This window comes from Ammospiza nelsoni, chromosome W (genome assembly GCF_027579445.1).
Source record: "Ammospiza nelsoni isolate bAmmNel1 chromosome W, bAmmNel1.pri, whole genome shotgun sequence".
Taxonomy (NCBI): domain Eukaryota; kingdom Metazoa; phylum Chordata; class Aves; order Passeriformes; family Passerellidae; genus Ammospiza; species Ammospiza nelsoni.
The window spans coordinates 10,172,889-10,317,067 of record NC_080668.1 but is presented as its reverse complement, the minus strand read 5'-3'; the positions used below and the strand labels follow the sequence as shown (position 1 = coordinate 10,317,067).

General features: G+C 42.3%; 1 protein-coding gene across 4 annotated transcripts; it reads left to right on the top strand.

Annotated features, from left to right (window-relative positions):
• The first annotated feature begins 52,236 nt into the window (after positions 1-52,236).
• On the top strand, positions 52,237-127,867 carry LOC132086205 (protein ARK2N-like). Of its 4 annotated transcripts, XM_059491685.1 has the most exons (5): positions 52,237-53,249; positions 77,455-77,571; positions 79,553-79,735; positions 122,131-122,257; positions 126,879-127,867. In XM_059491685.1, the coding sequence occupies exons 1-5, from the start codon at positions 52,532-52,534 to the stop codon at positions 126,916-126,918; spliced, it is 1,185 nt and encodes a 394-aa protein (XP_059347668.1). In that variant the 5' UTR covers positions 52,237-52,531; the 3' UTR covers positions 126,919-127,867. The 4 variants fall into 4 exon arrangements, with proteins under 4 accessions (XP_059347668.1, XP_059347667.1, XP_059347669.1 ...); XM_059491684.1 differs by lacking the exon at positions 77,455-77,571 and having other exon boundaries at positions 125,553-127,867; XM_059491686.1 differs by lacking the exons at positions 122,131-122,257; positions 126,879-127,867 and adding an exon at positions 125,553-125,648.
• The last annotated feature ends 16,312 nt before the right edge of the window (positions 127,868-144,179 follow it).

The window sequence follows — 144,179 nt, the reverse complement described above, 5'->3', positions numbered from 1 at the left end:
GAGACTCGCCTTGAAACACCTAGGGACCGAGCTGACAAGCATCCACCTTCCGTTTCGCAAGCAGCCGACCACGGAGTCAGCCACAATATCGGAGTACCTGGCCCTTGCTCTCTCCAGTTTCGGAGGAGAAATCTCCTACTCCTCCAGACCACCCTGGACTCAGCTGCTGACCGTAGTCGACATGGACAGGCCACCGAAGGTCAAGGACAGACTGCAGCCGGGACCAACGGTCTTCACAGACGCTTCCTCCACGACTTCAACCGCAAAAGCAGTGTGGCAGGCAGGAGAGCAATGGCACTGCGTCAAAGCGTGTGACCCCACACTGTCGGTGCAACAACTGGAGGCAGCAGCAGTAGTTTTGGCGTGCGGACTCTTCCAAGACGAACACCTCAACATCGTAACGGACTCTATATTCGTGGCAAGGCTCTGCCTAGCCATGGCAGGACCAGGTGTGTCAACATCAGCAGCAGCCCTAATGCTGGAAGAAGCACTCTCCTCGTGACAGGGCACTGTGTCAGTCATTCACATCAACAGCCATGACCCAGTCAAAGGTTACTTCCAGATCGGCAACGACAAAGCGGACGCCGCAGCAAAAGGCGTTCGGACCTTGCAAAGAGCTCGTCAACTGCATGAGTCGCTCCACATCGGAGTCAAAGCACTGGCGAAGAGATGTGAAATCTCGACGGCGGACGCAAAACATGTGGTAGCCACCTGCCCTCATTGCCAGAAGTCACCCCTTTGGACCTACGGGGTCAACCCGAGAGGTCTCAAGCCCTCAGAAATCTGGCAGTCGGACTTCACCTGGTGCGAACTGCTGAAGCCCCGAGCATGGCTTGCAGTGAGAGTGGACACTTATAGCAGAACAATCATAGCCACACAGCACCCCAAAACTAACTCCAAAGCCACAATTCAGCACTGGCTGACAGCCATGGCTTGGCTTGGTATCCCCAAACAGATCAAAACGGACAATGGCTCCAATTTCACCTCCAAACAAGTACAGGAATTCGCCTCGAAATGGGGCATCACGTTAGTGCAAGGCATCCCGTATAACAGTACCGGGCAGGCCATAGTTGAGAGAGCAAACCAGACCCTGAAAACCAAGCTAGAAGTGTTGGCAAAAGCAGAGGGCTTTGCCAATGCCATTCCCCCAGGAGATCAGGCACGTATGCTGGCAACCGCTTTGCTGGCACTGAATCAATTCCCTAGGGGAGATGAAACAAACAGTCCCGTCCAAAAACACTGGGCCACTCGAACGCTAGAAGAGGGCCCACAGGTAGTAATTAGAAACGAGCTAGGCGAGTGGGAACGGGATTGGAGGCTGATGCTCACGGGGCGAGGGTACGCAGCTGTCAAAAAGGACGGCAAAATCAGGTGGTGTCCACTTAAGTCGATTAAACCGGACCTTCATAGCGAGCAGAATGAGACTGACGAGAATTGCGAGTTTTAGTTTACTGGACATGCTCATGGGACGGCCTCGTGACGCGTACATCCCGGTTCCAGACGAAAGTGACAGACCAAGCCGCCAGGCAGCGCCCAAGAGACCCGCACGGGTGAGACCCAAGCACCAAGGGTGTCTCTGTGTGATTTTGCTGTTGGGGCTTGTCGCCAGAGGGCAAGCCAGCCCAGACCACTACCCCCATCGGCCCTTCAGGTGGGTCATGCGACACCTTAGTAGTGGCAAAGTACTCAGAGAAATCACCACACCAAACACCCCATCCTTCGTGCTCCGCATCACCAACCTGTTTCCAGGACAGCCAAGGGTAAACCCTTATTCCCCACACGTCACACACTCGTACCTATCCTACTGGTGCCCAGCTTCAAACCCTGGGAAAAGCTACTGCAATCACTCAGGGTGGGGATATTGTGGGCACTGGGGCTGCGAAACCATAGTTACAGATGCCAGACCGTCGGGGCCTGGGTGGGATCCACAAGAGCCAGACAAATTCTTACAGTTCACCTGGGCACCCAGCGGCTGCAAAACACCCGTCTTCCTTCACAGAAGCTTTTATCGAAATAGCCATAAAATCCCTAGATTTCGGGCATGCAGTGATTACAACATGACGGTCTTGCAGCCAGATCACCCTAGCTGGGCCACAGGCAAAACGTGAACAGTGGTCCTTCAAGGGTCAAAAGAGAGGGTGAACATGCAAATTATCAGGCTCCAACCGTTGGCACCCCGAGCGGTCGGACCCAACAAAGCGATTAAAAGCGTGCCGAAAGGAAGAAATATAACCTACCCCAAAACCTTACCCACAGGGGTCAGCAATGTCCCGACCGGTCAAGCGGAAACCTTTCAGGTGAGCCGCTTAACCGAGTCAGACTCAGACCCAATCCTTTGTATGTTAGAAGCTACCTTTGTATCCCTGAACGAATCCAACCCTAACCTAACCGAATCCTGCTGGCTTTGTTACGATGTCAAACCCCCCTTTTACGAAGGAGTCGCTCTAAACACTCCCTTCAGTTACTCCACAGCCGACGCCCCTCACCAGTGCAGATGGGATACCCCTTGCAAAGGAATCACCCTGAGTCAAGTCACAGGCCAAGGCAGATGCTTTGGCAATGCAACCCTAGCTAGGCGGAAAGGCAACGTCTGCGCCAAAATTGTCAAGCCTAACGGGAAAAACAATAAGTGGGCAGTCCCATCCGCATCTGGGATGTGGGTTTGCCAGCGATCCGGAGTGAGTCCTTGTGTGTTCCTTCCCAGATTCAATGACTCTAACGACTTCTATGTCCAAGTTCTGATTGTTCCTAGAGTCCTGTACCACTCAGACAAAGAAATGTACCATCTTCTTGAGGGACCCAGCCAGATCCACAAAAGAGAAATAATAACAGGTATAACTATCGCAATGCTGCTCGGCCTGGGAGCAGCCGGAATGGCCACGGGTGTCTCAGCCCTAGCGACCCAGCACCAAGGACTGTCCCAGCTGCAACAGACCATTGATGGGTACCTGCAAAGGATTGAGAAATCTATCTCCTTTCTAGAGAAGTCGGTCTCCTCACTCTCAGAAGTGGTCCTGCAGAACAGGCGAGACCTGGACCTCCTGTTCATGCAGCAAGGGGGCCTGTGTGCCGCCTTGAAAGGGTTTCTATGCAGACTACACGGGAGTAGTGAGAGACTCCATGGCAGAACTCCGGAACCGACTGGCTCAGAGACAGAAAGACAGGGAAGCCCAACAGGGCTGGTACGAGTCCTGGTTCAATCAATCACCTTGGCTAACCACCCTGATTTCTGCCCTGATAGGTCCATTGGCGATGCTGTTTCTAACAGTTACCTTCGGACCATGCCTGCTGAACAAGCTGGTCTCGTTCGTTCAGAGCCGCCTGGAACAGACCAACATCCAGTTCTTAGGCCGACGACAATTGCTGTGAATTCAACCAGGGAACACTGCCAGTCACAAGATTTTCCGAACTTGTCTGGCAAAAGCTTACTCAGGTTTTCCAAAAACCCCTTTCCCTTGTCAAGTTACAACCTTAGACCTCATTTTAGTACCTATGTATATGACTACCTCATTCATTTGTGAAAAAGGGGGGGGAGATGTGGTAGATAGGGAAAGGCTCTGCGGAAGATCACGTGATGTCACGGAAAGGCAGGACCCTTTGTTCCTCTAAGATAAGAGATTACCCTAGGAATGTGGCCACACTAACAGTAGGAATGTGGCCCCACTAACAGTAGTGCCAGTAACTTTCCATTCCTTACCCAGTACTTTTCCATTCCTTACTAACCATAAATAAGGAGGACAAGCCCCCTTTTGATGTAGAGAACCCCTAAGACTATAAGACCCCACGAGAAGAAGTAATAAACGCCTTTTGACCGTCCATCATATTGATGTCTGCGTGTGTCATTGGCCCGAGCGGCCCTGGAGAGTGGGCCGCCGTGCTGATCCTCAGAACCAGGTCGCCTTGCCTTGCTCCAGAAGGCAACACAAGTCTGGCATTAGGTTTCAACTGTGTTCTTACTGGTTCTGCTGCTTTTAATTTCCCCATAATTCCGCCATCTCACACCAATGGAGTGATGGTGTTTTCCAGCTTCTTTGGGATTCCCTCTGTTGCATTTGGTTGCTGCAACAACATAAAAACCTGCGTCTCCAGAGCTTTACTTTCAGAAATACATACTTGTATTTGTCCATTTTCAAATATTGTTTTTGCATTTAATCTACTTAAAATATCTCCCCCTAAGAAAAGCATTAGGCATTCAGACATATATAGAAATTGATGTGTTAACCACTGCTTACCTATCTTGAATTTTAAAGATTGGAAAAATGGCAGATTTTCACTCTCCCCAATGGTACCAACAACATTTACAGTATCTTGGCTAAAAGCTCCTTTACATATATTTAGAACAGAATGAGTTGTCCCTGCATCCACCAGAAAATCCACCTGTTCGTTCTCCAGCATCAGGGTAACCAGGGGTTCAGCTAGGGATGATTCCCCCCAGTCTCTTCAAGCTTTATCTAATATTAAAAACCTTGCAACCTGATCAGGGGTGTGCCTATTTCTTCATGGGTAGTCACACTTCAAATCACAGAATTTCTAGGTTGGAAGAGACCTTTAAGATCATCGAGTCCAACCCATGTTCTAACACCTCAACTAGATCATGGCACCAAGTGCCACATCCAGTCTTGTTTTAAACACATCGAGGGATGGTGACTCTACCACCTCCCTGGGTAGATGATTCCAGTATTTGAACACTCTTTCTGTGAAAAACTTCCTCCTTAATTCTAGCCTGTATCTCCCTTGGCACAACTTGAGACTGTGTCCTCTTGTTCTATCTGTTGTTGCCCGGAGAAAGAGACCGACCCCCAGCTCACTACAGCCACCCTTCAGGAAGTTGAAGAGAGTGATGAGGTCACCCCTGAGTCTCCTTTTCTCCAGGCTGAACAACCCCAGCTCCCTCAGTCGTTCTTCATATGGCTTGTGTTCCAAGCCCCTCACCAGCCTCGTTGCTCTCCTTTGGACACTCTCAAGCATCTCAATGTCCCTCCTAAAGTGAGGGGCCCAGAACTGGACGCAATACTCAAGGTGTGGCCTCACCAGTGCCGAGTATAGGGGAAGAATGACCTCCCAGTTCCTGCTGGCCACACCATTCCTGATACTGGCCAGGATGCCATTGGCCTTCTTGGCCACCTGGGCACACTGCTGGTTCATGTTCAGCCGACTGTCAACCAGCACCCCCAGGTCCCTTTCCACCTGAACACTGTCCAGCCACACCGTCCCCAGCCTATAACGTTGCAGGGGGTTATTGTGGCCAAAGTGCAGGACTCAGCACTTGGACTTACTGAACTTCATCCCATTAGATTCTGCCCATCCATCCAACCGTTCCAAGTCCCTCTGCAAAGCCCTCCGTCCCTCTAACAGATCAACACACGTTCCCAGCTTAGTGTCATCTGCAAATTTGCTAATGAAAGACTCTAAACCCTCATTCATGTCATCAATAAAAATATTAAACAGAACTGACCCCGGCACAGACCCCTGAGGGACACCACTGGTGACTGGCTGTCAGCTGGATGCAGCACCATTCACCATCACTCTCTGGGCCTGGCCATGCAGCCAGTTCCTAACCCAGCAAAGAGTGTTCCTGTCCAAGCCACGGCCTGCCAGCTTGCCTAGGAGTATGCTGTGGGAGACAGTGTCAAAGGCCTTGCTGAAATCCAAATAAACAACATCTACAGCCTTCCCTGCATCCACTAGGCGGGTCACCTGGTCATAAAAGGTGACCAGGTTGGTTAAACATGACCTACCCCTCCTAAACCCATGCTGACTGGGTCTGATACCCTGGCCATCCTGTAAATTCTGTGTGATGGCACTTAATATAAACTGTTCCATTATTTTGCCAGGTACTGAGGTCAGGCTGACTGGTCTATAATTACCAGGATCCTCCTTTGCACCCTTTTTATGAATGGAACTTCTTTTTTACATCTTGCACACCGATTTCTATCTAGAGGCCAACTATGAGAGCCACTCCTCTCTGGCTTCCTTTGATCCCTTATTCTGTATCCTCCCCCCCCCCCAGCCTTCATGCTCATCAAAGCTGCTATGAATTTCCTATCCTTGCTTTCTTTGACATTCTCTCAGTTGTTATATACTTTCCAGGCAGTTTCCAAATCTGTGTATGTTCCTAGAATCATCCCACTCCAGTCTCTGAAGTTTCTTTCTAATATCTGGAGATGATGTCCCACGAATAATGCTGCTAACTGTAATGCATTTCCCTCCCTTTCTGGGTCCAAGTTAGTGTACTTTCTGGCCACATACATGAGTTACTGGTGAAAATCAGAAGTGAATTCATCTTTTCCTTAGACCACTTGATATGACTGACATATTTATAGCTTATGGAATAGCATGTTTCATCCCAAATATAACTAATCTTTGATATTGAATCAATAATTCTCTTTGACCCAGGTTTTTAGAATCCCACCAGGGATCTGCAAGAGGGAAATGCCGATCCACCATTCCCTGCTGAACATTCTGAGCATGCGCTCTCTCAGCCTCTTCCCTCACTTTTTCTATTACCATAATTCTTTCACACTGAGTTAGCAGTGTACCTAAAACTACCGGTATATCATTCCTGTCCAGATCCTGAGTCCCGATGATGGTTTCAAAGATTTTAGCCACCTTCTCAGGATCTTCCCTATATGTTCCTGCCAATTCTTTCCAAGATCTAGAAACTGTCACTGAGAAAGGTACTGTAACTATAATCGGTCCTTCTGTCTCTGCTGTCTGCTGGAGAGGGGCTTGGATCACCCCTTTTTCCTCATTCCTTCTCTCTCTTCCTTTACATGTTCTCCCTGCCATCGGACTAAACCCTTCATCGGTTTCCAAACCTGAAATCCTTTCTTCCACTCTTTTGTCAGCTAGACCACTTAAGCCTCCTTCACCTGGAGCTGGAGGAAACTCCTCAGCTGCAGAGCTGCAGCCTCAACTCCTGTCTCCCTCTTTCCAGGGGCTACCAACAGTTCAATTTCTTCCTCTGCACAACCATGCTTAATGCATCACTTCCCAGTATTACATGACAAACAACCATGTCCAGGAGATGTCCGCCTATTGTCCTTCTCCAAAACTAACACCATAGAATCCTTTGGTTCCCTCGCTGTCAAATCACACCTCTTTCTCAAATCCTGATTGTTTCTCAATTCAAAGAACAGATCTACATAAGTGTCATGTGACATGTGAAAAGGGGGGGGGGGGGGGAGATTTCCTTGACCCTCAATGTTTGATTTGTCTGTCAGTGCCCTAGGAAAGCCAAGACCCTTGTGCCTGACCAGTCTGTCAGTATCCTATTGTGGGGATCCTTCACTGAGCAGTCCTGCTGTATTAGAGGGTGCTTTGACAGACTTATTCAGGGAGAAACACCAACAGCGTAAGGGAGACCTCTAAGCAGGTCTTCCCACTTAATGACCCCTCAGTGGGTCTTCCTCTTTATTTGACTATTTGACTATGTTACCCACTGCCAGTGACTACAAGTGCCCATGAAGGACTCATACTAGCAGTTCATGGAATAACACTTTTTATTAACATTAAATTGTGACAGTTTAAGGTTTGAGGATTGCCAGTGATAGTATCTGACTGAAAAAATGTATTCAAAGACAAGCTCTAATCCCCAGTAAAAGTATTCACCACACACAGAGTATGGTTCTTACCCAGCAAGCATCCCTATGGAGGAGAAGACAGGTTCAGCCTGTAATGGGCAGGTAACTTTAGGATGGAGGTGTGTGTTAATATTACAATTAGGCTATAATGAACCAAGTTCATCCAAGGAGAGTGATTTGGCCACAGTTCCTGGCTCAGCAACAAAACATTTTATCCAGTGTCTCTTGGTTGACAGGTACTATGTGGTTTCTCAGCTGCAAAGTACCATCAAGTTCCCCTCCCTGCAAGGATTTCTACAAAGATTGGCCAGGGTGTCTTCACTCAGCTCCACCCTCTGTTCTATCCTCCTAAGTAGGTGCTATGGTTGCAAATTGTATGTGTAGGAAATCACTATGGAATAGGTTTCAAGCATGCCAACCACATTCCATCCAGGGAGAAACAAATGGATTTTACTGTATAATTTCCGTACTTGTAAAACTTCTGTTAGGATGTGAATATAACTTCTCAGTTTCCTCTAATTCTACCCCCAGCCATCTTTTCACAGTAAGACATTTCATTCCACCTCTCTTTTTTCCCATCAAAATAGCATTACCACAAAACTGTAGTATAATCCACACTACCATTAACAGGCCACTTCTCTTGATCATCTAATGGATATTCTGGCCACCAATGATTATAGTATTCTATTAACTATTTTTGAGTTAAAAGGTAGCCTTTAAACTTCTTCCAGTGCTGTAAAATAGAACCTAAAGATTAACATCTTGGTATTCCCCCTTCCTGGGTTTGTGAAGACAAGCTGAATCCCATTATGATACTGAATCTCTAATTTGCTGACAACCACTTTAGTGTCAGATGCACAATTAATGCAAATCCAGACTTTGCAATTGCTAGAAGATAACAGAAGATTTAACACACTCAGTAATTAATGCTATAACAGTAACTCATTGTGCCAACACTGGAGAGCACTCTAAGCACACAATCCCACCATAGGAGAGGCTTTGGCAATTTATGTTCTAACATTTACAATAAACAAACATTTAATACACACCAAATACTTTAAAATTCACACAATAAACAGTTTCATTTAGCACTCTTATACAGCAAGTGAATGTTATTGTTTGATGTTACAGGCAGCCTCAAGTGTATATCAAATAGGCAGCCTCAATAATACTAAAAAAACACAAACCACTTTATATTTCAGGTGCTAACACTTATCACATATAGGGCTTAATAATCGCAGGAAAAAACTGGCAAACCCCTCTAAAAGGTGTCTCGTGAGCAAAACACTATGTCCAACTACTAAATGGGCTAGTGAAACTTGAATCCACAGTGTGCACTTCTGTTAATTACTTATATAGTTTTCTGACTAGGCAGTGGGATTTCCTCCCACACCCTTTGATACTCACTTATATGGTTTTACAATTATATTTAATACTTTAAAATAGAAACCAGCCAATTATATCATCACTAGTGATTCCTTTTCATAACCCAAATATCACACTCCTTTTTTATAGTTATATCACCACTTTTATAAACCAATGTCTTAGGTTGGAAATAGGGGTGTGTATTCTATTCCTATCTGTTAGGGGTGGGGCAGTTATCTTCTGTTAATTGGGCAGTTTTCTTTATCGCTTCCACAACCAATCCTTCCTCCAGGGAGATATCTTCTATTAATGGACCATTGAGTCTCACTGCATGACGGATAAAAATTACATCATCCCATTGCGAGAAGCTCCACCAAGAGGGAGGAGCCAAGCATTCCTACCTGGATATAATCAGAGAATCTGGAACACCAGAAGCAGCCTTTTCCCACTGGATTCCCAGAGGAGCAGCTTTCTTCTCTACTGGATTCCCAGAGGAAGACCAGGTCCATCTAAACCACCACTAGACCTTCAGAGGAAATCAACACCCCTCTAACAGGTTCACTGCTTCAAAAGAACCACATCTGTCACTTCAGAAGGACTGCAGCCACCATATAATAGGGCTGCTACTACCACCCTGACCCACAAGGTGTCAGATCATATTCTGACTCTGCCAGTGGTTTGGCTTTTTTTTGTTTGTACTATTGCATTTGTTTGTTTAGGTTTTTTTGTTTTGTTTTCTTGGTAAAGAACTGTTATTCCTATTCCCATATCTTTGCTTGAGAGCCTTTTAATTTCAAAATTATATTAATTCAGAGGGAAGGGGTTTGTATTTTCCATTTCAAGGAAGGCTCCTGCCTTCCTGAAGCAGACACCTGTCTTTTCAAACCAAGACAGATTTTGGCACCCAATGTGAAGCTCGAGGGCATAGAGAGAAAAAGGGTGAAAATGGGAATAACAGTTCTTAAGTAATCTAATTTTTGTGTGCTCATATAGAAACCTTTTTAAGTTTCACCATGTGGTCTAGCTTACCCTGGTTTGGGTGGCATGTGGTCATGGCTATATTTCTCCCATTTGCAGGCCCTTATCTAAATGTGGGTCCTATAACTAAGGCTACTGTGGCTGTTATCCAGTTTGTTTTATGGGTGAATAAGGTGAGGAATTCATGGATATTTAACTTCCTCTGGAAGGCAGGCACATGGATTCAGAGCTATCACACACTAACTGTATGTTTTTGGGGTTACTTTAATAATGGTACCTACTGTAAGGAAATGAGACCAGGGGAAATTTTCTCCCAACCTTTTAACCATCTCTTTGGGTCTGCCCCATCAGTTTTCGAAGGGTTCAGATCCACTCTAAATGCTAATGCTATCATACAATGGTTGGTGTTGCTGATAAGCTTGTTCTATTTAGCATTCAGAGATAAGGGAATATTAAACTGGATAACCACCCTGACACCTACCCCAGAGACTAGGGTTGCTACCACAGAACCTGACACGGCACCAGAGACTAGGGATGCTGCTGCCCTAGAGCCTGACCCTGCCCCACAGCCCACCTCAGCAATGAACCACCCAGATTGGGTGGGGGTTCTGGTGAATGAAATAGGCCAGATGCTGAAGGAGTACATTTCCCCAGTTGGTGAGAAGCCCTCCCCCTGTCTTGAAGAGGAAGAGTCAAATAGTGCAGCAGGGGAACCCACAGATGTTAAAACCATCCAGGTTCCAGCTGAACCGTAAGGGCAGTCACAGCCAGCAGCAGTTGCCCCTGTGGAAACAAGGAGATCTGAGATGAAAGCAGAGCACCCAGACAAGGATAATAATGGAGGGCCCTCACAACCCACAGGGGAGCTAGAGGTTGCAATTATCACTGAATCCCTGATGTACACAATTCTCCGTAATCTGCACAAAGGCATTGTACGCTGGGGACGTGAGGCTTATACAACCTGTTTACTTCGGGTCTGGGACCTTATGGGTACAGGAGTCCATCTGGATGGTGGTGAGGCAAGGAATTTGGGACCCTTGGCCCAGGACTCAGGGATGAATCAGATCTTTGTAAGGGAGCCAGGGTCCCTTTCTATTGCAAGGCACCCCCGACAAAGGCAGGAATGATGCATCTGACTCCATGTTCTCGGAAGGCTAATTTATTACATTATTATACTATATTATATTAAAGAATACTATACTATACTAAAAAATACAGAAAAGATAATACCAAAAACTCATGACTCTTTCCAGAGTCCTGACACAGCTTGGCAGTAATTGGCCAATGATTCAAAACAACTCACACTGGAGTCCAATCACGTAATCACCTTTGGGTAAACAATCTCCAAACACATTCCACATGAGCAAAACACAGGAGAAGCAAATGAGATAAGAATTGTTTTGCTTTTCTCTGAGGCCTCTCAGATTCCCAGAAGAAAAATCCTGGGAGAAGGAATTTTTTTCAGAGAATGTGAATGCCACACCTTTCCCTCTGGAAGCGGCTTTTAATGAGTGTCAGAGAGAGGTTTGTCCACAGGGAGAGAATGCAGGAGCACCACCAGAGAATGCACTGGAAGACCCCTGAGGAAGGGATCCAACAGCTGAGAGAAGTGGCAGTATTGGAGGTACTCTTTGGGAGGGATGGACAGCATGATAATGACCCCGACAAGGTCAGGTGCACAGGGCAAATGTTGTGGAGTCTGGCAAATCTAGGGCCATCTCAATACACCACCTTCATTACAAAGATTGATGCTGATAGCAACCGAGAGACAGTGGGTTCTGTCGTCAACAAGCTTAGAAATGATGAGAGTATGATCAATGGCCTGATACAGGCTCATGTCTCTGCTGTGATTAAGGAGTTCAAAGAGGAGATAAGGGAGATGAGGGAGCAGGTGAGGAAGATCAATGCAGCACCTGTACACATCACAGCCCCCAAAGTCAGAGCCCAACATGCCCCAGCTAGAGAGAGGGTACACCCCAAGGGCTGACCTATGGTTCTTTCTCCATGACCATGGGGAAGACATGGGAAGGTGGGATGGGAAACCCACTTCTGTCCTGGCAGCATGGGTGCATCAACTCAAGGAGGGAAACACAAAGTGAGGAAGTTCAACTAAAGTGAAGGTAGCCTCAACCTCCCATGACTGAGCTGCTGAGTATGATCTGTCAGATCCTGTTGAAGGAATCTCTATTATCAATGCCCAGGAAAGAAATAATAACCACAGTTAGACAGGCCCTACCTCTATCCAGGAAGAGGCACAGGAAAACCGGATCTTCTGGACTGTGTGGATCCGATGGCCTGGCATATCAGAGCCACAAAAATATGATGCCTTTGTAGATACTAGTGCACACTGGACCTTAATACCATCAGGACATGTGGGGGTGGAGCCTGTTTCCATTGCTGGGGTGACGGGGGGTCACAGCATTGGACCCTGTTGGAAGCCAAGGTGAGCCTGACTGGGAAAGAGTGGAAGAAACATCCTATTGTGACCGGCCCAGAGGCCCTGTGTATTCTAGGCATAGACTTCCTCCAGAATGGCTATTACAAAGACTCAAAGGGACTCAGGTGGGATTTAGGAATAACTGCTGTAAAGGCCAAGAACATTAGGCAGTTGAACACCTTGCCTGGACTATCAGAAAACCCATCTGCAGTAGGACTCCTGGAGGTGGAAGAGCAAGGAGTGCCAATTGCCACCTCAGCAGTGCACCGTCGGCAGTATAGAATAAATCGATATGCCATGATCCCCATCCACAGAATGATCCGTGAGCTGGAGAGTCAACGGGGGGTCAGCAAAACTCACTCACCCTTCAACAGTCCCATCTGGCCTGTGCACAAGTCTGACAAAGAATGGAGATTGACTGTGGATTATCGTGTATTGCAGTGACATTATTACTATACTAAAAAGAATAGAGAGAGAAAAGTTGCAGAAGCTGCTAAGCTAAGAATAGAATAGCAATCTAAAAACAAGAGAGCTCTCTGTGAATCTGTTCCAGAGCTTGGTCCTGTGATTGGCCCTTAATTGTAAACATGGAACATGAGCCAATCACAGGACACCTATTGCATTCCACATCAGCAGATAATTATTGTTTACATTTTTCTTCTGGGGCCTCAGCTTCCCAGAAAGGACAAATCCTAAAAGAAAGGATTTTTATGAAAAGATGTCTGTGACAATCGTGGTTTGAATGAAGTGACTCCACCACTGAGCGCTGCTGTGCCGGACATGCTGAAGCTCCAGTACAAGCTGGAGTCCAAGGCAGCAAAGTGGTATACCACTGTTGACATTGCTAACGTGTTTTTCTCCATTCCTCTGGTAACAGAATGCAGGCCTCAGTTTGCCTTCACCTGGAGGGGCGTGCAGTACACTGATAAGCGACTGCCCCAGGGGTAGAACACAGCCCCACCATCTGCCATGGACTGATCCAGGCTGCACTGAAAAAGGGTGAACCTCCAGAATACCTGCAGTACATCAGTGACATAATTGTGTGAGGGAGCATGGCGATGGAAGTATGTGAGAAAGGAGAGAGGACCATCCAGATTCTGCTAGAAGCTGGCTTTGCCATCAAGAAGGGCAAAGGCAAGGGACCTGCCTGAGAGATCCAGTTCCTGGGAGTAAAGTGGTAAGACGGACGGCATCAGATTCCCACTGAGGTCATCAACAAGATCACCACGATGTCTCCACCAACCAACAAGAATGAAACACAAGATTTCCTAGGCACCATAGGTTTTTGGAGAATGCACATTCCTGACTACAGCCGGATCGTGATCCCTCTTTACCTGGTCACCTGCAAAAAAAATTATTTCCACTGGAGTCCTGAACAGCAGCATACCTTTGCCCAGATCAAGCAGGAAATCGCTCATGCAGTAGCCCTTGGCCTGGTCAGATGGGACCAGAGGTGAATAATGTGCTCTACTCTGCAGCCGGGAACAATGGCTTGTCCTGTAGTCTTTGGCAGAAGGTGCCTGGGGAGACTCGAGGCCGATCACTAGTATTTTGGAGGTGAAGCTACAGAGGGTCCGAAGCCAACTACACTCCCACAGAGAAAGAAATCTTGGACACCTATGAAGGAATTCAAGCTGCCTCGGAGGTGATTGGCACGGAAGCACAACTCCTCCTGGCACCCGGACTACCGGTGCTGGGGTGGATGTTTAAAGGAAAGGTCCCCACCACCCACCACCCCACTGACGCTACATGGAGCAAGTGGATTGCTCTTATCACACAGTGCACCTGTATTGGAAACCTGAATTGGCCGGAGATTTTGGAGATAATTACCAACTGGCTGGAAGGTGAAAACTTTGGTCTCACTGATGAAGAGGAACAAGAGCAAGTGACACATGCTGAAGAAGCTCCACCATACAACCAACTACCAGTAGAGGAAACACGTTACACTCTTTTCACTGATGGTTCCTGTCGCATTGTAGGGATAAATCGGAAGTAGAAAGCAGCCGTATGGAGCCCCACATAACAGGTTGCACAAGCTACCAAAGGAGAAGGTGGATCAAGTCAACTTGCTGAACTCAAGGCTGTTCAGCTGGCCCTGGACATTGCTGAAAGAGAGAAGTGTCCAAAGCTCTACCTTTATACTGATTCTTGGATGGTAGCCAATGATCTGTGGGGCTGACTGGAAAGGTGGAAAAAGGCCAGCTGGCAGCGTAGAGGAAAGCCAACCTGGGCTGCTGATGAATGGAAAGACATTGCCACTCTGGTGGAGAAGCTACCTGTGAATATCCGCCATGTAGATGCCCATGTCCCCAAGAGTAGAGCTAATGAGGAATACCGAAACAATGAGCAGGTAGATCAGGCAGCAAAAATAGAGGTGTTGAAGATAGACTTAGATTGGCAACATGAGGGGGAGTTGTTCCTAGCTCAATGGGCTCATGATGCTTTAGGTCATCAGGGCAGAGATGCCACTTACAAGTGTTCATGAGACCGAGGGGTGGATCTAACCATGGACAATATTTCGCACGTTATCCATGACTGTGAGACGTGTGCTGCCATCAAGCAGGCCAAGCGAGTGAAGCCCCTATGGTATGGTGAGTGGTGGTCCAAGTACAAGTATGGGGAGGCCTGGCAGATTGACTACATCACACTGCCCAAGACACGCCAAGGCAAGCGCTATGTGCTCACAATGGTAGAAACCACCACTGGATGGTTGGAGACTTACCCTCTGTCTCATGCCACTGCCCGGAACACCATCTTGGGCCTGGAAAAGCAAGTCCTTTGGAGACATGGTACCCCTGAGAGAACTGAGTCAGACCCATTTCAAGAATGGCCTCATCAACACCTGGGCCAGGGAACATGGTATTGAATAGATATATCATATCCCCTGTCATGCACCAGCTGCTGGGAAAGTTGAATGGTGCAACAGACTACTTAAGACTACCCTGAAGGCACTTGATGAGGGAACTTTTAAAAATTGGGAAATGAACTTAGCAAAAGCCACCTGGATGGTCAACACCCAAGGGTCCATCAATCGAGCTCGTCCTGCCTAGTCTGAACCCTTGCACACAGTTGGATGGAGATAAAGTCCCTGTGGTACATATGAAAGGTATTTTAGGAAAGACTGTTTGGATTAATCCCACCTCAAACAAAGACAAACCCATCCGTGGGATTGTTTTTTGCTCAAGGACCTGGTTACACTTGGTGGGTAATGGAGAAAGATGGAGAAAGCCGTTGTGTACTGTCACCATCATATTTTCTGAAAAATCCTCTTTGCCCAGGATTTCTCTCCTGGGAAGCTGAGAAGCCTCAGAGAAAAAGGAAAACAATATTATCTCATTTGCTTCTCCTGTGTTTTGCTGCTTTAGAATGTAGTTGGAGATTGTTTATCCAACTTGCGAATTGTTTTTACTTAATGACCTATCACGGTCAGGCTGTGTCGGCATTCTGGAAGGAGTCACGAGTTTTCATTAGTATCTTGTTAAGCCTTCTGTAAGTATCCTTTCTCTATTATTTAGTATAGTTTAGTATAGCATAATATAATATAATATAATATAATATAATATAATATAATATAATATAATAATAAATTAGCCTTCCAAGAACATGGAGTCAGATTGATCATTTCCTTCCAACGACGGGGACCCCAGAAAATACCACAGTGTACTACAGGGAAGCCTAGTCTTAAGTTAGAACTGTGTGTAAGGTTTCATTGTGATGCAGATGGAAATAGAATAAGGGGTGGATAATGTCTTGGATTGTCAAGCAAATTGTATTCTTTTTATCATCTGTATGGCAGTTGTCTTCTGTTAAGTGGGCAGTTTTCCTTATCTCTTCCACAACCAATCCTCCCTCTGGGGAGACATCTGCTGATAATATGCTATTGAATGTCACTGCATGACTGATAAGAACTATAGCATCCCATTGTGAGATGCTCTGCCCAGAGGGACGAGTCAAGCATTCCTACCCAGATATAATTTGAGTTTCTGGAACACCAGGACGTCTTCTCCACTGGATTTCCCAGAGGAACAGCTGCCTCTTCCACTGGATCTTCAGAGGAAGACTACACCCTTTCTACAGGATCCCTGCTCCAACAGAACCACACCTGACACTCCAGGACGTCTGCAGCCACAATCCCAATTGGACTGCTACCAACACCCTGACCAACAGGGTGTCAGGTTGTATTCTGACTCTGTCAGTGTTGGTTTGGTTTACTGCATTGTTTAAATTATTTTTTAATTTTCTTCCCTAATAAAGAACTGTTATTCGTGCTCCCATATTTTTTGCCTGAGGGCCCTAAATTTAAAATTTATAGCAATTCGGAGGGAGGGGGATTTACATTTTTCCATTTCAGGGGAGGCTTCTGCCTTCCTTGGCAAACACCTGTCTTTCGAAACCGAGACAATCTTAAAGCAGAATGGGAAGAAGAATCAGAAGTTGTCTATCTAAAGTGCTTGTTTTCAAAAGAATTCAAACAAACAAAGAGATTTATGGTTTGGTTGATTGCTTTTATTGTATCTGCTATTGCTATTTAATTTTGTCTACTATTGCTATTGCTGCCTTTACAGAATCAGTAAAAACAGCTCATGTAGTTAGTTCTTTAAGGAGTAATTTCACAGAGGGACTACAAATGCAAACAGTAATTGATCAACAAATATTGGCACGCTTAGATTCCATTGAGGCTGCTCTGCTATGGGTAGGAGAAAAACAAGATGTCCTAAATACTTGCTTGTGTCTTCATTGTGATTGGCAGCATACTGATGCTAGTGTGTGTTACCCCTGTAGAGTGGAACAGTTCTGAAACTTCCTGGGATAAGGTGAGGCCTCATCTAAACGGGAAATTCTCTATAAATATGGATAAAAGCATTAATGCATTAAGAGATAACATTAGGTAACAAGCTCAAAAGCTTGAAACCATGTTTGCACAGTTTCTAAGATACACTTGCTAACAGCTTTGCCTGGCCTAACCTGAAATCTTGGTTTAAGAGTCTGAATTAATGCATATGGCTGTTTGGCGCTTTGGGGACAGGTCTCTTTCCTTTTTTTATTGCAGGATTTCTTTTACTCTGGAGACTGTATTCAATCAGCAAAAAGCCAGAAGCAGATTCAATGGATGCCTTTGTGATCAGTTCCTCCTTAAACAAATGGATTGCAGAAAAAGAAAAGAAACTCCACAACTTTGTGAAAGTTGTAAAGCCAGTATGTTTATTAGAGTGCTGGAGGCATGTGAGGATCACTCCCCTTAAAAAGACGTGTGTCTCTGGGAACTCCAGTTCCTTTTTTATCTCCCTTACTAATCCATTTGCATGGAATTTGACAATAGGTTCATACATACTCATTTTACTGATTTTGCCTTACACTTGCAGCTAGTTTTTTATCAGAAAGTACAGAAAGAACTCCTGGGTCACTCTGCCCCGTTGTTATTATATTCTTAAAGAGTCCATACCTTCTCGCTGGTTCTCTGCCACATAGCTCTTCTCTGTTCTCTGTAGTGCAGTTCCTCATGGTTTCACAGAGGCTCCTCCTGAGCTCTCAGCCCACCCCTTTTATCCCAGCTATCTTTACGAGCCACAGCTGCTGCCCAACTAAGGACTTCGCAGCTGTGACTTATTTGGAATAGCTAGGACCCATTTATCCAATACATAGGACTCTCACTACATTTCCCCCTTTTTCTATTAGTAACAGATATTCAAATACAATATAGATATTCACTAGGAATCCTACTATACTGCCCTGCCTCCCGCAGTCTCTTCGTCTGTTTGTCCTTCGGCTGAAGCAGTTTCTTCGAGTATAGGTTTTTGCGAGAACAGGCAGTCTGACCAAACAGCTATGTTTGCAAGCTACCGACTTCAAAGTTCAAGGGGCCCTCCCTTTATCTCCAATTCAAAGATGTACATTTTACCTAAATTGAAATGGATTTTAACTCTGGGTAATTTCCACTCTGTCTCACAAAGAAAGGGGAGATGTAGAAGTAGCAGCCTGCTAGGGCCATCCTGACCTGGATTAACAGCTCTTCTCCCATGGGAAAGCACATACCAAAGGATCAAGTCCAGCCATAAATACCTATGCTTTGACATTCAACCCAGAAAACTGGGCTTTGAATTTGTGTGGGATGAATGATAAAAGCTAGAAACATTGGCTCTGCTCTTCTTGGTTTTGTGTGGTTGTTTTCTCTCTCCTACTTCCTGGCTGTGTAGTTGATCCTAAAACTTGTACAAAGAAGAAACATAAAAATCATGTGTGTTTATCAAAGATAATCCTGCTAGATGACAAAGTGGTGGTCTGTTATCCTCAATCGCTACACTTCACCATCCTCATGACCCTCCTTTGGACCTTTTCTAATAGCCTAATGCCTTTTTTATATTGTGGTGCTGAAAACTGCCCCCAGCACTCAATGTAAGGCTGCCCCAGTGCAGAGCAGAACAGGACAATCAGATTTGACTGGCTGGCAAAAATTAGTTAGTGCACCAGCACTGAGTCTTCCTGCCTTAGATAAACCCTTCTATCTGTTTGTAGATGTAGAAAGAGGGGTAGCTCATGGAGTACTTGCCCAGGACTGGGGAGGATCCAGGAAACCGGTGGGCTATTTATCAAAACTACTACACCCTGTCAGGCGAGGATGGCCGACTTGCATTCAGGCGGTGGCAGTGACTGCCGTACTCGTAGAGGAAAGCAAAAAATTAACCTTTGGGGGAAAACTGAAAGTATACGCCCTGCACTCAGTTAGAAGTATCCTAAGCCAAAAGGCTGAGAAATAGCTCACTGATTCCCGAATGCTAAAGTATGAATCCATCTTAATAAATAGTGATTTAGCATTAATCGTGAGTAACCAACTCAACCCTGCCCAGTTTTTATATGGAGAACCAGGTGAGGAATTGATACATAATTGTCTAGGAGTTATAAACTATCAAACTAGAGTAAGAGAAGACCTAACGGATCAATCACTCCAAGGAGGGAAACGATTGTACATTGATGGATCTTCACAGGTAATAAAGGGGCACAGGGTATTGAGGTACACTATAGTGGATGAAAGGTTAGTAGCCATAGAAAAGGAAAAGTTACCTTCCAACTGGTCAGCCCAAGCATGTGAGTTGTATGCCCTAAAACGAGCTCTGGAAATATTATCACAGATAAGGGGAACAATATATACAGACTCAAAATATGCTTTTGGCGTAGTGCATACCTTTGCAAAAATTTGGGAAGAGAGGAGGCTATTAAATTCAAAGGGAAAGGGACTGATTCACGAAAAACTTGTTTTAGAAGTGTTAGAAACCTTACAATTACTAGAAGAAGTAGCAGTGGTATATGTTAAAGGCCATCAAAATGACTATGTCTAAGCTTAATTAATTACAGAAATAAAAACTATATTCTTATAACAAAGTTATTTTAACATCACACATATTAAATCCATTTTTACATTTGTGAAAGCCAATATTATAATATGTATCTATAACAAAACCTTTGTAAATTTTTGGAAGTGAGCAGCATTTCTCACAGCAAACAATTTAACAATTAGCTCTAAACAATTTAACAATTAGCTCTAGCTTAAGCTTCTAATAATCATTAACCTATCATCTGCCTAAATTACATCCTGATCAATATGAATTGCTTCTAACCCTCAGCTGAAAACTCTTTAAAATCATGATTCCATAGGCGAGATATATCAGAAACTTCGCAGCTGTAGCTGGAACCACGGAGTGTCCCAGAAGGTAGGGGGTGCGGGGCTACAGTGTAGCAAAATCCTGGAGCAGTGGCAAAGAAACAGCGGGGGCTGGGCAGTGACAACCCAGCTCCCGAACACAGATGGGAGAAGCTCCCTTGAAGGGGAAAAGGGCTTGGGGTCCTGGGATTTCCCCTGAGGCACCTGAACAGATGGTGAAAGTCCTTTTTTTAGTGAGGTGGAGTGTTAGGTCCCAGTTCAGTGGCTGCTCTTATGAGCAAAGGCTCACCCATGACAGAAGAAGCAGGATAGGGATGAGCTCCAGCAGTGCCAGAGAATTTTCCCCCAGGAAGCAGCAACCTGACTGTCCTCTGAAGCAGAGAGACCAAGAGAGCTAGGAGCTGCGCCCAGCCCCCTTTTCCCCAGCCCAATTCTTGTGGTAACTGTGCCCTTCCAGGAGAAACCCCCCGCTAAGAGAGTAGCCAGCTGCACCCTTCCCGTGGCAACTTCTTTTGTCTCTCCTAAGTACCAGTATAGTACATATGGTATATATGGTTTCTGTTATAGATACATATTATAATATTGGCTTTTTGCAAATGTTAAAATGGATTTATGTGTGATGTTAAAGTAACTTTGTTATAAAGATATAGTTTTTATTTCTGCTGTTAATTAACCTTAGACATAGTAGTGAAATAGCTATGCTTGTGTTAAAATGCCTGGTTGGATGGGATAACATCCAATGAACATAGGATGAGGACACCTGCTACAGATATGCCAATTATCAGCATTCACTGTCTGAAGAAAGCATGGACCAAGGCCCAAACTGGAAGTGATAAGGAGAAGGAGCCTAAACCACAGCCAAGAAACACGCATGCTCTAAAAAGGCAGACCCGAGGAGGGGCCATGTCAAATGGTTCCTGGAAAATGTGAACTAGTTTATGGATATGCATAAGGGTCTAGGAATATGCAATGGGCTGATATAAGGGAAAAAGTATTTAAGGGGTATCCCTGATGGTAACAGTGTGGTTTTGGCTGAGTGCCAAGATGCACCTAGCCTTAATAACCTTTGCTCTATGGTCCTTGTCTCCTATTGTCCTTTAATAAACTGTTTAAATTTTCACAGGAGCGTGAATGTGTTTTTCACAGTTTCTTAGTGTATGTGTGTTTTTATTTTGCATGTTATTGTTTGATTTGTGTTTTGGTAATCCTTCTGGGTTTTTTTTCTCCCCCTGTTTTAGAGGGACACAGACCTGCCTTTGTTATTCAATTGAGCCAGGTGTCGGTTTATCTGTTGTTGCTTAGCTACTTTCCTGCCAAGTTTCAAACCCCTTCCTCCCACATCCAGTTGTTAACCCCTGCTGTCCAAAGCAGTTTTCCTCCCTTGTATTCCCTGCCTTGTGTCTCACTTACAGTTCTCTTGATTAGTTGAACATTGTATCCTCCCTTGAGACCTGCCCCCCTTAATAAATTGTTGTTTGCTCCCAGTTCTATCACCTGGGACCTCGGGACTCAGGGAATTTACCATTAAATAAAGTAACCCAGTGCCACCCAGGCCCGTGCTGTGCCTTTTTGTTCCGCGTTGCACCTCCACTGGTAGCTGGGATTCTGCGGAGCCCCGAAAGAGGGGGACTGTCGCCCCCCCCACTGTCACCATCTAGCTGGGACTTGCGACAGTTGGCACCCAACGTGGGGCTCTACTTGTGACTCTAAGAGGAGCTGCTGTGAGGAAATTTTAAAGCTCCTGGACTCTCTCCCACCCTTCCCGGTTTTCGGATGCTTACCCAGAGGCAGAGAGAGAAAGCTTGCCAGAAGGCCTTGAGCAGACAGCAGCGGGGAGCTGTGTGGCAGCTGCAGGCAAGGCAAGGTGCCTGCACTGGGATGGGCACACCAGGGACCCACAGTGGCCACGCCCAGGGCTTCGGGGACAAGTCCTGAATCACTGGGAACACCCAAGTCCCTGGCACTGGTGAGCCGAGAAAGAAAAAGTCCCCAGCCTACTAACAACCATCAGATTTATTCGGCGAATCTTGGTAAAGAGAGGGACAGGCGTGGGCAGATTTCCGATCAGTTGGAAGACCAGACACCGGAACTTGGAGGGTAAGCGAGTCAGAGCGGGGTTTTCTTTTTTTCTTTGTTTTTTTTTTTTTTTTTTTCCCCAGCGGGTGGGATCTGTCCCTGAGGGCTGTCGGCCAATCCCACAGGGACTTCCACATCTGGTTCATTCCCCTCCCTCACTTATCAGAGAGGCGTTCCATCTGCTTTCTGGTTTTTCCTCCCCCAATTCAGGGCTCTCCCCCAGGGACCTGGGGCATCCCTTGAGAGGGAGAGAGCAGAGAACACCAAGGTGGGGCAAAAAAAATTTTTCATCAAGCAGCAGCACATCTAAATTCCTGTACCCTCTGTCCCTTAGACTTCCCGAAGCCCTTCCCTGTCCTCACCTGGAGCTAGTGTTGGCCGAGCTGCTCCAAGTGCCCGGCCAGACACTGTTCAGACCTCACTAGGGAACTGCAATATACCGAGCCCCCCCCCCCCCTTTTTTTTTTTGTCCAATATGGCGATGGCCACGCTGCTTGGACCATGCTTTCCCTCACAGCCCTTCTTTTCCAGTCCCAATCTTGCCCCCAGTCCACCTCTTCTGCAAGGGCCACCCCCCCTCCCCCCCCACAGTATGGGTTGTAGGCCAGTCCCCTTTGCAGGGGAGGAGTGGGACAGAAGAAATCCTAATCCTTCTTCCAGTCCCTCCTCTGGGGAGAGGGTGTCCAGTGGGACTGCCCCTCCTCCTGGAGGGGCTCTCTCTCCCTTGGGGGAGGGGGGCAGGAAACCCAGATCCAGAAACTGCAATCTTGCCCCCCTCCCCCGAGATGGCAGCGCCCGGATCCACCTCCCTATCTACTCCCTTTGTTACCTGAGCAGCCATCAAATTTGTTGTCACATTTCCTGTGAATTACACCAAATTCAAATTCGATTGGCATTTAATTTTTATAAAGATTTTCCTTGAAAGATTAGACTCTTTTAAACCCCTGAAAAAGCCCTTTTAAATTATAGATTTGCAAGCTTTGATTAAAATAAAAGAGAGACAGTCTAAACAAAATAATGTTTATAATATTTTGTGTGATTTTTTTACATGTTTTTAATAATTTAGGTGTTTTAAACTTTTAATTGTAAAGGTGACTGCTCAGATTCCCTGTCCACCTCCCTACTCATTCCATACCCAGTTTCCCTTTTAATGTTTATATTATTATGAATTGGCAAAGACATTAATATTGATTTGGTTTATATTTATACAACTTTGAGGAGTTCAAAAATTAGGTTATAGAATTACCTTTTTTACCCTGAGCATTGCCTTTCTTGCAAAGGGCCCTGCAGAAAGGCCATTCTCACGGTTGTGAAAATAAAAGGTGAACTTAAAAATCAAGTGTTACAATTTTAAATTGAATATAAATTTTTTAAGAGCTAATCCCTTCAGTAAAAATTTCTTAACTTGAAGAGCTGTCTTCAATTTCATTTTAAGTTACAATAAGCTTTTTTAAGATTTTTGGAACAACATGTTTTTATAAAAATAAAATTGTTAATTTGATTAAATTTATAAAAGTTTAATTATTGAACATGTTTTAAATTTTGAAAAAATATATATTCCCTTAATTCCAAAATTAAAACGTTAGATGCTTTGTTGAATTTGATTTAGTTATTAATTAAGCAGTTTTTTTATCCCAAATGTATGTTCTTATATTGTTTTAAAATAATTGCCTGTCATATTTGGAGTAATTTTGAAATTAACCCAGTTGTTAAGTTATATATTATAGAAAGAAGATTGTAATCTCGCCGAAGTTTACTATGCTATACTCAATTGCGACCATTCGCTGAACTGAACTCTTTGAAGAAAAAAACCTTCAAACTCGATTTTCTCCCATGGATGAAGAAGATAACTGAAGTTTTTTAAGTGCAAATGAAGATAATTGTCCAGAAAATCAGCCAAGAAAGATCAGCCAAATTAATGTGCTGAACACCTCACTGTTTTACGTTGTATTAACAAAATAATTTGTAATTGTATTAACAAAAAGAAAAGTTAAGTTGTTAAAAAAATAGTAACCATGAGCCAGTTTATTTTTAGTCAATTTAATACTACATTTTTTAGTTTTAAATGATAAATTGAAGTAAAAATTAAAAGAAAATTAGGAACTGTTTAGCATGAAATGAATTTATTTTTTTTTATACATTTAACTCCTGGATACTATGAAAGATTAAGTCATTTTAAGTTTATTGCTTTTAGACTTTTTAGAGCAAATTTTTTTAAGCTAACTGTAAGAATAATTGAGTCCCCAAAGCAGATTCAAGTTTCAGAAAAATTTCAATTAATTTTCTTTTGTAATCAGTTACCTAGAAATTCTACTTTGTTTTGTAAAAGGTTAATTGAATAATTAATCCAGCAGTTATCAAAATTGGACACATTTAAATAATTTGTTTGTTTTTCAATAGTTGTAAAATTTTTTACTTGTTTGTATCCTATGCTGTGAAGTATTTACCTTTTGCAAGTCCATTTTAACTTTGACACTTTTTCACTTGCTTTTGTAAAAAAAAAACAAACTGGCAGATGTTGCAGTGTGTTTTTATTACAGCGTCCTGTGTGGGCGCTGCTGGTGAGAGAGAGACGGTGAATCTTGTATCTTGATCAGAAGGCTTATTTATTAATATATGATATAATACATTATGACTATACTAAATAGAATATAGAGAGAGGTTTGCAGAGCTGCTAGCTAAGCTGAGATAGAAAAGAACCCACAACAAAGTTGTGGCCAAGGACTCAGTCCCCTGGCTTGAACTGGTGATTGGCTCTTAATTATAAACATAGAAAATGAGCCAATCAAGGTGTTCCTGTTGCATTCCCCAGCAGCTGATAATAATTGTTTACCTTCTCTTCGGGGGCCTCTGGCCTCCTGAAGACGCAGAAATCTGAAAGAAAGGATTTCTGTGAAGAAATGTCTGCGACATCTCACCTTTCTAAATTGTATAAAAATAAAAGAAAAATGCTGATGTGGAATGAACAGGAAATTCCTTCACCTATAAAATATAGAATACTAACAATTCACTAAAACAATCCTACAATATAAGAAAATTGCAAGAAACAATGCAAAGAGAATTCAAGTCCATGCAGCTGAGTTTCAGGAACAGTCCATCAGCTGAAGTTGTTTCTTTTGGACATCTGAGAGTCCTTAGAGTCCTTTTTGTCCTGAAACAGCATAACACAATTTTAAACAATTTGAACAATTTTTAGAATGTCCTTTTCTGGCCCTTCAGTGCTTCAGCGCTTCAGAGCTGCTGCCCAGTATTTTCAATCTTTTTTATTTAATTTTTTTTTTTTTTTTTTTTTTTTTTTTTTTTTGTGATCGAAAAGCAAAAGAGCAGCAGCCGGGCAGAGCAGTGCCAGAGAAGGAAAGGCCCTGGGGGCCCTGGCCCATACTGGACCAGGAACCCCAAAACTGGCTCACACAGGGGGACCCGGACCAGTAGGACAAACCAGAACTCCCAGAAACACAAGGAGGCCAAGTGATGGCCCTGGCCCAGGAACCTCCTGAGCCCAGCATCCCAGGCCAAACCCATAAGGAAGGCTCTGCATATCCACAGGCCTGAACCCTGCTGCCAGCACAATGGCAGCACGGGTAGTGAGACGCTTCCTTTCCCCTAAACCACTGAGGCATGCCAGCAGCAGGGAAATAGAAGCCTTCCCCAGCAATCCCATCTGGGGTCTGGGAATGTTTGTTTCCCACAGCATCACGGCACCACCCCCACTGGGCTGGGGACCAAAGGCAAAACTTTCGGGAGCCCCCTCCCCCTCGCCGCTAGGGCACAAGAGGGGCGGCAGAGATGGCAGCCTCCATGGGACAGCAACCGAAAAACCACCCCCAAAACCGCCAAGAATGCTGATCTTAAAAACAGGCAGCTGGACTGCCACAACAGTGAGCTGGCGGGCAGCCCCCGCTCCACGGAAGGAGAGACCCCCCGCCGGAGCGACTGCTGGGACGTCCGGTGGAAGCATCGGGGAGGGAGCCGGAACCGGGGGGGGAACCGCGCTGAGCGTGGGATCTGCCGCGGGCTGCTCCGAGGGTCCCGCAGGTTCAACGGCGTTTTCAGCCCCATCCTGAACAGGAACTGTCTCGGCTGGAGGAGGCGGGGACATGCGGGAACACGCTGTTGCTGCGTCCCTTGGCTCTGAAAGCGGCGGCGGGCACGGCACGGGCACCAGCGGAGCTGGGAGAAGCGGCGGAGCGTCGCTGTTGCTTAGCAACAGGTCAATCGCCGAAGGTGCTGTCTCTTCGGCCTTCTCCGACACAGGCTCTGGCGGGGGCGGGGTCTCCTGGAGTGACAGCTCTAGCAGGGACGTGGAGGAAACCTCAGAGACCGGTGCCGCCCCCATATCTGAAGGAGGCGGAGTCTGAGAGGCCGGCGCTGGCTTGAGCGGCCGCTCCCATCCCCCCGGAGAGAGAGAAGGGGGGGAAGGAGAACACTCCATCTGAGCATGCTCCGGAGAAAGAGTAAAAAAAACTTCTTTGCGCCGCGAAGTTTCGCCCCCCCCCGCCGTGAAGCAGGGGGGGCTGGGAAGAAAAATGTCCTCCCCCACCGCGTCTTCTGCCAAAGGTGGTGGATACGGAGCTTGGCCATAACAATTAGAAATCCATTGAAAGGTAGCTGCTCTGCGTTTCAGGACAGGGAAAAGCTTTATAAATGCTGGGTAGATAGAAGGCAGGACACGTCCCTCAATGTAGACGCACTGGATAATGGAGTCCATGCACTCCCAGACAAAAGCATCCAAAGCATACAGAATATCAGCAAAGAACCCAAAAAGCTTTGCCCATCTAAAGAACCCATAGATATCTGTTTCTGATAAAAAGCAACCATCTTCTCTGCACCAATATTTCCAGAGGGCAATAAGCTTTTCCACCGAAGGGGAGAATTGAATCTCTTCTGGCAAGGCATGTGTTTGCCAAACGAACAGCCACAAGCTACGAAGGGCTGGTTCATCAGGGATAGAAAAGTGAACAGTACCTTTTGAAAGAGTCCAGCTTGCTCTGGCCAGCTCCACAGGTCTGCTGCTCTTTTCCATCATCTTTCCTGATGGTTTTCCAGAAGAAAGTTCTCTTTGTGGTCAGCCTTGGCTGTGAACTCTGTCCAAATCAGGATCTTCGGTTCTTCAGCTCCTGGCTTGAATCCACTTTCTGAGGTCACTTCAAAGCAACCATCAAATGCCACACATACAGGATTTTTACCCAGTGCAGCAATTTTGCTCCTCTGGTCTTATCAGATTAATTTCTGCTCTTACACGAGGGGTCACCAGATATTACTGCGTCCTGTGTGGGTCGCAGCTGGTGAGAGAGAGACGGTGAATCTTGTATCTTGATCAGAAGGCTTATTTATTAATATATGATATAATACATTATGACTATACTAAATAGAATATAGAGAGAGGTTTGCAGAGCTGCTAGCTAAGCTAAGCTGAGATAGAAAAGAACCCACAACAAAGTTGTGGCCAAGGACTCAGTCCCCTGGCTTGAACTGGTGATTGGCTCTTAATTATAAACATAGAAAATGAGCCAATCAAGGTGTTCCTGTTGCATTCCCCAGCAGCTGATAATAATTGTTTACCTTCTCTTCGGAGGCCTCTGGCCTCCCGAAGACGCAGAAATCTGAAAGAAAGGATTTCTGTGAAGAAATGTCTGCGACATGTTTTTATTTTGCAGGTTATTGTTTGATTTGTGTTTTCGTAGTCCTTTTGGGTTTTTTTCTCCCCCTGTTTTAGAGGGACACAGACCTGCCTTTGTTATTCAATTGAGCAAGGTGTCGGTTTATCTGTTGTTATTTAGCTACTTTCCTGCCAAGTTTCAAACCCCTTCCTCTGTCGCCCCCCCCCACTGTCACCATCTAGCTGGGACGTGCAACATCTTAGCAACAAATGGGACAAAATTGCATGAGAGAAATAAACAAAGGGAAAAATCCTAAACTGCAACACAATGATAGCCAGCCATAGATTTATAGGGGCCCCTCTGGAGCAGCAGAGGAGAGCTACAGGTCTGTATCATTGATTAGAAAGGGGGGAAATGGTGCCTTAAATTTTAGCTTTCATATGTTTCAGATTCTGTTCTCCCCAGTCGTGTAGTTCTGAGCTTCATATTAAGTGTTGGTAAGCTCTCTTCATAGACTAGGTAGACAAAACAATTCCTTTTCTAGCTTGGGGCCAAGGACAACCATTACAAGTTTCAGGCCTAAGAGCATAAACAACGGTGGACTGAAGAGAGAAAACAAGAAGGATGGGACTTCATAATCTGAAGCTGTAACTGGACAATTAACTCCAATATGCTAATGGACCAAAAATTATAAAAGTGTGAGACCTCATGACCGGTCATCCACTTTGTGACCATTTTGGGTTCATCTTGGGTGTAGCCCTGTCCAGGGTCTTGTACTGCCCAAGGTGTATTCATTAGGGTCTTTTAATAAATACCAACTTTATTCTTTAACTCAGTCTAGCCTCTGTTCTAGGTCAGCCTTCTCAAGGCATCAGTTCAAGAAAAAGCAGGAGAATCAGGAGAGGAGAGGTCATTTTTTAATGCCTCCAGCCTGCTAATTCTTTCAGTTGTTCTTTGCAAAAAATGTGATAAATGGAAAGGAGCTCAAATATGAGATGAATGCTCTCACCCTGATCTGTGTCACTGCTTTTCTGTATGCCATCTAAAACTGCATTGCCTGTTCCTGACCGCTATGTCCTAACATCTGTGCAACAGCATGCCCTCCTCCAGGTGTCTTTCAGGAGTTTTGCCTCCAAAGCAAATCCTCCCATGTAAATGCAGATTCTGGATATTTTTCCCCCAAAAATAGCCAGCCGGGTTGTGGAGGTTGATGTAATTTGTTGGCAGTGCATAACTAAACCTACCTAAGAAATCAGAGCAGCAGGCTTACAGCCCCCAGGAGCCTCGTGCAGGGCAGGTTTTATCGTTTCTTAAGTGGAAATTTCATTAGCACCCTGAGTGTTCCTACTTATGCTCATACTGCCAATATTGCTTGCACCACTGATGCTGATGCTCTTGCAAAGGAAGTTTTCACATGTTTGGTGAGAAGTATCTTACAAAGTAGTTTTAAAAAAGAATAATTAATTCCTGACTATGTAGCTCTACTTTGACCTAATCTGTCTCTTATTTCTCCTAATATGATAAATTCTTTTGAGGTAGTATGTGATGTCTGTGTTTTCTAAGTCAATGTATATGATTTGGATGGTGATGCAGGTAGATGCATTCACATGTTTCTATACTACCAACCCTATGACTGATTCTGCGCCAGAAGCAGTGGCTGTGGAGGATCAGGATCCTCTAAGCGTACCTCTGTTGTATGATGCATGTTTAACACTTGAATTTCCCAGGCATTTGTAGGTCCAGATCAGGAATTAAGAACTATACTGAACTGATTGCTGCCACATGTTTTCAAATTGCAGAGCACTACCTGCAATGTATTGTGCAGTTGTGCAGCATATATACCCCAGGGATGCAAAACTAAATACCCTGATTAAGAAACATCAGAAGGATGTTTAATGTATGCATTACAATGTCGCCCTAATGGCACATCATCTTCCCCTGCCCAGTCCCCGGGTCTCTGATCTCAGGGAGTGCAGAGGCAGGATCACCAGGATGTTATAAAAAACAAATATGGTTATTGGCTTTCGCATTTATGTATTAGCTTTTGCAAGTTATTATTGATCACAAAGCTTTTGATATAGTACAATTTGTAATTCCTTTTAACTGCTTTTTGGTATAGTATAATCTGACAGCTTATGTATGCACGGTATAGCTTATATTAGTGTAAGAAACATATCTTAGGCCTTAGCATAATATTAAAATAGACACTATGTAATGTTAAAACGATTTTATTCATGTAACTAATTCAGAGAATGGTGTAAAATAATTATGTGGTTTCTCACATTTGTGGACTATCTTATCATTCAGATAAGACAGTAGTGACAAAAACCAGAACACCGAGGGAAGAATTTATTAACTCTTATCAGGGAGTGCAATAACAACAGGATAGAACTACGAGAAGAAATAAAATATATTGATTTAATCGACAAGATGTCATGAAGACAAGTCAAGGATTAAAACCAAGTAAAAGAATTCCGAGAACATCTAAACTCAAAGGAATGTTTGAATATGCATAAACTCTCATGAATATGCATGTGACTCACGTAACCATATACAAGAACATTGTTTTAAGAGTATTGCCAACATCACAGAGCTGGATATTAAACTGTTTTATCCTTTATTAACCTTTTATTTTAAAAAATTAAATAGTGATCTCTGTTTCTCACAAGGATCAGTGTCGTAGGAAGATGGAGCGTTGGACAAGGGACCGGGGAGAGCGTTTGCGGTGCCGGGATCCTGACGCCTTCACCTGCGTCTCTCCCGAGCTCAACCCTCTTCGTCGCCCGGCCCCTGCGCCAGGGAAAGACGTTTCTTTCTTCTTGTTTCCTTCAGCTTCCTCCTCAGCTCTTTTCTTTTGGTGAGTCGGTCCGACTACTGTGCTTGCTTTACACACTCTACTTCGCCACTGGCCAACCACCACCCTCCGCTCCCCTTAGGGCGTGAGGGCAGGGGAAGGAGGGGACAGGGCTTCGGCCGCTCTGCGCCGTGGAGTGGTGCTGGCGGGCTCGGCGGCCGCTCTGCGCGGTGCTCAGTTGTTCCGGCGGTGGCGGATAAAGGAAGTGACGCCACATGCAGAGTCCTGCGGCCTCCGGTGACATTCTGGCGCTGGGGACGCGGAGTGGCGTCCGCGCGGCTAAGACCCAGCTCCTTCCGGCCACCCATGCCCCAGCTGTTACCCCCCTGGTGGAGGCTAGGACGGGCCTTGCGGTGTCCAGGTGAGTGAGGCCGGCGCGGCCAGGGCTCACCCACTGCCCGCTTCTGTAGGGCCGGGCCACCGTGCCTCAGCCGCGGGGGCGCCGGAGCCGTTGCCGTTAGCCCGGCTGCGCGTGGGCGAGAGACAGCGAGGCGCCGTGGGAGAGGCGGATACTGGCCTCGCACTCCCCCAACCTTCCCCCGGGACTGGCGGAGGCGGGAGGGCACACTCCAGGGCCCGGTCCCATCAGGGTCGGGAAGGCCCGCGCCGGCCGAGGGCTTTTCAGGGAAACATGGGAGTCTCTTGGGAGCTTTCAGTACTGACCGTTTCGGTAATAGTGATCTCCATCACGGCCCGGCCCGGTACTGGGACCGCGGGATCCAGCCTAGCCGTCTCTTTTCAGCTCTAACCTTGCCTGGAGTCAGCGGATGAAAGCCTCACCACATCTCCTGGAAGCAATTTTGGCCACTTAGTCTTTCCTGGGACATCTGTAAAGTGCTGTGAGATCGTGTTAGCTCTTTCGAAAAAACCCTTTGAAAAACAAGGGGTGTAAACTGCTTCAGTTTTATGCTTCTTTAGTTTTTTGCTTCTTTGTTCACCTTGTGGGAAGCTATATTTTATGTGGAAAAAAGTTCCAAATTGTTCATTGCTAATCTAGCCGGAGTTCTCCTTGAGCTCCTAATATCTAGATTGCTGTTGTGGCTTTGAGCAACACAGTCATCCGTAAAGAATGTAAAATTTAACTGCTACCTATTTCTTTTTAGAAGGAAAAAGGTAGTCTGAGGAGACTTGGAATAATTTAACTATTACCCCAATTCCAATACTGAAACTTTATTTGCCTTTATTTTTAATTGTATTTTTGTATTAGTTTGTTAATAGCAGAATAAGGCAACTTATTTTAAAGTTTGTAGGTACTTTTGTGAAACCATAACTGTAAGAACTTAGTTAAACAAGGTCTTGGTTGTAACTAGTTACACACTTTAAACCAGCACAAAGTACCTAATTGTTTCAAAGGCTGGAAAAAAATCTTGTGTATAGAGATTCTATGGCATAAGTCAGTCCTGTTTGGTATTGTGGTTTGATTTTTTTTCACTGTCAGGTAATTCTAGCTTTTAAAAACAAATGAGTAGTAAATATTTGGACCTTTGAGCATCTCTTTAAAAATGTAAAATTTTTCTTAATTCCCATTCCCAAGATTTTTTTTCATTTTAAGTCTCCTCTGGTACTTTTCAAGACCATAAGACCAAATAATAGTTTCACTTATAGGCAAGGGCTAGCCTATTTTCAGTTTTCAAGCTAAAGTTTTAAGTCCAAACAGTAATAGCTCTCCCCTTAGAACAGCAAACAAACATTAAATTTAAAAGATTTCTCTTAAAGTATCCTATGTTGCTTAAGTCTATTAAAAATGTGATGTTTGACCTTGAGATGGAAACTGAGTATGGTACTCTTTTGGGGTCTTCATCTTGTGTTTCTCCTGCTTTAGTTAGCACCTGTAATGGCCATTTCTATGATATAAGAGCTGAAAGTCGGGCAGTCACAACAGCACAGCTTTTCCGCTACTCTGGAAGAGGGTAACATCGCTTTTGCAGAGCAAATAGGTTTGTAACAAGCTCTAAGGAGTCATTAAGTTACTTGTTATGTGTTTTCTAAGCCCAAATAACTTTCCTCCCCATCCTTCATGTATGATACCAAAACAGTGAGATGAAATGTGGAGAACTCAGCTGTCTGACAGCAATCATTTTTAAGCATAATTTTCTGAATATTTCTTACCTTTACTGATCTAGCATAGTTTGATGCTGGCAAAAGAAGCTCTAAAGGGGGTGATTATGTGGCTGCTAAAGGCTTATAAAATAGTGCCTTTTGTGGTTCATATATACCAGTAATGCTGGTATTCTGTGTAGGGACTTAGGAGGAGGGACTGTGGGGGTAATGGAAGATAGTACGTGAGTTTGGGCAGCTGGTATTTATGCCCAAGTATGAGGATAACACTTCTGACTCATTTTTAAGCGCTTTATTTTTTAATTATAATGTGTTGACTATTTCTGTTTGCTCTTTAGCCTAATTGCTGGTTGACATGAAGAGGTGCAATGAGATTCCTGAGAAACAGGGAAGAGGAAAGTGACCATAGTCTTACGCATGATGTGTATTGCAGTACAGCCTGGGCATTTATGCTTTCACTCAATAAGTGCATGCAGTCTGCCTGCCTGGTAGAAATTAAAGTGCACAAACAACCTGGGAAATGAGTGGATACATTAAACTGGGTATTGTGAAAGGAGGGGAAAAGGTAAGGAACCTGATGCCAACCACAAGGCAGTTGAGAAAGGTTGATAGAGTGATCACGACACAGAAACTAAACCCTGCTCTAACTGATAAAAGAGAAATAGGAAGGATGTTTGTGTACATTTCACAAATGAGCAGATCACACTGGCAGCTGACAGTGTGGAGGAGGTAGGGATTAATCAGGTAAAATAAGATTGAATTACCAAGAGTAAATATGGAGAATCATGAGAGGCTTTGGACACTAAATGTTAGGGAGATAAGTGGATACAACTTGATCTTGTTATAACGAGACCAAGTTATATACTGAGAATTCTGAGAATTTGGATGCTTTTGTGTATGGATTCACTGTGATCTGAAAGATTCATGCAACACGTGCCCTTGAAGTCTTCACAACCATGTCCTTGTGATAACAGCAGGAAGTCAATTGAAGCTCTATTTTGCAGGGTAACATGTCTGATACTGTCAACGTCTGTTAGTAGCTCACTTAGTACCTGAGACATGGCATTGGTTTGCCTACTCAGCCAACATCCTAGATTGCCTAACATTTTCAAAGCTTTTGCTGCAGCAACTCCAGGTGCCAATAGTGAGGCTGCTATTCTTTTTCCTTTACTCCAAAAATTAATTTAGTCTTTGAAATCTAGTTCAAATTGCTGGATAAATCTTTTACGCCTAATTTTTTGATCACGAATTAAAGCAATCTCAGGTGCTAGCACAGTAAACCTCCTCAAGCTACATGGTCTATCTGTCTTGGTTTGAAAAGGCAGGTATCGGCTAAGGAAGGCGGGAGCCTTCCTTGAAATGGAAAATGTAAACCCCCTCCCTCCAAATTATTATAATTTTGAAATTAAGGGGCTCTCAGGCAAAGATATGGGAGCAGGAATAACAGTTTTTTTACTGGGAAAATTAAAAATACACCTGCAATAGTACAAACAAAAAAGAAAAACCACTGACAGAATCAGAATATGACCTGACACCCTGTGGGTCAGGGTGTTGGTAGCAGTCCAATTGAATGGTGGCTACAGTCCTCCGGGAGTGACAGGTATAGTTCTGTTGAAGCAGTGATCCTGTGGAAGGGTGTAGTTTTCCTCTGAAGGTCCAGTGGTGGTGTAGATGGGCCTGGCCTTCCTCTGGGAATCCAGTGGAGAAGACAGCTGCTCCTCTGGGAATCCAGTGGGAAAAAACTACTCTGGTGTTCTAAATCTCGGATTATATCTAGGTGGGAATGTTTGGCTCCTCCCCCTGAGCAGAGCATTTCACAATGGGATGATGTAATTTTATCAGTCATACTGTGAGACTCAATGTCCCATTAACAGAAGATATTTCCCAGAGGGAGGATTGGTTGTGGAAGAGATAAAGAAAACTGCCCAATTAACAGAAGATAACTGCACCACCTCTAACAGATGGGAAATAGAATGCACACCTCCAGCTAAATCTTTCAACCTAAGACACCTCCTCTGATGCAAGATGGAATGGCAGACCATGCTTTGTTTCCACAAATGAGAAACATCCCAAATCATAACTGTAACTGGGAATCACTGGACCAGGAAAAGATGGGTGAGGTGTAGTTACACCACATCCTTTCACTTTTATAGACTGGGTTATGTGGGGAAACATCCCACCATGTATTTGATTGCTTTCTTATAGCCTGGACATCAGTGATATTTCATATTAATTTGGGAGTCTTTTTAATATAATGAAATCTAACACAAAAATCCATTTTTACAGACCTCAGAATTTCCAGTCTTGGGATTCTAGTGGTGCATTGTTGAAAGCGAGGGGAGACGACCCATCTTTGTTGATCAGCATCGACTCCGAATTTATTGATCCAAAGGCATGTTTTTATAACCGTGTTAATTAAGATCATACATATTGCAAAACTCGAGCTCACAATAGGCTACCGAGCAAACATTAACCCCTCCCTTTGTTTTCAATACCTGTGGTTTGTTTATTGAAACCAAGATTTGTGATCTCACCGTGATATGAAAAGTTCTCAAAACCTTCATATCTGTTCCCAGAGCAGCCAAGGACAGAATGTTTACCTGTTATGAGAAGACTGTCTGAGAATCCTGCTGTTTATAAAAAATGTGCCTGAGAACCTAATTATTTACAGAAAAAGACTTGGGAACTGCTGCTTTATGGCTGCTTTTTACTTTTCCATCAGCTGTATATTTTCATGGCCTCTTTCTTTAAGCCATGTCTGAGCAAAATTCTCCAACATATTCCCGCTTTTTTTTTCTTTGGTATGCCAGGTTTTTCTATCATTCTACTGACCATATCTTGAATACAACCAAAAATACAAAGCAAAATAAGCAAAAGCATTTAAACTTAAAGCACTTATAATATTGAAACTTAATAGAACTTAACATCACTTAAAATATTTAACTTAGCAGACTTATTTTCAAATCAACAGAACTTAACTTAGCAGAACTTAACTGTCTTTAAATTCTACACAGCTTAAACCCAATATAATTCAAACTCAACAGAATCTAACTTAAACTTAATAACACTTAATACATAATTTAACTTAAACTACTTAATAACAAATAAAACTTACTATAAAAATAAAATATAACATTTACTATAACTTACTTACAGGCCTGATTCTAAAATACTAAGCTAAAACAACTTTTTTTCACGTGTTTGTTATAGCATTTCTATACCAAAAAGCACACTCCCAACATCTCACTCATACAATCAGTCCAACACATCTTACCATTTTTAAATTTTTAAAAATACAATTTTAGAGTCTGATGTTCCACCGACTGAGCCATCTGGGCTTCTGATGTTAAAGTTTATGTTAATACAGGTGATTTCAAGACAGCTCAACGGATGCTAAGCCAATTTGGCCGAAATTTGACTCCCGCATTCACTACGCTGATTTGTCTTTCACAGTCTCTGCTAGGAAGACAAAAAGTCTTTTTAACTTAGGTGAGAAACGCTGGCGCAATGGTCCTTGGTGTCGTTTGTTTATTATCACTGTTAGGTCTAAAGCCGAAGCTTTTGCCGGCTGCGGGGCGCGTGTGTTGGAGCGGGCGAACCGCCCCCCCCCCGCGCTGGGCTCTTTGTTTCGCAAGACTTGCCAGCGGGCTGCCACGGAGGCGTGGCTCGGCTCCCGCGGCGGCTCGGCTCCCGCGGCGCGTGGCTCCGCTCTCCCCGCCGCTGCCTCCGCTACCGCCGCTACAGCGCAGCATTTCAGGCGGCCGCTTGCCGCGGCTGCTCCCCATGGCGGAGCGCCCATGCCGAGTTCGGAGTAGCACGGCGCCGCAGGCGCCACGAGCCGCGGCTGCTGCTTTGCATTCAGAGAGATGCTGAAACAGTGTATTGTATATCACCCGCCATGGCTTGCTCGGTTTCTTGGCAGTTTTATCACTCTCCAAAGTAGCCTCCCATAATAAATCACCGAATTCACGCCATTCCGCTAACTCGTAAACCATATGGGGGTTAAGGAAAACCCCTTTACCATAGCCGTCAGTCCAAAGTCCTGTGAAATCCTTTTGCAAATTCATCCCCTTAACCTGCCGTTTTTATAAATATGCTGCTTGCCTTTTCATACCTAATTTGTCAGCGCTGAATGCAGCCTCTTCAAGGTCCGTGCAGCACGTTATCGGTTGGGCTCGCCTTTACGATCACCCAAGGCACGACGCGACTCAGCTTCTTTTTTATCCCTTTTATCGCGTTTCTGCCATCCTGCTGCTTAGGACCTGACCTGTTTTCTTCGCTCCTTCGTGGTGCATTGCCGTATCACGATCGGGTGTCACCATTATGTTGAAAGCGAAGGGAGGCGACCCATCTTTGTTGATCAGCATCAACTCCGAATTTATTGATCCAAAGGCACGTTTTTATAACCGTGTTAATTAAGATCATACATATTGCAAAACTCGAGCTCACAATAGGCTACCGAGCAAACATTAACCCCTCCCTTTGTTTTCAATACCTGTGGTTTGTTTATTGAAACCAAGATTTGTGATCTCACCGTGATATGAAAAGTTCTCAAAACCTTCATATCTGTTCCCAGAGCAGCCAAGGACAGAATGTTTACCTGTTATGAGAAGACTGTCTGAGAATCCTGCTGTTTATAAAAAATGTGCCTGAGAACCTAATTATTTACAGAAAAAGACTTGGGAACTGCTGCTTTATGGCTGCTTTTTACTTTTCCATCAGCTGTATATTTTCATGGCCTCTTTCTTTAAGCCATGTCTGAGCAAAATTCTCCAACAGTGCATGTGGTAATTTCCAGACCCAGTAATCCCTGTTATCAATGGGATTGTGAATCCATTCATTGTGGGGACACAACACACGGATGGCATACTTGGTTAGTGGCCACACATCCATTGGTAACCCAACTAAACAGGTGGAAAAGGGGTTGTCACAGGTGGCTACTGACAGACACAGGGTTTCCTGCTTGGTGTTGTTAGCTAATGTAACCCAGACATTTTTCTTTGACTGCGGAAATTTCCAGATCTTAGCAAGGAATATGGCATCGATCAGAATGGGAATAGCATGCAGGAGTCCTTTAGGAGTCATGTCTGGTGGAACAACCTGTGGATTAAACTTAAAAATTAATAATGCTTAAGGAGTTAAGAAACCAGTGGTATTATCAGCAATGGGTAGGAGGTGAGGGATGGTTATTTGCAAGCCTCAAGGTGTCTTTCCTGTAGGTTCTTCCTAGGGTTCTGATGGTTTTTCTCCTCGAGCCAGGTCTTATGAACTTTCAGAGGACCTATCACACCCGAGATAGCCCAGCTACCTCAAATGGCATAAAATTAGCAGGATGACTTCTGAGGTAGTGTTGGAAACAGAAAAGGTTTTAATAAAAGGCAAAATAACAACGCTCTTGCAGAGAAAACCCGAGCCAGGGTCAAGAGGTTCTTGCTTCTGCTAAAACACCCCACAAAAGCAATTATTTCCTTTTTTCTCTTCTTTTTCTAGTGAATTACTTAGGCGGGACCTTTTTGGCTTCTGTCCAATTGGGTAGCCTTAGGTTTGAGGTGAAGTCTCAAAGGTCCTATGAGGTGTCTTTTTACCAAATTGAGGAGAGAAACTTCTGGGCTTTTTTCCTTTTTAAGGAGACAAAGGATAATTTGGTCACTCTGTCAACAGGGGCACATTCCTATAGGGTTCCTCCTGCTGAGCTTCTTGATGATTTTGTAGAGGCTGCAGATATAGCTTAATGTTCTTTGCTGGAACCCACCAAGGTCCTTTACCTGTAGAAAAACACAAGTATATCCTTTCCTCCAAGTAATTAGAGGAAAGGGTCCTATAATTTGGCCTGTTTCAAGATCTTTGATTAACACTGGGGGGGGGGGGGTCTCTCTTTTAATTGTGCCTGCATTGTATTAGAAAAGTGCCTGATAATTGGGAGATTTGATTCCATAAAGGAATTATTAAAAAATTAGATACAAATGTGGCCTTAGCAAGTCTTTCTACTGTGGATAATGTCTCTATTCCTCCTTTTTGTTGTTCTAGCAGGTGTTTAAGAGACCCACGTGTTCTTTCAATAACTGATTGGCCTTTGAGAGAGTGTGGAGTGTCTGTGATATGTTTGATTCCCCACAGATTAAGAAATGGCTGTGTTTTCTGGGAGACATAGGCAGGCCCATTATCTGTTTTTATTTCTTGTGGGATGCCTAGAGTTGAAACTGCTTGTAGGAAATGTTTAATAACATCTTTTGCCGTTTCACCTATGTGAGCAGAGGCAGAGATTGCTCCTGAGAAAGTGTCTATTGAAACATTTATTATATTTAAAGCAACCAAAAGATGAATAATGGGTAACATCGCTTTGTCAAATTTGTAAACTGTGAAGCCCTCTAGGATTTACTCCTGCCTCCACAGACAGCAGAGAATATTTTTAGCAGTCAGGGCATGTAGTGACAATGGCTCTAGCTTGGTCTCTGGTGTTAGTGCAAGTGCATTTTGGTGGAAGAATGCATGGTTGAGCCATGCCTGCTCGAAGATGTTTGGAAGTGTGGTTTGTATGGTCATCGCAAGGATATCAACTTGTCTATTGCCTTCTGCTAGGAATCCTGGCAAAGAAGTGTGAGAATGTATGTGCATGACAAAATAGGGATGCTGTCTCTGGGAAAGAGTAAAAATTATAGTTTTGAACAAAGAGTATAACTGATCATTAGAAACTGTTTTTAGGAATGAATTTTCAGCTCTCTCAACTGTTACGTTGGTGTTCCTATGTCTGAGACATAAGACAGACCACATGTGTTTCCTCAGAAAAAACAGCCTGGTTTATTGTCCGGAGCTTTCTTTTATAGCCCATTCAAAACTCCCAGGTTGAAACAGGTCATTGGTCTATCTGTGTGCCCCCAGACTCTGAACCAATAAAATGCCTGCACCCTAGGAGAGCTCCCATTTGATATGAGCTTCTGTCAGTCAGCCCAGAGGCTGGTTCATGGAGCTGAGCTGGACTGCTCATTTATAACTTGATTAATGCTAACTACAGATCAGTTTTCAATGCAACACTCAACGATACCTACAACGTAAGCAGAATCAGTTACCAAATTAAAAGGGCGTATAAACTTAGAAAAAGCTCTAACAACTGCAGCTAATTCAACTATTAGGGGTGAACCTTCTACTGTTTCAATGTCGGATTCCCAATCGTGTAACAGGGTTTTGCCAGGTTATAACCAATTTATGGGACCATCCTGATCCATCGATGAAGATGGTTAGGGCATTAAGGGGTACATCACTTTTTAAAGGTTTAGGAATTAAGCTAAGAGAGGAATGTAACAGCCTATGTTTAGGGTGATGAATTGAAATTTGCCCAGTAAAATTTTCATGTGTAATTTGCAAGCATTGTGATTGTTGTAATAGCCGATCTAAATATACAATAGTTGTAGGCAAGAATATAGTAGAGAAATCTTTCCAAGCAAGAGAAAATAAATGTGACCTGGCTCTTATAACAAGCTGAGCCATCATCTCTGGCTTTGTTGTTATGGTTTTGCCAGGCTGGTGGGGTAAGAAAACCCATTCTAAAATTAACAAAGGATCAGATGCCTCAGGGTCCCATTGAAAAATTAAAACATAGGGTTAGGGTCCTTTTTCCAAAACAGCTAGCAGGAATGGTAAGTTTAGATTTATTCTGTGTGCCTGACGAGTTTGAATGGCATAGGATACCTTATCTAAGGCATCCCTTGCCTTGTCAATTAGTTGCCTAGGTGAATTTAACTCAGAATCCCCCCTTAACAAAACAAACAATGGAACAATATCTTTGTTAGTAATTCCAAGCAGAGACCTAACACAATTAATAGTTCATAACAGTTTTCGTAAATCGTATAGTGTTTCTGGTGTCTCATTTAGTTGCAATGGCTGGTGCTGTACAGTTTGAGAGAGAATTTTAAGTCCCAAATATTTCCAAAGTGATGTAATATTTTTTCTTCTGTGATGGTAAGTCCTGCTTGTTGGATGGGTGTGACAGTGGCTTTTAAAGTTGTATCTAAAGATGAATCATTTTCAGCTGCAATAAGTATATAATTCATATAATGGTAAATAATCGCTTGTGGATGATCTCGGAGAACTGGAGCCAAAACTTTAACCACCAACCATTGGCATATGGTCAGGGAATTTTTCAGGCCTTGGGGTAGTACCATCCAGTGGTACCTCTGGAGAGGTGCCTGACTGTTAAGGCTTGGTATTTTAAAAGCAAATCAAGGGGGCGTCATCAGGACGAAGGGGAATGTCAAAGAAACAGTCTTTTAAATCTATAACAGTCAATTTCCATTCCTTAGGAATCATGGCAGGGGATGCTAAACCAGGTTGTAGTGTGCCCATGTCTTCAGTGACCTCATTGATTTTATGTAGGTCTTGTAGAAGTCACCATTTATCACTGTTTTGTTTTTGATTGAGAAAGATGGGTGTATTCCATGGGCTTGTGGCCAGTATAATGTGACCCTTTTGGAGTTGTTCTTGTATTAAAGACTTAAGAGTGACGAGTTTTGCTTCAGGGAGGGGCCACTGATTAATTCACACAGGTTTATCAGTTTTCCAGATTAATTTAATGACTTCACACTGCTCAGTGGCTCCAATTAAAAATTTGTCTCTAGGCGCATTCCCCACTGGGACAAAATGTGTCTTCCCCACAAAACTATGGGGGCTTTTACCATGAAGGGTCTGGTGGTAGTGATATGGCCTTCAGGTCCCTCGAACCTAATCTGCATACTTCTCAGGCTGTCACTGGTACCTCCAATCCCTTAAAGTGTTCCTGAAGCAGGTGTAAGAGCCCAGTTGGGAGGCCACTTGGGCTGTGAGATGACTGTCACATCTGCACCTGTGTCAATGAGTCCTGAGAGAATAATCTTTTTGGTGTTAAGTTCTAGAGTGCAGATTAGTTGAGGTCGATTGCGGCTTATTGTCCTAGTCCACATTACTAAGGATTCTGATGTGTTGTTAGAGTCCTGTTTGGGGAGCAAAATTGCTTGAACAATTACCAGTCCCTGGGGCATAAAGCGAGGTGGGTCAGGGCACATAGCTAACACAGTGATTTCTTGTTGGAATGTCACTGATAACATAGAGGGCAACACAAAAAATCCCTCAGTCCTTGATCTACACATCCCCAAAATTAACAATTCACAGGGCCAATCTTCGGGCCCAAGTTGACCTGTTCATATGGTGTGTGTAAAATAATCAGTCAGTGTTAATTGGTTGGCACTTTCCAGCTCCAACCTGGAACCTGGGGGCAAGGCTGCTCGTAGCCCTGGGAGGAGGTGTTGAAGCTCTGAGCTACCTGGTTTCCAGTGGTCATGGGCAGAAATGGCTGAGGCATTTGTGTCATGGCGCAGGGCCGTTCTGCATTCTGCTGGAAGTTTCCCTAGGCCAGCTTGCCATAACCCCTCTGTTTTGGGCGACATTGGTTAGTCTGAGAGTAAGTCCTTTTGCATTTGGAACAGGCAGGAGCCTTGGTCCTTGCTCCTTGTTGGGGACAGTCGCTTTTGAAATGTCTGTGTTTGCCACATTCAAAACATGGGCCAGGACCTTGTTGTTGTAGTCCTTGGGGGACAGTTTGTGTGGCAGAGCTAGGACCTTACTGTTGTTGAGGTCCTTGAGGAATAATCTGCATTGCTGCCAGAGCCTCTGCTATGCTTTGCCCTACTGCCTGAGCCTTTAGGATATCCAAGTGTTCTGGTGTTCCAAGGTGATAACAGGCCTCAGTCATTTGCATTAAAGTTGGCTCAGGCTCAAGGGGAAGGGCACATCATACTTTCTTGCACTCGGGATTTGCATTTGACATGCCTAATTTTTTCACTAATTTGTCTTTAGCTTTCTCTTCTCTGATTTGTTTTTCAATGGATGGCTTAAGGTGGTCAATGAATTTCATGTATGATTCACCAGGCCCTTGCTTTGTATCTACAAAATCATGTGTAGGTGTGTTACCATCTGGCACTTGCATGAGTGCTTTCTTTGCTGAGTTTTTAATATCATCAAGCACTGGCCTTGGGAGGTTTGTGGCTTGCTCACTGGGCTGGGAGTATGCCCCTTCTCCAGTTGAATGTTCTAGTGTTAGCATTGCCCGTGTTTGGTCCTTTGCACAGTCAAGCAAAAATTGTTATAACAGTCTTTCACCCCCCTTCCCACAGAGTGAATTCAGTTGAGGATAGCAGCACAGTCATCATATGTTTTAAGTCATGGGGAGTTAATACGTGTGCAGTAAAAGTAGCCCATATTAGATTGTTAAAAAAAGGAGAATCCCTTCCATGGTCTTTGGCAGCTTTGCACAGTTCTTTTATTTCCCCATAGGCTAGAGGTTCTCATTTAGGCCTAGTTCTCCCCCTTCTCTACTGCACTGGAAAAGCAGTGATTTTTGAAACCATTTCCCAATTCCTATCCTTTACCACATTTGTTTGTATCCTTTCCCGTGGATCAATGGAATCACTGGATCCAGGAGAGGTTAGGTCTTCTTCCGAGGAGGAGGGGAAGGATGCAAGCACAGTGTTTTTATTGCTGGATGGGTAAAGGCAGAGCTTGTTCTCCAGCACAGTCACCGACGTGGGTGCCACCATGTTGGAGAGCAGCACTTCTGGGACCATGGTGGGCGTGGTTCTGGTTTTCCCAGGAGGGGTGTGGCCCAAGGCATGCTGGGAGTTGTAGTCTGAAGTGGGAGCGGTGGGACCCAGAGCGACAGGGGTGGAGCTGAGGGAGGAACCTTGAGGCAACATGGCGACTCGGGTGGCATAGACGTCAGAAGGGTGTTTAGCAGGTAATACAACAGGATATTTGGATGAATAGGAGGGAGGTTGGGATGGTGAAGGAACAGGAAAGGTGGGGGAGGAGGATCCAAGACAGCGTGGCCACTGTTGTCTTGGACTCCAAGTGGAGGAATTGGAGGTGGACATGGGGTGGTGAAGTAACGGGGCGGACTGATGTTTCCTTTGAGCACGCTGGCAATGTCGGCCCCATGTCCCAATCTGGAGTAGAGAGAAGGGCAAGAAAGGGAGGGGTATGAAGGGGCAGGAGTTACAATTTGTATGGGCTCCTGTGTCTGGGATGGGCTCCGCCCTCGTATCGTATCCTCCCCCAGGGTTAGAAGGGTTAAAAGCAGTCTCGGTTTGGGAAGAAATCGTGTGTGGTGGGACAGCCCTGGACCTCTCGGGAGTGGTGGTGGCTCTGTGGGGAGAGTCCAAACTAGATTCATGCTGCGATGGTAAAGTGGGGGCGGGGCTGAGCGATGGGAGTCGCTCCTCTTCAGCTTTTAGTGTTTTGGAAATCAGGCAACAGACGCGCTGTGAAGGGGTCCCCCCTAGTAGCTAGGTCATAAAGCGTGACCCCTACCAAGTCCCAAAAGCCCACGGAAAAAATTTTACAGTTTGTGCTGTTTTCCGAAGCACCGTGTGGGGCCAAGCTGGCAGCAGGTGTGGCTGTCCTGTAGGCTGCGGCTGCTGGGCTGGCAGCAGGTGAGGCTGTCCCATGGGCCATGGATGCCAAGGCAGAAGTGGCGGTGCTGGCAAGCAGGGCTGGGGTGGAGCAGAGCCCGGTGAGCAGACGAGCATGGGGGGTGGCGGCAGCGACAGCACCTGGCACAGCACTGCTGGCTACAGTTGCTGAGAAGTTGCAAAATACCCACTTTAGATTTCTTTAACTCATGCTTTTCAACCTTTCTTCTGTGGACTGCTAACAAAAGTTCAAAATGTCCATATACGTCCCTTTCTAATCTTGACAGTCTTATTCCGATCCTGTAGAGTAATTGGGATTAAATGGGGTATGCCCACCTGGTTGGGGTAGGTGCAACAAGAATAAGTGTCCCTTTTCTCCACTTACCTGCTTTTTGGGCAGGCATCCGAAGGAACCGAGCCAACTCTGAGGGTAGCTCATAACCACGTCAGGCCTGATGATTTAATCCACGGAAGGGAAAAAAGTCCTACCGGTTGGCCGAGACCCAGACAAACTGAACTGAGAAGGTCTCTCAATATGAGGTCCCTGTTCTTGCATGCCAACTATTGCAGTCTTCGCTCGCTGCGACCCCTAGTCCGGCTTGGCTGGGGGAAACATGGCAAAATAAAGGAATGGGTGCGATGGACTTGCCTGAAAATAAAGACTTTATTAGCGAAATAACAAATGTAGAAACCGCATGATTAAGGGTCAAGATCCAAAGATGGGAAGGGTGTGGTGAAGGCAACAAGGTATAGGGGTAATCTGAGAGCAGGGGTGCAATCATGAACGTGAACTTGGAACATGACCTTATTTGTTACAGGTTCCGAACCAACTGAGAACAAGAACCAGAAACCTGACCAAGTATAGAATAGTTCCATTAACATTGATTCCCATGACCACACTCTTCTCACCATGACCTGACTAGATGTCCCTTTTTCAGTATCCTGTTTCCCATGGTCTTCGGTTGATGCCTCCTGTATATGCTACTGAGACTAAACTACTATTTATCCCAGCCAGCTCTGTTTCCATATACTTCTTGCTTACTGAGTCCTGAGACTACTGTCACAAGTGTTTTCTTCTTTAGGAGCACTTTGGACATGTAAAGATTGTGGTATTGATTGTTAGCAATCTGGCGGGTGCTGAAATCAATTGGTACCTCTTAATACTGGTCAGAAAAGATCAAGGTTTGGTGGCAAGAGCAGCCCAACAGCAGTTGGTATCTTACTGTCAAATTTTCATAATTTGAATGCAACATGACTTTACCTTTAGTGTATTGATACCATTTATTTTTCAGTAGTATGCCTACTGCAAATCCATGTTGCAATATTTAGATTTTATTCTATGAGCTTAATAATTAAATAAATAAATAATATTAGTGGCTTGTGGATGAGAAAATTACTTGAGGTGAGGGATTGGTTGGCTTACAGCTTCTTTCCAGCCTTTCTGTAGAGTTTGGGCATGTCTCCTGTTCTCTCAGTTGGCCAGACCATATGTCCTGATTTCAGCAGTGATAAAGTTAATTTCTTCTCAGTAGCTGTTATAGTGTCGTGTTTTGGATTCAGTATGAGAATAATGTTGATAACACAGTGATGTTTTGGTTGTTAGTGAGTGTCACAGCTATAGCTGGTCTGTAACCTGAACAGATGAAATAGGCCATAACAAACCCCAACTCCCAGCTTAGTTTGTTAGAGAATAGAAGTAAACAGGTCCCCAGGTAAGACAATGATAGGTTGGATTCGAACTCAAACAGAGGACCCCAGCCAATTCCATTCAATCCTGAATGCAGAAATCTAATTGGCCAGTGAGCTGGGCAATGTTAAGACCTCGACCAATCAGGTGTTTAGGAATGGGAATTTTGAACCCTCTCTCTAAAAGTTGGCTGTTGTCGCATGATCTCGGCATGTTCAGTTGTGTGCCTGTCTCCAAAATTGCAACAAATGTAACAGCTGAGTAGTGCTTACCCAGGTCAAGGACTTTTCAGTGTCTCATGCTCTGCCAGTGAGGAGGTGCACAAAAAGCTGGGAGCCTAGCTGGGACAGGTGACCCAAACTGGCCAAAGAGATTCTGCACCATAGAATGTCATGTCCAGTATATAAACCGAGGCAGTTACCTGGAAGGGAGGCTAATCACAGCTTGAGGATGGGGTTTGGCATCAGTCAGTGGGTGGTAACTGTATTGTGCATTGTGACAGTGGTCACAAGGGTTGCAGGATGAAGAGAGAGGCGAGAATGTTGACCTCATGTTCAGAAGGCTTGATTTATTATTTTATGATATATATATTACATTATAACTATACTAAAAAGAATAGAAAGAAAAGTTCTCAGAAGGCTAGCTAAGCTAAGAATAGAAAAGAATGAATAACAAAGATCTGTGTCCTGGCAGAAAGCGAGAGCAGCTCTGCCGTGAGTGGTCAGTAAATCCAAACATCCACAGGAGACCAATCACGTATCCACCTGTTGCATTCCACAGCAGCAGATAACCATTGTTTACATTTTGTTGCTGAGGCCACAGCTTCTCAGAAGGGAGAAAAATCCTAACGAAAGGATTTTAATGAAAAGATGTCTGTGACAGTGCATCACTTGTTTTTCATGGGTTTTCTCTTTTTTATTTACTATTATTATTCTTATATTTAACTTTGTTTCAATTATTAAACTTTTCTTATCTCAACCCACAAGTTTTACTTTGGATTCTCCTCCCTGTTCTCCTGGAGTGGTAGGGGTGGTGGGCAAGTGGCTGCGTGGTGCTTAGTTGCCAGCTGGACTTAAACTGTTGCCTTTTTCCCAACTTGGAAATGAAACTCAAGATAATTTTAGTAAGGAGGTAATATTAAAGTGGATATTTATTTGAAGGCATTCAGGAGCAGTTATGGAAAGATGTCCACAAAAGCCCACCCTCTCCAGGGATGAGTACATATTTATAGGCTTTAGGAAATTAGCATAATTGATAAAAGGCACCAATTAGGAGGACAAGTGGTGATGCAATTCCCCCCCCCCCCCCCCCCAGGTCAAGCCTTCCCTTCTGTGGAGCCCCCCCTTTGGCAGTAGCTGTAATTTGTCCATTAAAATGTATCTCAAAAAGTTGTTCTCAACCTTGGTAGCCAGGGAGAACTAAGATAGCATTGGGGCCTTGTACCCCACAGGGCTTGGAGCTCTGGAATTTGTTTTGTGTTTCTGCCTAGGGAAAGGCCATGGAAAAATACTGGGAAAACTCATCACTAATACAATAGACTAAAGAGCTACAAAAATATGTGCGAAAAATACAGAGAGCATTTAAAAGAAAAAAGATGAAAACCAAAACGGCATCAAAACCTCTCACCATAAAATGAGCGAGTTACTGCTCCATGCCAGGAAAATACTGGCTGAAAGTAAAGACATTAATTGGAATTGAATGAAAGTATTTAAGCTTTAAATTATCTGAGAGTTTGCTTTGTTTATTTCCTGTGCTTATATGCGTAAAAAGGTCTGTCCTGGGTTGTAAGATACATGTGTGTTCTATTTCCCGTCTGTTAGAGGTGAGGCAGTTATATTCTGTTAATTGGGCAGCTTTCTTTATTTCTTCCACAACCAATCCTTTCTCTGGGGAGATATCTTCTGTTACTGGCCCATTGAGTCTCACTGCATGACTGATAAAATTAATTCATCCCATTGTGAGAAGCTCTGTCCAGGGGGAGGAGCCAAGCATTCCGACCTGGATAGAATCTGAGATTTAGAACACCAGAAGCAGCCTTTTCCCACTGGATTCCAAGAGGAGCAGCTGTCTTCTCCACTGGATTCCCAGAGGAAGGCCAGGCCCATCTATACCACCACTGGACCTTCAGACAAAGACTACATCCTTCTACAGGATCACTGCTTCAACAGAACTATACCTGTCACTCCTGGAGGACTGCAGCCACCATTTAATTGGACTGCTACCAATACCCTGACCCACAGGGTGTCAGGTCGTATTCTGACTCTGTCAGTGTGGTTTTTTTTTTTTTTTTGTTTGTTTGTTTGTACTATTGCAGTTGTATTTTTAATTTTCCTAGTAAAAACCTGTTATTCCTACTCCCATATCTTTGCCTGAGAGACTCTTAATTTCAAAATTATAATAATTCAGAGGGAGGGGGGTTTGCATTTTCCATTTCAAGGAAGGCTTCTGCCTTCCTTAGCGGACACTTTTCTTTTCAAACCAAGACAAGGTCTGATCATGAAAAGTTTACAAACTGTAGTGGCTTAATATCTTATAACTCATCTTCACCAAATGGCTGTCATAAGTCCATACCACTTCTAGTTCAGTGCCTTCAGCTCTTAGATAACTGTAAGAGATGGAGAGATGCTGGTGAGTTGCTGTGTGAGCTACAGAAGTGCCCATAAGACAGCCAGGGTGGTTGTAGTGTCAGTTAAGTAGGCAGCACTGTTTCTGAAAAGGAACATTGCAGAGAACCTGAGAAAACAGCTCTCTTATCTGCTGAGAGTCAGATGTCAAGGGTTGTGCAATTTTGGAGCACTGTTTTGCAAGATCAGGTGAATCTCCAATGCTCTCCCTTGCTCCAGGCCCATGGCTGCTGTCAGGCAAAATACTTACCTTGCTGTCCTTCTGGACCCTGACTGATCGCATTAAGTCAACTATCCAAGGTGCATAGCCTTCTTTGAAGTTGAATAACAAAAGGAGTTGATGGGGGCTCACTGCCCCAGCATGTTGGCAGTTCTGTCTCTTAACAGCCCGTGCCTCATGGCACTCATTTCTGCTTCAATATTTCCAAATATCAGCAATAGCAAGGTACATTTGTGCCTATCTGTGCTGGACCAGATTTGAATTTTTGAGAGACAACACAAGACCTTCTCAAATGAATACTGCTGTACTGAGATAGGTTTACTACTTTGAAGTTACATTGCAGTTGTCCTGATCTGCTAACGAGTTATTAGTGAATAAGTCAATGTTTGATTACTTTCAGGATATTTGAGATAAATGTTCTTAATCTGAAAAGCATGATTAATTTACTACTATTATGCACAAGCAATTTAAAATGTGGCTTTTTTTGTGAGCATTACTTTATTGACCATGGTAGAACAATAGATAAACATTTGTTGGAAAGAGGAGGTTTATTTATATAGAACAGCATGAACCAGCAGAGGAAACACAGAATACATTTCCTTTGAGTAACAGAAATGGATAGGTAAAGTGGGAAAATTTGTTAAAATCTTAGAAAAACATGACACATCCTTTCCCAGATAGGGGTGGTTAGATGCTTAATGGCTTCTGCATACTGATGTGTTCTATGTGTGCCTGGGAAATAAAATAATTTCTGATGGAAAAATCTAGCACAGACGTTTTTACAGAATTGCCTTTTCAAATAAGTGCAGTTTCGGTGCATCAATGAAAGGAGAATAATATTTCTAAGCAATGTCTGATTAAGTATCCATCTGTGTCAGTAAGCATCACAACATTTTTCAGTGCTGTGTTCTCATTTAAGTAAAAAACTGGTCTTTCTCCAGCATCACCTCAAGATTACTTTTTCTAGTACTGTTACTAGAAAAGTGAGTGGCAAGAAAAGAATGTGATTTTTTCAGTATAGCCTCTTCCTCTCTCTGATCTATAAATTTCTCAAGTAGAACTAAATAGGGACATTAGTTTTTCTTTCTTTGAGACAAGGCTTTCCTTGGCATAAACATTTTCCCCTGAACTTTCTTCTTTCCTGCATCAAACTCTGAGTCACAGTAGACTTTTTTCCACTGAGATAAAGACAAAGTTGTATTTTATTTACATACTAATACTCACTCAAATTTTTGATGTCTAAATAGCCAGCTCAGGGGACTTAAAGAGTACAAACCTCACCAGAGCAAGTATTTTTCCATGTATACAGAAACACGGGTTGATGTTGACCAGATGTAGTGTTGTGAGTTTACTAGTCCCTGTGCTGCCATCTCACTGAAAATATAATTCACTGATCACTGTATGAGGGATCAAACCAGCATGGTTTGAGTAGTGTGAAAAATGCCAATCACTTGTTTTAAAATTTTTTAAGTTGAATAGTAATAAAATGGTTATAAAATAGTAATACAAATTAGAGCAATAAGAATTTGGACAATCAGAGTTAGGACAATAAAGGACAATAAAAAAGCAAAGAATTGCGAATGTTCGGATGCTTTCCTCTGGAAAGCATGGGTCGCTAACCAAGGATTAACTCTTAAAAGCAATAGCCTGTTGCATATTCATATATCTCATACATGATTCAAAAATTCTTTTCAAACAAAGGGTGTTTTCTGGTTATTGTCAGCTTCCCCCCTCATCTTGTAAATCAGTCATCTTTGTCCCCACCAAGTCTGGTTCTTCCCAACAAGGAGGCAATAATTCTTCTCTTTGGGATTTTAGTGTCTTGTTGCTGTTATCTCTGTGTGAAGAATTTCTTGAGCTAGTTAGAAAAAGTATCTTACATTGCATAGTTTCTATTTTAATATTATGTTATAGCCTATAACTATATTTAACACACTACTGAAAAGGATTAATACAGTATAACTTTCTAACATAACACATATAATATTCATTTTAATATTTAGGAAAAGCCAATCATCTAATATGCATTTTCCACAAGCAGTTAAAGTTCCTATTTAATGATGAAAAAAATCTTATAAAAACACTGTAATTAGACTGATAGCAGGGTGGCAACATGTAGATGAAACATTTTTTTTTTCTACCTCATAGGCCAGAGAGATGGAAAAGCAAGTACATGTGTTCTTATAGTCCCTTTGGAAGCTGCTATGTAGATGATATTTTCAAGTAGGATATTTGTGGAAAGTCTCTAGTTCATTTTGGCTGCCCTTTAGATTCTTGTCAAGCTCTCTTCTTTGTTCTCTGGGCTAAAAGGCTGAATAGTGCAGAAGCTGTTCTGCACTTATTAGTATGACTATTTAAATATATTCATTTTGGCCAGACTGGTACTCTTTTGATATATGTTTGAGCAACCAAATTTTTCCTTGCATGTACATTTAAAAATTCTTAGAAAAGCTGGGAGTTGCTCTAGCAGGTACAATACAAATCCCACTGTGTATAACACTTGGTTAGTCATTCAGTCATCAAATCTGTGTTTTACTTACACATGTAATAGAAGAATGATTTGATAATGAAGATTTGTGGGTGAAATAGATAGAAATAGTGATTTTATTACAGTATAGGGATGTATTTGTGTCTCAACATGTGTACTCATTTGGGTTTGTTGATGTTGTGCTGTGACCTTGGAAATAAATTGGTACCTACATTAAATTGCACTTTCTGAAAATTCTTATTTTAAGTTGCTTTTAAGAGAGTTTTACTCAGTATTAACAAACATTTTTCCTTTATATATATGTTCTTGTATTTTCCGGTATGTATTTTATTCTTCTTTTTGTTTTTTTGGAAGTAAAATGCTTTGCTGTGTGTTTGGGGTTTTTCTTTCTCATTTAGCAGATTTGAACTTATCTTTCTTTTGTTGTCTGAGATTAACTAACCTTTCTTTCCTTAACACTGGTGTTTCTCTCCCATAAGTATTTTCATCATTCTCTTGCACCATACAGCATTTCATTCATTAGCCCAAAGGAAGCATAAACTCTCTTTTAATTTTCTTTAAAAATGAAGTTTCAAAGTGGGTTAGGGTGGGCAGGACAACACTGAACTTTTCACAGCACCTTTTAGAATCGTGTAAGTAGCCTCATATTGTGCTGCAGATGGAGGGGGGAGAAACAGCATGCAATTACAAACATACAGTTACAGGAAGCTTGGGATGGATCAGGAATCCGATGAAGGATTGTCCAGGTACTGGAAAATCTTTCTGAGCCATCCATGCTTTCTCAGGCTCTTCAAGTACTAATTGCCCTTGTCTGCAAAAATGCATTTTTTAAAAGCAGTAAATTAAAAATTCTACTGATTTTTCTCATCTACGCTTTTTAAAGTGCTGTAAATTTATGATTTCTATACTTCTAAACGCATAAATTATTTGTTCCATACCATTCATCTGTAAGCAAATGTGTTGAATGAAAGATCTTTATTATATGTTGAATTACAAGTGGAGAGGGGCTTCGGCAAGGGGGAATGGCTTCAAACTGACAGAGAGCAGGTTTAGATTAGATATTGGGAAGAAAGTTTTGACTGAGAGTGGTGAGGCACTTGGAGCAGGTTGCCCAAGGAAGTCATTGATGTCCCATCTCTGGAAGTATTCAAGGCCAGGATGGGATTTTGAGCAACTTGGTCTAGTGGAAAGTATCTCTGCCCATGGCAGGGGGTTTAGAATGAGATGATCTTGAAGGTCCCTTCCAACCCAAACCGTTCTAGGATTCTATGAACATACTGTCTATAACTGAAAGCAATGTCTTGTTTAGGTAATACTGTGAAGAGCAGGACTGAGTTATTTAGGTAAATTATTCTTCCTCTTCTGTTCTTGTTTAGGCTGCTGTATTGCTGAAGACCTTATCTAGTTCACCCAATCTTCCAGACCATGTGCTCCATGCTTTGAGACTAGGAGGACCTTAGTGTTCTGAAATGAAGATGGAGACAGTGGGAAAAGCAGAACTTGTTGATTCAGTTCCACCAAAGACTTCTGAAAAGCAAGAAACTGCTCCTGATGAACACGGACCTATAGAACTTGAGATACAAACTCAGAAAGACAACATGCGTGCTGCAGCAGACTCAGTGGTGCTTTCTTCAATGCCTTGCTTACTGATGGAACTGAGGCGAGACTCTTCAGAGTCTCAGGTGGCATTTACAGAGAGCGATAGGCCAATGGGTGGTCGAGTTTATGAGAGTGACTCTTCTAATCACTGCATGCTTTCCCCTTCCTCCAGCGGGCATTTGGCTGACTCAGACACGTTGTCTTCTGCAGAAGAGAATGAGCCCTGTCAAGCTGAAGGTACTGTAGAAGGAGACCTTTCTGCGGTGTCTGGGGCTGCAGTTGGGAGGAAATCCAGGAGATGCAGGTCTGAAAGTGAAACTTCAGTAATGGCTGCCAAGAAAAACCGACAGTCTAGTGATAAGCAGAATGGTCGAGCTACCAAGGTAAAAGGTCATAGAAGTCAAAAGCACAAAGAAAGAATCCGTCTCTTGAGACAGAAGCGGGAGGCAGCTGCTCGCAAGAAGTACAACCTGCTTCAGGACAGCAGTACCAGCGACAGTGACCTGACATGTGACTCAAGCACAAGCTCATCAGATGATGATGAAGAGGTTTCAGGGACCAGCAAGACAATCACTGCAGAGATACCAGGTAGAGGATGCTTTTTAAACTGAACTGTAACACATCTGACATCATTTTTCAGTTGTCATGCTAAATTAGATGAGTCACACTTGAGAAAAAACAGGAGAACTGCAGCTCTGTGTAAATTTGAAGACTGCAGTGTATTAAGACATGGGCAAATGTCCTGAGGTTTCAGATCACTTTTGCACACCAACAAAGCATAGAAATGGTAAATTGGAGGAAGGACTATCTTTGAATTCTGGAATTTTTAGATATTTTCATTTATAAGCCTAGATAAGCTCTTGTTAGTGCTGTCAAATCCCATTAGATGGTGATAATCTAATAAATGCATTCTGAAGATAAATAGCCAGCTTTGCTTTAATATCTCAAGACCACAGATTGGCAGCTGTGTTAAAAATAATGCAGCATACCTCTTGCCTGTATTACAGTAAGGCCCTGTTCATTACTGCACTGTCCTTTCAGCTCTATGTTTCAGTGCATGATAAACCTGCTTAGCCTTATTGTAAGTTCTTGCAGATTGCAGCTGGTCACCTATTTTAGGATATAAATATGAATTTGTTTACTCAGGTGCCCAAGCTATATCCACACCTAAATTTTCAACATCTTAGACAAAGCTGTTACCATTTTCCTATGTCCTAAGGATCTATAATTTCTATAGTTTTAATTTTCTGACACATCTGTGTTAAGATTGTAGGCAGCAAATTATAGGGGCCTTCTCATCATTTTATTAGCAAAAGAAACATTAATTCTTCAAGTTTTTTGTCTGCTGAGTCTTTGTTATCAGCTCAAGTGCTGTGGCCAGGATTTTGTGTGAAAAACTATTTCAGCATATTATACCACAGAACCATCATCATACAGCAATCAAAAATAAAATTACATAAAAAGAAACTTTTTGGCTTGCCAATTTTTACTAGATTACATGCTTTTATGCCTCTTGTGTTAGAAGTTGGGTGTTGCGGCTTTTTTTGAGATAAATATCAGCTTGCATAGGGCAAGAAGATTTAAAGGAAAACTGCAATAATTAGTCTTGAGTTGCTGAACTAATGCTTGCTAGATGAATTAAAATATTTGCAGCAGATTTTGCAAATAACTGTTTTAACTGACTTGGTTATGGTGTATAATTCTGTCATCATGAGAACTGGGATTTTTCCCACATATTGCTAGGAAGCAGGTTGCAAAAAGTAAATGTTTATTATTAGAAAGTCTGTGAAAGGCATAGTCTATAATTATTGTGTAGTAAACTCTTAATAGAGATCTAAAAATATTTGCCAATTTAATAGTTACTCAGACTTCTAGCTTTTATAATTTTATGCCTTTTTCTTTGCTATATTTATACTTTGCTGGGCAATTAAAGCCTCATTTAAAGCCTGTTGAAGAAGACTACTTCATTGAGTTTTGGGACAGGTTTTTCCCCACCTCACAAACCCCACCAAACTTACACAATAAGTCCCCCAGGTTATATTCTTTTTTTTTTAAAGTCATTAAAGGATCTTGTGACCCAGGAAGGCACCACAGGGTATTTTCACATCTGCTTAGATTTCTGACTTCCATTGCAGAGACCTGAAACCACTCTAGTGTCACTAGGCTCTTCTGTATTTGAGTTCTTGGTCTTAACCATGAGATGTTTGCAGTGAAGAGTTCCCATTGCAGTACACAGAAAAACTTGATTATTTAATGATGATTATACTAAGGCCCAGTTTTGCCTGTGATGCAAGATATGAGAGTGCACAAACAATCCTGAGGAACAATGATGCTTATTCATGGCACATATCATTTGCTTTATGCTAAATTCCACTTATGACATTCAAATGTTCGAGCTGTCCTTTTGCTGCAATTAGGTGCAATATGTACCTGCCACATTGTGGTTTTCCTTTAAATAGAAATGACTTTGGGTTGTGGGAAATGTTTTCCAAGTACAAGTGAAAAACATTCTCTATAGACATAAGGACAAGGTTGGCCAAAAATGCATCCTATGCTACTTGTGGTTAATGAAATATTGTGGTCTTAACAGATGCAGTGGAGTTGTGAGTGTGAGTAGGACTTAGAGCTCTCCATTGCAGTGGTAGTTTCACATGCCATTTGCAATCCCTCTTATTGGAACTGGCAAAGTACTTAAATTCTTTTTCTTGACTACAAAGCTGCTTTAGTGCACTTGGTATTACACTGTGAATTGCTTAAAAATTTAGGGAATGAACACATAGAAATTATTATATCAAAAAACATTACTGGAAATTCAGTGCATGAGTGTCCTCTGCACGCAAGTTTAAAGAGGTTTAACTTGATGCTTGAACTTGAGTATCAGGACATAAGCATGAAAAACCTTTTGCAGTTACTTTTGAAAAAGTCTGTATGCATTGATGCAGAAGAGTCTTACAGGTAGTCTGTGTTCCCCTCAGTTTTAGTGTATTTGGACATTTCAGCTGTAGTGCTGGTTACTGTCTCAACATTGCTTATTATTTGGACTGATTTTCAACCACTCTGAAAAATAGCTTTGCCAACAGAGATGCTCTAAAATTTTTAGTGACAGTTAATGTGGCCTTCATGTATGAAGGTTATGCATACTCTGGCTCTTAACCTTCTCTCGGTGTATGTATTGTAACAGCCAACAGTTTGCTTGTATGTGGTCTGAAAATTGAAGTGCCACATTTGAGAATACAGTAGTCTTTCATGTTATGTAACTAAATTTTGTCCATTTAAATAGCATGGGTTTGGCTAAACTAGTAAGGTAAGGAAAATGTTTAGTGAATACATAATGCCATTAAGTTACAAACAGAGCAGTTATGCTGTAGAGAGTCAGTTCTCTCTGCTGAACTCAAATGTCCTGTGCATTAAAATACTGTCATGCTTGGTTTTCTTCTCAAGAAAGATTGAAGAGTAAAGAGTTGAGATCTTACTGGTGATACTTCAATACAAGTATTGTGAGGTCCATAGGACCTAAGCACAATATAAGTAAGTTATTTTATTCTGAATGCTTTCTGTGGTGTTAATTTACACCTGAAAATACAGGTTCAATCTAAACTTCAATGATGCTACTGAGAATCTTCTCACTGAACTGAGCAGTTATAATCTCAGACTCGTTAATTCAAGGGAATGCCAGGATGTTTGAGTTACTGCAGACAAAGAGCAATTTCTTATCTTTTAATGACTGAGCCTCTCTGTTGGCATATAAGATTTTGCCATTCTTAAACACTAGATAGCATTTATAGCCTAAGAGGACGATCTTTAAATCCTTGAATAGGTTCTGCTAGATCTGCTGCTGTTGAAAGTTTTTCCTTTAAACAATTTTGAATTTGACCATACAAATTAACTCTGAATGAAATTGGCATGAGAGCAAGTTGGGGAATCAATATTTATTTCTATGCAAACACTTTTTTTTGAAAGAACAAAAAGGTTTTTAAAAATTCAAGTATAATAGAAAGATATTGGCATTTCACCATTATTGTGCTTTTTACAGCTCAGAAAACTTTGAAGTGAAATAAGGGTGACTCATGTTTCAGGCTTTCAGAAGAATCTGTTGAAAAGTTTGAGTGCTGACATTGAAAATGTGTTGCAGCTCACTTTGTTAAAAAAAAAAGGGAAAAAAAATTACTTTTTTTTAATATTAAGAAATCCAAAGGGGAGGGCACAGTGTGTATGTATGAGGGACTCTCAAGCAGGTTACTTCCTCTCAAGAACTGTACATAGACCTTGGAAAAAGCATCTTGCAAGGGATAAATTTGGTTCAAGCAACTCAGGATGACACTTATAAGAACAGGGAGGAAAAAAGAATCTGTTAAGGAGGATTTGCTGTAAGATACTCATTTGCAAATGTCAGTAAGCATAACAACATGGAGGAATACACCATTGCTAGTTAGAATGAAGATGTAACATATCTCCTTAAATTGTTGTCTTGTCAGAATTCCTATATTAAATAACTGTAGATTTGGTTATTATTTAGATGATACTTAATAGATCACATAGTGTCAATGCATTTCTTAAGTGCTGTTTTGCAGGAGGTAGTGTTTTGCGGAGATAAACAAAACTCCACAACTTTTGTGAAAGTTGTAAAGCCGGTATGTTTATTACAGCTCTGGACGCATGTGGGAATCGTTCCCCTAAAATGCAATGACATGCGTACCTCTGGGAACTCGAGATCCCTTTTTATCCTTTGCTCGAATCCGGACGCATGCAATTTCACAATAGGTTCATACATATTCATTTTTACAAATTTCACGTGACATTTGCCCTTAGTTCTTCTTTATCAGAAAGAATTCCTAGGTCAGGTTGGCCTGCTCTCACAGCAGTTTCTCTGTCTCTCTCTGTCTCCCTCCCCTTATCTCTGTCCTTCACTGAAGCAGTTTCTCTGATCCTAGGCTTTTTACGAGAACAGGCAGTCAGACTAAATAGCTATGTTTTCAAACTACATACTTAACTCAAAGATGTACATTTCACCTAAATCAAAATGGATTTCTACTCTGGAGAATTTCTACTCTGTCTCAGTAGTTTTGAAAATAAGCTACGAATCTTGGCTTCTGACCCCTTTTGTAATTGCAAATTTCTCTGTGTTTTAACTTGGCATAATTAAAAAAAAAACTATAGAGTTGTAAGTTTACAGATAGCAAAGAGACCAGTTAGATAAATGCTAATATCTTTAATATAAAATGCATTTTTATTAGGCTTGATTTTTTTTTAATGCTGAAAGCCACAATTAAAGAAAAGATTGAATAAGGCTTGTTATAAGACCTGCAAGGGGAGCATTTGAAACACTGATTTGCTGCTACTGTATATTGTAGATGTACTATGAACGATGCCTTTTGAAAATAGTATTGTAGGGTACTATATATTTCAATACCTAGTTTCTTAAGTTTGCAAAACATTTTCATCAACTTTGACCATGATAGTTCATTCCTAACTTTAAAAACTTGGCTAGGTTGTCTCACATGCCATCATCAATAGTTTTTATTTAAATTGCAATTAAAACTTACTCAATGTTACTCAGAGGTGTCTGTTCATAAGCCTGTGGAAATCAGAAAGACTGTCATTTAGTTATTTGATTTTAGGATAAGATCCCTGACTAAAGATGATCAGTATCATATTGGATGTTCAATACTAGGAGTATATGAATGGAATGAATATTTTTTTTCAGGGAGGAAAAAGACATTGAATATATAAAAGGAACCACATTTTAGGAAAAAGGTACCATTTTATGTAATTATTTTAGTTAAAATGCAGTCAGAGGAATGTTAATTAGTTACTATAAAGTCTATATTTATTTTTGAGTAGAAGACATGAATGCTAAATTTCCAGTTTGTCTGATAGGTAAACAGATGAGGGTTTAATAGAATATTTTTAGCCTCTGATGGGTAGTGTTGCTGCTGCTCGGAAAAAAGATTATAATCCTGGGCTTTGTTTAGCTGTTACTGAAGGTCTTATATATACCTCATTTATATAGCTCCAAAAAAAGAATGTGTTGTTAAGCAATACTGTAATTTAATGTACACACTGAAATCCGAAAAAAAGATTCAGTGCCTTATATTTTTATTAGTAAATATTTGGTTAGGTTGTGCAATGATTTCTCTCATTCTTAGGATATTTTCTATTATTCTTAAGCTAGAGGATCCCACAAGTTTCATATTTACATATTAAATTGTCAGGTTCTGTAGCTGCTTTGTGTATTGTAATATGATGCTTGTCTTGTTTCAGAATTACCTTAGGTAATGTTTGTGTGTTCGGATGGCATGCACATATAGTTTATTATTCCTCAAACAGGTACAAAGTCTCTGAGTTTTTTTGGTTTTATTGCTTCCTAGATGATTCCTCTAAACATAAAAATATAGATACTGCTGCCTTTTGTTATTGATATGTAGAGTAAGGTAATAAGGATGGCCTTTTCTTCTTGCTGCTAAAGTTCTTTCTGATAATCCCAAAACCAGTCATTTTAACCATCATTTTGATGGATAGAAGGAAGGAGAACAATTTCCTTCAAACTATGCCCTGTTTTCTGCCTTGCCTAGGATTAATGCTAGGAATGCTGCACAGCTGGTGGCTCATGTGAGGAAAGGCACATTTCTAGTTGTTGTGAGGTTGATCACCCCTACATGTCATGTGTATTAACCCTGTGATGGAGCTGCGTCCATCAGACCTAACAGAGGTTGCTTTTACCTCATATATTAGCATAGCATTCACTTTTCATGCTTGTGTGTTTTTATTTTCTTTATTGGTATTTGTGTTTTCCAAAATTAGACCAAGAGCTTTGGGCTTAGCTACTTTGGATGCTGCTGTCACTATATCAGCCTTTCTCTCATGTAGAATTTTGTCTGTGTTTAACAGTCTGTTATAAAAGGGTTCAAGTATGTAAGTACAATATGCATAATTATTCACATTTAAAGTTAATAGTATTTTGGATCACAGCTTAACAGAACTAAACATGTTATGATGTTTTTTGCCACCTTCAGTTGAATTAAAAACAGAAATTGCAAGGGAATTGGACTAATTTAGTTTATTTTTAAAATCAAACCTTTGACAGAATTGTCTGAGAATTCTAGAATAAGAATAATTTTGAAGCCAAAATGTCTATTGTTATAATAGTGGGTGTAAATTTACACAGTGGGTGTAACTTGTTTTTTTTTTACAGTAATACTGTTGGCTGATATTTGCTAATTCCTCCCCAATTGTCATATCTAAGAGATAGCATTAGAAAAGTTGTTTTCTTGACTTAGCATGCCTTAATAAGCAATAATATGTTCTTACTTAATGATATCTTATCAAATGGCCTCAATGTCTTTAAAGCTGGCTTCAGTCATGCTGGGGGATCTGGAGAAACGACCAGGGAAATTCCAGGATTGCTTGACAGGGGCACCATGTGGGATAGGAACTGCATAGGCAATGTCCTGGAAGAGGCCATGAACTGCTTTGCCAAGATGCAGAGGCAGACATGATGGTGTTCACAGGGGTTTTCAGATGAGGGAAGAGACGAGGATTTGACTCCATATTTCAGAAGGCTTGATATATTATTTTATGATATATATTACATTAAAACTATACTAAAAGAACAGAAGAAAAGGTTTCATGTCAGAAGGCTAGCTAAGCTAAGAATAGAAAAGAAAAGAAGAATGATAACAAAGGTTTGTGGCTCGGACACTGTGTCCAAGCCAGCTGGGCTGTGACTGGCCATTAATTCCAAACATTCACATGAGACCAATCTCAGACCTGCCTGTTGCATTCCTCAGCAGCAGATAACCATTGTTTACATTTTGTTCCTGAGGCCTCTCAGCTTCTCAGGAGGAAAAAACCCCAAGGAAGGATTTTCATAAAAAGATGTCTGCGACAAGACAGAGGAGAAATTTCGCATGTGGATAGAAAAGCTTACTCGTCTTGACATGGACAAAGAAAGCAAGCAACAACTGGAGCCCAGAGAACCTAAAATTCAACTAGTTGTCCAAAGAACCCCCCCTACCACACAGTCAGGGGCTTTCATACAGATGCCTGATAGCCAAGTACTTTCACAGCAGTTGTTTAATTTTTACATGGGCTATCAAAATGTCAGTGCTACGTTAGAGTTTCCTGTGATTTTTAATAACAGTTTTTTACCTATCTTTTCAGAGAATGGGAATATTGCAGAGCCTGATCTGAATGAATAATAAACTGAAAAAAAAAATACTCATCTTTGCAATTTTGATGTTACTTTGGATTATGCTAAAAACAAGGTTTCCTTTTCTCTCCATATGTTTGTTTTGTTTTCTCTTTTGGGTTTTAATACCATGGTGTTTTTTTTTTTTCGTTTTTCATTTTATAGCGAATATATATGTTGTTTATGCATGTGTCAGCACGCACATATAAACACCTTTAAAGATTCGTAGGGGAAACTACCCTCAGCTTTCAGCACCAAACTTGAGAAAATATAACTTAAAATCCTTGTTTAGATAACCCAAAATCAGTAGAGCTATGTTTGCTACAGTAGGAGCATTCATCCAGATGCTCTTTTTGCATGTTAAAACATTTATATAAGTACCAGACTAGATACAAACTCATAGCATTTTCTTAACTATGTTTACTTCTGAGTTTTTCAGCTTGAACATGTCATACATTAGTGTTCTTTTTCATTTTAGGCAGAAATAATAAATAAGCTTACCTTTAAGATTTAGCTATACATAACAAATGTGCACAACTGATTTTTTTTTGTCTCCCAATTAGTGGTTAATTTTCTGTCTAGAGTTTTTATTAATGTCTCTGCTGTGTTGCACATGGCATATTTATGGAAGCAGCTGTCTTATATTGTGTGCACAAATAGGCACATGTACAAATATATATATATATGTTTGGTTTGGGTGGAAGTAATCTCTCATTTTAGGTGTTTAATTTGCTGCTCCCTGGATCTCCTGAATCAATGGGAAGAGAGAAGCACCTACAGAGGACACCTTCTGGCAGTCTTTCTCTTGTATTAGTTGTCTAAACCTTCCTTATCAACAGTTTAGAATAGATAACTTCTGGCTGCAATGAGGTAAATTACACCCAACTGCATGTGCATGCATGACCTGTGTCCACAAATGACTTCTGCTTTCTTTCTGTTTATGCAATCAAACTGCATTCTTCATGATGGAATAAAAATAGTCTTGTCAGTCCCTAAGATAAGCAGCTGTCAATGGAAGGATTGAGCCTTAACACAGGATGTTAGAGGAAGGCCTGACAGTCAGGTAAATAAACTGCAGTGGTCTGGAGATTGCTGCTCTAGGTCAGACAGCAAGAGCTTCTTCTGAATCATGTTTGAATGCTACTGAAATAATTATTTGTTTGTGATGGGGAATGCCAGAACATTAGTTTCATTTAATGAATGCAAAAACTTGCTATTTTATGGATCTTTTTATACTAATAGTTATCCTAAATAGACAGGCTTGAAACTGTGATATTTAAAGTTGGATTGATTTAAACTATATATTAGAATTCTCTATTTAATTTTTACTATTATGACTATACACTGGAATTTTATTGGTTACCTTTCCATTGAGACCTATCTTCATGTCAAATAACTTCTCTGTAGCTGCCAAAAATGTATATTTTTCATCAGTTAAACTTGCTAAAAGATTCTAATGCAAATTAAATCAGAATTTTACTAATGGAAATTGAAAGTCTTCATAGAAATAGTTTAAGTAAAGAGAATGCTATATGTCTCCATAAGCTCTGTTATTTTGCTTTTTGAAAGAGACATTTTTTTCCTAATTATTTTAGTGTAATTCCTTTTCTTTCTATGGGAAATATCCACTGTATCTTCTGTAAGTCTGATTTTTAATTTTTTTTAATCTCCCTGAAGTCAGTGGGAGTTTTTTCATCAATTTTTATTGGGGTTTGGATCAAACATGTAACAGAAACTCAAGAAATTATTTTTTTTTAATCAGTATAATAACACTGGTGGTTTTACATTATTCGTGGCCTAGACTTTTATTTTAAGTATATGATGCCTTCATTAAAAAAAATTAGATTAGAGAGCTGTATTATTTTCAGAGTAACTGTTTGAAAGACTCTGCAGGAGATCATTTTAAGTACTGGAATGATTTCTTGCCAGATTACCTTCATGTATAATTTTGATAAAGATTTTGATATGAGTTTCTATCTTGGTTTGAAAAGACAGGTGAGGCAGTAGCCTCCCCTGAAATGGAAAATGTAAAACCCCTCCCTCCAAATTGTTATAATTTTGAAATTAAGGGGCTCTCAGGCAAAGATATGGAAGTAGGAATAACAGTTCTTTATTAGGGAAGAAAATAAAAAAATAAAATAAACAATGCAGTAATACAAAACAACACTGATATAGTCAGAATACAACCTGACACCCTGTGGGTCAGGATGTTGGTAGCAGTCCAATTAAATGGTGGCTGCAGTCCTCCTGGAGTGACAGATGTGGTTCTGTTGAAGCAGTGATCCTGTAGAAGGGTGTAGTCTTTCTCTGAAGAGCCAGTGGTGATGTAGATGGGCCTTGTCTTCCTCTGGGAATCCAGTGGAGAAGACAGCTGCCCTGGTGTCCCAAAATCTCAGATTATATCCAGTTAGGAATGCTTGGCTCCTCCCCCTGGGTGGAGCATCTCACAATGGGATGATGTAATTTTTATCAGTCATGCAGTGAGACTCAATGGCCCATTAACAGAAGATATTTCCCCGAGGGAGGATTGGTTTGTGGAAGAGATAATGAAAACTGCCCAATTAGCAGAAAATAACTGCACCACCTCTAACAGATGGCCAATAGAATACACACTTATCTTACAATCCAGGACAGCTTGTTAGAAAAATCCCTTATCTAAAATTATGTGCATTTCAGGTAAAAGTTAAACAAGTTATTCTATGTTTGATTGTAATTTAATAAACTTGTTCTCATCTCTTTAGCATTTAATATCCTTCAGGGTAGATTATTTGCTGAAATATATGGAAAAAATAAATCAAATGCTTCTGGTGTTCAAAGACTAAATATATATATATATATATATATATATATATATATATGTATGTATACCTTTATGATGATGATAAGAGCAGCATATTTTAAAGCATGAGAACTTCACAAGTGTTCCCATGCATGTAGAACCACCTTTTTGCTGTGACTTCTTTCTTTCAATGTGTAAGAGTCCCTGTACTGGCTTAAGAATGGTATTCTCCAATTTAGTGTTCACACTGAAACCACTCCTAACTACTTGCCGCTTGCTCACAGAGAATTGGAGGCACAAAAGGTAAAGATCATGGGTTGAGATAAGAACAATTTCCTGGAAACAGCAATGAGATAAGAAAAGAAACAGTAACAGCTAGGATACTAATAACAAAAGTGTACAAGAGAGGCAAGTAATTCACTGTGCAAATGCTCACCACTGTACCACCAACAGAGCCTGACAACATGCAACTGCTGCCACATTACCTCAAATCAAAAGGGACCCCTTTCCCATTCCCAAAAAAACTTGTGTGAAAGAGTATGGAATAACCTCCTGGTCCTAGCCATGACCCATCCTGGCTACTGTAAAAATTAACCCTGTCCTGGACAGAACCAGGACATTATCCAGTACTTATTCTACACCATCTATGTTATGCCCAGATCGTACACCTTCCGACTATATACACATGCGCACATGTATATAGTCAATGGCTGTCCCCTCCAAGATGTTTGTTGAGTTTATTTAGTCCATGACTGTGGGTTCTATCCATCCTAGATGTCTTTGTGGGCAGAAGGGCTTGTGAGTTGTTAGCTGGTTACTGTATCACGAGCTCATGACTGGTGTATCTGGAGCAGTCCCTCCCCATTGTCCATGGTAGTTATGGCATACAGTGGCAGTGTCATTACTCAACTAATATTATACAGTTCAACACTGGTGACTGTTCTCACCCAAAACTCAAATCTCCTTAAGATATACATTGTGTTTCCCTGTCCCTCTGCATTACCCACCCAGGCCCTCAAGCAAAAACAATCCCACAGATGGGTTTGCCTTTGCTTGAGGCAGGACTAATCCAAACTGTCTTTCCTAACACATTCCTCATATATACCATGGGGACTTTATCCCCTCCTATGGCACGTGGTGGTTTTGATTGGGCAGGGCCAGCTCAATTGGCAACACCTCTAGTGTTAACTGACCAGGTGGCCTTTGCTATATGTAGATCCCAATGTTTGAAGGTTCCCTCACCCATTGCTTTCAGTGTGGTTTTTAACAGTCCATTGTACTGTTCAGTTTTCCCAGAGGCTGGTGCATGATAGGGAATATGATACACCCACTCAATCCTGTGCTTTCTGGCCCAGGTGTTTATGAAGCTATTTTTGAAATGAGTCCCATCATCCAACTCAGTTATTTCTGGGGTGCTATGTCACTGCAGGACTTGCATTTCAAGGCCCAAGATGGTGTTTTGGGCAGTTGTGTGAGTCACAGGATGTGTGTCCAGCCATCCAGTGTTTGTTTCCAACAATGTAAGCACATAGTGCTTGCCTTGGCAGGTTTGTGGGAGTGTGATATAATGAATCTGACAGGCTTCCCCATATTTATATTTTAACTATTGTCCCCCCCATACCACAGAGGCTATACCTGCTTGGCCTGCTTGATTGCAGTGCATGTTTTACAGTTATGGATAACCTGGGAGATAGTCTCCATGGTTAAGTCCACCCCTTGGTCACAAGCCCACCTGTATGTTACATCTCTTCCCTGATGACCTGAGGAGTCATGGGCCCACTGAGCCAGAAATAATTCAACCTTATGGTGCCAGTCCAGATCTACCTGAGACAGATTCTTGGCAGCTGGATCTACCCGTCTGTTGTTGGGATGCTCCTCATTAGCCCAACCCTTAGGTATGTGTGCATCCACATTATGGACTTTGACAGCCAACTTCTCTACCCAGGCAGTGATCTCTTGCCACAATTCAGCAGCCCAGATGGGTTTTCTTCTGCACTGACTATTGGTCTTTTTCCATCGGTCCACCCACCCCTACAGAGCATTTGATACTATCAACAAGTCAGTGCAGAGATGTAGTGTTGACCATTTCACTCATTCAGCTGGAGCCAGCTGGATATCTTTCAGCTCTGCAACCTGACCTGATCTGGCTTTGGGACAGTTTGTGATGATCTCCAAGATCCCAAGGCAGTTAGGATTTCCTATCTGAGATTACTGTGTGATCAGTGATCCACTTAATTCACAAAGCACCAGTGGCATGATGTGTTGAAGGGGCTTCCCCTTTAAACACCCAGCCCAGCACTGCCAGTCAGGGTGCCAGGGGGAGCTGTACTTTGGTGTCAATCACTTCTGAAGCAGTGTGAACCCCTTCATAAACTGCCAGTATCTCTTTTTCAGCTGGGGTTTAACAGGCCTTGGATTAATTGTATCCCTGACTCCAGAATCTGAGGCCATGTTCAAGTCTCCCAGGGTACTTCTTTTCAGAGACTCCAGGAAGGACCATTCTTCCCAGCTGTGGAGTAAAGCATGTGCCTCACACCCTGTCCTGACTGGCCCAAGGGCTACTGCATGAACAATTTCCTGTTTAATTTGTCCAAAAGCTTGTTGCTGTTCAGGATCCCACTTGCAATCATTCTTTTTCTGGGTCACATGATAGACAGGTCTGTTCTTACTGAAGTTCCAGCATGTCCAGCACAGCGGCACTCAGTGATGGTGTGACTTTGATCAGGCCACGATAGTCCACTGTCAGCCTCCACTCTCCATTGTACTTATGTGCTGGCCATATAGAACTATTAAAGGGTGAATGAGTCTTGCTGACCAATCCCTGGCTCTCCAGTTCACAAATCATCTCATGGATGAGAGTCCAAGTTAGTGTGGTGTTGTCAACGGTGCAGTGTTGTGGAAGTGATTGGTACCTGTTGTTCTTGGAGCCTCAGCAGTCCCACAGCAGAAGGGTCCTCTGAGAGACCAGGCAAGGTATTAAGCTCTCTAATTTCCACTGCCTCCACAGCAGCTATCCCAAAAACCCCACAATACCCTTTTGTGTCTTTGAAATACACTCTCCTGAGGTAATCTATGCCAAGGATGCATGGAGCCTCTGTGCCAGTCACAGTGGGGTGGTTTTGCCATTCATTCCCTGGTCAGGCTTACTTCAGTTCCAGTACAGTCAGCTGTTGGAATGCCCCTGTCACCCCAGAAACAGAAATAAATTCTGTCCCTACATATTTCAGTGGCTTAGGGTACATTGTACATTGTCGACTGAAGCCTTATACTCCTGTTGGTCTGACATGCCAGGCCATCAGATCCACACAGTCCAGTAGATCTGACTGTCCCTTTTGTCCACCTGGCCTGAGGCAGGGCCCCTCTTGTTCTGATCTGATATGTGGGGTCATGGTTGGAGACCCAACACAACACCAGTGGGTCATTAGCAAACAGACACGAGTTTAATATGGCTGCCCCTTTTATAGGGCTTTGGATTTCCCGGGTTTAGAATTGGATGAGACCTCTCTCTGCCCAGCAGTGTATCTGCATCTTAGCTAGAACAGGGTTGGCTGAGGTCTTTGCTTGGGTTTGAATCCAACCCATCCCGCCTTATCTGAGGACTTGTTTCCTTCTAGGTTGGTTGAGTTTAGGGGGCCACTTCAGATCAGCTGCAATGCAACAACACTGGTCATAGTACTTGTTGCTCACTTCATGTAAATATGCATTGGAGGTCCCTTCAAGAGGATCTGAAAAAGCATCAGCCCTTTTTTCTGTCTGAGGACTTGCCCACTAGAAACTGGTGCAGCATTTATCTGTGAAGAATTTCCTGTGGTGGTTCTTCTTCCTCTCATTTCACATCTCCATGCTGCTAGGCCAGGGGCAGATTTCAATCCCACTTCCTCATGTCTTCTCCATGGTCACGTGTTGTCATTATATTGCAAAGGTTCCATATTACTAGAATTTCATGCCTCCTTGATGTTTCTTGTAGGCAGCTCCTGTAAGCACTGACTCTTTCTTCTTCTTGCAGTAGCCAACTGACTCCAGTTCCCCTCAACCAAACCATCCACTCTTTTATAACACTCTTCTTATTGGCTACAGCTGTGGCCTGTTAAAATCAGGCCTGCTCTTAATCTTTAATAATTAACCCAGCTGCAACTCTTTAGGGGGTAAGATTACTTTCTATACTACCTTTGTTATATTCTATCCCCCTACAGTCATGCAGGTAAAACCACAGCTTACCTGGTGGTGTGTACCCTTTCTAGCAGGGGAGCGCTTGCCCCAGTAGCAGAGACTGGTCTGTTCTTGCAGGGCATGGGACATTTCCTTCCTAACTTGCTTGAGTCTTTCAAGTCTGTCTGCAGTCTTGGACAATTGTTACAGAGCTGAGGTGCAGGTGAGTAGGGAGGAAAAAAGATGAGATTGCTGGAGTCAAGTAGTCAACTAAAGCACCGATTGTTCTTCTTTCATTGACATCAATGCTAACAAGTTGGTGTACGATGATGATACACTGTACAAACTTCCATCACATGGACTGTGTACACTGGACCTCATCTGGATCTAGAGGGGACTGCTTGGTATTTGAATCCCTATAGATTACATCCAGCACAGCTAATTCTCTCAGATACTGGATACCTTGCTCCATGGCATTCCACCTGCTTGGGTGCACTACTGCATCATCCTTGAGAGAATACCTTTCCCTCACGCTTGACAGGTGTCGCTTTCAGAGGCTGAGAGTTCCTGTTCTTTTCCCAATCCCCTCATCAATGCCCATGGATGCCAGTTGCTTGGCTTTACTACCATCTAGTTTCATGTTATGAGCCATGATATCACAGCATGGGAGCAGCCAGGTCACCAGGGGCTCACCTGATTGGTGACTGAAATCTTTTTGCATGTCTTGCAGCTCACTCAGGGATAAGGATCAGACTCTTATCTCTGACTCTGCATCTTCCTTCTGCTGCAAGGGCCCTACTTTCTTTTCATCCCCCACTAAGCAAACTGATTTTGTCTTGGATTTCTTCTGTATAGGAGTGACTGCTACTGGTACAAGTTGCTCCTCTGGTTCAGCTGCAGTTTGAGTTGCCACAGTGACTGTTGGTCTGCTTTTCTCCTCCTCCCTCTGAGGATTCAGTCTAGTATTGAGCCATGTCCAATAAATAGTAGCCAACTCCCAGCATGTTGCATAACTTTGCGCCTCTCTGGAATTTCCACATCATTTTCCTTTCACATATTTTTTCACTTTAGGAAGGTCCTGTAGTTCAGGGGTGAATTTCCAGACTATCAGAGAAGTCCTCCAAATACTGGCCCATTTCCTCCCACATTCCATACCACCTATGACTATCCACCTTCGAGGCAGATCTTTGAATGACCTCCCTAGAAATCTCTTTTGTGACTCTAAATGGGGTGTGGACCTCACTGAGGAGACCTGGCAGACTTAGCAACAATAACATGCTTTCCTTAGCATTCAAAGGAAATTCAAAATTCTCAGAACCTTTTCTACCAGGCCTGAAGGAGGAAAAGGGGGTGAAAGGCTGGGGAAAGTCATCCTCCCCTGTTCCCTCCACAGACTGGGTATGATTATTAGTGCACTCCTAAAAGTAGTGCCTGAAGCAAGGGTAGGAGAGCAGCACTGAATACACATCCCAAATGACACTCATTGCCCTTGATGTTATCATGTCATAAGGTGATATCCCTCAGTACAGCAACAAAGAAATCCTGATCCCTTCTCCCTGCTCTGAAAAAGACCACTGTGATGGGCACATTGCATATACAAAGAATATATACAGGATTAGGTTCCACAATCACGTGAATGAACAGACCAAGCAACATTGTGACCAGTGGTTCATTGCCTCATACAACAGATGCTTAGATCAAATTTGTTTCCAACCCGATCGAGGCAGATCTGTTGCTATCTCAACCCTTTGTGCCTCACATTGGGCACTAAATACGACTGTCATGGTTTAGGAATGATATTCTCCGATTTAGTGCTCCCACTTGCTCACTCCACCCTCCCTCTCCTCTGCTGGTCTGGAGAAGAGAATTGGAGAAACAAAAGGTAAATATTACAGGTTGAGATAACAATTTCCTGGAAACAACATAAGGAACAGTAACAGCAACAATATTAATAACAAAAGTGTTCAAGAGAGGTGAGTGATTCACATGCAAATGCTCACCGCTGTACCACCAACAGAGCCTGACAATACCAGACCTTTGTCTGGTCTGGGAAGGTCTCTTCCCTCCTTCCCAGAAAATGACCTTGAGGTGGTATAGAGTAACCTCCTGGTCCTAGCCATGCTGATCCTGGCTACTGCAAAAATTAACTCTGTCCTGGCTGGAACTAGGACAGCCACTTAACACAGTATGTGTAAAAGCATGACTTTAACCTTTTTTATAAAATAGTATATATATGGAGCAATTAGGTATTTGTAAACAAATTTTGTAAGGAGATCAGTTTAACTTATTTATCTCTCAGACTGAAACACCTTTATATACAGATCTCATAAATGGATAATAGCTTTGTTTGGAATGTAGCCAGTGAAATTTCTGCCAAGCTTAAATGTCTCAGTTAGGTAGTTAAAAATTAAAATTGTAATAATTCTGTGTATTAATAGATAAAATTTGGATTTGGTTAGTAAGAGCCAAATTTTAAAACCTTTTAATTTCATCAATTTCAGTTAATTGTTTATTTCAGTGCAAGCAACTTTGAATGTGAAAGAACAAGCAGAGGATGACAGCAGCTGAGCATAGATTTTAAAGTTGTGTTCTTTCCAGGATAAAATTATCCCAAGGTACCCAGAAGACTGAGGGAATAGTTAATATTAGATATAATTTAAACTTAATTTCCCCATAAAACCTATCTAGTGTTAAGAACACTTGTGCAGGATCAATGGTTGTAAATGGTAAATATTAATTTCTTTGGTCACTCTTTTCTCTTGCCTCAAAACTGGAGCCAGGTCTTCAGCTATCATAAATCAGCTCCTCTGAAACGAAAAGTGTTTGTTGATTTACACAGCTGAATAGCTGGTCGATGAGCTTGTTTTCCATGTGAAGCAGTATGTTTCTCTGCGAACTGAGAGGGGAACCCCGCCTTTCTGTTGTTTTTCTGGTGTAGTATAATCTACCTGATGAAGGATTTGGCAAGCTGTGGCATTAAACAGGAACATCTCTTTTCTTGCTTTGTATTGTGAATTCGAGAGATTCAGAGCCCTGAAGAAACCAACCTTCAGATACCAATAGTAGTGATGAGTCTGCATTTTTAATAAGTGTGCGACAGACTTTGGCATCTCTTTGAGAAAACAGATTCCCAATACATATTTGCAGATTATGTTTTTTTTTCTTCTGGGAATTCTTTTGCTATATTAAATGCAGCCATATGTTTGTCATGATTTCCATTATAAGGTCTTATTTTTAAAGGACTTTGACTATGAATTTTTGGGAAGTTAAACTTGCTTCAGCTGAAATTTTCATATAAATTTTAACCTCATCCATTCTGTATTTCATTAAATCAGTCTGACTTATTTTAAGATTATCAGAAGGAAACTCCTACTTTCCAACTCAGTTACATTTTGAATGTATGTTTATGCTCACATCTCAAGAAATTACTTGAAAACTACCAAATGTAACAAGTAGAGGAGAAATCAGTAGTTTTTCACAGATGTGGAGAATCACAGATGATAAGGTTTCTCTAATTTCCCTAGGTTTTATACTTCATAATGAAGTAAAGAAACACTCCATTTTCTTTAAAGAATTTTACTTATGGTTTCAAAGATTAAATACATTGACTCAGATTACCTGGTGTAAACTGGTGTAATGCTGGTGTATACTCCTAGACGTCAGAGAATCATAGAATAGCTTGGGTTGGAAGGGACCTTAAAGACCATCCATTTCCAACCCCCCTGCCATGGACAGGGATACTTTCCACTAGACCAGGTGGCTCCAAGCCCCATCCAACCTGGTCTTGAATACTTCCTGGGATGAGGATTCACAACTTCTCTGAGCAATCTGTTCCTATATTGTAATTTTGAATATTGAATTACATGTTTTCTAATGTGGCAGCTGTTTCAGCATAGGAGTAATGGGACACCCGTACCACTGTGGAGTTAGGATTTAGCAGCAGGTGAAACACAACTTCCTTTGCAAAAGAAAAAAGTTTATATAAAGGCTTCCTTTAAATGTCTCTAAATGTCAAACTGACAGCTCAGTAAATGAAAATTTAAAGGCTTTTCTCCTAGAATTTGACTATTTTTTGGAATCCTTGAAAGTCCAGGGGCTTTAATGTGCAGTGGTTCTACAGACTTGGCTGCATGTTCTTTCCCAGGCATTTGTGCTGCTTCCCTCCCTCAAGTGGGGTTTGGCAAGCAAGGTCTTTAGGAAGTTCTACCCTTCACACTTTTTAAAAATCTGAATATCTGAGATTTTGCTTAAAACATCTGAATTCTCCGTTTTTATTTAGAAAAAACATTGAAGTAAAGGCAGTGAAACTTTTTTCCATTTTTCCATTGCAAAACTTAACTGAGCAAGGAAAAAAAGAAGTCTTCAACCTTTCATATATACTAGACTTCAGTATAATTTTTAACAGTATTTTGATAAAATAATTCAGGCAGAAATATACATCTCTATTTTTTTAGTTCACAGTGTCTTTTGGTGTTTTTGCAGAATAGTTAGGTTATTTTATCTGAGCTGCCAGAGTTAAGACTGGATGACCAATTTTAACTTCAGTGAAACAGGATTATATTTGGTAGTTATTTTACAAATTGAAATATGTTTACTTTCACTGATTTATCTTGTTAATATATTTTCCCTCTTCCTGTATCCGCATACTGTAAATCTCTTTTTTTTTAAAGTAATATTTTGAGTGTGTTAAGAAATTAAATTCTAGCCCTATTGATATTAGTAGAAGTTTGCTATTGGTTTTAATGGGGCTAGCATTTAATCTCATTAGAAATAAAATTATTCTGTAGTTTTTGGTCAAATCCTTCAGATGAATTTCAGAGGAGTCTTTGCCTGATGAGGGTGTATGAATCAGACCAGTTGAGTAGATATTTCTGAAATAATTAGAGTCTGCACTGTGACCACTGCAGTTACATTTGGAAGCAGTAGAACAAATGCACTTTGTAATTTGTACTGTAAAAGCTAAAATATTTGGGCTGATTGATAGAAATAGTACCTTGAAAACATGAAGCTAGAAACCAGTCTTTCTCACACATTTTGTTACTTTCATAGTGTTAGATCATCAAAATGAAGGCATGTGAAAAATAGGCTTATTAAGTTAGAAGGAATTTCAAGCACTCTGTTAAATCTCACCAACTGATGGGAGCAATGGATTAGTCTGGAACATCAAAAGCTTTGCATCAAGGCTGTATCAGTCCTTCCTTGGGAAAATGCAGTTTGTACTTGCAAAAATGTGATGTTTTCTGGAGGGGTATGTAGGGGGTGTGTGTTTGCTGCCTTTTCCTAATGTAAGTGGTATTTACACCCGGAATTTTCTTTTTAACTGTCATGGCTATGTAAGAGTGTAGGTTGTGATGGTTTCCAAAAGCCTCCTGATAGACTTTTGCAAGTAAAACTGGGGAAGAGATCTGTCTAATATATCTGTTTCCATAATTAATGAATCAGTAGATGGCATCAGGGTAAATAAATCCTGTAATGAGAAATAGAGGCCACTTCCCAATAATTTCAATGCACAGCCATATTCCATGTGCCTTTGGTTAACACACAATGAAAAAGACTTTATTATATCTTTATATATAATTTAATTAAACAAATCCAAGATATTTTCCATCTAGTCATCAAAAAGCCTGAAAAAATGAATTTTGATCAGCAAGACTTGAATTTTTTGAGATCTCTTTTGATGTGATATATTAAAAATGATCCAGTCTGAGAACAGATACTCATTTGATAATGTTGTTTTGATTTTATTATTTTATTATGGTTAAAAAAACAAACACAAACCCTTTGCTTTGTGAAATTAAGGAAAAGGGGAGGAAAGTGGGTTCACCAATAAAGTTCACTTTATGATTTTGGAAGGAATGCTGTTACACTATTTTTTAATGCATTTACAGTGTATTCTTTGTCTAACTCTGTAAATTTTGAAATGTAAATACTGTAACCTCAAATAAATAAATAAATAATCATCATAATGAAGTGTTTCATGTTGCTAAACAACATTAAAAAAAGCACAGATCCTGCCCCCCATCCCCTCATTGGAATTGTTTTAGGGTCTAGCTAGTTTATGCCATTTGAACTGTGCATACTTTATGAAACAGTAGCTCTGGGTCACATTTGAAATAATAACAGGGTTGTATTGCTTATCTAAACAAAAAGGCTGTCAGCCTGTAGTCTTTTATATGAAGCCTTTCTGTTTGGATCAAAGTTACTGATGTGTCTACTGTAAAATATTTTAACAAATTTAAGATGAATCCTCTAGGTTTTGACACACAAAATATTTCAGTTACTGTAATGATCATCTGATCTTAAAATTTATATAGGTCTTAGACTCCATTACATGTTTTGTGTAATCTTGAAGTAAATGGCATTATTGCTTAAATTTAAATGTCAAGTGTAATTGAGGGCATTCTTAACTCCTATTATTTTAAAATGTTTCAGTATTTCCTTTTGTTATATAAAAATACATCCAATTGAGTTTGAGAGATTGAGACAATGCAGTACCTATATTCACAGTAAAGATGTAGAGGTGAGGCTGGAAGAAGCTGTGTCTCTTTTGGCTTTCAATTACTTAGGTGCCTCTGTGTGTCACCATTTTAGCTTTTGCACATTTCATGAAAGCATTCCTAGACACTATTTTTAAGCTCCTCAGTAATTTGAGGGGGGTATTGCTTTCACCAGAGCTGAGCTCTTCTCCTTGTTAGCCTTGAGCAAGCTGCGAATCTCTGCTTGCCTCAATTTCCCCCATAGGCCAAAGGAGGTTAATAAGCACCTCAGAGTTCTTTGAGATCCTCTAGTGGAAAGCTTTCTGTGAGAGTTAAGTGCTGTAATTATTATTGCTAATATTATTGTACCTGTTATGTGTGTTTTAAAGCTTAGTGTGATATTTACACCTAAATAAGGCTCCACGTCTCCTTCACTGTAAATACACTGATGACTCCAGAGTGCAATTCAGACCACCAAAATTAGACTTTTAATTCTGAAATTATTTTAATTGGAATAGCCTTCTGGAGATATCAGTCTTTTTCCTCTACTTGTAGAGAAAACAGCAAAGTTTAAATCCCATTCCTAAAGCTGGAATTAATCTTGCTGAACTTCAGAGATGTAAAAGTTAGGTACCTTGGCTAAGGTGGCTGCCTAAGGTCTTTGTGTTTACTAGGGAAGGAGGGGAGATGGTGATGCTCCAGGCTGCAATTTCCAGACTGGGATTACCTTACTCTGAACAATTTGTCTCTGGCTACAGTGGTAGGGAGTTTAGGTGATGATGAGCTTGGAAGAACTTAGCTAAATTTAGGAAACCTAAAGTAATGATTTAGAGTCAGTCTCATGGAATGGTTTGGGTTGGAAGGGACCTTAAAGACTCCCTAGTTCCAACCTCTCTGCCATGGGCAGGGACACCTTCCACTAGACCAGGTTGTTCAAAGCCCCATCCAACCTGGCCTTGAACACTGCCAGGGATGGGGAATTCACAGCTTCCCTGAGCAACCTGTTCCACTGCCTCACCACTCTCAAAGTCAGTTCCTGTCCAATATCTAATCTAACCCTGCCCTCTGTCATTTTTAATCCATTCCCCCTTTTCTTATCCCTCCATGACCTTGTCCAAAGTCCCTCTCCAGCTCTCTTGTAGCCCCTTTAGGTACTGGAAGGTGCTCCAAGGTCTCCCCAGAGCCTTTTCTAGGCTGAACAACCCCAACTCTCTCAGCCTGGCTACATAGATTTAAAGGTCTAAATTCCCCATTCAGGTTCTGCTAGCTAATATATTTTTGTTTCCTGTGCATTGATACACAGTGTTTGCAGTGCAAAAGTATGGTGCTTCTTATAGAATCACTGCTTTTAACCTATAGCTGAGATTTTACTGTTGATTCTCCCATTTTACTTGTGCTGCCATTATAATGAAATAAGGGATAATAGGAGCATGGATCTTACAACACAGTTTAGACCACTGAATGTTGAAATGTGGCTCTATGAAAAACATGGGAGCAGATAGCAAATAAGAAATTAATGACTTTTCTATGTTGCAAGCTTAAAATGAAGGTTGATATGTGTAGACATGGATTTTTGTGCATGTGACTTCTGATTTAGTTGTCCTGTGGAGTTAGATTTAATGTGTAAAATAAGGGAGAATTGGACACTTGGGAACATTGACCCCAAGCTGACCTCTGCCTCTGAATTCTTTAAAAATAAAAAATGCAGTCTTTCCCTCCCCCTATTAATATTAAATGTAAACAGCTGGATTTTTCTGCTGGTATTTACTAACTTTCATCTTTGCCTTTTTCAAGCATTTATTGCTTTAGAAGTGAATTATAGCTTATCACCAGGGGATATGTACATCTTCCAGCTACCTTTGTTGCCTTTTTTCCAACCTGGAAATTAAACTTGAGATAATTTTAGTAAGGAGGTAATATAAGAGCGGATCTTTATTTGAAGGCCTTCAGTGGCACTTATGGAAAGATGTCTACAAAAGCCCACCCCCTCCAGGGATGAGTACATATTTATAGGCTTTAGGAAATTAGCATAATTGATAAAAGGCACCAATTAGGAGGACAAGTGGTGATGCAATTCCCCCCCAGGTCAGGCCCCTTCTCTGGAGTCTCCTCTTTGGCAGTAGCTGTACTTTGTCCATGAAAATGTATCTTGAAGACTTGTTTTCAACCTTGGTTCTCAGGAAGAACCAAGATAGCATTTGGGCCTTGTACCCCCTGGGGCTTGGAACTCTGGAATTTATTTTGTATTTCTGCTTAAGGAAAGGTCATGGAAAAGTACTGGGAAAACTAGTCACTAATACAATAGACTACAGAGCTACAAATATATGTGCAAAGAATATAGAAAACATAGGAAAAAAATGCAAAACCCAAGCCAGCATCACCTTGGCTTCTCAAAAGACACGATTTTTCTTAAACAGATTGCTTAAATTGCTGATAAGGGAACCTCCTAATTGTGTTACATTTTTTTGATTCTGGCATGGTTTGTTTTGGTCTGTTTTTCTATCTGTTGAAATCCCATTACAGTAAGTAATTGCAAGGAGTGGCTCTATTGCAAAGAAAAGATTATAAAGTTCTATTTTGCTTGTAGTTAATCCTTTTACCTTTTCAACCTGAAAGCATTTTTTCACTTTATTTCCTAGCTGAAGCCAATCTTCTTTATTACTTGGTACTACACATAAACTTTGCATCATGTCACCAGGTGATCACATAGTTGGCTAGGGAAGTACTATTTATTTCCAAATTTAGCTGCTCCTGTCCCATCCTTATAGCACTGAAAAGGAAACAGGCTTTTGGGAACAGAGGATTTTTTTTATATGCCTTTTCTGCAACTTTTATCTAGTTGTAGTTCTCTGCCACTTATTGTTTGGACATTTTTAAACACACATAGGCACTTATTGCTTATTTCTTCTTTTATACATGCTGAGAATCCAGGAACTTGCAGCATCGTGGCTATTGTCTTTGTTGGTCGTTTACTTGTGATAGATATGGTTAAAACTGGTGTTGGGCCCTTATGTTTTCAAATCTGATTCTGAAAGACAAGGTTGAGGAAAAAAATAGATCTCTGGTGTGATTGCTTTGTAAATAAGCAGCTTGTTTTTTTCCAGATTGATAAATTGGTGGCTCTTACACTGACAGATGTAATGACAGTATTTAAATTATATTGAAAGTATTTTTGTCTGTTTGATGTATACTAAATTGAAGTGGAGTTATACGGTGCTCTGTTTGGAAGTGTGGAAGATACAAGAGTGGAGCTACAGATAACAAGTTTATGCTTGTATTTCCTACTGATGAAGACTTTCACACAAGTTATTTCTATGGGTAGGTGATGAGAATATCACTCTGCATGTATATATATTTATAATACATTTTTGCATGATTATACATGTAGGAGTGGTACAATTTTGACTTGAGACTATTGGTGCCTTTTTTCCCAATGCAATTTTATTTATGTAGACATGTCTATCTAAAAATCAAATTTCACTTCTGCTTTTGGAGATCTGAATAAGAAGTGAGAGAAACAAAGACCTGAAGGAACAGTACGTAGCTCCTGAAATTTTAGATAACCTATTGAAAAAATGGGCAAATAGTCAATATTGTACTTGGCCCTCGTATCTTCTCCACTCGACTGTTTATTTTTATAGCTCATGTTATATATGTTCACACTGAACTCTAATGATAATACTGAAAGACAACATGCCTCTCTATGATTTAGTCCAGTTGTAGCTTATGCATGTAATTTAATCATCGGCTGTCACAAATAATTAACTGAACATCAGCCAGCTTAATTTTGAACTTGGTCTTCCATTATTTTGTAAGCCTTTTAAAAAGACATTGCCTTTCAGTTAATTATCATGACTTATTTTCCAGTCATAATCATCAGTTTTTCATGTTGCAAACAGTTTGACCTTTAATACATTGTCATTTAACTGCCCATTTATTTTTGTGAGGTCTGTTTTAAGTTTCTAATATAACATCATTTTATGAAATTGTTGATTTGGAGGCAGGTCTGATTTGAAATATTTTGTGAATTTCTTCATACCTTGTTGCCATACTGATCTTTAGTATGACTTAAGTGATATGGTCACTCTTCAACGAAGTGTGTTGCTGACCACAAAATAGGCACTTCTGAAAATAGTGAGTTGAATTATGTTTCAGGCACCAAGTTACAAAAACCCAAACTCAACACAACCAAAACAAAAGAAATCCCACCCTAAAAACCTCAGGAGAAACAGCTTTTAAGATAATTAAATTTGAAACTTTTTTCTATTTAATCCTTGATTTTGTTGATGAAGCCTTGGCCGGAAGAGTTTTGATTGCCTCATTTGGAGAGTGGGAACTCCAGACACTTTCATCCACTATGAGTCAATAAGCTGTAGCTGGGGTGAACCATTTAAGTTCAACTGCACATCCTTTTAGAATTATTTTTCCATTCTCTTTGCTTCTACATTAATCTTTGTCTTGAATTTGACTTTTTTCTGAGCCTCTTCTGTTTCTAGCATGTTTTCCAATTATAAGTGATTTTCATTCATTACAAAGAATATTGTTGGTCCTGACAAAATAAACCAAAAATAGCTTTTTGTTATTCCTCAAGAACAGATTTCAGAATCCCATAAGCTATTTTCTCTCCCTCTTACCTTATTCACTTTGGTGACCAAAAATGCATATGGTAATCATATTGAATTAAAAGCACATTTATCACTGCATATGATAGTTTTGTTTCTTGTTAGCCTTGATTTTAAAAAAACATCACCAAAAAACATTGCTACTTTGAAAAAATTCCCTGCCCTTGACAGGTAAACGTTATGAAAGGAAAGTTGCCTAATGTTAAATTTATTGTCACTGGATCAGTTATATCAAAAAGTTAGTCTTATTCAATCAACCATTATGTAATGTAAGCTCTCACTTGACTTTTGTAAAATTCTCTAGATATTTTGTCTTGCCAAATTTAATGTCCTGTGTTTTATTATTTTTTATTTGAAACTGAATCCTTTTAAGATTGTAAATATAATGTCATCAGATATGGAGATGTTGATGCGTTAATGTAGAAGATAATACACAAATAAGTGATAATTTCATAAATGCGTTTTTCTGTGTATGCAAAGGTTAAAATGTCTCTGTAATCTCAGACTATGTTCATTAACTGAAGTTTAATGATTCATATAATGAATGTATCGCTATAAACTATAAGCTGCACGTAGGAGATGGTATTAATCCTTAAATTATTGTACTTTGTACTTTTAGAGGGGGTTTCCACAGTATGCAGACTTCTAATCTGTGTTGTTTTTCTCTACTTCTGCAGATGGACCTCCAGTTATAGCTCACTATGATATATCAGACACAAACTCAGATCCAGAAGTGGTAAATGTGGACAATCTGTTGGCAGCTGCAGTAGTTCAAGAGCACAATAATTCTTTAGGAAATCAGGACTCAGGATCTACCTGGAGAACCAGAGGGCCGCTAGATGAACTGAGTGCTGATACAGGTTTGGTTAAATTCTCTTCCTCTGACATTTGTTCCAAAATCTCAGTAGGTATCTCTCTTTCTTGGTTTCAGTATTTTTATAGTTTATACAACTTTAAAGCTCCCTAAGTGGATTTTGCAAAAAAAAAACCCCAGTACTGGTGCTTATTAAAAAGGTCTGACATTTATTCCAGAATATAACTCATAAAAATTGACAGAGATTCCTGCAATGTATTTTTGACACTAATTTTCTTATTTATTTTTTCTCCTTTGTTTCCTTCTAATTACTGTTTGGAACTTAGGTCTGGGGTTTTGGTGTTGTTTTTGGATTTTTTTTAATGAAAATGAGCTAAGCTTGTTACTGAATGATTGATTATGATGACCCATGCCACCAGCTGTTAAACTTGTCTGCTGAAGAAGAGGTTGGAGCCTAGGTTCTAAGGCAGAGTTAGTTTATTTCAGCTCAAGCTGGGTGCCTCCAGAGATGGACCCTGAACAAAGAAATTCCTGGACCTTTATACCCTTACAGTCTGTGCACCCGATCTTCACACACCCTGCACACATCTCTTGGTCCAATGGTGATTTATAGTCTGGGGTCTTCTAACACATCATTGGATTCTTTCCCCATGTCCACATGGGCAGACCATTAACTGCTCTTACCTTCCAGCTTGGGTCAGCCTTGGGGGCTTCCAGGGTCTCAACCCTTATCTGAACATATTCAGCCTTTCTGTTTTCTCCTCTGTTTAGCCATCCATGCTAACAGAGTTCATTTAAAGTTCACTGTTCCTAAGCTTTAAGCAGGGTCCACTCATGCCAAGCTGTAAGCAAGTTGCAATTAAACTTAAACCTATACAATTAATTTCTGATATTTCATATTTAAATGTAAACTTAATTTGATCCCCAACAGGTGACAATCTAAGTATTGGAATTGTCTGTATCTTTTTTCTTTCTCTATTCATTTCTTTAAAATACAAGCAGTAAATCTTCCCATATACCTTCTGCACCTTAGAAAATCGGACTGACCAGCATCAGATAAACATGAAGGGTAAAAAGGTGCTGGTAAGTGAGCTTAGCATTTTATTGGGTTTGCATAGCCTGGTTTAGGTAGTGAGGGGGCTACAGGGATGACTTATGTGAGAAGCTGCTAGAAGCTTTCTCATTGTTTGGCAGTCAATCCCTGGCATCTCCAAAGATGGATGTGCTGCTGTCAAGACTGGGTCAACTAGAAATGGTGGTAGCACCTCTGTGATAACATGTTTAAGAAGAAAAAAAAAAGTTATTGTGCAGTGGTAATTGGGGCCAGAGAAGAGCGGAGTGAGAATACATGAGAGGAGCAACTATGCAGACACCAAGGTCAGAGGAAAAGGAGGGAGAGCAGCTGCTCTAGGCACCGGAGCTGAGACTGCCCTGCAGCCTGTGGCAAAGACCATGGTGAAGTAGCTGTCACCCTGCAGCCCATGGAGGAGACCCACGCCAGAGCAGGTGGATGCCTGAGAGGAGGTTGGGACCCCATGGGAGGCCCGTGGAGTGAGGAGACCCCTCTGGAGCAGTCTGTTCTTGATGGACTCCACCCTGTGGAAGAGTGATCCATGCTGCAGCAGTTTGAGGAGTACTGTTGTCCGTGGGATGGACTCATTGTTGCAGCCTGAATTGCTGCTAGTAAAGTCCAGGGTAAAGAAACAAAAAGGGCCTTTGCATAATATCCATAGATGTTTAATTCAGGCGCGCCGTGAGATGTTCAGGTTCCAGGCGCACCCACACCCCGAGGGTCCAGCTCTCCCCCCCCAGGGGCCTCCCGGGCTGACCTTGGTCTCCGGGCAGTATCAAGGTGAAAGCCAATCAGGGAAATGGGAGGGAGTGGCTCAGGAACACCTATGTTCAGACATAGGAACAGGGGAAGGAGCCAATGGGGTGTAATTTAGGAGAAGCCCCCTCAGGGCTTCCACAGCTCCCCGTTTTTTTATATTATTAAGAAAGCTTCTCTGAAGGATTAACTGAATCAACACAAAATGACAAAAACAATCAAAAGCGCCCATAAGACAATTTTCAAAATGCAAACAATTCTGAGTCCCCAATGTCCAAAACGATTTTCTGGAATGCCTTAGAGCTGGCAGGAGGGATGCGGGGTTTTCTTATCATGGTTTATCAGGAAACTGAGTCAGGAGAAAGTTTTTTCAGCAGGGGCTGTTTGTCTCCTGTGGTAAAGTGGTTGGCTGCGATAGACTCTGCACAAGGTAGCATAGGTGGTGGTGTGCCTGTTGGAAACTCCAAATAGAAATCATTACTTTAGGAAAAAGATGGTTACTTTAGGGAAACATTCCTTTCTATCCCTCCTAATCACGCTCCCTCTGGTATTATGAAGGAATTGTGGGGAAAGGGATTAGTGGAGGGAGACCATGGGAGAGGGAAAAGGGTGGCAGGAATTTGTGGGAACATAAAAAAGGGGTAATAGGACAATGGAAAGGAAAAGGACAAAGTGGGAGGGGGGCAGGAAGGCCACAGGAATTGGGGAAGGGTATTAGGAGAAGTGGGACTTATTGGACTGGAAGGTTCTTTCATTATTGTCATGGGCCTTTGGATGCAGGACAGCTTGCCAGTGTTCTGTGCTCTTCTTGCTTTTAGACTATTACTGGTGCTTGATGGTTGTTAGTTTTGGGTTCTATTTCTTTGGTAGGTGTGTGGAGGTCTTCTATGATGTGGATAATATTTTGCAGGTTTGTAGTCTGGTGCATGTTTACTGCCTTGCACTGGAACTCCACCAAGTCCTGTCACATTGGCTGCTTGGGGGTCTTTTCTTCCTTGTATTATATTAAATTCCACAATTTCTCCATCTCCTAGACTGTGGAGGTATTTCTTGGGATTATTCTTTTTTATAGCAGTCTGATGAACCAACACATCTTCTTTGTTATCATTCCGGGTTATGAAACCGTATTTGTTTTTTACATTGAACCATTTTACTGTCCCCAAAACGTTCATGGCAAGGATTTTTTTACCTTTGCCAGTGGGTTTGTGTTGGTGTTTCTGGACATGTTGCTGGTGCTGGTGCGCTGCCATGCAAAGTTTGTTCCGCTCCCAGTGCTGGTGGCCGCACTCAGGCTCGGCCCCCTCTCGGAGGTCTGTCTCACCTGGTGCTTGCGGGCACTGCCAGTGCGGGGCTCTCAGAGCAGCGACGGTGAGCAGGGGGCTGCGGTTTTGCTGCCAGGGCTGCGGCTCTGAGCCATCTCCCAACGGGGCTGTCCGCCTGCCCCGTGACAGCGGCGCCCCAGGTCCGCCGGTCTCGCCCGCCTGCCCTCGGCCCCTGAGCAGCAGGCTGCTGCGGGGTGGGCTGGACAGCGAGTATCGGCCGGCTCGCCCTGGCCTTGCTGAGCGCCGGCGGGGCGGCTGCGGGTTTTCTGCGGGGGGGAGAGCCGCAGCGGGGAACAGAGTGGCGGCAGCCCTGTGCGAGGGGATACGGATCTTGCCACCCCCACCACATCTTTCGGTGCTATAGCAACTGAGGTAAACACGTCCCTAGGAGGAGGCGTGGGGACCAGACGGCGGAACGGGAGACCCTGCGGCCCCTGCCATGCGGTCTCCACCATCTTGGGCAGCAGGAGTACAGATAGGAGAACCTGGGAGAGTCTTTCCTTGTGACAAGGGAGGGGATGCAGGGGCACGAAGAGGGGAACATGGAGGAGGGGTTTTCAGCTGATGTTCATCCTCAAGATTCAGAACGCATTTCATCATCATACTAAATAAAGGATGGAATTCTGTGTTAGTTTTTAACCTTTCCCAAAGTACTTCCAATAATTCATAGGTTAGCACTAAATTCCGTGAAATATAAGGAAAATGCTTAAATAACCACTGTACAAAATACTTCAACTCCTCCTCTGAAAAGCAAAAATTTTCTTGAAGAAAAGACTTTTTAAAGTAAACTTCTTGTTGTGTGTGGGTGAGTGTTGTCTCCATCTTAGCCCAGTCTCTTTCCAACACCCGAGAGTACCAGGAGGAAGGAACCAAAATTTCAAACTCACCACACTGGAGTAAGAAAATTCTCAGGGTGGTCTACTGCACATGTTTTCCAGGAGAAGAGGTCTCAGACTAATCCAGAGGCCCCACGTTGGGCGCAATTGTTGCAGCCTGAATTGCTGCTAGTAAAGTCCAGGGTAAAGAAACAAAAAGGGCCTTTGCATAATATCCATAGATGTTTAATTCAGGCGCGCCGTGAGATGTTCAGGTTCCAGGCGCACCCACACCCCGAGGGTCCAGCTCTCCCCCCCCAGGGGCCTCCCGGGCTGACCTTGGTCTCCGGGCAGTATCAAGGTGAAAGCCAATCAGGGAAATGGGAGGGAGTGGCTCAGGAACACCTATGTTCAGACATAGGAACAGGGGAAGGAGCCAATGGGGTGTAACTTAGGAGATGCCCCTTCAGGGCTTCCACACTCATATTGCAGCAGTTCACAAAGAGCTGTTGCTCGTGAGATGGAGCCATGTCAGAGAAGTTCGCAGAAAGCTGTCTCCTGTGGGAAGGACCCTACAGTGGAGCAGGGAAACAACTCCTCTCCCTGAGCAGCGGGAGAAGCCACGAGTGATGAAATGACCATAATCCCCATTCCCTGTCTCCCTGCATCACTGGGGTAGGAGGTAGAGCCAGGAAGGAGGGAGAGGTGATGTCACTGTTGAGCAAGAAATGACACAGATTCACAAGAAGGCTGGTTGGCACAACAGCTTTAATACGAAAAACTCTCTTCCTTTATAGACAGCTTTGACACATTCTACTTGATTGGCTAATTAACAAAAACATCTTTCTCACAGTCATTGAGAAGACCGGAAAAACAGAGTAGGAAAACACTACCTGCAGGTTGTTTATACTAACAAGTTATCATTGTTTCTCTACAACTCCCTAAAAAGTCTCACAAGTCCACTGTGAGAAAACGAATTTAGTTTTCTCACTCTCTGACCAGGCTGTCACATCCACAGGGTGAGGGGAAGGTGTTTTTAAGGTTTTATTTTACTTCTCATTATCCTGCTCTGATTTTGTTAGTAATAAATTCAATCAATATCTCCAATTCTAACCTGTTTTGCCTGTGACAGTATTTGGCGAATGATCTCTCCTGGTCCATATCTCAACATATGAACCCTTTGTTATATTTTCTCTCCCCTGTCCAGTTGTGACAGGGAGTGATAGAGAGCAGTGATTCGCAGAAAGACTCCACAACTCATAAAGTTGTACATTAAGTATGTATTTATTTAGCACTGGCCGCATGGGGGATAGTTCCTCCAAAAGCACTCGTGCCTCCCAAGAAACCTAACCCTCTTTTTATTTTATAAAATACTACATATGCATTAAGTTTCACAATAGTTTCATGCATATTAATTTCCTAGCCCCACCTAGCCCCGCTTTGTATTTTAATTAGCTTATCAGTCCTTCTGCGCTTACGCAGTGGTCGCAGGAGGAAGGGCAAACGAGTCTTCATCAATGTGAACTTTTCCCCTTTTCTTCCTGGTGCATGCTCTTTAGTATCTTGGCTGTAGCCCTAACTATAGTGCTGGTCTAAGCTGGTTTAGAGTCTGAGGAGCCTCTCTTATCTCCAACAGCTTGCAGGCTCTCCCATTCCTTCTACCTTGTTTTGGGTAAGGAGCTCTTCTTATCAGGATCCCTCCATTCCTTCCTGTCCCATATTCACAGGCCTTGCAAGCAAGTTAAGCAAGTTAAGCAACATAAATCATCTAAAACAGCTATCCTGAATCCTAAATTAATTTCTAACCTAAATTAATTTCTAACCCCCATGTCTCAGCAGCTTTGGTGGGTGCTTGGAATCCAGCCAGCATCAACCCACTCTTCCATAGGGTGCAGTCCTTCAAGGACAGACTGCTCCAGTGGGGGTTCCTCTCTCCACAGGCCTCCCACAGGGTCACAGCCTCCTCTCAGGCATACACCTGCTTCAGGGTGGGTCTCCTCCATAGGCTGCAGGTTTATCTCTGCATCCCCCGTGGACCTCCATGGGCTGCTTCACCATGGTCTTCACCACAGGCTGCAAGGCAATCTCAGCTCTGGTGCCTGAAGCACCTCCTCTCCCTCCTTCTTCACTGACCTTGGTATCTGCATAGTTGTTCTTCTCACATATTCATGTATTCTCACTCCGCTCTTCTCTGGCCACAATTACAACTGTGAAATAACTTTTTTTTTTCTTTCTTCTTAAATATGTTATCACAGAGGGGTTACCACCATTGCTAATTGGCCCTGTGAAAAACACGTTCACTCTTCTGTGAAAATTAAAGAAGTTTAATAAAGGACAATAGGAGACAAGGACCATAGAGCAAAGGTTATTACAGCCAGGTGCATCTTGGAACTCAGCTAAGACTTTTGGGGATACCCCTTAAATACCTTTCCAATTACATCAGCCCTTTGCATATTCCTAGACCCTTATGCATATCCATAACTAGTTTACATATTACAGGAACTGTTTTACATGGCCCCTCCTCAGGTCTGCCTTTTTAGAGCATGCGTGTTTCTTGGCTGTGGTTTAGGCTCCTTCTCCTTATCACTTCCAGTTTGGGCCTTGGTCCATGCTTTCTTCAGACAGTGAGTGCTGATAATTGGCATATCTGTAGCAGGTGTCCTTATCCTATGTTCATTGGATGCTATCCCATCCAACCAGGCATTTTACACAAGCATAGCTATTTCACTACTATGTCTAAGATTAATTAACAGCAGAAATAAAAACTATATCTTTATAACAAAGTTACTTTAATATCACACATATAAAATCCATTTTAATATTTGCAAAAAGCCAATATTATAATATGTATCTATAACAGCCCAGCCTTGACCAGAGGCACATCTGTCTTTGGAGCCACCAGGGATTGGGTCTCCCAGACATGGAGGAAGCTTCCAGCAGCTCCTCACAGAAGCCACCCCTGTAGGCCTCAGCTACCAAAGCTTGGTCACGCAAGCCCAATACATTCCACCCTTTGCCTGTGTGAATCACATATTTAAAAATTATCATTAAAATTTGGCCAGCTAGCTCAGTCGGTAGATGATAAGACTCTTAGGATCATGGATTTGGGCTCCACATTAAGTGCCAAAAAGGACTGTACAGGGTTGACCTTGACTGGACACCAGCTGCCCACCAAGCCACTATCACTCCCTTTCCCAGTGAGGCAGGGGATAGAAAATAAGATGGAAAACAGCTAGTAGATTGAAGTAAGGCAGTTCACTAAAGAAAAAAAATTGCCCTCCCATAAGCAAAGGGGAAAAAAAATTATTCTCCACTTCCCATTGGCAAGCATTGTTCAGCCACTTCCCAGGAAGAAGGGCTTCAGCATGCATAGCAGTGGCTCTGGAATGCAAACATTGTAAATAACAAATGCCCCCCCGTCCTTTCTCCCTTCCTTAGCTTTTATATCTAAGCTGATATCATATGGTACGGAATACCCCATTTGGTCAATTTAGGTCAGCTGGCCTAGTTATGTCCCCTCCCAGGGTCTTGCCCACTCCTGGCCCCTTGATGGATGGGGGGAGTAATGTTGAGAGACAACACTGATGCTGTGACAGCCCTGCTCAGCAGTAGCCAAAACACTGGTGTGTTATCACTACCTTTCCAGCTGCCAATAGAAAGCACAGCACTGTGAGGTCTGCTGTGGGAAAATGAACTCTATCTCAACCAGACCCAATACATCTTGGTATACTTCTAAGTGCATGTTTGTCAGTACTGGCCTTTTCTTACAGTCTCTAGGATTGCACATTTGGAAAGCAAAATTTTCAAATCTTTCATCTTGTTTACAAATTTCATCTTCAGCCAGTATCTAGTTTAACAGACATTAAAGGATGAGCACCCATGGGAGAATAACAACATAAACTTTATCTAAGTGAAAAATCTTATTATGACTGTATGGTCCGGCATCCCCATCATCTGTCATTTTGGTCCAGATATAAGTCTTGTGCCTTTAAGAGTGAAAGAGGAGGAGAAGTGGTGGAATGCTTTCTCTTCACTTCCTCCCCCGGATTCCTTTCTCTTGGCATGTGTTTCTTGTGGGTTTAAGAAAGTGAGCCCAGCTAGCTCAGTCAGTAGAGCATGAGACTCTTAATGTCAGGATCGTGGGCTCGAGAAAGTGGAAAGGAGCAAGTCAAAGCTCCCATGGCAGTCAGTAGCAGGATCACACCTTTTAGCCACTGCAGCATAGCCTGGCTAACTCAAAGACACGTGGGCTTCCCTTTTTTTAATTCATAAAGCAGTTGGGGGAGGGGCTGCTGGAATCTGCCTTTTCAGAGGAGACACCTTTTGGACGTTTCTTCCCAAATTTATTTCAAACCAGGACAATAGGCAAATATTTTAGACTGTTTTGCAAGCCTTTATGTTGTAGGACAGAGAAAACACATTGGACATCATCCTAATATTCATGAAAAGAAATTAACAGCATAGGCATGTTACTAGGCATGAAATTAATATGGCTAGAGGCTGTAAATTTATCTGTGTGTTATAATCTTGATTGACACTCAGCTACATTTACAGTATTTACTCTGCTAAGCATGCTTTCTCTACTGCTATTTAGTTTTTATGTCTGAACTTAAAGCTATGGTAAGATATGGACGCTCTTTTGGAGCTCCCCTTTATACACCTGGGGATTAATTTGGGGGCTATTTAAGACTCAGCTTGCTTTACTCCTTTGCCAGGCATTACCCTGTCAAGCAAAAGGTGCAGAATGGTGATATGTCATCAAAACATTAATACAACATAATAAAGTGGGTTGATATCCACACCAGTTTGTGTGAATCAATGGCCAAGGATTATGTTGCTCTTCTGCTGCCTGTATTACCAAAAATTTGGAAAAAAAGCCCCAACTCCTTAACACCAATGTAGCATTAAGAAGCAGGCATTCTTTATTTGGCCAGATGCACAAGGGGATATGTCCTCCAAAAATCATGCATGCTGAATACAGGAAAGTTTCTGTATTTTACATACATATTCATTGATTGTCCTAGAATAAACATACATATGATAATCATTTCCCCAAAACTGTTAACATATTTTCTCTCCCCTTTACGCATGCATTCTTAGTGGTCAGGGACCCCAGCATTATAGCTGACCTGGTAAAGCTGGCAGAACACTGGAGCTGGTGAACTTCCAGTTCTTCTTTTGCAATGGGCATTGTGCAGTTCCATAGGCCAGTGGTTTTTGAAGAATAAACATTGTGTTATCTCACCAGGTGTAGACAATTTATCATCTGGTAACATCCCTCCCCTTTGAGACTTGTGAAGCTTGTCTTCCCTTCAAGCCTTCATAAGCCTCACTTTGCTTTTTCACTAATATCATATAAGTTCCTCATGTTGCATTAGCAATCATGTTTTTTATGCAGCTTGAGGCAAGTAACATAATTACAATTATTACTATGATCACAATTATACTTTGCAAATGTGAGGCCGGCCAACCAACCAGTTAAAGAAAATTCAAATCCTTGAAATATTTTATTTAACCAGCTGCTTTCTAATCCTGCCCTTAATTCTCTGCTAGATGCAGCAACTGATTTTATCCTCTCTACCTGATCATCCAATTTAGCAGTCACATTCAGAATGTGCCCACAAGTATTGTTTAAATTCAAGTATCTACATACTCCATGTTCATGCAACAGCAATAAGTCTGAAGCCAATCTGTTTTGTAAGGTCATTTTAGTCATGGCTTGCAGTTGTTCATCTATTTCAGTAAACCCTCACTGAGTTGCATTTGCTAAAATTTCCATTTGCAGAGTCAAATTGTGTATAGCTAGTCTGTTCCTAAAGGTAGATATTTGAGGAGTAAAGATGGATTCTTATACCCATCCCACTATTGTTCCCTTTATCTTTCCCATATGTGTTACCAGATTTTTGTCAAATTGCTGACTAAAGCTCCCCATAGAACTGGATTTTCTGCAGAGGTTGGTGTTAGCAAACAAGCTGTTATAGAAGTTAAATTTTGTAATCTGCCAAAATCTTGCACTAACTTGAAGACCACATTCCCCTTCCCAGAAGATAAGAATGTAGTTTCTATTATTATTATAAGTATGCAATTATTTATCATCTTCATCTAGATCCAATAAATAGTATCCTCTTAGAAGATCATATTCTTTACCTAAAACAACAGAATTTATATATTAAAAAACCTACACAGTGTTAGTCAGTCTTGTTTCTGCTGTGTTTGATGTGTGGTTGCTGGTTTTACCTGCATGTGATGAACCCAGTGTTTGATTCCTTCTACCTTGAGTGCAGTGTAGGTTACCAGGAAGACTTGATATGGTCCCTTCCACTTCTCCTGGACTGATCCAAAGTTCCAGGTTCTGATGCACACCATATCTTCTGGTTGGAAAGGATGTACATGCAAGTGCAACCCCACTTATCTGTTGATAACAATGTACCTTTTAAGACTTGAAAGAGTCCCAATGCTATTAAATATTAATTTTAGAAAAAACTTTTGACACTTCCCTTGCCTTGTTGGTGTGACATGGAAAAGTTTCTGGCCATCTAGAAAAAGTACCAAAATACTAAAATGTACTAATTCCCATTCTTCCTGGGCAGTTCTTCAAAATTAATTTGCCAGAATCACCTGGTGAATTCCCCTGTTTTACTAGCCCTGGAGGTGGTCTTCTTCCTTCCTTGAGATTATTAGGCAAAACAAATCACATATTTTGCAACAACTGATCTATGAATTTCTGTCATCTTTGTGCTTACTATATTCCTTTGTAAACTAGTTACCATGTTGTCTATTTCCTAATGTGTTTTAGTTTTATTATCTTATACATTAATTGTGGAGGTGCAATTATCTGCCTGCATGAGATTACCAATCACCTTCTAATGATGGGGCTGCCCGTCCTGATTACTATAATTTGTTTTTTGTTCCAGGACATTCAACTTTTGCTAGGTATTAGTGCAAGGATACCTTTTTCAGCAATGTCTTTAGCATTTTTATCAGTTAATTGAGTCCCTATATTAACTGGAGAGTCTCCAAACTGATGAGCTTTACAAGGGCACCATGGCCACTTCTTTTGACTTTTACTTTTGCACACTGTAGTAGTTGACTAACTTCTTCTTTGTACTTAATAGGAGACATCTGTGCCAATAACAATCCTCTTCCATATGGTTTCATGGGAGTGTATTATTTCAAAAATATATTTTAAATCAGTCCATATGTTTACTCTTTTTCCTTCAGTGATTTCTAGCACTCACTGTAAAGTCATTAATTCTGCTTTTTGTGCTGAAGTGTTAAAAGGTAAAGCCTGGGCTTCTATTACCTGGGTCAAGGTTCCCACTACATACCCAGCTACCCATGTTCCATTTCATACCGTGCTGTTCCTACCAGTGTGCACATACAGTTCTGGCTCCCAGATGGAATCACTATTGAGATCCAGTATGCCAGAACATACTTGTTCAATAGTTACCATGAAGTCATGGCACAAAAGTATCTGGGCTTCTTCTGAAGCTTGGAGAAACATGGCTGGATTCAAAGCAGTGGTTACCTGAAGTTCAACATTGTCCTGCTCCAGTAGGGCAACTTGGTATTTCAGCATTCTGCTGGCGATATCCAATGTCCTCCTTTTTGTTCCAAACCAGCTATTATTATGTGGGGCACATATCAGCTTTTGTGTGATTTGTGGAAGCAAACAAACTCCACAACTTTTGTGAAAGTTGTAAAGCCAGTATGTTTATTACAGCACCGGACGCATGTGGGAATTGCTGGACGCATGTGGGAATCGTTCCCCTTAAATTGACATGAGTACCTCTGGGAACTCCAGATCCTTTTTTATCTTTCTCTCAAATACATATGCATGCAATTTCACAATAGGTTCATACATATTCATTCTACTGATTTCACGTGACATTTGACACTAATTTTTCTTTATCAGAAAGAACTCCTGGGTCATCCTGCCCTGTTTCCCCACAGCAGCCTCTCCTTCTGTTTCAGAGTTCAAGCCCCCCCCCCCCCCCCCCTTATCTCTGTCCTTCGGCTGAAGCAGTTTCTTAGAGCATAGACTTTTTGCAAGAACAGGCAGTCAGACTAAACATCTACGTTTACAAGCTACAGACTTAATTCAAAGATGTACATTTCAACTAAATCAAAATGGATTTCTGCTCCGGAAAATTTCCACTCTGTCTCATGTGCTTCTCTGCAGCTACCACTTCTCTCAAGCATCTGGGTCATGCTTTACATTATTCAATTGTTTGGACAGGCTTCTTCCGTGATCCCAAATGCTGTGCCCGTACCCCTAGTGCCAGGTGGATCCTTTCACACACAGATAACTAAAGTGATTTGGTTGTTTAGGAATCCCAATGCAAGGGTTGGCATTAAGGCTTTTGTAGGACTTGAAAGGCCCTCTGACTCTCAGGAGTCCATACCAAGTAATTTTTCATTGGAGGACTGACGAGGCGAAGGGAGACGACCCATCCTTTGATCAGCATCGAACTCCAATTTATTGATCCAACATGCACATTTTATAACCGTGTTAATTAAGTTCATACATATTGCAAAACCCGAGCTCATCATCGGCTACATATTACACACCAACCCCTCCTTTTGTTTTCAATACCTGTGGTTTGTTATTGAGACCAAGACTTGTTTTTCTCATCCTGTTATGAACGGTTCTCAAGGCCTCCATGTTTGTCACTTTGCTTTCCCATACTATCCAAGGACAAGGTATTTACTTGTTATTAAAAAACAAGCCTGAGAATTCTGCTGTTTACAGAAACGTGCCTGAGAATTTTGTTGTTTACAGGAACAGGCTTGAGAATTAGCTGCTCACAGCTGCCTTTTACTTTTCAATCAGCTGTATATGATTATGGCATGTCTGAATAAAACTCTATAAGCCATGTCTGAGCAAAATTCTCCAACAGAGGACCATAGAAAGGTTTTGCCAGTACCCCATAGCTGACAATCCATAAATGACACCATCCAGCCATACCTAAGAAGGCTTGTAGTCCTTGGCTCTGGAATCTGGCAAAAGGCTTTTTTTCAGCTGCTTCCCAAGATTCTTTCTTCCTGCAAGATCTCAAAACCAAGATATATTACTGTTTTTCTGCCTATTTTGTGCCATTTTCTTTGACACCCTGTATCCAGATTGTCCCAAGAAATTTAACAGATTTACAGTAACATCAAGGCACTTCCTTTCAGTCTTGTCAGACTATCATCTACACATTGTAGTAAAGTTCTTTCCAGATTTTCTCTTTCCAGGTTTCCAATTTTTTTTTTTTTTTGATAACTGATTGCCAAATGTAGTGAGGCTCTTTTGAAGCCCTGGGGTAGCACAGTCCATGCTATCTGTGCCTTCCACCCAGTGTTTGGATTCTCCCACTCAAGAGCAAACAATTTCTACCTGGGTCAAGAGGTATTGCAGCAAAAGGCATCCTTAAGATCTTAAGATTGAGCACTGTGAACCATTTGTATTCCCTTTTCAGTGCCATCAAGAGTGTGTATGGTTTCGCTACTACTAGATAAATATCAGGTACTTTTTATTAATGGCCCTTAAATCTTGTATTAATCTATGTTCCCCATTTTGCTTTTTAACTCATAATATTGGGGTGTTATATTCTGACTCATACCCTTTCAATAAACCATATTCTAAAAATTTTTCCCTACGCTTTTCCAACCCCTTCCTTGCCTCCCACTTAATAAGATAGTGTTTTTGCTTTACCAGTCTGGCCTCAGGTTTGAGAGTAATTCTCACTGGTGTGGCCACCTTTGATCATCCAGGCACCTCAGTTGCCTATACCAACATGGTTACAGCATTCTTTACCTCCTCTGGGATTTCTTCCAACTCTTTTCATTCCTGTGACAAAATCTTTGTCTCAACAGCTTTTTATTTGGGTATTTGAATTTGTATTTCCCCATCCCAGAAAGTTATTTGAATAACCAGTTTTCCCAATAAATCTCTCCCCTAACAAGGGGATTGGGCATTTAGGCATATACAAATTGCTGTGATCCCCCCACTGTTTTCTTAATTTAAATAGTAATAGTTGTAAAAAAGGCCTGTTCTCTTTCCTCCCTGTCACACCCACAGTGCTTACAGGTTTCAAACTAAGTTTTCCTCTGCACATATTCAGTACTGAATAAGTTGTTCCTGTATCAATTTAAAAATTTTTTTCATTCCCCAGCAATAATGTAACCAGGCGCTCAGCTAAAGATGATTCCCCTGGTTCCCTTTCAGGGTAATTCTTCATCTTCACTTAAGGTCTTGAACTTGATGGCTTGAAGAGTTGGGTTTAGTTTTTATGTCTGAATGCCCCTGCCTTGGGGACACTCCCTTTTCCAATGTCCCCTTTCTTTACAAATTGCCAAAATATACTTCAGCCACCAATCATTACAATGCAAATTGCCAAATATACTTCAAGCACTAATTATTACAATAACCAAGGTATACTTCAGCCACCAACTATTAAAATATTCAACCAATTGTTTTCGAGTGAGGCCGTCCTGAGTCCTAATAATGGTTTCAAATACTTTAGCAACTCTAACTGGATCTTCCCTATAAATTCCTGCCACTTTTCTCCATGACATTAAATCCACTATTAAAAATTGGTTTTTTACTGTTACTGGACCATGATTCCTGACCACCTCCTGGAAGGGAACCATTAGAACTTTCCCAGCATCTCCCCCAACGTCTCCTTTTTGCCTTCTGGTGCATCCCACAATCAGACTAAAATCCTCCCATCCCCTAAAAACTTGTCGACATTCCAGTCCACTTTCCCACAACCTGCTCATACATCTAAACGTATTCCTGGGTGGTTGATCATTTCCCCTCCCATTCTTTGCCGAGGAGCAACCATCAGCTCTAAATCCTCATCCTCTTCTCACCTGCACTTTAAGCACCTCTGTCCTATTCTACACGCAGAACAACATATCTTCAACTATTTGCCTTTCTTTTCCTTTTCAAGGGCTAAAATGAATGGATCTTGTGGGGTTGTCCTGCATTCCTTTTTGCCATTCTGGATGATTTCTTAGGGTGAAAAAACAAGTCAACATAAAGAACTTCATCCCACTTATTCTCCCTTCTACAAAAGAGCATTAATTGCAATATGGTATTATACTGTAAGGTTCCATCCTTAGGCCACTTTTCTTATCTTCCAGTATGTAAAGTGGCCATCACTGATTACAAAATTTTATATGTTTTTCTTGTGGAAGGGGATCACCTCCAATTTGTTTCCAATGTTTCAAGATACAGTGCAGTGGAGACACCTGTTAAACTCCTTTCGAGGTTTTGTTTCCCATTACAACCAATTACCATTTAGGAGCTCCTAGAAGGGACTCTAACCCTTCCCTGTTCCCTCCTACCTTAGGTACCTTCAAACCCAACCCTGCAAAGGTTTTGCTGGGCCTAACAGGCAGATTAACCGTTAACACCTTTAAAGTAAAGTAAAGAATGCCTTTATATGACCAGGAGTCTTGCTTTGATTTTCTATGGACTGGGACTTGAACGTTCTCTCCGAGAACCCCTTGATGCTGACTGGAGGTCCTGCGATCCCTTGGATCTGTTGAAATTCAGGAGTATGTTCCACCTGGGTTGCCAAAATTGTTACCAAAAATTCAGTAAAATAAAAAAACCTCCTTAACACCAATGTAGCATTAAAAAGCAGGTATTCTTTACTTGACTAGATGCACAAGGGGATATCTCCTCCAAAAATCATGCTGTAGCAGCAGTGAAGAAGAGGGGAGATGAGAATCTCTGAGATGGTGATCATAAACACATCAAATGGGTTAGGTTGAAAGGGACACTAACGATCATCTCATTCCAACCCTCCTGCCATGGACAAGGGCCCCTTCCACTAGACCAGGAAGCCCAAAGCCCCATCCAACCTGGCCTTGAACACCCAGGGATGGGGCAGCCACAGTTTCTTTGGGAAACCTGTTCCAGTGCCTCACCACCTTCGCAGGAAAGAATTTCTTCCTAATATCTAATCTAAACCTGCCCTCTGTCAGTTTGAAGCCACCAGCACATGAATCAAAGCCTCTGAAGGCATCAAAGTCAGTAAAGAAGTCCCAGATAAGAGAGGTTAAGAAATACCTTGTTTTTAGAGCTGAAATCCTCTTGTAAGCTATAGAAAAAAGACCCCTTTTCCTTAAAACACATGAAACTATAAAGAAATGTGTTCAAATTGATATCGAGTAAAAGCCTCCATGTTAAAGTAAGCAGATGTTAAAATAGCTGTGATCCCATGAGAAGTTTGAACAAAAAAAGAGAGAAATCCTGTACTTCCAAAAGAAAAAAAAAGGTCTCTGTTCCCAAAAATGAAAATTATTTTAAAAATAGATAATAAGAACTTTTACCTTTAAACAGCTCATCTTTAAAACAATACCCCATAAGTTGACATGGCCCATTGACAAGCAATAAGAAGACTTGTAGAAGTGAGAAAAACTTCGCAATAGCAGGGTTCCCCAAGCGGCTGCTATTTGTGACAAAATTAATAGCCACAAGAGAACTGGTTTTCCCTCTTGTAGAGAAGTCTCCATAACCTTAACAAAAGAGACTTCTCTCCCTAAATAAACTGAAAAAGTACTATTTTAGAAGTAATACACTAAAAATCCAAAGTTTAATTTCTTTACATTGTCAATAAGAAAGAAAAAGTTATGAGGGGAATGGAAGTGTTCTAAAAAGTTTATTTTAATTCTTACTACTTTTTTTCCTTTTAATTACTTTTAATAAAATTTTCTTAATACCCTTTTAAAGTTTTAAACCTGCTTTACCTTTCTCTTAATCCTATCGCACAACAAGAAGTACCTTAGTGATTAGCCAACACTAAAGCCCACCACACTCATTAGTTAAGAAATCTCAAAATTAAAAAAATCTAAAATTAGTAAACCAAAACCACTACGCAAAATTGGTGTTTCTGCCTGGTTCCAAACTAAAGTCACCACATCTTTTAATAGAAAATACAAACAATTAATAAACACTGTAAAATAGAGAATTTATTAAAAGAAATGAATAGCAAGACATATATTAGATCATAAAAGTAAGTAAAATGATAGGAAAAAAGTTTTATTGTAATTATAGTAAAAGTCTAAGAGTGAAAGTTGAAGTTTTTTTCCCCTTCTGTTTAATTTAGTAAGTTTTATTATTCTAAGTAAAAGTTGTGTAAGGAATGTAATTTTGATAGTAGTTCTTTAACATGTGTATTTTGCAGAGGCAAGGGGTAGAGTGTCATGGTTTAGAATGGGAAGAAATTCAGGGAAGTGATGCAAAGCTTTTTGTGCAACTGACACACTGTTGAACCTCTGAGAAGCTAGACACGCCTCTGTAAAGCACACATGTTAAAGACAAAAAAAAACCAGGAACTCTCCCTTTACCAGTCGGCGAGGAGGTAGCAGGCCCCTTCCCCCCTCCCTGGGCTGCCTGCTGGACCTCCCACCATCAGGCCCCATTCTGGCCGGGCCAGACCCCAGCAGCTACCCAGCAAAAAGACAGGGGAGGCTGCAGAGACTTGGCTGGAGCAGAGCTAGCCACAGCTGTAAAGATCATGCCATCAGGCTCTTCCCCCCAGCATGGCTGAGACCAGAGACCCCTACAACCCATGCAAAAAAACCAAAAACCAACCATGAGGCCCATCCTAACACAACCCAACCACAGCCCCCCACCACAAGTTACCAGCAGGTCAAGTAAGTCTCAAACCTAATGTTAACCCTTTCAGTACTTCAATCAAAATGGCTGTAATCCCATAAAAAGCTTGAACAGAAAAAGAGAGAAGAGTAGTTCTGTACTTCCAAGAGAAAAAAAAAAAAACAAACTCTGTTCCCAAAAATGAAAATTATTTTAGAAATAAATAATAAGAACTTTTACCTTTAAACAGCTCATCTTTAAAACACTGCCCCATAAGTCAACATAGCCCATCAACAAGCTATAAGAAGATTTATAGAAATGAAAAAAACTTCACAATAGCAGTTCCCCAAGCAGCTCCTATTCGTAACAAAATTAAAAACCACAAGAAAACTGTTTCCCTCTTGTAAAATGTCTCCATAACCTTAGCAAAAGACACTTCTCTCCTAAACGAACTAAAGAAAAACAATTTTAAAAGTAATAAACTGACTAAAAATCTTAGTTTCTTTACATCTTCAATAATAAAAAAAGTTATAAGAAGAAAAGTATTCTTAAATGTTTATTTTAATTCTTACTACTTTTTTCCTTTTAGTTACTTGTAATAAAATTTTCTTTATGCTCTTTTAAAGTTTTAAACCTGCTTCACCTTTCTCCTAGTTAGTCTGCTCAAAGAACTGGCAGTCTAACTTGTCAACACTCACTACTCCAGAAACAAAGGAAAAGATGGAATGCTCATTCTCTACTCAGCCTTGTGAAGGCTGACCTAGAACAGAGACCAGACAGAGCTAAAGAATAAAGTAGGTATTTATTAAGAGATCTCAAATAGATCCACCTGGGGCAGCACAACCCAAAATGGCCACAACAACTGGACAATTGGTCACGAGGTTTCACACTTTCATAAGTTTTGGTCCATTCACATATTGGAGCTAATTGTCCAATTACAGCTTTAGCTCATGAAGTCCCATCCTTCTTGTTTTCTCTCTTCGGTCCACCATTGTTTATGCTTTTGGGCCTGTGATCTGGATCGACTTTCCTTGGGTCCCCAGCTAGAGAAGGAATTGTTTTGTCTACCTATTCTGTGGAGAGAGTTTACTGTCCCCTAATATGAAGCCTAGACTTACACACTAAAGCAGAATACAATCTGAAAAATATAAAAGCTAAAACCTGAGGCATCAATAGAAGGACCATCCGATTGATGATCAGCATCCTGATCATCATTTGATGGTTGCCTGTTGGCCACATTCTGCTTTTGGTGTCGCAAGTCAGGGCAAACACACCTTGCAGGTTTCCACTGTACCCCAGCATCTGTGGAAACGCATGCATACCCACGACCCCAAGTGATAAGCTCAAACAGGCCCTCACACTTATTATTGGTTAGATCCAATACCCAGACTTTTGCTAGAGGCAGGTGCGTCTCACCTGAAGACTGCAACGAAAGAAAGTGATTTAAAATTACAGAATTGTTTGAATTCTATGGCACTGTAAGGTGATGAATTAGATATAGAGCCTTTTCCAATCGACTGTGTCGGGTTTCTCCAGGCATTCCCCCTTTGTGTTTTTCAAGAACACGCTTTAAAGTGCCATGAGCACATTTAACAATAGCTTGACCAGTTGGAGAATGCGGAATACCAAATTCATGCCACATTCCCCATAAATGTAAAAACTTCCACGTCTTCTGTGAGACAGGCGGGGTGATTATCAGTTTTCACAGAATAAGGTATTCCCAAGACTGCAAAAGCCATCCTCCAATGGGCGAATAACATTGCGACCCTTTTCTCCAGTATGAGCAGATGCCCACATAGCAGAGGAGAAGGTGTCAATAGACACATGCACATACTTAAGTCTATCAAATTTGGCAATATGAGTGGCATCCATTTGCCAAAGCTGCAAGGCCTTTAGGCCTCTGGGGTTTATCCCTGCTGGTAAAGGTGCAGCAAGTCTATGACAGTCATTGCAAGAACTGACAAAGTCATGAGCCTCAGTTGGTGTCAAACAAAACTGTTTTTGCAAAGTATGTGTACTTTGATGGAAAAAATCATGAGATGCTTTGGCTTGCGCAGTTTTGTCAGGCTGAGCTGCTACCCATGCAGGGTTAGCTAACCTATCAGCCCTGGCATTACCTTCTGTTATGAAACCTGGCAAATTGGTGTGAGTCTGAATGTGAAGGATGTAATATGGATGAACTCTGGTCTGAATTGCACACCACAACTGAAACAATGCTGCATTATTGATTTCCTTCAGAAATGAAAAATCCAAACGTTTGGTTATGTCTGGTGTATGAGCAGAATCAGTGACCAGAATCAGAGGTACCTGAGAAAATCGCTGGAATGCCATGGCAACAGCCTTTGATTCAACCAACTGGGCCAAGCCTGACTCTTGGCCTTCTAGCACCTGCCACCCAGATTCATCCTTCCAAGTAACAATGGCTTTCCCTGTTTTCCTGAGCCATCAGTGAAGACAGTGAGTCCTTGCACTGGCACTGGGCTATTTTTTGGCTGCAAAGACAAATTAGGTGATTTTCCCAACTGCAATAACTTATGACTGGGCCGATGATAGGCAATCTGCCCTGAAAAGTTCTACAGAGCACTTTGTAATGGAGCGCTGTTAGCAAAGCTCCATTCAAAGTCTTCCCGCTCTACTGGAAGAATAATTTTCGCAGTATCAGCTGCCATTAATTGCAAACACCGTTGACAGCATTTGATTATCAAATGAGCAATCAATTCAAACAATGTGGGTGCTGTCTCTTTTGGTTGATGGGGCAAGAAGACCCATTCCAAAATGTGCAAAGGATAGTACCATTTTTCACTCCATTGGCCAATGATACCTGTAGGATGAGAATCTGGATTGGTAATGAAAACAGTGATATCAATGGAGGGATCTACTCGATAAACCTGATGAGCAGAAATAGCTTGTTGAAATTCCTCCAACACTCGTTGTGCCTCAGGAGTCAATTTCCAGGGTGAATTCAGATGAGGGTCCCCCTTTAAAATGTTAAACAACAGGGACAATTGTGTTGTGGCAAGCCCCAAATAAGGACGTAACCAAGTGATGGTACCCAGCAATTTCTGGGCATCATTCAGAGTATTAATAGAATCCGTGAATTCCACCTCCTGATGTTGAATGACTTGATTGAAAATTTTGACTCCAAAGTATTTCCAAGGAGGATGCTGTCGAACCTTCTCTGGAGCTACTTGCAGCTCATAAGACTGCAGAGCAGCGAACAGCTGAGGCTGTATCCTCAGCAGCTCCTCCTGGGTGGATGCCGCCTCCAGGATGTTGTCCATATAGTGATAGTAATATGCTTCAGGAAACTGCTCGCAGACTCCGGACAAGGCCTGAGCCACATACCATTGACAAATAGTCGGGCTGTTCTTACAGCCCTGCAGCAAAACTCTCCATTGATACCTCTGCACAGGTTCAGCATCATTAATTGCAGGTGCAGTAAAGGCAAATTTTGGCTTGTCATCAGGATGCAAAGGAATTGTGAAAAAAAAAAATCCTTCAAATCAATGATCAAAATTTTCCACCCCATAGGGATCATGGTGCATGAGGGCATACCAGGCTGCAACACCCCCATGTTTTCCATCACTGCATTGATTTTCCAGAGGTCCTGTAACAGCCTCAATTTCCCAGATTTTTTTCTTAATTACAAAGATAGGAGTATTCCAGAGACTTGTGGAAGACTCAATGTGTCCCTGCTGCAATTGTTCCTGAACCAATTCACGAAGGGTGACCAAGTTTTCTTTTGTCAGGGGCCACTGGTTTTGCCAGATGAGTCTGTTTACTAGCCACCACAAAGGCAGCATAGGCTACTGTGCACCCTTCAGCACAGTGGCCACCATCAAAAATATGTCCCAATCCGTACCCCCCAGGCTGCCAATACATCCCACTCCCAGAGGTTGAGTGGAGCTGCAGTGACATAAGGCAGAACTCTAGCCATTTGCCCCTCTGAAATTTTGACCAACACAGACTGTTGGTTTACAAAGGTCCGTGGTTGTACCTCCCAACCCTTCGATGGCCGAACCTATGGAAGCCAAGGGCCACATAAGAGGCCACACAGAGAAAGAAATGATTATCATGTCAGCCCCTGTGTCGATCAAACCTTGAAGCTGGATCTGAGGTGGGCTGGCATCCAGTAGAATCAGGGTACATGTCATCTGTGGTCGCTGAGTAGAAATATTTGCAGTCCAGAAAACTTGTCACAATCCTGTAGATCCAAAGCTGCCATCCCCATGACTCTGCTGATCAGTCCTGGGGACACATGACTGAAAAGGCACTAGTTGAACAATGCGAGTCCCTGCAGGGATAGTGACGAGGGGGTGGGTGTGGAAACCATGGTACAAATTTGGCCTGTAAATTCAGCATCAGTGACTCCTGGATGCACAAAGATTCCTTGAAGGGTCACACTAGATCTCCCCACAAGCAATGCACTCAATCCCTGACCCAAAGGTCCAAATGCATCCAGAGGAACCTTATATACATGACAAGATTCTAAGATGACTGTTGCTGCGGTGTGTACATCCACCCCGGCTGCTCCTTGGGTACTGCCCCTAAGCTGGCTGAGTAAGCCTGTGCTGATACCATGCCCTGAGGAATCACTTGTGTCAGAGCACAGTTCCCCTTTGCGCTCTTTCTCCTGTTTCCCGAGCCTGATGCAAAAAGCTGACCATTAGCATGGTATTTAGACTTACATTGGTTTGCATAATGACCTGGCCTCTCACATCTAGCACGCAAAAAATGACCTTTCTTTCCTTTCTGCTTCTCTGTTACCTGTTTTTGCTTGCACTTATTTTTCACATGTCTCTGTTGTCCACACCCACAGGATGCCCAGGCTGGCTGTAAAGCAACAGCCAAAGCAGACATTTTATAGTCTACAGAATCCACTTTTAGAGCATGCTTGGACCATATCCGTTCATGTTGGGTCACCCGGAAGAGCTTCTATGATCTTTCTACAATCTTCATTTGCATTATCCTTTGCTAGTTGTTTACATAAAATCTGTCTCAAGTTGTCATCCTCAACCTGCTTTTCTAAGGCTGCTGCAATTTTCTCAACAAATGGCCGAAGTGGTTCCTTTATTCCTTGAGTTATTTTCACATATCGTGGCTTGGCAGCAGCTGTTTCTATAGTTTTTAACAGTGCCCCAATGCCTATCTTTTGACCCTGCTCAAGAATCCGAGGGTCCCAGGTCGCCTGAACATCAGGATTAGAAAAGATACCCTTCCCCATAAGAGCATCTACTCCAACGGCATATCTGGGATCAGCCTGAGGCAATTGCATGTTATCTGCCGCAGTCTTATCAGACATCTGCCTCCAGTTGTCCTCAAAAACTCTAAATTGCATAGGTTGGAACAACACTTGACATAGATGTTTAATATCAAATGGAGCAAGCAGATCAGTGTTTAACACCCTGATAACTTGCATAACTTCTGAAGAACCAAGCCCATATTTTGCTACTTTATGTCTCAAATCCTGTACGACTTTCCATGCTATGACATCATGCCTGTCAACTTGTCCCATATTTGGAACAGCCTTAAACACAGGAAAGGCTTGGACACCCCCCCTGTGGGGCTACACTGCCTCCCTGATCCACCTGCATACCTTCTTCAGATGCTGGAACAACTACTTGACTTTCCCCTGTGTCTCTTCCCCCTGCATCTATGGTCTTGATAATTCCACCCTTGGGCATCGCCATCTTCTCTAGCAAGTCCCAATTCCTGATTTCCAGAGCTCGCAATTTGACCAATTCCCAAAAACGTCTCGGGTGCTTTGGTCGCACAGTCACCTGACACGGTAGCAGTGTCTACAGGTGGCTCTGGGGTGGACTCACAACATGTCGCTGCCAGCACTCAGCTGCCAGGCCACTCCCCTGCTGCAGGACAAGCTGTCGATCTTAATCAGTGTCACTGTCTGCGTCACGTGGGACAGCCTGAAGGAAGTGGAGGAGGGCAGGCTGGCTGGAAGCACCGAGGCAGGGGGGCAACCATGGCGGGCGCTGTGGGCAGTGGTGCTGAAACAGCAGAAGGCACCGTGCCCGCAGTTCCACATGCAGCAGGGGGAGGAGGTGGTGCGGACGCTTGGGCTGATCCTTCAGATGGGAACAGAGAGGCTGAAGGGACAACGGCTCCAGCCCTGTCACCTGTCTGCAGTGGAGGCACTCCCACCACTGCTTGCTATGCAGAGAAAGGAGGGGCTGAAGAGGGGGAATGGAACTGGCTGCAGCAAAGGCTCCCCTGCAGCTGTTTGCAGTGCAGAGAGGAGGGGCTGAGGGGGGCAACCATAGGGGGACGCTCAGCAATTTCTGGCTGGGACTCAGCTAACAAAGCCTTTGCAAGCTGTGTCACGGGTGACAGATACTTTGGCATTACAAAGTCACAGGGAGCAGGGTACTTTGGGGGAACATAATCTTGTGGCAAGGGATAGATTTTACGAGCAATTTCTGTATCTCTCAGGGGTTCAGGCAGAGCCGAAGGAAGGCCGCTAGCAGCCCCCTCAGCCCCCTCTCCTTCCAGCATGTCAGTCTCCATAGAAGGATTGTCCTCACCCTCTGAGTCTGCCACATCTGTATTGCCCTCCTCCAATGTCCAGGGCTGACAAGCTTTAGAGAGAATGCCCCATGTAACTGCTAATTCAAATGCGTCCTTATCTCTGCTGGAGATTTCTTGCCACAGCTGGTCTCCTAGTGACTGCCAAGTGTCCAGGCTAAAAGTGGTCTCAGCGTCTACCGAAAATCCATGAACCTTTGCCCAGCAGAGAAGGGTACACATGGAATGATCTGATACAGCAATTCTCATGTGCGGTAATGCACCCTTCTACACAGAAAGGATGATTTGTTCCTCTGTAGAGGTTTGATTCCCCATATTGTAGGGAACCCTTCCCCATCAGCCCACCTAAGCAGTGGTTTGCTCCAGAATACAAACTCTTTGCTGGGGCCCATCCCAACCAGCTCTCAGGCCGGTTCCAGTACCCTTGGTCACAAAAGACCAGCCCCCTCTAAGAGGACGCAGGGAAAATACTGCCATACCTCTCTCTATGGAGTAGGGAGGGTGACCCCGGTCCTTCAGTCTTGGCTGCAATGAACGTCAGCAATCACCAGATGTCGCGCTTGTATTAGGGACGGCTGAATGAGACTCCAAGGTCTCAGAAGGCAAATAGTGAAGTTTATTACACATCACATTCTTTTATAGACTGTTCCAAGAAAGCTGGACCTGATTGGTCCTCAATCAACACCCCTCACATCATTGGCCAGTTAGGAACAACACCCTTCTTGTAAACATAAGTAAACAATATGTTCAAAACACCAGCTGCAACAATTAAAGATTATTTTTATTCTTATTCTAATTCTTTCTCTAAGCTTTCTCAAGCTCCCCCAGAGTAATGCCTGAGAAAGTTTATCTGACTTTTTCTCTGACCAGACTGTCAGCATCCACACCGCTGGATGTTAAGGAAAGCATAATTTTGTTGCTAGCTCTGCTATGTCTCCTCTGTACAGTCTGCATTGTCTTTAGAGACAAGACAAAGATTTATAGGGAAGCTGTTCAGAGATCTGCCCATGGGGTGGATAGTCATGAGTGTGGGAGGACGTGAGAAAGTATTTGGTGGGTTTGGAAGTTCATCCCTGAACAACTACAAGACCCTGTTAAACAGATTAAATGTCTGAAGGGAAAATGATGGGGCAGCTCCAGAGAGGGGCAGCTTACTGCAGCGTTCTGGGCACTGGCCACTGTCTACTGGATACTGCTCATAATGGTACAGCACTTTCCAAGGGAAGGAAAACAAATCAATGGGTACCGTGGCCACACAAACGGCAACCCAACCAGGCAGACAGCCCAAGCCAGTAGCAGTCACTCCTGTTCAGAAGAGGAAATCCAAGACCAAATCAGTTTGTTTAGTGAGGGATGAAGTGGAGGCGTGACCCTCACAACCAGCAAAAGAGACAGAGCCAGAGATAATCATGCAATCCATCTCCGTGGGTGAGCTGCATGAGCTGCAGAGAGAGTTCTCCTGCCAGACAGAGAGTCCACATTGACCTGGCTGTTTCACCTCTGGAATGTCACAACTGAAGACATGAACCTAGATGGTAGTGAAGTCAGGCAATTAGGATCCCTGTCCCCGGATGTGTTTATTGATAAGGGGATCGGAAAAAAGCAAAAAAATCTCAGCCTTTGGAGGTGACTCCTATCAAGTGTCAGGGAAATATACCTTCACTGTTGTATTGGGTTTGCATGGCCTGGTTTTTGGTAGCTGGGGGCTACAGAGGTGGCTCCTGTGAGGAGCTGCTAGAGGTTTCCTCAGTGTCCAGTAGAACCAGTCCCTGGTGGCTCCAAAGATGGATGTGCCACTGATCAAGGCTGGGCCAATTAGAAATGATGGTAACACCGCTGTGATAACATAGTTAAGGAAAAATCAAAACAAAAAGTGGTGATGCAGTTTTAATTTCAGCCAGAGAAGAGTGAGAATATGTGAGAAGAAAAACTATGCAGACACCAATATCAGCGGAGAAGGAGGGGGAGGAGATGCTCCAGGTGCCAGAGCTGAGATTCCTCTGCAAACCATGGTGAAACAGGCTTTCCACCTGCAGTCCATGGAGGAGACCCACACTGGAGCAGGTGGATGCCTGGCTGTGACCCCATGGGAGACCTATGGAAAGAGAGGCCCTGTTCCCATGCTAGAGCAGCCCATCCTTGAATGACTGCACCCTGTGGAAGAGTGATCCATGCTGCAGCAGTTTGAGGGGTACTGTTGCCTGTAGGATGGATTCATGTTGCAGCAGTTTGCAGAGCTTTTATTTAGTGAGATGGACTCACGTCAGAGAAGTTCATGGAGAACTGTCTCCCATGGGAGGGACCCCATGGTGCAGCAGGGGAATAACTCCTCTCTCTGAGCAGCGGGAGAAGCCACAAGTGATGAACTGACCATAACCTCCATTTCCTGGCTCCCTGCGCTGCTGGGGTAGGAGGTAGAGCTGGGAAGGAGGGAGACATGGGGGTAAGGTGTTTTTAAGGTTTTCTTTTACTTCTCATTATCCTGCTCTGATTTTGTTAGCAATAAATTCACTTACTATCTATAAGTTGAGCCTGTTTTGCCCATGATGGTATTTGGTGAGGGATCTCTCCAGGTCTTTATCTCAACCCCTTAACTCTTTCTTAAATTTTCTGTCCTCTGTCCATCTGTGGAGGGGAGTGAGTGAGCAGCTTTGGTGGATGCCTGGCATCCAGCCAGCAACAACCCTTGACAGCAGGGAAGCCCAAGACCCCTATGAGCAGCAAGGCCAGTAGAGCAGCATGGAGAAAGGTATCCGGTGCCTGAGAGAAATAGCTGAGATGGAGATAATTTTTTCAGATGATGAACAATTCCCTAAAAGTCCAGACTGCGTCCAGTGTACATCACAGATGTGGACAAAATTCATATGGCTCAGGTCGAGCATATATTCCTACTACTTAGCACCCCTGCAATGAAAGGAGAGAGAAGACACAGTGGGTACTTTGGCTACCAAACTGGAGATAAAGACACTATCGCCCTGTTTAAGGCCCACGTCTTGGCCATGGAAACAGAACCGGACAAGCATACCCAGAAACCGGAAGAGAAAAATTGAAGAGGGCCATCAGAAACTCATAGAGTAGCTTAGGGAGGGAATGTTCCATGTCTCATCAGTACAGACCAGAGCCCCTGCTATTAGGAGCAGGCATCCCCCAGATGGGAAGAAAGAAGGTACACACCATGAGGTAATCTGTGGTTTTACCTGTATGACCATGGAGAAGACACAGAGATGGGATGGAAAACCCACCTCTGCCCTAGTAGCACAGTTACTGGAGTTGAGAGGAAGAACAACTGCCACAAGAAACTCATCAAGGATAAATGCTTCTCTGGTCTCTCATGGGCAAGCCCCTAGGTAGAATAGATGATGCTGTCTGATCCTCTGGAAGGGACTCCCAGTTCATACTTACAGGGAGGAAGCAACAAGCACTGTGAATAGAACTAGAGGGGCCCTGCCTCTGGCCAGGTAGAGGCAAGGGACAATCAGATCTATTGGACTGTGTGGATCTGATGGCCTGGCCATCAGATCCACAAGAATATAAGACTTCAGTTGACACTGGTGCACAATGTGCCCTGATGTTCCATCAAGATATGTAGGGATGGAATCTATCCTTATTTCTGGGGTGACAGAGAGGATCCCAATACCTGACTGTACTGGAAGCTAAAGTGAGTCTGACTGGGGAAGAGTGGCAAAAACACGCCATTGTGACTGGCCCAGAGGCCCCATGCATCTTTGGCATAGATTACCTCAGGAGAGTGTATTTCAAAGACACAAAAGGGTACTGTTGGCATTTGGGGATAGCTGCTCTGGACACAGAAGAAACAAGACAGCTGAATACTTTGCCTGGTCTCTCAGAGGGGCCTTCTGCTGTGGGACTGCTGAGGGTCAAAGAAGAACAGGTATTGATCACCACTGCAACAGTGCATTGTCGCCAACACCACACCAACTGAGACTCCATGATTTCCATCCATAAGATCATCTGTAAACTGGATAGCCAGGGAGTGGTCAGCAAGACTTGTTCACCCTTTAATAGTCCTATATGGCCAGTGCATAAGTCCAGTGGAGAGTGGAGGCTGACAGTGGACTATCATGGCCTGAATGATGTCACACCACTGAGTGCTGCTGTGCTGGACATGCTGGAACTTCAGTACGAACTGGAGGCCAAGACAGCAAAGTGGTGTTACCATTAACAGTACTAATGCGTTTTTCTCCATTCTTTTAGCAGCAGAATGCAGGCCACAGTTTGCTTTCCCCTGGAGGGCCATCCAGTACACCTGGAACTGACTGCCCCAGGAGTAGAAACACAGCCCAATCATCTGCCATGAAAAAGGGTGAGGCTCCAGAACACTTGCAGCACATTGATGACATTACTATATGGGGAAACAGAGCAGAGGAAGTTTTTTGAGAAAGGAGAGAAGATAATCCAAATCCTCCTGACATTTGGTTTTGCCATAAAGCAAAGTAAGGTCAAGGGACCTTCCCAGGAAATTCAGTTCTTAGGAGTAAAATTGTCAAGATGAACATTGTTACATTGCAGTTGATGTGATTAACAAAATAGCAGCTATGTCCCCACTGACCAGCAAGAAGGAAACAGGCTTTTTTAGGTACTGTGGGTTTTTGGAAGATGCACATCCCAGAGTAAAGTCAGATTTTAAGCCCTCTCTATCTTGTGACCCAGAAGAAAAAATATTTTAAATGGGGCCATGAATAGCAACAAGGTTCTGAACAGATTAAACAGCAGATTGTTCATGCAGTAGCCCTTGTGTCACAGACATGTTTTATGAAAAATCCTTTCCTTAGGATTTTTTCTCCTGAGAAGCTGAGGCCTCAGGAACAAAATGTAAACAATAATTATCTGCTGCTGTGGAATGCAACAGGTGCATCTTTGATTGGTTTCATGTGGTTGTTTTCTAATGAATGGCCAATTATAGTCCAGCTGCATCGGACTGTCTGGTCACTCACAAGATTTTATTATCATTCCATTCTTTCTTTTCCTTGCAAGTCTTCTGATGAAATCTTTTCTTCTATTCTTTTAGTATAGTTTTAATATAATATATATATCATAAAATAATAAATTAGCCTTCTGAAACATGGAGTCAGATCCTCATCTCTTCCCTCGTCCTGGGACGCCTGTGAACACCACCACTTGGGCCAGTCAGGACAAGACAGGATGTGAGGAACATGCTCTACACTGCAGATTGGAAGAATGGTCCTTCCTGGAGCCTCCAGCAAAAAATACCTGGGGACACTCGAGGATGACCTCTGGGATTCTGGACTTAGGAGTGCAGAGGATCTGAGGCCAGCTACACCCCAACTGAGAAGGAGATCCTAGCAGCTGATGAAGGTTTTCAAGCTGCTTCAAAAGTGATTGGCACTGAAGCACAGTTCCTCCTGGCACTCTGACTGCCAGTGCTGGGCTGGATGTTCAAAGGGAAAGTCCCTTCCACGCATCATGCCACTGGTGCTTCATGGATTAAGTGGATCACTCTGATCACACAGCAAGCTCAGAAAGGAAATCCTAATTGCCCTGGGATCCTTCAGATCACTGCAAACTGGCCTAAAGGTGAAAATTTTGGATTATCATCAGAAGAGGAGGAGGACAAGGTGAGAGGTGCTAAGGAGGCCCCAGCATATAATCAGCTACCCAAAAATGAAAAGCAATATGCTCTCTTCACTGATGGGTCCTGACATATTGCAGGGATATATCAAAAATGGAAAGCTGCTCTACACAGTCCCACACAATGAGTCACAGAAACTATTGAGGGACAAGGTGGATCAAGTCAGGTTGCAGAGATGAAAGACATCCAGCTGGCTTTATATATGGCTGAAAGGGAGAGATGGCCAACAGTCTACTTCTACACTGACTCCTGGATAATAGCAAGCACCTTGTGGGGATGGGTGGACCAATGGAAGAAGGCCAATTGGCAGCACAGAGGAAAACCCATCTCGACTTCTGAATTGTGGCAAGAGATCGCTGCCTGGATAGAGAAGTTGACCGTGAAAGTACATCATGTAGATGTACACGTACCGAAGAGTAGGGCTAAAAAGGAGCATCACAACAACAGACAGATTGACCAAGTTGCCAAGAATAAAGTGTCTCAGGTAGATCTGGGCTGGTAAAATAAAGGTGAGTTATTTCTAGCTCAGTGGGCCCATGACTCCTCAGGTCATTGGGGAAGAGATGTAACACACAGATTGGCTCATTACCTGGTGGACTTAACCATGGACATCATCTTCCAGGTTATTCATAACTGTGAAATGTGCTGCAATCAAGCAGGCCAAGCGGATAAAGCCTCTGTGGTATGGGGGATGATGGTCAAAATATAAATATGGGGAGGCCTTTCAGATTCTTTACATCACACTCTTGCAAACCTGCCAAGGCAAGTGTTAAGTGCTTATCATTGTGGAAGCAATCACTGGATGCCTGGAGACGCACCCTGCACCTCATGCCACTGCCTGGAACACCATCATGGGACTTGAAAAGCAAGTCCTGTGGCTTCATGGCACCCCAGAAATAATTGAGTCGAACAATTAGACTCATTTCAAAAACAACCTCATAGACACCTGGGCCAGAGAGCACGTTATTGAGTAGGTGTGTCATATTCCCTATCATGCATCAGCCTCTAGGAAATTTCAACAGCAGAATGAACTATCAAAAACCACACTGAAAGCAATGGGTGGTGGGACCTTCAGACACTGGGATCTGCATTTGGTCAAGGCCACCTGGTTAGTTAACATCCGAGGTTCCACCAATCAAGGTGTCCCTGCTCAGTCAGGACCCTTATGTACCACAGAGAAAAAGTCCTTGTGGTGCAAATGAGAAATAAGAAAGACAGATTGGATTAGCCCTGCCTCAGGCAAAGACAAACTTATCGGTGGGACTGTTTTTGCTTAAGGATCTGGTTGCACTTGGTGGGTAATGCAGAGGAATGGAGAAGCACAATCCCTCAAGGGGATTTGATTTTTTGGTTAGAGCTGTCTGTAATGTTGAATTATATATGTAATATTGGTTGTTGAATGACGCTCCCATTATATATCATAAATACTCTGGCCAATGAATTTGGACTACTCAAGTTACACTAGTCATGGAATAGTGTACACTAGAATTAACATTACACTAGAATTAACAAAATTCTTGGGGGAACTGTCATTGAGCACTTAAATAATAACTGTGTTTGTACATAGTTATTTGTATGTGTATGTGTATACATTTAAAAGCTATAAAATCTGGGCATGAGTTGCATGGTATAGAATAAGGGGTGACAATGTCTTGGGTACAGAGACAAGGGGGTGGAGCTTTCAGTGCTGTTTATTCAATATTCAATACCATTTTGCATCATAACCATGGGCATGTGTTGGGGTTTGACACTGGCTAGAAGCTAGAAGCCAGGCACCCACAAAAAACCACTCACTCATTCTCCTCTGCTATAGTTGAGCAGAGGAGGGGGAAAGAACAATCAAAGGGGCTCATGAGTTGAGGTAAGGATTGGGAAGAAACACTCTAAGGGCAAAACTGGCTCAAAACTTGAAATCTTTAAAGAAAAATTTATTAACAGAATTAAAAGAGGAAAATGTGAACTAAAATAAACTTTTAGAACACCTTTCCCCTCCCCTCCAGCCCTTCTTTCCTTTCTACTGACAATGAAAGGAGACAAAACATGGGGTTTTTAGTCAGTTTGTCACTTCTAAAAAATCTTTTTTCAGTTTTCTTAGGGAGAGGAGTCTCTTTTCCTATGCCGTGGGGTCTTTTCCATGGGAGCCAGTTTGCTGCGAACTTTTCCAGCATGGTTCTAATTTTCACAAGTAGCAGTCCCGCCTGACCTGCTGCAACGTGAGTCCCTTCCACAGGCAAACAGTCTTCCCACAACTGTTTTCAGGAGTCATTTGTTCATGGGGTGTGGTCTTTTAAGGATGAGCTGTTCTAGTCTGGAAGCTAGGTTCCTCTTTCTCTATCTCAGAAAGCAAGGGTCTTCTCTCCCTGTTCAAGTTTCTCACTATATTACAGCTTTTCGGCATTCATTCCCTCCAGTGTGAGCACTCTTTTTCATGGGCTGCGCGTGAACTCTGCATCCCCCCCATACACTTCATGAATTACAGGGAAACTTGTATTATAGTCCTCACCACAGCTTGCAGAAGGATTTCATCTCCAATGCCCAGAGCACCTCCTCCTCTCCCTCCCTCCTTTGCACCAACCTTAGTGTCGTCATGTTGCTTTCCTCACGTGTCTCCACCTTTTCTTTGACTCAGGAGAGAATTGGTGTTTGTAGGTTCGTTTGTTCTCAAGTTCTATCAATTGAAAAGTTTTTATAGAATTCTGCAGTGCTGAAAGGTTGATCCCATCCGGGCTCTGCGTTGGGGAGCTGCTTGCCATGCCCTTCGCTGCTGGCCATGTAGTCCCTGCCAGAACCGAGCAGGTGGTGCCAGCTGCCATTTAGGGCTTCTGTTCATGCGGGTGTCCTGGTTTAGGACAAATTAGGGGAAATCTCCAAAAGGGAGCCCCCCAAACAAAACAAACCTCCAACCACCCCTCCCCCAACACCGGGTTCGGGAAGGAATTTCTCGGAGAAGCAAAGTGGAAAACAAAACCTATTTATTTACAAGCAACAAAAGAACACTCCCCAACACAAGAAAAGAAAAGAAAACAGACTGTGTTGTGAAGGGCGCCAAGCTTCTCTCGCAAGCTCCAGGTGTCCTGGACGTCTCAGGTCAGGTCCGGAGCCGGTCCAGTATCTTCAGGGGAGGGTAAGAAAGAGGGAACAAAAGAAAAGGAAAAAAACCAGCGCAAGAAGCAGAAAGCAAGCAAGCAAAGCGGCTAGCCAAGCCAAGCAGCCAAAAGCCAAAAGCAAAAAGGCCCTGGTCAAACACTCCCCCCTCTCTTCCCCGCCCCGCCGCAGCAAGACGGCCGGGGGGGGGGGGGGGGAAGAGAGAAAAGGCACAGCTGCCAGACACAACACACAATATTGGGATAAAGGCTGTCAACCCACGACACTCCACCCCTTATCCCATATCGTGAATATACAATAAAAACTTTCATTTCACTTACTCACACCTTTGACACTTAGCATTCCTCTCATCTTACTTGCTCAGACCTTTGACACTTACAGTTTCCTTCTGTCTCACATTCAACAAACAATGACATTCATATATGAGTCTCATTCCACAATCAGGTCTCCCTGAGGCACACACCGTGTTGTTCCATCTTTCTGCATTATCCACCATGTATAACCTGGTCCTTGAGCAAAGACAATCCCACGGATTGGTTTGTCTGTACTCGAGGCAGGGTTGATCCATACTGTCTTTCCCAACAAACTTCTGACATGGGCCACTGGGGCTTTATCCCCATCTACTATATTAAGGAGCTCAGACTGAGCAGGACCCGCTCGGTTGGTGGAACCTCTAGTGTTAACTAACCAGGTAGCCTTTGCCAAATGCTGCTCCCAGTTTTTTAAAGACCCCCCACCCAATGCTTTTAAGGTGGTTTTTAACAATCCATTATACCTTTCCACTTTCCCTGCAGCTGGTGCATGATAGGGGATATGGTATATCCACTCGATGCCATGTTCCCTAGCCCAAGTATTAATAAGATTGTTTTTAAAATGAGTTCCATTATCCGACTCAATTCTCTCGGGAGTACCGTGCCTCCAAAGGACATGCTTTTCAAGGCCCAAGATAGTGTTACGGGCTGTAGCATGAGACACAGGGAAGGTTTCCAGCCATCCCGTGGTGGCTTCTACCATGGTTAGTACATAGCGCTTGCCCTGGCGGGTTTGAGGCAGTGTGATGTAATCAATCTGCCAGGCCTCCCCGTATTTGTACTTAGATCACCACCCCCCATACCAGAGGGGCTTCACCCGCTTGGCCTGCTTGATGGCAGCGCACGTCTCACAGTCACGAATAACCTGAGAGATACTGTCCATGGTTAGATCCACCCCTCGGTCTCGTGCCCACTTATAGGTGGCATCTCTACCCTGGTGGCCTGAGGCATCATGGGCCCATCGTGCTAAGAATAACTCTCCCTTATGCTCCCAGTCGAGATCTATCTTCAACTCCCCTATCTTTGCAGCCTGATGTACTTGCTGGTTGTTTTGCTGCTCTTCATTAGCTCTACTTCTGGGGACATGGGCATCTACATGGCGAACCTTCACAGGTAACTTCTCTAACCGAGTAGCGATATCTTTCCACTCTTCCGCAGCCCAAATTGGTTTTCCTCTTCGCTGCCAGTTGGCCTCTTTCCATCTCTTCAGCCATCCCCATAGAGCGTTGGCTACCATCCAAGAATCGGTATACAAATAGAGCCTTGGCCACTTCTCTCTCTCTGCAATACCTAGGGCCAGTTGAATAGCTTTGATTTCAGCAAATTGACTGGATTCGCCTTCTCCTTCAGTAGCCTCTGCAACTCGTCGAGTGGGACTCCATACAGTTGCTTTCCACCTCCGTTTCATCCCTATGACGTGACAAGAACCATCAGTGAATAGAGCGTAACGTGTTTCTTCTGCTGGCAACTGATTGTATGGCGGAGCTTCCTCAACCCGGGTCACTGGCTCTTGTTCCTCATCCGCGACACTAAAGCTTTCACCTTCGGGCCAATTTGTAATTATTTCCAGGATCCCAGGGCGATTTAACTTCCCAATTCGAGCGCGCTGCGTAATGAGGGCAATCCACTTACTCCAAGTAGCATTGGTGGCATGGTGGGTAGAGGGAACCTTTCCTCTGAACATCCATCCCAGCACCGGTAGTCGGGGTGCCAGAAGAAGTTGTGCCTCTGTACCAATCACCTCCGAGGCGGCTTGGACTCCTTCATAGGCGGCCAAGATTTCTTTTTCTGTTGTGGTATAGTTATCTTCAGACCCCCTGTAGCTCCGACTCCAAAATCCCAGTGGTCGGCCTCGGGTCTCACCAGGCACCTTCTGCCAAAGGCTCCAGGACAGACCATGGCTCCCGGCTGCAGAGTAGAGCACGTTCTTCACATCTGGTCCCATCCTGACTGGACCAAGGGCTACAGCATGAGCGATCTCCTGATTGATTTGGACGAAAGCTTGCTGCTGCTCAGGATCCCAATGGAAGTCGTTCTTCTTGCGGGTAACCAGATAAAGGGGTCTCACAATCTGACTATACTCAGGGATGTGCATCCTCCAGAAACCTATAGCACCTAAGAAAGCTTGTGTTTCCTTCTTATCAGTTGGTGGGGACATAGCAGTGATTTTGTTAATAACATCCGCAGGAATCTGACGCCGTCCATCTTGCCACTTCACCCCCAAGAACTGAATTTCTCGGGCAGGTCCCTTGACTTTGCTCTTCTTAATGGCAAATCCGGCTTCCAAGAGAATATGAATTATCTTCTCTCCTTTCTCGAACACTTCTATTGCTGTGTTCCCCCAAACAATGATATCATCAATATATTGTAAATGTTCTGGAGCCTCACCCTCTTCTAGTGCAGCCTGGATCAGTCCATGACAGATGATAGGACTGTGTTTCCACCCCTGGGGCAGTCGGTTCCAGGTATACTGCACTCCCCTCCATGTAAACGCAAACTGAGGCCTGCATTCTGCTGCCAGAGGGATGGAGAAAAACGCATTAGCAATATCGATGGTCGCGTACCACTTTGCTGCCTTGGACTCCAGCTCGTACTGCAGTTCCAGTATGTCCAGTACAGCCGCACTCAGTGGTGGAGTCACTTCATTCAAGGCACGATAGTCCACAGTCAGTCTCCATTCTCCGTCAGATTTTCGCACAGGCCAGATAGGGATGTTAAAGGGTGAGTGGGTTTTACTGACCACCCCTTGGCTCTCCAGCTCTCGGATCATTTTGTGGATGGGGATCACGACATCTCGATTCGTCCGGTACTGCCTGCGGTGCACTGTTGAGGTGGCAATTGGCACTCATTGCTCCTCTACCTTCAAGAGTCCTACTGCAGATGGGTTCTCTGATAGTCCAGACAAGGTATTCAATTGTTTAATACCCTCTATCTCCACTGCAGCTATTCCAAAAGCCCACCTAAATCCCTTAGGATCTTTGTAATAGCCATTCCGGAGGAAGTCTATGCCCAAAATACACGGAGCCTCTGGACCAGTCACAATCGGATGTTCCTGCCACTCCTTCCCAGTCAAGCTCACCTCAGCTTCCAACAAAGTCAACTGTTGTGATCCCCCCGTCACTCCAGCAATGGAAACAGGTTCTGTCCCTATTACCGCGCCTGAGTGGGCGCAGCTGGTGAGAGAGAGACGGTGAATCTTGTTTCTTGAATCAGAAGGCTTGATTTATTAATATATGATATAATACATTATAGTTATACTAATAGAATAAGGAGAGAGGTTTTGCAGAGCAGCTAGGCTAGCTAGGAAGATAGAAAAGAAAAGAATCCACAACAAAGCTGTGGCCAAGGACTCAGTCCCCTGGCTTGCACTGGTGATTGGCCCTTAATTATAAACATAAAACATGAACCAATCACCAATCAAAATAGGTGCCCCTGTTGCATTCCCCAGCAGCTGATAATAATTGTTTACCTTGTCTTCGGAGGCCTCTGGCCTCCCGAAGACACAGAAATCCGAAAGAAAGGATTTCTGTGGAGAAATGTCTGCGACATGTCCCCACGTGTTCCGATGGCATTAAGGTACACTGTGATCCAGTGTCAACCAATGCTTCATAGTCTTGTGGCTCTGATGTGCCAGGCCATGTGATCCACACCTTCCAAAAAACCCGGTTCTCCCGTGCCTCTTCCTGGCTGGAGGCAGGGCCCCTCTAAGCCAGATTGTCCTTCTTTCCTTGGGCATATGCCTTAGAAGTTCCTTCAAGAGGATCGGACATGTCATCGTCATCAGCATACTTAACATCTCGGCTACGAGCGACCAGAGCTGCTATCTTTTTGGTGATGCTTTCTCTTTTCTTCAAATCACGCACCCGTTGTGCCAAAGCAGCGGTGGGTTTTCCATCCCATCTCCTCATGTCTTCTCCAGACTCACGCAGAAAAACCCATAACTCAGCCTGTGGGATGTACCTTCTCTCCCCATCCAAGGAGCGCCAGCGTTGGACACCAGGGCCTCTAATTTGTACAGCTGAGATTTGAATAAGGTCCTCCTTTATCTCTTCCCAGAGTTTCTTATGATTCTTCTCTATTTTGTCCTCTAGTTTCTGCAGTCGGGTTTCCACTGCTGCAGTTCTGGCATGAGTTGGGCCATGCACAACATCTGCATACGCTCGAAGCTTCTTTGCCATATCGAGCACAGTCTCATATGTATCATCCCGCTTCATTATTGCTAGGGCAGAAGCGTATTCAGGTGGCCCAAGTCGCACAAGTTTCCTCCACATTACAGGTGTGCATGGTACCAGGTCCAGATTCCTAGTTGTTGTATCATCTGAGAAAATGAGCTCTGCCACCGCCATCTCTCTCAGGCGTTGGATCCCCTGTTCTATGGTCTTCCACCATGTCTGCTGCATATAGAGATCATCCGTACACAGGTATTGTTCTGCTACGCTTCTTAGGACCCGTTCCCAGAGGCTGTGAGGGTTAGCCCCCCTCATCATACCTTGATCGATGACAGGATCATGTGACAGGGATCCCAAATGCCTCGCTTCAGTACCATCCAAAATCGTAACCTCCCCTGCAGCATCCCAAAGGCGGACTAACCAACTAATTATAGATTCGTCAAGTTGTCGTCTGTAATCATTTCTTAGGCCTCTGAGGTCCTTCAGAGAAAAGGTGTCAATATTAGCTCCAGATTCTGTGCCCCTTGATGTGGCCTCTGATTTTGGTGAGGGTCCTTCTCCTGCATCATCATCATCATCCTCCACCTTTCGATCGGTCTTGCCTTTACACTTTCCACCTCTTGTATTAGCTGCAACAGCCATGGTTTGGGGCCTATTGTCTGATTCAGCTGCTAGCCTGGAGCCTGGGATGTTAGCTGCAGCCTGGGTCACTGGGATAGTAACTAACTTATCTCCCTGTTCCCTTTCTGCTATCTGCTGCTCCACAGTATCTAGCAGAGTACGGTAAACAAACGCCAAGGCCCAGCTCACTGCAGTAATCCTTTCTTCCTTAGTATTACCATGGCACTTCTCCCTCAAATACTTTGCCACCTCGACTGGATTCTGAATTTGATCAGATGGAAAGTCCCAGTCTATAGGAACAGAAAATTCCTTTAAAGTCTGGCCCATATCCTCCCATTTCCCACTCCAGTCAAGATTTTTCCTGCTTTGTTTTACTCCTGAATCAGGAGTCTCTCTAACCCCTCTAGAAATCTCAGCTTTCATTTTATATACACTCCAGACAGTATAGAAAAGGCTTAATAAATTAAATGCCAGAAAGATGGTTTCTTTCAAACTCAGGGGAAATTCAGTATTTTCTAATAGAGATGTCAACAATTTGGAGGAGAAGAAGGAAGACAAAGGCTGAAAAGCCCCTTCCCCTTCTTCTCCCCAAACAAACTGAGTACACAGCCATAACAACAATCCATACGTTCCTGAAATGAAGTCCAGCATTTTTATCCGACACATCATCACACATAAGACCAGCACAATGACTATTCTGGTTAGTGCCCCCCGCTTACAAAAGCTACTTATTAGGGACAACACCAGAGATATTTTTGGGTAAGGAAATAACCCTAGGGACCACAAAGGTATTAAAACTTCAAAAACCCCTAGGGACCAGAAATACCGGCAAGCTTCCACTCCAAATGACATTATGAATCACCAATATGCCCACAAAATAACCAAAACCAAAATATTATTGTTATAGGTTTTTTTTCCACTGTTTTTTGGCCTCCGTTTCCCGGCCAAAGCACCAAAAGATATACTGTCCTGGTTTAGGACAAATTAGGGGAAATCTCCAAAAGGGAGCCCCCCAAACAAAACAAACCTCCAACCACCCCTCCCCCAACACCGGGTTCGGGAAGGAATTTCTCGGAGGAGCAAAGTGGAAAACAAAACCTATTTATTTACAAGTAACAAAAGAACACTCCCCAACACAAGAAAAAAGAAAAGAAAAGAAAAGAAAAGAAAAGAAAAGAAAAGAAAAGAAAAGAAAAGAAAAGAAAAGAAAAGAAAAGAAAAGAAAAGAAAAGAAAAGAAAAGAAAAGAAAAGAAAAGAAAAGAAAAGAGACTGTGTTGTGAAGGGCGCCAAGCTTCTCTCGCAAGCTCCAGGTGTCCTGGACGTCTCAGGTCAGGTCCGGAGCCGGTCCAGTATCTTCAGGGGAGGGTAAGAAAGAGGAAACAAAAGAAAAGGAAAAAAACCAGCGCAAGAAGCAGAAAGCAAGCAAGCAAAGCGGCTAGCCAAGCCAAGCAACCAAAAGCCAAAAGCAAAAAGGCCCTGGTCAAACACTCCCCCCTCTCTTCCCCGCCCTGCCGCAGCAAGACGGCCGGGGGGGGGGGGAAGAGAGAAAAGGCACAGCTGCCAGACACAACACACGATATTGGGATAAAGGCTGTCAACCCACGACAGCGGACCATCGAGAAGGAGAAGCTATTGTCACTGACCCTGCTCTTCTGTCCACAGCACAGCTGGTTAAAAGTAGCTAAGCAAGTAAAGTTCATTGCGAGCCGTGCTGTGCTACCCCAACTGCACCGCCCCAGCTGTGCTGCCACTCCCAGCTCTGAGATGACTGCGGCTGTGTGCCTGCTCCTGGCCCTGGCCACCCCCAGTGTCAGCCACAAGGCTGCTCTCAGTGCTAGGAGGGCACCGGCACCTACCCACCCCTCTGAGGAAGAAAGAGAGCTTCCCATGGCTTTTTTCTTTCTTAAATATGCTATCACAGAGGCATTCCCAACTTCTCTAATTGGGTCAGCCAATATGTCCATCATCAGCGCCTTCAGGGATTGGCTCTGCTGGGCATAGTAGAAGTTTCTAGGAGTTTGTCTCTCAGAGGCAGCTTCTGTGGCTTCCTCCACCTCCACTAAAAGCCAGGTTGTGTTAAACTAACACAGCGTGCTTTTGGCAGGGAAAATGCCATGGCCAGAAATGGAAAGGGGGCCATTTTTTTTTGGCTCACTCCAGCTAAAGGACCTGCAGATCCCAGCACCCCATGCCCCACCATTTCCCCCTATTTCCCATCCCTCCAGGATGTTTTTGCAGAACAAGGGACTGAGGAGAGACATGGGCGCCACTCTGGGGAATGGTGCTGAAGTGACAGCTCTGTTATGCAGCTGAGACCAGTGGAGCCAGGGCTGCACAGTTTCAGTTCACCATGGGACCAGTTCTTCCCCCCCTTCAGGGTAGCAAAGTGACCTGGAGCAAGGGCACTGATTTCAACTGAGTCCGGCCAAGCCAAGAGGTAGTCCAGCTGAGACGAAAAGGAGTCCAGTGAGGTGGTAAGAAGAGGCAGAAAGGTTGCAGAACCAACCTCCTCACACACCCCCAGTGGTAGTGGCAGTGCAGGAACCTGGTGTCAAAGTGAACTCAGCAGGGAGAGATACTCACTGCCACCCCCACTGCCACTGCTACAGTGCCAGAGCAGGAAACCCTCCACTGCAAATCTGGAGCTGTTCCAGGCAGCACCAGCACCTCCCATCACCCATTGGAATTGCTCCGTAAGTCCCTGCCATCTTTTCTTTGTTCCAGAGAGGCCACATGATATTGTTGACTTTTTCTGAGTGTGGAAATGAAACTGGAGATAATTTTAGTAAGGAGATAATATAAGAGCAGATCTTTATTTGAAGGCCTTCGGGGGCAGTTATGGAAAGATGTGCACAAAAGCCCACCTCCACAGGGGTGAGTACATTTTTATAGGTTTTAGGAAATTAGCATAATTGATAAAAAGCAACAGTTAGGAGGACAAGTGGTGATGCAATTTCCCCCCAGGTCAAGCCCCTTCTCTGGAGTCCCTCCTCTTCACCACTAGCTGTACTTAGTCCATGAAAATGTATCTTGAAGAGTTGTTCTCAACCTTGATTCCCAGGAAGAACCAAGAAAGCATAGGGGCCTTGTACCCCCTGGGGCTTGGAGCTCTGGAATTTGTTTTGTCTTTTTCCCTAGGGAAAGGTCATGGAAAAATACTGGGAAAACTAGCCATTAATACAATAGACTACAGAGCTACAAATATATGTGCAAAGAATACCAAAAACGTATAAAAGAAGAAAAGGCAAACCCCAAAACATCATCAACACCTTGCTTTTGTTGGTTAAACCACTCTTGTACAATTTTCTTTTTTATTGTTGTGTTTATTGCTATTTTATTTAATAAAAATGTGTCTCTAACATTTTTTAACCTCTTGTAGTTTCATTTTTTGGTATTTTTCTTCCCTCCACTGTCACGAGGGAGGGAAGGGGGAAAGGCCTCATTCAATCTTAAATGTTTCATCACTGTAAAACCGTCACGTCCTCTCATCTTTGAAGACATGCCTACTCAAGCTAGATATGCATAATATATTCACCTCCTCTCAAATTTCCTGCTTGACTACTGATTCTTCCCTTGTGTAATAGAGATGAGTGAGTGGTTCCCAAGGAGTAGGTAGTGTCATCTGTTTCAAGGCTGCCCATTATCCCCCAGGTTACTGCTAGAGACAGTAGAAGTAATTGTCTTTTTTTGTTCCCTAAAACAATATTTTTAAAAATAAAAATTATCTTTTTCAATTTAAATCTTATTTTTAATTGATTTTTAAAATAATGTATTTACTGTAAAAGAAATAATTTGGTCTGGTTTGTGTTTTCTATGCAGATATTATTTAATATGTCCAAACAAAGCTTCACTAATTGGGGTTAAGAACCTTCTTAGTGTTTAGAGAGGACAGACTGAGGAACTGGATATCATTGAGGAACTGTTATTAAAAAAAACACTGCTGCATATGGGACTTGAGAAAAACAGAAGGTTTTTTTACAAGTCTTTGCAATAATGTTAGAGCAGATGTGTGAAGCAGCATGGCCAGAAAATGATGGGTTTATTGTTTTTTATTTCATTGACTGGCTTCCCCTATCTAAAAAAAAAAATTCCTCAGTGTGTGATGTTTATGTCCAGCCTATAGGCTTTATTTTTCACAGTATCATTGAGTTTGATTTATTTGCATTAGATGGTCTTGTTTCTTTATTTTACGGGAGTTTAGGCAGTCTAACTCAGCATTGTCATAAAAGAACAGCTGGAAATCCTAATTACATTGAATGTTCTTGATGCAACAATCAGACTTGGTTCACATTTGTGTGATAACACTATCACTGGAGCTATTGAGACTGGAGAAATCCAGCGGTCATCTTGTATTGGGTGATAAACAGAAAGTTGGATAACTTAATCTAAAAAGATTTTCCATTTGCAGTGTTTCAGTCTTTTTTTTTTTTTTTTTTGTTCACTTGGGAAATTCCTTTTTCAGCTGATTTCTGAGTTATGTAAGTTGTTAAACATTGGCTGTATTTGCATTTTCCCCATCTATAGGTCATTTGGATCCAGGCTTCCTTGCAGGTGACAAAATATCTTTAAGTAATGCCCAGATCAATAAAGAAATTAATATCGCCTCTTCTGATAGTGAAGTAGAGATTGTTGGAGTTCAGGAACATGCCAGGTATGAATTCCTTTTTCTTGTTCTAATATTTATTTCATTTTATCAGAATATCTGTATTGCCAAAATTAATAAAGAAAAAAAATGCTGACTTCCACTGCTTTAGTTATCCATCCATGACTGATGTCCAAAAGGTAGCAAATCACAGAATCACAGAAATTCTCGGCTGGAAGAGACCTGTGAGATCATCGAGTCCAACCCATGTTCTAACACCTCAACTAGATCATGGCACCAAATGTTGCACTTCTTTTTTCTGTTCCACTGGTCATGGTGATATCAGAATTTATTTTTCTTTAGAACACTACCAACTTGATAAGTATTCATATTAAGCTTGTGATTTGATATCAAACATTAACAGGCTAAAGATATGTACTATTAAAGTACCAAATATTGAGAAACCAAATGTATAGACATCAGGACTTCAGATTTTAAAGGCATAGTGTGAATATGAAAATAATGAAATGAAAATATTTATATAGGTTCTTGTTTCCTTTCAAAATATTAGCTTTAAGCATTTAATCAGCTTCCACTTTAATTAATCAGTAGTTGTAAAAATGCTAATAACTTTTCAATAGCTTATATCTTAAGATAACCCCTTTAGATTGAAAATCATATCTTCATGAATCTTGGTTTTATTTCAGGATACAAGAGAGTTCAAATCCCCAAAGTAAAGGAGGGTACAGAAACCAGAGGTTTCAAGCTCAGATAGAAAGCTGTCCAGCTGTGCTTCAGGTGTTATTCTTACTAGGCATTTTTTTAATGTTACTCTTCATCTTTAATCTATGATCTTCCTTTGCCTTAAAATATCACGAAGCAGTTGAACAAGACTGGCATTTGCATATAGTATGGAGTGTCAGTTTGGTGGAATAAAAGCAAGTTAAAACACTATACGGACAAGGTCTCTCTAAAACTAGTCTGCTGCCTGGTGGATGTGGTGGATGCTTGGAGTCAGAAAAGGCATGTGAGGGACAAAGCAGAGCTGTTCTTTGTTGTCCCTTCACCACATCTTTCTTGGTGAAAGGAAGAAGGAAGGTGTGTAGGACTTAGTTTCCCAGGCAGGAAGCTGTCTTTGCTTTTAGAATAATGAAAGTCCTTGAGTGGCAAACTCTTTTGGAAGATAGTAATTCCTTAGGAAGTAGCTGTCCTGACTGTTTATCCAGCAGCCCAGGGCTTGGAGTATCTTTGTGCCAATAATAAGCAGTGTGGACTTGTCCTCCAATACTAGTTTGTGTAAATCTGTCTAGCACTATGCATGCACAACCCTTCTGTTTGAGGTCCCCTATTCAAAAACTTTTCATGCCACTTCCCTCAATAATATTTACTGTGTGCAAGAAGGGAAATGTGAAGTAAATGCAGAACCGCCATTTAAAATCAGTTTTAGTAGATATGGACTGAAATAATTTCAACAAAGGCAGACTTAAAGCACACTTCTGTGCTTTCCTTTGTTCATGTAACCATCTATCATCTCCCACAGACTAGTTTTTACTGCCTCTGTTAAATACTCATGTGTCTCAGTTGTTCAAATCCTATTTAGAATTGTATTTCTCTTGCAGGTCTAGGCTTGCAGTTATGAAATATTGGTGGGCTTCTTTCAGGGTTGTCTTTTGGAAAAGGTTTAGGTTTTTGATCAGTATTTTTACATGCTTAGCATGGTGTTTGGATTCTGTTCTCTTGCTCACACTGTTTTTTATCATGCTCCATATTCCATGTCATTATTGGACTGGTGTGAGTCATGACACCCTGGAGTTTATCCATCATTTGTAGTTTTTCAGATTATTAACGTATTGGTGCAGTTTTTCATCATTAGAATATTACTTGGCATCTGCTTAAGACACAAAGACTATTTTTTTTTAGCTTGTTTAATTTTTTCCAGTTATGCTTAAAAATATTTCTTCTTAAAAGAAAGAAATCAGATACATTTGTTAGAGTTCTGGTCTCTTATTGCTAATTCTTTGTAGATACATACTTTAAGTATGTATTTTTAACACTGAAGAAGTAATGAAAAAGTCATTTTAAACATCAAAACATCACATCCAAAAGTAAATAGTGTATCTGAGAAGGCAATGAGACATTTATATTCAGAGAAGTTACAGCTCAGAGAATGAGATTTTTCATTCTATTTAATGAAATTATAACGAGAACCAAGAGAGATGAGCATAACCTAAGTAGTGCTGGAGAAAATAAATTGCATTACCTCAAAAAAAAAATTAAAATATGCCTGGGATATTTGAGCAACGCATAAAATTTAGGTTCCTGAAATACAGTACATGCACATTCACAAAGAAATGGGAAAAGCTTACCCCAGCAGCCAAAACACCTCCTACTTATGTGTGCAGCCACCATCAGTGCTTATAAGAGGCAAACCAATTTTTGGAGCACCAGACAGCAAGTTTTCCTAGTGTTTGTTTAAGACTTACAGGTGGAAATTATCATCTTAAATGCTCCAGTAAATTCTTGTCATCACTTCATCATATAACAAAATTGGTCTTTCATTGTGTTGTGTTTTTTTACTAATTATTATTATCTTGTACTTCAATCATAACATATCTACTATGGATGTAATAAGTAAAAATGCTGTGCAAATAAGTAGATATGTACCTTGCTTCAGCTAGGCACTTGAGTGTGTGTTTATCTTTAAATACATTATTTAGTCTCATTGACTTTAATCACTGAAAGATTCATTGTTTTGCTGAAGTTAGGCTGTACTGTTATCAGTGATCATTTCTCAGCATTATTGTAATTTTAGTTAAGAAGACCAAAATAAATATCAGATGCAATGACTGTAATCATGGAATTGACAAGCTTTCTTTTTTAAATATTGCAATTAAAGTATCATTGCCTACTTATTTTAACATGGGTTTGATTTCATATAGAAAGATAGCTTTTCTTTGTCACATCCAACCTCACTTAAAATTTTTCTCTTTTTAAGTGCAGCAGGTAAAAGTGCTATCACGAAACTATGCTTCTCAATAGTGCATGGTATTACACATAATAGGGCAGACTTCTTCAAGATCCTTGGAATCTGTGCACATATTTTTTAAGGAATATCACTTTATACCCACTGGCAGAATTCAGTTCTTAAAAATAATTTTATCACCACCACCAAGTTTAAATTTAGTCTCAGCTTTGTTTACTGGGTATTTAAGATGTGATGGACTCTACAAATGGAAAATCCATGAGGACATTTTAGAGAGGGGCATGTTAACAAGATGCCTATGTGATAAAACACTGCAGCTAAGAATTTTGCTCCTGAATTCAATAGTAGCTTTATTCCTTTGTGGTTTTTGCCTTGCTACAGGTATGTGCATCCCAGGGGAGGTGTGATTCAGAGTGTGTCATCTTGGAAGCATGGCTCAAGCTCACAATATATTAACACTCAGCAAACACAATCATGGACAGCAGTGACTCCCCAACAGAACTGGTCTTCACCCCCAGAAGTAGTAGACCTCACTTTGGATGAGGATACAAGACGCAAATATCTACTGTAATGCAGCATCCCTTTGTTTCTGTCCCCACCCCTTCTCCCCTTTGTGGCATAGAAGTTCATGGTTAAAGCTTCAACTTTAGAAGCTCCCTTCTTGGCTTTAAGAAATTCAAACTCATGATCTTTTTCATTCCGATAAGAATGTAGTATGATTTCAATATAATTTAAAATGGTTTTGCCTTTTCAAAGAAGGATTCCTCTCACAATTAAAACCTAATAGCACCAAATTTAAAACACATCTACAGTTTCTAACATGTGTATGTTAATCTGAAAAAATAACTGTGTGCAGACTTATGTCCACCCACTCTTTCTCACCTCCAATTTCAGAACATTTTTAATTTATCAGTATATTGAGTTGGTTAGTAGAAGCTAGTGTTTTGCTGTGTGAGCATCAGTGATTTTGAAAAATGCTGTGTCCCCACTGATTTCAGTGGAACTGAGGGGTATTCAATACTTCTGAAAATTGGGCCAAGAGTATTTTTACCCAAGCTGATTTGGATATTTTAGCAGCAGGAGGGACTGTCTTTAATGCAAATGGCCCATAACATATGCACTGAACAGCTTTTATTTTAAGCATTTTTATTTTCAATATAATTTATAGTTTGCACTCTTCAGTTGTATTTTATCTGACTACTGTGTTTCACTGATCATTTATCATGTCTTGTTATGGTTTAAAATAGTAATAGTAGTGACTTAGTAGCAGATGATTATGGCAAAACACAGGAAAAAGAAAAGTAATAAAAAAGCCCAGCATCCCTCTCTTTTTTTAAATAGAGCTGAATTTTTTTTCCTAAATGAGTCTTGCCTGGAGTAGAAGGAGAGAAATGAAGCATTTTGCTTGCAGTCCTCATTTCTACTATTGCTTATTTGCATCATTCACCATCTCAAAAAAAACCCAACCCCAAACAAGTTCCAAAATCCTAGTCTGGCAAAGCACTTTAGCAGCTGTGTAACATTCAGCAAGGACAGTTTGCTGAAACTAGATGGACCATTCAAGTGCTTAAAACTCTGTCCTAAAAGGTGTTGCAGGATAAGAACTTAAAGTTGTGATTATTATTATTTTTTTTTTTAAATAGATCTGGATTATTTTCCTGGCTTTAGGTCATGTCTCTTACACTAATTTTGGAATTGTTTTTTCAGATATGATTCAGGAAACACTTTCTACCAGAATATTTACTGAAATCAGCAAAACTACTTACTTTAGCAGGCTGTAGTTTCTGTAGTGTATATGGAAATTCTTGCCACTCACCTGTCATTTTGAGCCTTTCTCAAGGCAAAAACCAAAGATTAGACTTTACAAGATTATATTCACTTTAAATGTCTATTGTGCAATTAAAACATTTCTTTGTATTCCTGTTGTTTCTAGTGGGAATTTTGTACCGCTCTGTCATCAGATTTTCTGCCATTTGAGGCTGAACAGTCAGTAATGAGGATATGGGAAGTTCTGTTTTCTTTTTGTGTTAGCTGGTTTATAAATTTTATTTGACTTCCAATAATTTTATCTGCAGGTAAAAACAAAAACAAAACAAAAAAAAAAAACAGCTCAGACTGCACTTTAAAGAACAATTAGATAAGGGATTGATATTCCAATTTCAAGCTTTCTAAAACATTGAATATAAGTATATTGCATGGCCAGAAAAATGTATGTGGTGCTTCTAGTGACTGATTTCTCTCTCTGGGGGAAGGAAAGAGGTAGGGAGGGGAGTGTGGATGGAGCCCATTCACACTGCAGTAGGGAAAAGCCCCATGCTATTTGGGCACTATAATCAGTAGTGGCTGTCAATCTTTTCTCCTTGCATTTTAATCACACAACTCAGCCATTATTTTAGTGAGCTAGCACACATTTTGCAACAGTAACTTAAACAGTGACATACTGTGGCTGCTTTTTCCTGTTCCACAAAGTCTTTTGAACATCAGTTGTGAGGAAAGTTGCAGAAATCCATTCGTAGACCTTTTTTTAAAAATGCAAGCTAACGCTCTTGTTTTTCACTTTGTATATGATGTGAGTTCCATGTATATATAAAAACAACTGCGTCCTAACCAAGCTTACTCCAATTGTGCACTGTGTTTGTTTAAACAATTTATGTATTGTAGTCTGATGCAAGTTTTCTTTTATTTAAAACACGAAACACTACATTTTTTTTCTTATTCTTAACAAATTTGAAAGGGTGATGAGTAATCTGAAAAGTGCAATCACTGGATAGCTAGGAAGTTGTTTGGTTTTCTTTTTTTTTTTTTTCTTTTTTTTTTCTTTTAATAAGAGCAAAAGGTGCCTGTGTGATTTTGCTCTTCTCATCAGGAAACAGAAATGATAGCCATTGTATGGCTAAGAACCAATGCACTTGGGCCTGATCCAAAACCCATTGGAGTTGATGGGGGACTTTCCATGAACTTATGAACTTTAGTATGCATTGCCTCAAGCCCTTCAGGGTTTAGCAGTTCCTGAATTGCTGGAGTGTGAACTTGGAATCTTCTTTAGTGAAAACAACGCATTGCTTAGAATATAAATGTTTAAAACGTGGAACCCTAGTTAAAAATTCTAAATTGTTCTCAACAGTAATTATTTAGTTCTCATTTTCCATCTAGTATTTAATAGTCTTTGAAGAAAAAATAATAATAAAACAGAGTGGTATATATATATATATTTTTTATTTTTTTTTTGTGCAAGATAAGACCTGTTTTTTGAATCAAGTCCGTAGCATAAAGGTTAAACTATTTAAAGACAAAATAAAATGGTGTATTATTTAAATAATAGAAATTTGTTTGGGATTTCTTTCCACTTGCATCAATCTGCTTTGTCACATTACCAAACTAAAGCCCTAAGGTCTGGGTTACAACTGTCCAAATTACCACTTTTCCCCACTCTAATGTGTTTAATTTTGCACATTTAGAATGTAAAAGTGATTTCCTGACTGCAAAAGCTTGCTTTTATCTGTCAGACTAGGGCAGGACCATCACTTCTCCCTGTAACACTGGTGAGGGATGTCAGGGGATGTCCAGGTGCCAGTAACAAGCAGCTGCTGCCCATCATAGAACCATACAATGATTTGGGTTGAAAAAGGCCTTAAAGACAGTTGGCAGGGACACCTTCCACTAGATCAGGTGGCTTCATGCCCCATCCAACCTGGCCTTGAACAGTGCCAGGAATTAAGCAGCCACAGCTTCTCTGGGCAACCTCTGCCAGTGCCTCACCACCCTCACAGTAAAGAATTTCTGTCTAATATCTAATATAAACCTGCCCTTTGTCAGTTTGAAGCCATTCCCCCTTGTCCTATCCCTCCATACTCTTGTCCAAAGTCTCTCTCCAGCTCTCTTGTAGTCCCTTTACGTACTGGAAAGTGCTCTAAGGTCCTCCCAGAGCCACCTTCTTCAGGCTTAACAACCCCAACTCTCTCAGCCTATCTCTATAGCAGAAGTGCTCCAGGCCTCTGAGAATCTTTGTGACCTGCTCTGGACTTGCACCAACAGGTCCGCATCCTCCTTATGTTGGGAGCTCATTGTGCTCTGCAGGATCCCTTCTAGGCATGTGGTTTCTGCACAGCCTCCATGTCCCCACACACAGCAGTCCTTAAGGTGTCTGAGCAACCTTCACACCAGTATTTCTCTGACTGCATCCCCTTGTCCCATTCTCCCAGCTTTCAATGAGCTCCCAGCTGGTCAATGAGACCAATGTCACACTCAGATTTTCTCACACAGACAGTGCTGACAAGCTCAGACCTACTGCCGTTCAAAATGGATGTGTAGACTAGCTATGAAGCTCTGGGCAGGTGCGTGCAGACCACAAGAGGTGGTGCTAGGCTGAACTGCATTTTGTTACCACTAAATTATACCAGGGAATTTACAGCCACAAGTAAAGAGAAGGATAGTAAGAATAACTGCTGTGCTAAACTTGGGGTCCCACTGCCTGCCAGTCTTCTCATAGGCAATATGGAAATAACAATAATAATAACAATAATAATAACAACTCATTACATTTCCAGCTAAATAGGGAGTTTTCTTCAGATCCGATGTTTGTATCCTGTGAGAAGATTCTCAGTGGTGAGAGGAGAGACATTTATCCATGTATTTTAAATATCAAGATGGGCAATGAGAGTGAATTGAGTTGGTTTTCAGCCTCACTGAGTTCTTGGCTTTTGTGAAGCTTGAAAATACAAATTCTGGGTCTGGTGGTGATTGTGGAGGTAGACACCAGACTTGGATTTTATTTCATATTTATCACCAGTTGAGGGAAAACTGCTGTGCAGTTTGGTGCAGATGTGGGAAGAGGAGAACTGACACATCTCCTGAATTTTTTTTTTTCCACCAGCAAGACATACTCATTATCTTTAGACTTAAGGATACATTGAATGAAAAGCTTCAAATTCCTTGTGCAGTACTTGGCACCTTGTGGCTCAGGCCACTTTGCTTTTATGTAGGAGCCACATGGCTTTGGGGAAATTGTCATTTCAGGGGCAAAATAAAAACTGATAAAAACTACCCAAAGAGGTTAGATTTTGTATTGTTTTCTCCAGTGAATTTGTTGCAATGCAGATTAATTTTGTGGCTGAAAATTTAGTTTATCTGCCTTGAAATGGGGATTGAAAGCTTTTTATTAATTGAATTAGTTCCCCAGTTCCCTGGAGAATCTGTAAATGGTGTCCTTTGCTGAGTGCATCACCTCCATTTGCTGAAATACTACTTGGTTTTGCCTCTCCTTTTTAGGATCTTAATCTATGAATGTCAACTGCTGTGGCTTTCTCTCCAGAGTATCCCAGGGATGCAGTTTCCCTTGTGTCTGTAAAGGAAAGGAGCAGCATGCCTGCAGAATGCAAACTTGTGATGGACAAACCCTGCATTACTTTTGTCATTTGGTGCAAAGAAGGTGAATGTCTTCCTTTTACTAAAACTGAACAGCAGATGAGGATCCAGCCCTCCCTGGTCTATATTTTGATACCAAGAACTATGTGAAAAGTAAATGAGTCCTTACAACTACTGATTCATAAATGCCCCTTGGAAGTTTTGTTCTTGGAACTCGTAGTGTCTTCTGGATTTGTAATTCAGTTTAAAATTAAAATTGAGTGACAGCTTCTGGGAAGGAAGCATTTTTCAGACAGTAAATCTCAGGGCAAAGCTGGAGTGGACAAGGGAAATCTGTTTGCAATTTTAATTTCAAATAATTTTCTACATTTATTATCTGCATTGGCAGCTTTGTGTGAATCCAGAGCAACCACATCAGAGCTGGGAAAAGAAACAAGTTGGCAAAAATTGGCACAGAGACCTGAGGGATGGATTTCGGATCAAAGAGTGATAGGTACAATTTGTGTCAGCCAGCAGGGAAAATGGCACTTAATAGATAATTTAAACTACTTAACAACAAATAAAACTTACTATAAAAATAAAATATAGCATTTACTATAATTTACTTACAGGCCTGATTCTAAAATACTAAGCTAAAACAACTTTTTTTTACGTGTTTGCTATAGCATTTCTATACCAAAAAGCACCCTCACATCTCACTCATACAATCAGTCCAACACATCCTAACATTTTTAAATTTTTCGAAATACAATTTTAGAGTCTGATGTTCCACCGACTGAGCCATCTGGGCTTCTGATGTTAAAGTCTATGCTAATACAGGTGATTTCAAGACAGCACAACGGATGCTAAGCCAATTTGGCCGAAATTTGACTCCCGCATTCACTACGCTGATTTGTCTTTCACAGTCTCTGCTAGGAAGACAAAAAGTCTTTTTAACTTAGGTGAGAAACGCTGGCGCAATGGTCCTTGGTGTCGTTTGTTTATTATCACTGTTAGGTCTAAAGCCGAAGCTTTTGCTGGCTGCGGGGCGCGTGTGTCGGAGTGGGCAAACCACCCCCCCCCGCACTGGGCTCTTTGTTTCGCAAGACTTGCCAGCGGGCTGAATCACAGCGTGCGTGGCTCCCCCCGCGGCGGCTCGGCTCCCCCCACGGCGGCGGCTCCGCTCTCCCCGCCGCTGCCTCCGCTACCGCCGCTACAGCGCAGCATTACAGGCGGCCGCTCGCCGTGGCTGCTCCCCATGGCAGAGTGCCCATGCCGAGTTTGGAGTAGCACAGCCCCGCAGGCGCCCCAAGCCGCGGCCGCTGCTTTGCATTCAGAGAGATGCTGAAACAGTGCACTGTACATCACCCGCCATGGCTTGCTTAGCTTCTTGGCAGTTTTATCACTCCCTAAAGCAGCCTCCCATAATAAATCACCGAATTCACGCCATTCCGCTAACTCGTAAACCATATGGGGGTTAAGGAAAACCCCTTTACCATAGCCGTCAGTCCAAAGTCCTGTGAAATCCTTTTGCAAATTCATCCCCTTAACCTGCCGTTTTTATAAATATGCTGCTTGCCTTTTCATACCTAATTTGTCAGCGCTGAATGCAGTCTCTTCAAGGTCCGTGCAGCACGTATCAGTCAGGCTCGCCTGTACGACACCCAAGGCACGACGCGACTCAGCTTCTTTTTTATCCCTTTATCGCGTTTCTGCCGTCCCGCTGCTTAGGACCTGACCCGTTTTCTTCGCTCCTTCGTGGTGCATTGCCGTATCACGTCCGGGTGTCACAATTATGTTGAAAGCGAAGGGAGACGACCCATCCTTGTTGATCAGCATCGACTCCAAATTTATTGATCCAAAGGCATGTTTTTTTAACCGTGTTAATTAAGATCATACATATTGCAAAACTTGAGCTCACGATTGGCTACTAAGCAAACATTAACCCCTCCCTCTGTTTTCAATACCTGTGGTTTGTTTATTGAAACCAAGATTTGTGATCTCACCCTGATATGAAGGGTTCTCAACCTCCATGTCTGTTCCCAAGGACAGAATGTTTACCTGTTATGAGAAGACGGTCTGATAATCCTGCTGTTTATAAAATGTGCCTGAGAACCTAGTTATTTACAGAAACGGGCTTGAGAACTGCTGCTTTACAGCTGCCTTTTACTTTTCCATCAGCTGTATATTTTCATGGCCTCATTCTTTAAGCCATGTCTGAGCAAAATTCTCCAACAGTGTTGGATCAAAAGTCCTGGAGCTAATCCTTTCCAATCCTTGGAAGGTATGAGAGAGTACTGGGGAAACCCAGGGAAAATTACCCTCAAACGGAGGGCCCCTGATGGAATTTTTTGGATATGTGGCAAAAAGGCATACAGTGAGTTACCCTCTAGATGGAAAGGATCATGCATGTTAGGTATGATTCATCCAGTTTTCTTCACTCTCCCAAGAGCAAAAAGTAACCTGCTAGGGGCTCCATTATACGAGACCCTGAGGAGAGAGAGAAGGAGCCTGAAAAAGATAATACCGGTGATAAGTGGTAAGCAGACCTGGGGGGAGGATGAGTGGCCAGCATCACAAATAATTGATTATTATGGGCCGGCCACTTGGGCTCAGGATGGAAGCTACGGGTACAGGACTCTGATTTACCTACTGAACAGATTGATTAGGCTGCAAGCAGTGATGGAAGTCGTTTCAAATCACACCTCTGAGGCTCTGGATTTGCTAAGTCGGCAGCACACCCAGGTACGGGCTTTTGTGTACCAGAATCGGATAGCCTTGGACTATTTGCTAGCCAAAGAGGGAGGGGTGTGTGGGAAGTTCAATGAATCTGAATGTTGCATTGAGATCGATGATTATGGGGAAACCATAAGAGGTCTGGCAGCTGAGATCAAAAAGCTGGCCCATGTCCCCGTCCAGAAGTGCAACTCGATCTTACAATTGACCTGGTGGGACAAACTATTCAATGGGGCATGGTGAAACAAAGTAATGTTTCTTGTACTCTGTTCGGTAGCTGGGATCCTGTTCCTTCCCTGTCTGATCCCCTGTTCCATCAGATTGATCCATTCCGTTGTCCAGGGAATGCAGATTGCTATAATTCCTGTGGAATTGGAGGGAGCTTCCGGAAACAACACATCCAAGATCATGCAACTAGGAGAAAGGAAGTATGCCAGTAGTGCTGCTGAAGCACTGGCAAAATTTGAGAAACAAAACATCTGTTAAAATGAATAATGTGGAGTATCAGTGTCTCCCACCAGGAGATTATTGAATAGTGTAAAAGATACCTTATTGGTGGGAGTCCCTCACTGGTGATGGGTAGAAATAGAGAATTTAAAGGGTAGCATGAATTAAATTGGTGAAATAAATGGGGAGGGATTGTTATATGTAGTGTAGATAATTCATGCTATAAGAAATATATATATGTTTGTATAAAATATTAGTAGAGTCTAAACTCATGTTTGTGTATAAAATATTGGTGAAGGTTAAAACATAAGCTGGTGAAAACTCCCCCCTCTCCTGTCCAGGAACAGAAGTTATTCATATTGTTACCAGTTCCCGGACAGAGTTAAGATAAAATCAAACCCTGTTCACATATGAACAGAGCAGCTCCAGCCACGGTGCCTGCGATTGTCTATACCGGGGCTAGGGCTATTCACATGTTAACCAGTTCCCGGACTGGCTCTGGGAGTGCGCTGGACCCATTATCAGATGCAAGAGACAGGCTGGGGTCGATTTACTCTACACCTGGAAAGATATCATCTGGAATTTCCTGGATGATGATGAACAGACATCTCAGGAAGCTCACAAGGTCTCACACCTGGACCCGAGATGGCGTCACCTATTACATGTGAATGGCTTTCCCCTGGAATACTCAGACATTTTGTCTGGGCTTTGGACACTTTCTTTGTCTAATTCTACACATGTATGGACCCAACTTTACATGCCAAGAAAGACAAAGAACTATGTGGTCATCTCTGCCTCAGGCAGAATAAACTGTATATAAACCAGCTGCTGGAAGCACTCGGGGTGAACTCCTGGGGACATGCTGCCACTTTGTCAGTGGACCCTAGTTCACCCAGTGCCTGTGTCCGGGGCAGACGCTGTCTTGGCTGTGGGTGATTTTTTGAAATTTTCTATTTTTGTTAATTGACTTAATGAATCTTTGTCAAATTTTTATAAATTTGGGTCCCGATTTGATCATTTATAACAGAGGGGAAAGAAGAAACTCCAACTAAATAGATAAACAAACTTAAGAGAAATAGGAAAATGGTCCTAAGCAAGCAGAAGATCCGAAAATCTTTAAAGAGATGGGCACAGAGGAGGACTAGGGGGATCATAGACTATATTTTGGTTTTTTTAGGGGACAAATACCATCTGGAGCCTGTGATAACTTTAAAAGTGGGTCCCCAAGAAGAATAATTGGAATTTGTAGTTAACACAGGGGCAGAGAGAACCTGCCTGTTAAATATTCCAAAAGGCTATAGTGTGAGCAAACATACAGTGAAAGTAACGGGCAAAAGGAGGAAGTTTTACAGTTCTGGTCATTAAAGATGTGGTAATTGAGAGGGAAACTAAAATTTGGATGGGAGATGCCTTATTGGTCCCAGGGGCAGGTAGCAACTTATTGGGAAGAGACATACAAGTGCAATTAGGAATAGGAGTTATACCAGAAAATGGGAAAAAGACAGCTAGAGTTTTAAAATTAGGCCAAGAGGATGAAGAAAAGTCAACAAGGAAGTTTGGGCTCGGGAAGGAAATAGGGGAGGATTAAATATCCACCCCATAAGGGTTATGACTGAGAGAGAAGATTGTCCTATACATGTACGTCAATATCCTTTATCCTTAGAAGGAAGGGAAGGTTTGAAGCCAGTAATAGAAGGACTAATAAAGGATGGGACATTTGAACCTTGTATGTCTCCTCATAATACCCCTATTCTCCCAGTAAAGAACCCCGATGGGAGTTATGGACTAGTACAAGATTTAAGGGAGGTTAATAAAAGAACTCAGACTTGCTACCCAGTGGTACCAAACCCTTATACTCTTCTAAGTAAAGTCCCACCCCAGCATCAGTGGTTTAGTGTGGTGGATCTTAAAGACGTTTTTTGGGCCTGCCCACTAGCCAAGGAGAGCCGAGATATTTTTGCCTTCAAATGGGAGGATCCAAAAACTCGGACAAAGCAGCAATTAAGATGGACAAATTTACCACAGGGGTTTACGGAATCCCCAAACTTATTTGGGCAAGCTTTAGAAAAAATACTACAAGATTTCCCTACTCCTCCTGGAATACAAATTATCCAATATGTGGATGATCTTTTACTATCTGGGGAAGCTGAAGTTGAAGTGAGAGATGCTACTATACAACTTTTATATTTTCTTGGGGAAACTGTAATTTGTAGAACCAGAGGTAAAATATCTTAGACACTTAATAAATAAAGGTAGCTGGAAACTCAGCCATGAGAGAATTGCAGGAATTTTATCCCTTCTCCCTCCCTCTTGAAAGAGGGAGATCAGAAAATTACTTGGATTATTGAAATATTATAGATTATGGATTGAGGGGTACACACAGGCAGTAAAATTTGTGTATGAAAATTTGACAGAGGGAAATTATATAAAACGACCAAGGAAGATATTGTTAAATTAAGAGTTGAAGTTAAAACTAGCCTAAGTACCAGATTTAAGCTTACCCTTGTTAGAAAAATCCTTTATCATTTATACATAAATACAGAAAATGGAGTACCTCATAAAATTTTAATTCAGGAGCGAGGAAGAGTAAAAATCTAGTAGCATATATATATATATATATATATATATCACAAAGATGTTAGACCCAGTAAGCCACAGCTAGCCAGTATGTATTTAAGCTATAACAGCTACTGCAATCCTAGTAAAAGACAGTTGTAAGCTTACTTTTGGAAATAAACTAGTTGTGTACACCTTGTACTGTCTGAGGTGTGTTGAATCAAAGAAAAAAAAAAGTAAGTAGAGAAGAAAGAGACAAGTTGAAGTAGGGGGGTGGTTAGCAAACTCTGGGATGTTGGAATGTGGAGTGATGACATCTTGGTGCTAGAAGAGAGCAGAAGTGTGAATGCGAGTTTTTTTTTTTTTTTTGGATGAAAGGCAGGCAAGTGTCTTAACACATGGTTGTTAAGAGCCAAAATGGGGTCCAGAAAGGGTTTAGCAGAACGGGCCCTGCTTGAAGGGAAAAGAAGATAAGTTGACTATAGAAAGAAAAAGAATGTCAGGAGCACCTAAAGACGCCAAGTTTTGGGGTTGTCAAGGTTGGGAGGTGCCTGACCGCTCCCTACGAGCGGCAGGGTCTCGGGGACTGCGGCAGGGACCGATTCATGGAGGTGACCCGGCGGCGGTCCTAGGAGCAGATTACACAGGCTTGCCGGCCAGGAGTGGGCCGGCTCAGTGGCAGAACTGCCGGAGTGGCTCCCAGACTGTCGGGGTCCCGAGTCCAGGATGGTAGCGCCGGCCCCAGTAAGGGGGTCAAGAGAGAGAGAGAAAAAGAAAGAGAGAAAGAGAGACAAGAAGAGAGAGAGAGGGGGCAAAAGAGACCCAAGGCATGCTCCCAGGTTCCCCATGCCCATGGCTGTTCTCCCCTGCTCCAGCCCTGCAGCGAAGGGCGAAGAACAGCATTGACAGCAAGGCTGAGAAGAGAGGGAGAGGGGGCTAGCAGTAAATGATAAAATCAAAGCAGAGATTGCTGACTCTCCAAACTTCACAAAGTAGTTTGTTTTTCTTAAGTAAGAAGTTTTTTGTTTTCTTTACTGTTTAAACGAAGAAATTTTTTTCCTGAAGAATGGGTGTGTAAGACTTAAACAATTAAATGTTGCCCAAAAATAAAAAGCAATAGATGTGATACATCTCGTGTTAAAATCGGCCTGGCCTTTCTTATTTAACTAACTGAAACTCACAGAAAGAAGAATTTGCCTCTGCAGCTATTAGCACAGATGGATATTAGAAGAGGCTGCTGTGGAGAAAGCTTTTAGCTAAACCCAGAAAGTTTGGAAGAAAAGCGAATGGTAAAAGTTAATGCAGTATTGTTTTCTTATTACTATGCTATTAGGAAGTCCTTTCCAGGTACTACTGAAGCAACAGTATGAATCACGGAAAGAGGGTGAATTCATGCCAGCAGAATCAAAGGACTTGTAAAAAAATCTGAAGAATGGGCTATCACATTTAAACTGGGTGATACCGAACTGACTTTCCAATGGGGACTGAGTGGTAATAGTTTGGGAAAACCCCAATGATCCAAGAAATGTACAAAGAATAACACCTAATTAAGAAATAAGGAACCGCTTGTATCACTGGTTTCGAGCACTGCCTGAATAAAACATCTCCTTGGGGAGGAATACTTCAGACAGAGGGGTCAAGACTGTTTTTGTATTCTGACCTCAGCCCATAAATTGTACAGGGAAGAAGGTGAATTAATATTTCCATCAGTACCATACTGTAAACTTTATTTGATTCATCCTGATATTGGACATGCTATCTGGATTATAAGTAAATGCTTGAATTCTGGGAATAATTAGTATTGTAGTTCACAAAATTTATGCTCTTATTGCAAAAAGTGTTAAAGTAATAACTTTGTTTTGTGGATGGGAATTGTTAGTGCCTGGTGAATGGGAGACACCTGAGGAACAGTGGGAAACCGCAGTTAAAGGGTGTCAAAAACAATTTGTCTGGAAATTAGTTAAGAGAAAGTGACAAGGAAATAGAGGGCAAGACCAGATTGTACTCTGTATTCGCCACCAAGAAGATCAAATGCACCTGCTGTGGGTTGCAACCTCACAGGCATGGGAGGTGGGAGTATAAGCCATACTGGACCTCTGTTATTCCTGTTTCTGGCACTCATTTGTTGTCTTTTCCCTTTCAGGACACCAGCAAGATCGTGTCACAAATGCTATAGAAAGCATCACATAGAAAAAAAACAAAGTTCCTCTTTTATTAAACACACCTATTGAGACAGAGTAAAATTTTTCCAGAGTATAAATCCATTTTGATTTAGGTGAAATGTACATCCTTGAGTTAAGTCTGTAGTTTGAAAACATAGCTGTTTTGTCTGACTGCCTGTTCTCGTAAAAAGCCTAGGCTCAGAGAAACTGCTTCAGTGAAGGACAGAGATAAGGGGGGGAGACAGAGACACAGAGAAACTGCTATGGGAGCAGGTCAACCTGACCTAGGAATTCTTTCTGATAAAGAAGAACTAGGGACAAATGTCACGTGAAATTTGTAAAAATGAGTATATATGAACCTATTGTGAAATTGCATGCATATGTATTTGAGAGGGGGATAAAAAGGGATCTCGAGTTCCCAGAGGTATGCATGTCTTTTAAGGAGAGTAATCTCCACGTGCTTCCAGCACTGTAATAAACATACCGGCTTTACAACTTTCACAAAGTTGTGGATTTTTGTTTTTCTCCGCAAAACACTAGGTCAACAGCCACTGTTATAACCCATCCAAATTAAGAACCTGTATGCAAAATGGAGAAAATTATTGGATTACAGGAAACTTAGGAAAAAGTGGTAATAGATTTGGAATTGAATGTCCAAAAGGAGAGAGATGGATTTGTTTTACATTTAATCTTAAAGATACGGTTCAAGATTCGGTTAAAAAAAACCCAAATAGTAAACAAAAAGGTAAAGTCAGTACAGCAATTTAAGACTGTATTGACCCCAAATTATCTATTGAGTCGTATTACAAAACTCCAAGCAGTTATAGAAATGATAACGAATAAAGCCGCCCAGGCATTAGAGTTAATATCAAGTCAGCAAAGCCCAACAAAAACTGTAGTGAATCAGAATAGATTGGCTTTGGACTATTAATTGGCTAAAGAAGGGGGTGTTTGTTGAAAGTTTAATATATCAGATTGTGGAAAACTGATGACCACAGAAAAGTCATTCTAGGAAAAGAAAAAGAAATCAAAGAAAAAAAATATATGTATAATAACCCAGGTACCAGTCCAAAAATAAGAAAACAATGTTAAAACCTAGCTAGTGGGGTAATGTATTAGAAGAAATTAAGATTTTTTTATTTTATGTGTTACAACTGTTTTCATATTTCTTCCTTCTGTAATCTCCTGTTTTATTTTGCCAGCATAGTCCAGAAGATGCAAGTAGACAAGAAATATTGCTCAAGCCAAATGATTTACTATTACAGCGACCTGATGAGGGTCTCCTCAGGGTGATAGAGATGGACGAGAATCTTGGTTCAAGATCAGAAGGCTGGATTTATTGATATATGATATATAATACATTATAACTATACTAAAAGGAATAAAGAGAGAAGTTGTAGAGGCTTGCTAAGCTAAGAATAGAATAGGAAAGAATGAATAACAAAGTTCTGTGTCCAGCAGAAAGTAAGGACAAACTCTCCCGTGAGTGGTCAGCAAACCAAACACTCACAGAAGACCAATCACAGATGCACCTGTTACATTCCATATCAGCAGATAATTATTGTTTACATTTTTCTTCTGGGGCCCCAGCTTCTCAGAAAGGACAAATCCTAAAAGAGAGGATTTTATGAAAAAAACGTCTGTGACAATTTACAAAAAATAAGAGTGGGGATTGTGAAAAATGCATATTTTATGATTGGCTTTTCACAAATATTAAAATGAATATTATATGTGTTGTGTTAGAAATTAATGCCGTATTAATTTTCTTAAGTAGTGTGTTTAATATAGTTTTAGGTTATAAGAAATGTTAAAATAGAAACTATGCTATGTAGGATACTTTTTTTAAAGAAAGTACTCGCACTAAGATAGCAGCCACAGGACACCTAAATCTTTCAGACAAAAATAATTTATTGCCCTCTTATCAGAAGAAACTAACTTCTTCCCGCCTCGAAGGCGCTGTTAGGATTCAGAGGAAGAAGTTGACTAAGACCAGAGAGAATCCTCTATTTTAATGGAATTTATGCATCATGTATAAGGTGTATGAATATGCATTGGGGTATTTTTTTTAAGGGTTCATCCTTTGTTAACTTGCGTCCTTTGCCAGGCTTGTGCTGCCCAGAAAAAGGTACCCGGATGTCTAGAACTCTTTGTTTTTATTGTCTCATATTGTCCTAATTCAAATTGTTAAAATTATTATTACTCCAATTGTATGACCATTTTTATAACCATTTTATTACTATTAAACTTTTAACATTTTAAAAACAAGTTATTGGCATTTTTCACAATGTCTTTTGCACCTCTGCCATTGCAGCCCGCAGCAGCGGCGGTAGTGCTGCCAGCCATGGCCATGCCATCTGTGGCTGGGCCCCTGGCAGCAGCCAGCCTCTGTGTGTCTAGGTTTGCAACCAGCCCTTCAGCCTTGCATTCCACGGCCAGCCCCTTGACTTCAGAGCCTTTGGCCGACCCACCACTCCCTGCTGCTTGCAGGCTGTCCTCCCCATCCCTGGATGGGGACAGCAACAGTGATAAATGCCAGTGGCCAGCCTCCTAGCAGTGGCAGGCCCTGGTGGTGGAATGCAGGCACCGACAGGCGGAATAATCATCCGTGCATAATTTCTGGACTTTGCCTCCCTGTGTGCCCCAAGAACGCTTGCAGCTTTTGTGACGCAGTTAAGATGTGAGTTTCAGAAGCTGGAGATGGGGATGTGTCAGACAGGGCAGGTAGACCACAGTGTACAGCGGACACCACACTTGATCTGGGGGGAAAGGGGCCACAGATGTTGGAAAGACACCTTATCTGGCATCTGTGAGGGGGGCACAGGTGGTTTGGGAGGACCATGTTCTGACACAAGGCAAGGTTCAAGCTCTTCCCGTGTATAAACCTGTCCCAAATGGTAATGAGCCAATCTGTATGTTACATTTCGTCCCCGATGACCTGAGGAGTCATGGGTCCACTGAGCTAGAAATAACTCACCTTTATTTTACCAGCCCAGATCTACCTGAGACACTTTATTCTTGGCAACTTGGTCAATCTGTCTGTTGTTGTGATGCTCCTTTTTAGCCCTACTCTTCGGTACGTGTACATCTACATGATGTACTTTCACGGTCAACTTCTCTATCCAGGCAGCGATCTCTTGCCACAATTCAGAAGTCGAGATGGGTTTTCCTCTGTGCTGCCAATTGGCCTTCTTCCATTGGTCCACCCATCCCCACAAGGTGCTTGCTATTATCCAGGAGTCAGTGTAGAAGTAGACTGTTGGCCATCTCTCCCTTTCAGCCATATATAAAGCCAGCTGGATGTCTTTCATCTCTGCAACCTGACTTGATCCACCTTGTCCCTCAATAGTTTCTGTGACTCATTGTGTGGGACTGTGTAGAGCAGCTTTCCATTTTTGATATATCCCTGCAATATGTCAGGACCCATCAGTGAAGAGAGCATATTGCTTTTCATTTTTGGGTAGCTGATTATATGCTGGGGCCTCCTTAGCACCTCTCACCTTGTCCTCCTCCTCTTCTGATGATAATCCAAAATTTTCACCTTTAGGCCAGTTTGCAGTGATCTGTAAGATCCCAGGGCAATTAGGATTTCCTTTCTGAGCTTGCTGTGTGATCAGAGTGATCCACTTAATCCATGAAGCACCAGTGGCATGATGCGTGGAAGGGACTTTCCCTTTGAACATCCAGCCCAGCACTGGCAGTCAGAGTGCCAGGAGGAACTGTGCTTCAGTGCCAATCACTTTTGAAGCAGCTTGAAAACCTTCATCAGCTGCTAGGATCTCCTTCTCAGTTGGGGTGTAGCTGGCCTCAGATCCTCTGCACTCCTAAGTCCAGAATCCCAGAGGTCATCCTCGAGTGTCCCCAGGTATTTTTTGCTGGAGGCTCCAGGAAGGACCATTCTTCCAATCTGCAGTGTAGAGCATGTTCCTCACATCCTGTCTTGTCCTGACTGGCCCAAGTGGTGGTGTTCACAGGCGTCCCAGGACGAGGGAAGAGATGAGGATCTGACTCCATGTTTCAGAAGGCTAATTTATTATTTTATGATATATATATTATATTAAAACTATACTAAAAGAATAGAAGAAAAGATTTCATCAGAAGACTTGCAAGGAAAAGAAAGAATGGAATGATAATAAAATCTTGTGAGTGACCAGACAGTCCGATGCAGCTGGACTATAATTGGCCATTCATTAGAAAACAACCACATGAAACCAATCAAAGATGCACCTGTTGCATTCCACAGCAGCAGATAATTATTGTTTACATTTTGTTCCTGAGGCCTCAGCTTCTCAGGAGAAAAAATCCTAAGGAAAGGATTTTTCATAAAACATGTCTGTGACACAAGGGCTACTGCATGAACAATCTGCTGTTTAATCTGTTCAGAAACTTGTTGCTATTCATGGCCCCATTTAAAATATTTTTTCTTCTGGGTCACAAGATAGAGAGGGCTTAAAATCTGACTTTACTCTGGGATGTGCATCTTCCAAAAACCCACAGTACCTAAAAAAGCCTGTTTCCTTCTTGCTGGTCAGTGGGGACATAGCTGCTATTTTGTTAATCACATCAACTGCAATGTAACAATGTTCATCTTGACAATTTTACTCCTAAGAACTGAATTTCCTGGGAAGGTCCCTTGACCTTACTTTGCTTTATGGCAAAACCAAATGTCAGGAGGATTTGGATTATCTTCTCTCCTTTCTCAAAAAACTTCCTCTGCTCTGTTTCCCCATATAGTAATGTCATCAATGCACTGCAAGTGTTCTGGAGCCTGTTGCCTTCTAGATCAAGGCAGGCGACCTGGTTCTGAGGTACAGCTCGACAGCCCACTCTCCAGGGCCGTTCGGGCCAATGACATACGCAGACACCAATGTGGTGGACGGTCAAAAGGCGTTTATTACTCCTTCTCATGAGGTCTTATAGTCTTGGGGGTCTCTACGTCAAAAAGGGGTTTGTCTTCCTTATCTATGGTTAGTAGGGAATGGAAAAGTACTGGGTAAGGAGTGGAAAGTTACTGGCTTCAGTGGGGCAACATTCCTATTGTTAGTGGGGCCACATTCCTATTGTTAGTTTCTTATCTATGAGTAACCGAGGGTCTTATCTACGGGAAACAGAGGGTCCTGCCTTTCCGTAACATCGCGACAACCTTCCGCAGCGTCTCTCCCTGACTACCACATCTCCCCCCCCCTTTTCACAAATGAATGAGGTAATCATATACATAGGTACTGAAATGAGGTATAAGGTTGTAACTTGACAAGGGAAAGGGGTCTTGAGAAACCTGAGTAATTTTTGCCACACAAGTTTGGAAAATCTTGTGACTGGCAGTGTTCCTTGGTTGAATTCCCTGGTTGAATTCACAGCAATTGTCGTCGCCCTATGAACTGGATGTTGGCCCGTTCCAGGCGGCTCTGAACGAACGAGACCAGCTTGTTCAGCAGGCATGGTCCGAAGGTGACTGTTAGGAACAGCATCACCAATGGACCTATCAGGACAGAAATCAGAGTGGTTAGCCAAGGTGATTGATTGAACCAGGACTCGTACCAGCCCTGTTGGGTTTATCTGTCTTTCTGTGTCTGAGCCGGTCGGTTCCGGAGTTCTGCCATGGAGTCTCTCACGACTCCCGTGTGGTCTGCATAGAAACCCTTTCAAGGCGGCACACAGGCCCCCTTGCTGCATGAACAGGAGGTCCAGGCCTCGCCTGTTCTGCAAGACCACTTCTGAGAGTGAGGAGACTGACTTCTCTAGAAAGGAGATGGATTTCTCGATCCTC

Coding starts and splice junctions, on each gene's coding strand:
- LOC132086205 (XM_059491684.1), top strand. CDS start 52,532: ATGAAGATGGAGACAGTGGGAAAAGCAGAACTTGTTGATTCAGTTCCA. Junction 79,736..122,130: donor TGAACTGAGTGCTGATACAG/GTTTGGTTAAAT, acceptor CCCCATCTATAG/GTCATTTGGATCCAGGCTTC. Junction 122,258..125,552: donor GGAGTTCAGGAACATGCCAG/GTATGAATTCCT, acceptor GCCTTGCTACAG/GTATGTGCATCCCAGGGGAG.